Source organism: Oreochromis aureus, linkage group 3, assembly GCF_013358895.1.
Source record: "Oreochromis aureus strain Israel breed Guangdong linkage group 3, ZZ_aureus, whole genome shotgun sequence".
Classification (NCBI taxonomy): Eukaryota; Metazoa; Chordata; class Actinopteri; order Cichliformes; family Cichlidae; genus Oreochromis; species Oreochromis aureus.
This window is the reverse complement of record NC_052944.1, coordinates 12,088,326-12,211,389: the sequence shown is the minus strand read 5'-3', so window position 1 is coordinate 12,211,389 and position 123,064 is coordinate 12,088,326. Positions and strand designations below refer to the sequence as shown.

The 123,064-nt window shown below is 40.2% G+C and overlaps 8 protein-coding genes and 1 long non-coding RNA gene across 12 annotated transcripts; 7 read left to right on the top strand and 2 right to left on the bottom strand.

Moving 5' to 3' along the window:
- Positions 1–1,667: 1,667 nt before the first annotated feature.
- Positions 1,668–7,548, top strand: LOC120433367. The gene is made up of 5 exons (XM_039599524.1): positions 1,668–3,767; positions 3,967–4,038; positions 4,428–4,499; positions 4,823–4,903; positions 6,463–7,548. Exons 1-5 carry the CDS (start codon positions 3,618–3,620, stop codon positions 7,546–7,548), a joined length of 1,461 nt encoding a protein of 486 aa, XP_039455458.1. The 5' UTR covers positions 1,668–3,617.
- Positions 7,549–11,599: 4,051 nt separating this feature from the next.
- LOC120438869 (ATP-dependent DNA helicase PIF1-like) lies at positions 11,600–17,261 on the top strand. Its single transcript, XM_039609364.1, has 5 exons — positions 11,600–13,890; positions 14,005–14,095; positions 15,554–16,026; positions 16,122–16,212; positions 16,592–17,261. The coding sequence occupies exon 1, from the start codon at positions 11,760–11,762 to the stop codon at positions 13,242–13,244; it is 1,485 nt and encodes a 494-aa protein (XP_039465298.1). The 5' UTR covers positions 11,600–11,759; the 3' UTR covers positions 13,245–13,890; positions 14,005–14,095; positions 15,554–16,026; positions 16,122–16,212; positions 16,592–17,261.
- A 12,282-nt stretch (positions 17,262–29,543) lies between these two features.
- LOC120432775 (interferon-induced very large GTPase 1-like) lies at positions 29,544–50,704 on the top strand. The gene is made up of 10 exons (XM_039599523.1): positions 29,544–30,279; positions 32,821–32,835; positions 33,173–35,260; positions 42,496–42,512; positions 44,281–44,373; positions 44,484–44,619; positions 47,903–48,067; positions 48,311–48,550; positions 48,983–50,565; positions 50,660–50,704. The coding sequence occupies exons 1-10, from the start codon at positions 29,544–29,546 to the stop codon at positions 50,702–50,704; spliced, it is 5,118 nt and encodes a 1,705-aa protein (XP_039455457.1).
- LOC116327238 (up-regulator of cell proliferation-like) lies at positions 45,088–79,972 on the top strand. The gene is made up of 5 exons (XM_039609366.1): positions 45,088–45,273; positions 45,902–45,982; positions 46,066–46,135; positions 61,106–61,228; positions 78,908–79,972. The coding sequence occupies exon 5, from the start codon at positions 79,192–79,194 to the stop codon at positions 79,753–79,755; it is 564 nt and encodes a 187-aa protein (XP_039465300.1). The 5' UTR covers positions 45,088–45,273; positions 45,902–45,982; positions 46,066–46,135; positions 61,106–61,228; positions 78,908–79,191; the 3' UTR covers positions 79,756–79,972.
- On the bottom strand, positions 52,003–73,142 carry LOC120433362 (neuroligin-2-like). Its single transcript, XM_039599522.1, has 7 exons — positions 73,057–73,142; positions 66,725–66,833; positions 66,589–66,607; positions 65,448–65,713; positions 60,684–60,837; positions 59,542–59,908; positions 52,003–52,271 (listed from the first exon to the last, which is right to left on the bottom strand). Exons 1-7 carry the CDS (start codon positions 73,140–73,142, stop codon positions 52,154–52,156), a joined length of 1,119 nt encoding a protein of 372 aa, XP_039455456.1. The 3' UTR covers positions 52,003–52,153.
- Positions 73,400–76,642, top strand: LOC120433359 (basic proline-rich protein-like). Its single transcript, XM_039599516.1, has one exon. It carries the CDS (start codon positions 73,400–73,402, stop codon positions 76,640–76,642), a length of 3,243 nt encoding a protein of 1,080 aa, XP_039455450.1.
- LOC120433358 (interferon-induced very large GTPase 1-like) lies at positions 79,872–82,762 on the top strand (the record flags this gene model as incomplete). Its single annotated transcript, XM_039599512.1, has 1 exon — positions 79,872–82,762. A coding segment is annotated over one exon (2,565 nt), but the record flags the coding sequence as incomplete, so codon positions are not given.
- Positions 82,763–92,244: 9,482 nt separating this feature from the next.
- LOC120438980 lies at positions 92,245–95,219 on the bottom strand. 2 transcript variants are annotated; one of them, XR_005612301.1, is made up of 6 exons: positions 94,714–95,219; positions 93,967–94,032; positions 93,834–93,872; positions 93,453–93,608; positions 92,903–92,995; positions 92,245–92,595 (listed from the first exon to the last, which is right to left on the bottom strand). It is a non-coding gene; the product is annotated as an uncharacterized LOC120438980 (long non-coding RNA). The 2 variants fall into 2 exon arrangements; XR_005612302.1 differs by lacking the exons at positions 93,834–93,872; positions 94,714–95,219 and having other exon boundaries at positions 93,967–94,698.
- Positions 95,220–105,458: 10,239 nt separating this feature from the next.
- LOC116309266 (up-regulator of cell proliferation-like) lies at positions 105,459–122,984 on the top strand. 3 transcript variants are annotated; one of them, XM_031725827.2, is made up of 5 exons: positions 105,459–106,600; positions 112,545–112,611; positions 112,762–112,803; positions 113,255–113,309; positions 118,135–122,984. In XM_031725827.2, exons 4-5 carry the CDS (start codon positions 113,303–113,305, stop codon positions 122,820–122,822), a joined length of 4,695 nt encoding a protein of 1,564 aa, XP_031581687.2. In that variant the 5' UTR covers positions 105,459–106,600; positions 112,545–112,611; positions 112,762–112,803; positions 113,255–113,302; the 3' UTR covers positions 122,823–122,984. The 3 variants fall into 3 exon arrangements, with proteins under 3 accessions (XP_031581687.2, XP_039465339.1, XP_039465340.1); XM_039609405.1 differs by having other exon boundaries at positions 112,545–112,626; XM_039609406.1 differs by lacking the exon at positions 112,762–112,803.
- The last annotated feature ends 80 nt before the right edge of the window (positions 122,985–123,064 follow it).

Genomic DNA, 123,064 nt, shown 5'->3' with positions numbered 1-123,064 from the left:
TCAGCTACTTTGACACAAAGGCATCTGCTGTGATGCTCACACCTTTGATAAAGTCTGACAAGTGTCAGATTTCTTTTTATAGATATAAAAATATAGAAATGTACTGATGCATGACCTGAATTATAATATTTGACTGTCTGAGGCAAAATTTCCCCGAATCAAATTGAATCAAATTGAATGGAATCGTGGATCGAATCAGCCCTAATATGCATGTTTTAATAAAAGAGATAATGTTGGTGTTTCAGTCATGTAGTAACTGTTAGCTTTAACTGTACAAGGCTTGTTGGACATAATGAAACACATTGTACAGATTTCTGGATGTTAGACTATAATTGTGTGGATGCCCTCAAAGGGCTTCCACACTATTGAGTTCCTGTTTCTCTTTATTGTGTGGATGCCCTAAAAGGGCTTCCACACTATTGTTTTCCTGTTTCTCTTTATTCTTTATTGTGTGGATGCCCTAAAGGGCTTCCACACTATTGAGTTCCTGTTTCTCTTTATTCTTTATTATTGTGTGGATGCCCTAAAGGGCTTCCACACTATTGTTTTCCTGTTTCTCTTTATTGTGTGGATGCCCTAAAGGGCTTCCACACAATTGTTTTCCTGTTTCTCTTTATTCTTTATTATTCCTGTTGCTTCCGTACGTTTTTCGGCACTTAACTACTCCTCCAGTTTTCAGCCGATTTTCTCCGTTCAAACTCTAAACTGTTCTGCTCTTTCTGCTAATTCCAGCTATGACTTTTGGTGTTTATTACTCTTATACTTTTTAAAATATTACACTTTTTTCCTTTAATTTGTCCCATTGAAATGAATGGGAAACTTCCACAATTCTGCTAAAACTTGCTTGTTTTTGAAACTTAACTACTTTGTCATACTTTCACCTAGAAAGTCCATTCAAACTTTAAAATGTTCTCAGATTATTGGGCTATTGCTGTCTGATTCAGCTTTTTCAGATCTTCTACCGTTTTAATCTTATTATGTGTGCCTATGCCAAGAGGCACACATATTACTATTCCTCGGATTTATTATTCTTATTATTATTTTCCTTTTTCCGCCTAAAATTTTGCTGCGTAACTCGCCCCACAGTTTTGAGACAAGCTTCACATATGGTATATCATTTTGTGCGGCTGAATCAGGAATGGTGTGCTATGACTTTTGGTGTTTATTACTTCTATAGTTTTTTAAATATGAATATTTTAATGCAAGTTTTTGCCCATTGAAATGAATGGGAAGGCTTCATTTGTGGTGTGTTGGCTCCATCTTTTGGTCCCATTGAAACAAATTTCAAACTTCATTTGTGGTGTGTTGGCTCTCTCTTGTGGTGTGTTGGCTCTCTCTAGTGGTATGCCGGGAGTGGTACGGCCTGTCTACCCTTATTTGGATTACCGTAATGACGACAATATCAATGGCACGCACAGCGTCTCTGCTTTCAGGAACCATTGGAAGTTTTAAGGTTGCGCGAACCATTGAATAGTTACGGTAACGGAAAACTCCATATCCCACAATCCATAGCACACCTCTCCAGAGTAAACAATGGCGGCCACCACTTCGTTTTATGTCTTTTATTAGTATTTCTAGGTCACAAAATAAACTTTTAAGATATTTTCAGGCGAGAATGTAGGTGTGTAAACTTCAAATATCTGCTCGTTTTATCAAGACATCCCATATTAGCGACAGTTCTCTTACGTCTTGCAGATAGCCGGCTAGCTAGCCAGCTGCCGCTAGCACCGCTAGCATATGACGACACTAGGCAATGACGACACTATCAACGGCGCGCGTCTCTTCGCCCCTCCTCCGCTTTGAAATTGACCGTAGACGTGCTTTTGTAAGACAACGTGGCTATCGTTTCACGGTAACCCGTCTTTCCCCCCTCCTCCGCTTTGGACTTGAACTTACAGTGATTTTCTGAAGTGTTTACTAAGACACACCGTAAGCTTTTACAAGGTAAGTGTATCTCTCTCCCTCTGGTTTGAAATTTAGCTTTGAAAGTGATTTTTTTTTTATGTGTTTCTTTATCGATTTCTTTGTTTCGGCACGTTCGGCACGATGCTAAAGCCAGTTAGCGGATAGTCAGCTAAGGGAAGCGTTTCTGTCCCTCCTCTGCTTTTGAAATTGACCTCTAAAAGTGCTTTTCTGTGTCTTGACGCTGATATCTACAAAATGACTGTGATTTTATTCCAGTGGTATCGTTTGTAATTAAACCTTTTTAAGATACGACTCTCAAAAAATAGCTTCGTTGCAGTCGCGTTTCACACGTCTCTTTGTCTCGTGGTGTTTTGTTGCTGGCTAGTTAGAGGATATTAAGCGTCTCCCAGTTTGAAATTGATTTTGAAAGTGATTTACTATGACAAGGTAAGCGTGTCTCTGGTTTGAAATTTAGCTTTGAAAGTGATTTTTTTTTTTTATGTGTTTCTTTATCGATTTCTTTGTTTCGGCACGTTCGGCACGATGCTAAAGCCAGTTAGCGGATAGTCAGCTAAGGGAAGCGTTTCTGTCCCTCCTCTGCTTTTGAAATTGACCTCTAAAAGTGCTTTTCTGTGTCTTGACGCTGATATCTACAAAATGACTGTGATTTTATTCCAGTGGTATCGTTTGTAATTAAACCTTTTAAGATGCGACTCTCACCGCGTCCGAAACAATAGCTCCGTTGTAGTCACGTTTCACACCTCTCTTTGTCTGTCTTTATAAGGCATTAACTACAGCAGCCTTTAATACATCAACTCTTGATTCAGCCAAGGTAAGTGCCCCCCCTTATATTTTCTATGTATGTGTTCAGCTGATATTTAGAAAAAAAAATAGGTGTGTTTAGCGCTGGATGTCATTTTATTCCAGAGCTGTTGTTTGTAATTAAAACTTTTAAGATTAGATGGTACAGTGTTTTTACTCCCTTCCAAACAGTAAAGTTCCTCTTTGTCTCTCAGTAGGAAATTTAAACCAGACAGTACAAGGCTACATTTCAGTGTTACAAGCCAATCAGTTTGCTGATTGTTCTGTGAGATTTGTTTGCAAAGTTTAAGGAGTTAAGTAGGACTGTGAACATCTGGGTCTGCTTGCTGCTGGCATTCTGCCAGAGCCTCAGCAACAAGACCGCCTCCCAGCAACGAGACTGCCTGTCAGCCTTGCAAGGTACCCAATTTTCCAATTACTCTATAACAAAACTGTTGTGGGCAACAAGACTGTCTCCTAAGTTTGCAAGCCAATCACTTTGCCAAATGTTCTTGTAAGATTTGTTTGAAAAGTTTGAGGTGTTAAGTAGGACTGTGAACATCTGGGTTTGCTTGCTGCTGGCATTCGAACAGCGTCTCAGCAACAACACTGCCTCCCAGCTTTGTAAGGTAATTACTTTCCCAATTACTGTACACCAAAACGAAGTAACTGTCTTGGTCAACAAGTCTGCCTCCCAACTTTCAAGGTAATCACTTTCTCAATTACAATATACAAACTGTTATGGAACTTTACTTAACAAAGCCTTAAGACCGGGTAGTGACACTATCAATATGTCTATTTAAAGAAAAGAGAGATTTTTTTTTTGTTCTTGTAGTCATCTTGTCTGTCAATGTATCAGAGGGTTAAAATAACAAATTGCTTGAAATGCCAATAATTAATATTCTGTTTTTATGTTGACATTCTACCAGATGCCGAGAAAAAATAAAAGATCCCAGGCACAAAAGAAGCGCTGGAAACCACTTGACCTGGTCGATCCTGCTGTCCCAATGCTCACTGGCCACAACCAAGATGAGGCAGTCAGTAGTTTTCCATCTGACCAGGTAATGAGGATATGGTAGTGATCACAGACAGTTGAACAGTTTTCAAAACACGTTTGAGACAGTTAAGAACACTTACCCATGCAGATTTTTTGTTATAATGTCACACAACTGGCGTAACAGTGCATGGTATACAGAACATTTAACTGAAATGAATGTGTCAGGTCACTTAATGTCTTCTATACCCTTTTTCCTGGGTTAGCAGACGGCACCAGCCGGGTTATCTTTGGAAACACAGGATAGACCCACCTCCTTATGTTCCCCAGGTACCAAGGTAAATATCAAAAAATATTCCTCTATTAAGAAATTACAAGGTATGCCCACCCATAGGGCTGCTCGATTATGGCAAAAATGATAATCACAATTATTTTCACTGAAATCTAGATCTCCATTATTTGACAATATTTATTTAACAATAATAATAATTAACAATTGAATAATGACTTTAAAACATGTATGTTTAGTGAACTTTACAGTGTTGCTCCGTGGTGCAGCTACGACATTGTAGTTAAGTTTACACTTACCCATACAGTTGACCATTTCTATCTTGTAATGTTACCCAACTGGCATAACAGTTCATGCCATGCATTGCATTGTAAAGTGAAATTAAAGTGTCAGGTCACTTAATGTCTTAACATTATATTCTTTTTTTGTTTGGGTTAGCAGACAGCACCAGCCAGCTTGTCCTTGGAAACGGAGAATAGACCCACCTCCTTATGTCCTCCAGGCAGCAAGGTAAATTAAAAACGGTATTCCTCCATTAAGGATTTATAGTGGACAGTTACATTACCATTAAATGTTAAAGACATATGGTTACATGTTAGCCTTATGCAAACAGTAAGAATTTTGTTTTCTCGCTTCTGTTAGTTTTGTTTAAAGTTTTTAAAGTTACACTAACCTTCAAATTTCTTAGTAGTTATGCAAACAGCTTCAATTTTTTTATTGCTTTGTAAGTTTAGTAACCGCTACTGTTTCATGTTTTCTTTAAAGTATCCAGTGTTACACTCTATTTCAAATCTGTTAGTAGGTTTTCTCATTTTGATTAACTGTATTATCAGAGTTCAGAAACTCGTCCACCAGCAAAACGAGTCCGGGCAACCGATGATTTCCACACGGCATCAAATTCTCCACCTAAAAAGGTATGCCCACAAATGTCTATAACCAATTAATATACATGTGATGTTTGCTGTATAATCACCGGGGTTGATATTTAGTCTTTCACCTTAAGTATGCTTGCTAACTCGTACTAAATATACTAAAATGTTAGACTAAACATATACATTTGTCAATGTCTTTCATCACATTCCTAAAATGCAGACATCTCAACAGCTATTTATGTCTGTCTATTTATCTATTTCTATATATATTGTTCAGAATAAATACAAACATGGCTTTGTGACACTCATCTTTTATCAAGATGGATGTCAATGTATTTTGTTTCTATCACATTTAACCTGTAACTGAATTTTGTGTACTTTCTTTACAAAACGTAACACAACTATGTCACATGTACAGAACAATCTGGTTTAATCTGAAATCTGTGAATGAATTACATCTGATTTAAGAGCATCTGAGATCCTCTTACAAATAATACGTAAACATGATTTCCTTTCATATGTTTGTATTTAGGCTGCAATTTAGTAGATGTTTGAAGGCTGGCAGCAACCTAAAATAAAAGCTGTGTCCCAAAACGTTGGTTGCATCCTCCGGAGGCCGCATTTGAATTCATAGCGTGGCCCAGTCAAATTCCAGCTGCCAACAATAGCGGTCGCTACTAAGTTTTAAAATTAGTCTTATTAATCTTTCTGGGTCGCAAGATAAACTTTTAACATATTTTCATGCGAAAAAAGTAGCTGTGTAAATTACAAATATCTGCTTGGTTTATCTATCGTATATTTGCAAAAGTGTGCTGACGTTTTCGGAGACGTCTGTTACCCACCCACTCGATACCAAGCTGGTGGGGGGGGCGCGGCAGCAATGGTCACTCCAGCCGGCGAGAGCAGCAGACTCGTAAATTCATCGTTTTCAGACGCCCGCTCTTTCGCTACCCAGGTTAAACATGATATATAAGTCACTTGGATAACTCCACCGAGACAGTGGTGACGCAAATCTGCAGGCTAGACCGTCCCATTTCACAGCCTCGTACTTCCGGCCTTCTCAGTCTTCGAAGGACCCGCCCCACATAGACCGCGTAGGTCGGGTCCTCCGAAGGATACAGCCGACATTTTAGGAAACAGCTAATATGTTATATGTAAAGTAATTAACTGCTTGGAAAATATAAGGAGCAGAAAGTACAGATATGACTTTTATAAAAGGTCATTAAAAAACAGCACTCAAGCAAATTGCAGATATCTAAAATATTCGTCATTTTTACTTCCCACCTCTGCTCTCTCTCACTTTTCCTGTCACACTCTTTCTACCAGTTTCTGGCTTATCTGATGCTGCGTATCTTTAGATTATGCTGTAATATGTTTGAGGAGTGATATAATTTGGCTTAATTTGCCTGAACATTGCTTCATTGTTTTACCATAGTTAAAAATGTTTTTCTTTAAAGAAAATCTTTATTTATACAACCCTTGCCACTTAAAAAATGTCTTACATCATTGTACCAAGAGTTGCATATGTTTTTGCTCAACCTTGAAATGCTTATCATTAAATACTAAACAATAACATGTCACCTTTACCATTCCTTGATCAGCCTTTCCACAACATAAATGAACAACTACTGACAGAGGAGCTACAGAGCAACGCAGTTCAGCACTTCTGGTGTGTCAGTGCAACTCATTGTCAAAGTGATGAAAGGTACACAGAATTCTCTCGAAATCATCAGTGCACATGTAATGCCCTCACATTCCTGGCCTACCTTAATGAGGAACACCAGTTCAACACAGCCCGACTTGATAAGGTGCTTGAACAGGGAGATGCACTCTACTGTTGGATTAAAACAAATCTTCAGCAGGAGAGGCGTTACACACAAGATCATTTGACCATGGAGGACATGCCCAAAGAAGTTCATGCTGACATAAATGTCTACAGTGTGAAAATGGACAACATAAGGTACGGATACCTGAAAGCAGAGGACAAAACTTATCAAAGAAAAGGATGGTGGTTGCCTCTTGCTAGTCGCCTTGTATGTCTGTCAACAGATGTGAACTATGCTTTGCTCATGGTTTCGCCTCAGTGCATTGCAGTTTTCCGTGACAAATCTGGGAGGTATGGATTATTTGATTCACATTCAAGAAGTGCAGCAGGTTTACCCCAGCCAAATGGAACAGCAGTCATGCTCACTTTCACTCATGTGAATGACCTGATCACCCACCTGCATAACCTTTTCCAAAATCAAGGCAGGTATGCAAGATATGAGTTTGTGCCTGTTTCTTTCAAAAGAGTCAGCACTCACAACGAACAGCCTGCACAGTCAACTCAAGCAACACCAGGAGCAACAGCTACATCACCACAAAATGAACCACAAATCACAAATCCCACTGTGCAAGTGCCTCAACCAGAATCAGCCCAAACCTACATGACAATGTTAGAAAGTGCTTTAAACCCACAACAAGACAAAATGGCTTCAAATCAAATTTGTGAACATCAACTTGAAACATCTGTTGATCCAACAAGCAACATCCAGAAAGAACAACAAGAAATTGGCCTCAATAATGAAAGAGATAAAGTAAAAGATAAAACCCACCAAAAAGCAAGAAATGTGAGCAGATTAAATAAAGGACGACGTGGGAAAGCTATTCGTCAAGCTCAAAAAGTCAGAGGAGTATGTAAAAGCTAAAGACAAATCTTCAACTGAAGAAGTGGCAAAGAAGACAAACAAAAAAAGACACGAAAGAGAACGATATGCCTGCTGTCGTGAATTTCGAATGAAAAGATTACAGACTATGAAAATTCAATATGCTGAAAACTGTCATTACCGTAAACAAAGACTATTATCAGCCAAAAATTATTATGCAAATCCTCATATTCAAGAAAAAGTAAAAGCCCACAAGGTGAAGAGATACCAAAGTGATCATCATTTTCAACAAAAAATGAGAAACTACATTATCAGAAGATATACCACAGATCCTGACTATCAAACCAGACAGAAACAATATGTGGTCCAGAGGTACAACACGGATGCCAGCTTTCAAACCAGACAGAAACAATATATGGTCCAGAGGTACAACACGGATGCCAGCTTTCAAACCAGACAGAAACGATATATGGACCAGAAATACAAAGAGGATCATGTCAGAGAAAGGAAGAAGGCATACATAAGAACAAAATATGCATCGGATCCAAACTACAGGCACAAACAAAAAAAATCAATTCATGCCAGGTACCACAATGACTCACAATTCAGACTGCACCATATACAGCGCTGTGCCCAGTACCAGAGACACAAAATGGCTACCACTGCATCTTTCGCCATTTATAAAAAGTTGTGTGCACAGAGAATAAAGAAGAAATACAGACGACTAGTAACACAATTCCAGCAGGGTCCACAGTCTGAAGCACAGCCCCAGCTTGTAGTGAATAGTGTGATGCAAGCAGCCACATTAGCTTTCCGTGAAAGAATTAAGTTAGGACCCACCCATGTCTGTACGGTGTGCCACAGAACTCTGTTTCCTAATCAAGTTCAACACTGCAAACGATCAAAGTATGTTAAAAATAGTCACGTTGTTGACACTTGCTTGACAGGAAAATTTGTCCATGTTTGTGATAGTGAATGTACAGCTAATTGTACCTTTCCAAAACAAAGAATGCAAGAGTGGATTTGCTACAACTGTGACAGCCACCTACAACGAGGAAAGATCTCTTCCATCGCAGAGGCAAACAATTTAGCACTAGCACCCATTCCAATTGAACTGAGTCAATTAAATGTACTAGAACGACAACTGATTGCTAAAATTCTCCCGTTTGCCAAAATCATTGCATTACCAAAAGGACAGCAAAGAGCCGTACATGGGGCTGTTGTTTGTGTACCGTCGGATGTGGAAACCACAGTAAACTCTCTTCCCAGACCTTGCAATGAAGCCCAGCTCCTGCAGGTACAACTGAAAAGACACATCAGATTCAAAGGATACCAACACTTCTACACTGTGAACATGAAGAATGTGTTAGCAGGCTTATCAAAGCTAAAAGAGATGCATTCAGAATACAAAGATGTATCTATTGATGATGACGCAACTTTTGCTGATCCCACAAATAATCAGATAATCGAGACGGAACATGACACTGCTGATGCAGATATTCAAGATGTACTGCCCAGAAACTTCGACAACCAAATTCTACCAGAAAGAAGAACCACTGAGGATACAACAGCTGGAATACTTGAGCCATGTCATGATGTAAACGAACTATTGGAGCCTGAACAATCAAATGGAGAGCCCTTACAAGATATGGAGAAAGAAAAGGAAGAACTTCGCCCCGGTCTTGTTCTAGACACCTGTATGCAACCACCAGATATAGCACAGGACATTTTATCATATGGTGAAGGAATATTTAGCATTGCACCCGCCCAAAGAAATAGACCTGTTGGCTTCTTCTCTGTTCCTAAACTTGAAGCCATGGCCTTTCCTGTGCAGTTCCCAACTGGACAGAACACATTAGATGAAGCCAGACAAGTCAAACTGTCCCCAAGCATGTATTTTAATACATGGCTGTTCTCTGCAGATACACGGTTTGCAACTGACCAAAGCTACCTATTCTTTGCACAGTTTGTAACAGAAACACACATGGCTACTGAACAGCATGTCCATCCAATTGCGCAAAGGTAAGGCAATCACCAAGGATGGACGTAGAATTTGTAACAGAATGCTTCAAAATAAAGACGAAGTGGAGAGACTGATAAATAACAAAGATGCAACACGCTTCATGAAACCTCTGAGAGGTACTCCAGCCTATTGGGAGAAGGCACTGAAAGATCTCCATGCTATGGTCAGACAGTTAGAAAGCCAACTTTTTCCTGACATTTTCAGCTGCTGAAATGAGATGGCCTGAGGTTGTTGAGGTCATAAAAACTCAACAAGGTGAACAAGTGGATTTTTCACAACTTGACTGGAACACAAAGTGTGAAATTCTCCGAAGCAACCCTGTGACTGTGATGCGATTGTTTGAAAAAAGAGTCGATGCACTAATGACAACACTGATCCTGTCCCCAGCACAGCCCATCGGTGAAGTAGAAGATTACTTTTATCGAGTGGAGTTTCAGGCCAGAGGTAGCCCTCATATCCATTTACTGGTTTGGGTCAAAGATGCACCTAAATTTGGAAGTGACCTTGAAGACCACGTATACAAATTTATTGACAAGTACATCACATGTAAGATGCCTGACCAAAATGCCGATCCTGAACTTCACAAAATTGTGTCTGAGGTTCAAGTCCACACCAGAAATCACTCCAGATCCTGTAAAAAAGGTAATGTGTCATGTAGGTTTGGGTTCCCCAAACTACCCGTAGACCAAACAATGATCACTTTCCCAAGCCCAGATGATGACGATGATCACAATGATAAGCAGCATAGCACAAGTAAGGAGAAAGGCACAAATGAAAAACAAAAGCAAAAAAACAGACAAATGGCTCTCGCAAAAAAACAGAAAGAGGCCAAAGAAAAACTCCAGCCATTGAGAGATTTGCTCTGTGACCCAAATTCCTCGTTTGAAGACTTGTCTGAGCTGCTTCACAAATGCAAATTAACTTATGAACAGTACTTGGATTGTGTCTTCAATTTAAGCAATGGCCATGTCATCCTCTTAAAGCGTGAACCTAATGACTGCTGGGTGAATGCATACAATGCAGATCTGCTGAGGGCCTGGAATGCCAACATGGACATCCAATATGTCATTGATGACTACAGCTGCCTGATGTACATGATGTCTTATGTCTCTAAACCCGAATTTGAGATGACACAATTTCTTAATGGAGTCATCCAGGAGGTAAAAAAGTCCAATATCAATGAAAGAGATGAAATGAAACAGATAATGCAGGCATATGCTAAACACAGAGAAGTCAGTGCCCAAGAATCTGTGGCAAGGACATGCAGCCTGCCACTAAAAAAGTGTTCACGCAGTGTGGTGTTCATACAGACTGATGATGATGCCCTGAAAATGAGTCTCCCGATGAGCAGGTTGCAAAGCATGGCACCAGATGATGAAAATGTGTGGATGTCTGGATTGCCAGAAAAATATGCAAACAGACCCAGAACACCTGAGTTTGAAAGAATGTGTTTGGCTGAATTTGCTTCAGAGTACAGGATTCTCTACAGCCGTCAAACAGAGTCAAAAAATGCCATCCCTCTTTTGAATAACATGGGTCATATTCAAAAGAGAACAAGAGGGAAACCTGCAATAATCAGATATCCTCGGTTCTCAGAAAAGAAACAACCAGAGAAGTTTTATAGCAGACTACTAAAACTTTATTTTCCACATCGATCAAATGATGACCTTAAAAACACAAAATACCCCACATCCGAACAGTTCTACAAAAGTGGAGGAAAACATGGTTTTGCAGTGCGGCCAATTGTTACCTTTAACAAAAGCGTTATGAAAGCCATGGCAAAACAATGGAAAGGGCACTGGAACAGATTGAACAACAAGGCCCACTTATCAATGCATGGAACACCTTTGCACCTGAGGTTGAAGTAGATCGTTTAGAGTGTGTGGCCCAACGACAATCCAGACATGACACTAACGAAAATGAAATGGACATTGTTCCAGACTACCAAGTCAGTGGTAGCAGCAGTGGAGCCATGCCAGCAATCATAGCACCAAAGCTGAGCCCAGACTTTGTCAGAAAAATGTACCAAAGTCTGAATGAAACCCAAGCATCCATATTCTCGCGAGTGCGTGAGTGGTGTTTCAAACTTGTGTGGGGTCACTGTCCTGAGCAGTTCTTTTATTTTGTCTCTGGAGGAGCTGGCTGTGGAAAATCACATGTTATCAAGTGCATATATGAGGAGGCAACAAAGATTTTGCACCAACTCCCCAGATTCCGTGACCAAGCAGACATGTCCTACCCTGCAGTCCTGCTGACTGCATTTACTGGCACTGCAGCTTTTAACATATCTGGGAAAACACTGCACTCTCTGCTAAAGCTGCCAAAATCTTTAAAACCACCGTATCAGGGACTGGGGAATGCACTGGATGAAGTGAGAGCTTCACTTTCAAATGCAGAGATTCTGGTCATTGATGAGATATCTATGGTTTCTAAAGACCTTTTTGCCTACATCCACTGGAGACTTCAGCAGATCAAAGGAAACAAGAAGCCTTTTGGTGGGATGTCTATCCTTGCAGTAGGAGACTTTTACCAGCTGCCACCCCTTGGAAAAGCCAAACCACTCTGTGTGTACGAGGACAATGTCCTTGATCTCTGGAAAGACTATTTCCACATGGTCAACCTGAGAGAAATCATGCGACAGAAAGATGATCATTCTTTTGCTGAAGTTCTGAACAGGATAAGAGTGAAGCAAAAAACAGATTCTCTTGAAGCCAATGATAAAGCCTTGCTCACACAGGCTATCCATGACATAAAAGACTGTCCATCTAATGTATTACACATTTATGCTACAAACAAAGAGGTTGACAAACACAATTCAGCAACTGTAACTGCGCTTCATTCTGATATCATAAATATTCAGGCCGAAGACTACAGAAAAGACCCACGGACGGGTGAGATGGTCCTCCTGGCAGATATGATGAAAGGCAACAAAAGAGATTTACCTGATAACATACAAGCTGCACCTGGAGTGCGTGTTATGATTATTAGAAATTTGGATGTTGAAGATGGGCTTGTTAATGGGACATTTGGAACAATCACAAACATTGTGACAACCACACAGGATGGACCAAAAACTGTGAATCTCATTGGACTTACACTGGACAATCAAAATTCTGGGCAAAAATTTCGCAGAAAAATACAAGGATCTTCAGACAACCTGGTATATATTGAGAAATGTGAAGAATCTACAAGTAAAAAAGGAGTTCTTCGCAGGCAATTTCCAATGAAGTTGGCCTTTGCATGTACAGCTCACAAAGTACAAGGCATGACAATGGAATCAGCAGTAGTATGTTTGAAGCGTGTTTTTGAACCTGGAATGGCCTATGTTGCACTCAGCCGCACAACCTCACTTAAAGGACTGTACATCACAGACTTTGATGAAAGGAAAATCTATGCTGATCCTGCCATCACAGATGCACTCAAAAATATGAGACATGCATCATTTGAGAATGCAAGACCACTGTTGCAATTCTTAAAATCAGTTGTTCCCACAGTCCCCACGTTGACAATTATCCATCACAATGCACAAGGTCTCCCAACTCACATGGAGGACATGAGATGCCATCATGAACTCAGCCTTGCTGATGTTTTATGCATAACAGAAACTCACTTGTCTGGATCATCAGTTTCTCCCGCTTCCAGCTGGAACAGTACAACATGGCCACACGCAACAGACACGTCTCTTACACAAACCATACAGACATGGCAAAGGTAAATGGCGGTGGAGTTGCAATGTACTACAAAACAGTTCTTATAGCAGAGTCTCGAAAATACCTGCAAAATGTGACTGACCTTGAATTTGTTGTTATCAAGGTTGAATCGCCAGTCACAGCTTTGATAGCAACTGTATACAGGCCACCAAATTACAGCCACGTGAGGTTTTTACCACAAATGCAATGTCTTTTGGACTCATTGAAATGATGAATTGCCAACCAATTATTGTTTGTGGAGATTTCAATGAGGACCTTATGAGCAGAGAAAAAACCCATCCAAGAACTGTTTCAGTCAAGAGGATATGCACAACTTATTACTGCTGCAACTACCGAAAAACACACATTGATTGATCACCTTTACATATCACAGCCATACGCCTGCCTCCAATCAGGTGTTCTGAATACATATCACAGTTATCACAACCCCATTTATTGTGTAATTCACTAACACAAAATGACTGCAAGGTTGTGAAGGATATGGACTTGCCAAGTGATCTTAGTGTCTTTGCAACTGAGCACACTACCACCAACAAGGACAGCTCACCAGTGGGAGCTGATACATAAGACTGCTCTCATCCATTGAAGAGCTGACCAGAAACGTGAACAGAGAGACTGCAACTGCACCTGATGGGATCCCTGCCATAACAGGTAATTGTATTTTTGTTTCTTACTTTATATTGTAACATTTGATATTGATATTGTTTGAAACAAACTATAATCTCATCCATTCATTAAGTCATCCATCCATTCATAACTCCTCAGATGTGTTCTGTCCAGTGAAGGCAGTGGAGAAGCCCTACACTGATGTTGAAACTGTGCCACGCTAGTAGAGACCGGCTACAAGGATGGGCAGGTATAGTGAAATTAAAATGCACCTTTTGTTCAACAGGTATATATTATATATATATATATATATATATATATATATATATAAGGGCTGCCACGATTAGTCGACTAGTCACGATTACGTCGACTATCAAAATCGTCGACGACTGATTTAATAGTCGACGCATCGCTTGAAGCTTTGTAAGATCACAAAAGACGCAGGAATAAGTAGTAGGATTTAAGAGTGTAATAACGGACTGAAACAGAAGATGGCAGCACTGCATGTACAAGGATGCCAGCTGCCGTTACACCGAAGAAGAAGAAGCAGCAGTGTCCCAGAATTCATAGCGCGGCCCTGCTCAGTTTTCAACAATGGCGGCAGCTAGTTAGTTTTAATATTACTCTTATTAATCTTTCTGGGTCACAAAATAAACGTTTAACATATTTTCAGGCGAGAATGTAGCTGTGTAAACCTCAAATATTTGCTCAGTTTATCAAGACACTGCATATTTTCAAAAGCGCTCCGACGTTTTCGGAGACGTCTGTCACCCACTAGCTCGATAGCTAGCCGGGGCAAGGCTCACTAGAGCCCGTGAGAACACCGGACTCCCGGCAAATCGTTTTCAAACCCACCACTGTCTTTTCGCTACTCAGGTTAAACATATATAAGTCTGTTAGATAACTTAAAAATGTTATTGTTTGGCCTTTTTTTGAGTATTTTATTTGTTCCTGAGTAAATCGGTTTGGCTGAGATTAAAGTTATAGTTTATACACGACTGAATAAACGTCAAGCAGACAACTGATTATCAGAAGTGTGAGATGTTCGAGAATATACTCCGGTGTCCCGTTATATTTTAGATAGCAAGGAGTTTATTAAACTTTACCGAAACAATCTGTAAATCTCATTAAATTTAATAAACTATCATCTTGTCTTTATTTTTAGTTAGCACATACCCTAAACACTTAAAACTGTAAGCTAATGTTATATAAGAGCAGATGCTGCTGGTGCAATAAGCTGTACGTTTTACGTCCAATGGATGCATGATCCGATTAGTCGACTAATCGCAAAAGTAATCGGTGACTAGTCGACTATCAAAATAATCGTTTGTGGCAGCCCTAATGTATATATATATATATATATATATATATATATAGTCAAGTGATCAAAAGACACCAGTATTAAACCCATTTAAACCAACTACATGCTTGGATTGGAACTGTATACAGGCCACCAAATTACAGCCACGTGTGGTTTTTACCTTACATAGCAACTTACCCCATCCAAAGACACCAGTATTAAGCAAATTTCTTTTTTTTTACTACCTTTTTAATATAGTTTTGGGTCATTTAGTTCTAAAGTTAGATTTGTTTTTCCAATTATTTTTTAGAACTTCATTACTTGCCATTTCACTAACTGAAGAGCTGCGCTTTGTGATGTCTCTTGTTTTATTGTTTTAAATTGTGTTTTCCTTTTATCTGTTTCTAGCTGTTTTCGCAAAGTCAGCCAACCACTTGCTTCCAAATGACCCTTATCCAGAAGTATCCGTGAGTGCCTCATCAACAGAAACTAAAGTGGAGACCTACCTCTCAGAGAAAAACACACACATAAGAAAAGCCGACCCACTTCAGTACTGGGAAGAACATCCTAATCTGTTTCCCTCTATGGCTGCTGTTGCGATCGCAGTGTGCCCCCTGTAGCTCTGTGGACAGTTTTGGATTTGTTTACATCTCACCCAACCGCTCACGGCAGATGGCTGCACCTCTCTAAGCCTGGTTCTGCCGGAGGTTTCTTCCTGTTACAAGGGAGTTTTTCTGAACACACTCTACCACCAACAAGGACAGCTCACCAGTGGGAACTGATAGATAAGACTGCTGATGCGCTCTCATCCATTGAAGAGCTGACCAGAAACGTGAACAGAGAGACTGCAACTGCACCTGATGGGATCCCTGCCATAACAGGTAATTGTATTTTTGTTTCTTACTTTACATTGCAACATTTATTGATATTGTTTGAAACAAACTATAATCTCATCCATTCATTCATAACTCCTCAGATGTGTTCTGTCCAGTGAAGGCAGTGGAGAAGCCCTACACTAATCTTGAAACTGTGCCACGCTAGTAGAGACCGGCTACAAGGATGGGCAGGTATAGTGAAATTAAAATGCACCTTTGGTTCAACAGGTTTATATATACAGTCAAGTGATCAAAAGACACCAGTATTAAACCCATTTAAACCAACTACATGCTTGGATTGGAACTGTATACAGGCCACCAAATTACAGCCACGTGTGGTTTTTACCTCGCATGGCGACTTTCCTCATCAGAAGACACCAGTATTAAGCCAATTTCTTTTTTTACTTCATTTTTAATTTAGTTTTGGGTCATTTAGTTCTAAAGTTAGATTTGTTTTCCCAATTATTTTTTAGAACTTCATTACTTGCCAGTTTGCTAACTGAAGAGCTGCGCTTTGTGATGTCTCTTGTTTTATTGTTTTAAATTGTGTTTTCCTTTTATCTGTTTCTAGCTGTTTTCGCAAAGTCAGCCAACCACTTGCTTCCAAATGACCCTTATCCAGAAGTATCCGTGAGTGCCTCATCAACAGAAACTAAAGTGGAGACCTACCTCTCAGAGAAAAACGCACACATAAGAAAAGCCGACCCACTTCAGTACTGGGAAGAACATTCTAATCTGTTTCCCTCTATGGCTGCTGTTGCGATCCCAGTGTGCCCCCTGTAGCTCTGTGGACAGTTTTGGATTTGTTTACATCTCACCCCAACCGGTCGCGGCAGATGACCGCCCCTCCCTAAGCCTGGTTCTGCCGGAGGTTTCTTCCTGTCAAAAGGGAGTTTTTCCTTCCCACTGTCGCCAAAGTGCTTGCTCATAGGGGGTCATATGATTGTTGGGTTTATCTATATACATTAATGCTTGTATGCTTTTCATTTATACTTTTGCCTTACTCTTCAGTTCATAATATAAAGTTACTTGAATGGTTTCCTTTTCCTTTTTTATTTTATATTGCTTTGCTATTTACCACAATCTAAATATCATGTTTAAATGTCATACATTATTGTAAATGGTATCTGTACAAAATATTGTTTGAATAACATGATACATTTATTAGTCCCACATCGGGAAATTTCATAATTTGGTATTTTCCCCTTTCACATTAAAATACCTTTGAAATACAAATTGAATACCGCTTAATGGACATCTTTTTTCTACCACTTTAAACGACTCAAAACTGTAAAATCTAAATTGTAACTTCTCTTGAACACCTGACACTAAAGCATAATTTATTTTCTTTTATATCTATTAACTTATTTTGTAATCATGTAACTGGAGCATCTTTCTCTCATCTCTGTATGCCGCATATAACAGAGATCACAATACAGCTTACTTTGCTTTAAGTTGAAAATCAGCTGTATTCCATTTCCCTCCTTCTTGTGGTATAAAAAGCAAACTATGCTCATGTTGCATCTTGCTCCCTCTAGTGTTATAAATGGCAACCGGCACTAATTGAACCACATTAAAGGCAAACTACACTCATTGACAGTAGCATAGGCACACTTAAAATTTCTTCTGAAATTTTCCCTTTCTAGTCTCTCTTTAAGTTTTCAGTTGCAAAATTGTGATTTTTCAGAAAATACATGCGTTGCTATGGTTGCTATGCAATTAAGTCAGAGTGAGTGCTGGTCCGTTCTGAATTTTCTCTTCATGTCTAAACAACTTCTTGCTACTCACTCAATTTCCACTCAACCCCCACAAATTATACATCAAAACGTAGGTATTTTTGCTGGCTTTCAGACAATGTCACTATCTTTATTGTGAGGTTTACCGTTTTTTCGCAATTTGCCTCGGAGTGACACAAGGTCTGACAAGTCCCCATTCAAAGTCTATGGGGAGGTTTTGAAATTCAGAGCTGAAATTCTGTAACGGGAGGCATTTTCAAATTGCCATATCTCTTTAACAAAGCAAAGTTAGGACATGAGGCTTGTGCCAATATATCTTCAGACACTGCTGACACTCACAGTGGAAGCCGTTTTTACAATTATCTTACCGTTGAGCAATGAATTACGTTTGTTTGAGGGGTGGAAATCTGTCCTTCTCTCAGTCTTCAAACTCTGGAAATGAAGCCGTTTCTTCTCTCGTCATATCTCCGCGACGGAGGTAGAACGAGCTATGAAAATCGCAGTCAAAATACACCAAAGTCCGCTGATTCACCCAGTACAAGAATTATGCTGCTAGCCCTCCTAGTTTTTGAGTTACACGACGTTTTGTAACTCGAAAAAACGGCGTTTTTCGCCTCTCACCGCGATCTATTTTCTGACTGCCCAAGTATCTGTCTTTCAGACCGCCGCCCCTTTCCAGGTGGCGCAATCAGTAAATGACACGGCTCTGCAGCTCAAAGGTCGTGGGTTCAATCCCACCTTGGTCCACGTTTTTTTCTTTTTCACTACAAATTTATAAACTATCACAGACCTGTAATTTATATTGCTAATTTATTACAATTCTGCAAAGTTTTATGATTTTAGCAGCTTTTCTAATATGGACCTCAGATTCTTGTTAACGCTCCATGGCAGAAACAAGTACACAGCCTGATGAAGCAGACTGAGGCAGTACCTCTGATTGGTGAATTTGAGCAGAACCAGGTTGTTCTTTCATTTCATTTCTTTATTTATTTCACACATGGTTCAACAGTGTTTCTTTTTCTACATACAGAACCTTCTGCCTCTTTTCTGCAGAAATTCTGCTGATTTACCTCTTTTCTGCAAAATTTTCAGCCTTTTCACCTCTTCTCAGCACAATTCTCAGCAGCTTCTGCTCATTTTAGCAGAATTGTCGGTCTCTCCTCCTCTTTTTGAGAGAGTGACTTTAGCTCAGTGAGATGAGCAGCTGCCTTGAGACCAGCAGGGCCAGGTTTGAATCCTGCTCAGGGCGACATGTGTTTTTCACCACCATGCAACTTTTTGCAACTTTTCATCTTTTTCAGCTTTTCAGCAGACAGCTTCAGCGTTAAGGCATCCACACAGCATTTTCGCAGGAAATGCAAATTTTTCTAGTTCTTTATTATTCTGCAAGTTGCTTCCGTACGTTTTTCGGCACTTAACTACTCCCTCAGTTTTCAGCCGATTTTCTCCGTTCAAACTCTAAACTGTTCTGCTCTTTCTGCTAATTCCAGCTATGACTTTTGGTGTTTATTACTCTTATACTTTTTAAAATATTACACTTTTTTCCTTTAATTTGTCCCATTGAAATGAATGGGAAACTTCCACAATTCTGCTAAAACTTGCTTGTCTTTGAAACTTAACTACGTCCTCATGCTTTCACCTAGAAACTCCATTCAAACTTTAAAATGTTCTCAGATTATTGGGCTATTCCTGTCTGATTCAGCTTTTTCAGATCTTCTACCGTTTTAATCTTATCTCTCTTTAAGTTTTCAGTTGCAAAATTGTGACTTTTCAGAAAATACATGCGTTGCTATGGTTGCTATGCAATTAAGTCAGAGTGAGTGCTGGTTCGTTCTGAATTTTCTCTTCATGTCTAAACAACTTCTTGCTACTCACTCAATTTCCACTCAACCCCCACAAATTATACATCAAAACGTAGGTATTTTTGCTGGCTTTCAGACAATGTCACTATCTTTATTGTGAGATTTACCGTTTTTTCGCAATTTGCCTCGGAGTGACACAAGGTCTCAATACTCCCCATTCAAAGTCTATGGGGAGGTTTTGAAATTCAGAGCTGAAATTCTGAAACTTGAGGCATTTTCAAATCGCCATATCTCTTTAACAAAGCAAAGTTAGGACATGAGGCTTGTGCCAATATATCTTCAGACACTGCTGACACTCACAGTGGAAGCAGTTTTTACAATTATCTTACCGTTGAGCAATGAATTACGTTTGTTTGAGGGGTGGAAATCTGTCCTCCTCTCAGTCTTCAAACTCTGGAAATGAAGCCGTTTCTTCTCTCGTCATATCTCCGTGACGGAGGTAGAAAGAGCAATGAAAATCGCAGTCAAAATACACCAAAGTCCGCTGATTCACCCAGTACAAGAATTATGCTAGCCCTCCTAGTATTTGAGTTACACGACGTTTTGTAACTCGAAAAAACGGCGTTTTTCGCCTCTCACCGCGATCTAATTCTGACTCCTCAAGTCTCTGTCTTTCAGACCGCAGCCCCCTTTCCAGGTGGCGCAATCAGTAATGACACGGCTCTGCAGCTCCAAGGTCGTGGGTTCAATCCCACCTTGGTCCACATGTTTTTTTTTCACTACAAATTTATACACTATCACAGACCTGTAATTTATATTGCTAATTTATTACAATTCTGCAAAGTTTTATGATTTTAGCAGCTTTTCTAATATGGACCTCAGATTCTTGTTAACGCTCCATGGCAGAAACAAGTACACAGCCTGATGAAGCAGACTGAGGCAGTACCTCTGATTGGTGAATTTGAGCAGAACCAGGTTGTTCTTTCATTTCATTTCTTTATTTATTTCACACATGGTTCAACAGTGTTTCTTTTTCTACATACAGAACCTTCTGCCTCTTTTCAGCAGAAATTCTGCTCATTCACCTCATCTCTTGTGTTGGAGTGCCCTCTCGTGGCGCCTTTTGGGTAGTGCCTTAGTAAACGTGAACGCTGCAAAGAAGTGGTATCAGACTGGTTTGTAGTGGAGGAATTTGTTGCCAGTTTCTTTCATCTTTAATCCGTATTCATGTTGTAATGTAGTAGTAGCACAATATGGCAGAAACACTATGTTTTGGCACAAATACTTTGATTTGGTATACTTTAGCTTCTTTCACCCTGTAGGCAAAATTTTCATTTTTTCACCCCTTTTCAGCACAAATTCCAGCTTTTTGGCTGTTTTCAGAAAAACAAAACTCTTTTCAGCAGAAACTCTGCTGATTCATCTCTTTTCAGCGCAACTTATTGCTTCTTTACCTCTTTTCTGCAGAAATTCTGCTGATTCACCTCTTTTCTGCAAAATGTTCAGCCTTTTCACCTCTTCTCAGCACAAATCTCAGCTGTTTTCAGAAAAAAAAACTCTTTTGAGCAGAAATTCTGCTGATTCATCTCTTTTCAGCGCAACTTATTGCTTCTTTACCTCTTTTCTGCAGAAATTCTGCTGATTCACCTCTTTTCTGCAAAATGTTCAGCCTTTTCACTTCTTCTCAGCACAGTTCTCAGCAGCTTCTGCTCATTTAGCAAAATTGTCAGTCTCTCCATCTCTTACCTTGTGAGAGTGAATTTGGCACAGTGAGATGAGTAGCCGCCTTGTGCCCAGGAGGGCCAGGTTCGAATCCTGCTCAGAGTGACATTTTTTTTTTCACCACCATACAACTTTTTGCAACTTTTCATCTTTTTCAGCTTTTCAGCAGACAGCTTCAGCTTTAAGGCATCCACACAGCATTTTCGCAGGAAATGCAAATTTTTCTAGTTATAGTATGTGTTACACCGCTGAAATGATGGGCCAACTCATCTCCTGTGCAACATATTTATTTTTCCACAGAAAACTGTAAAAACAGAATTGTTGTTTTTTTGTCACTGTTTCATTCCCTGTTTCCTGTCATGTCCTCTGTGTCTGTTCATAGTCATGTCGTTGTGTCTCGTCTCTCTTTCCTGTTTACATGTCCCCCTTATTTTATCATTCTATGTCTCCCCTGTCTGTATTGTGCTTTCATGTATGTTCTCCCAAGCCCACCATGAATCTCTTCCTCTTCCTCTGTGTCCCTCTCTTTCTGTCTCTCTCTTTCTTTGTGTCTCCTCCTGTTGTCTCCCAAGTCCGTCTAGTTCCCATGTGTATTCCTTCCTCTCAAGTTGGAAAAAAGTTGGTGCATCAGGAGGGGATCCATGCAAGACAAAATCAATGCAGCCAACTACTCGATTAAAATTAAATTAAAATTAAACTACTATGGTTTAGTATTACACCACTATGCTTTTAAAGATCTGCAAAATCAGAAAAAAAGCTCTGAGTAAGGGACTTACAAAAATTCAAGCAGTTTTTCCGGTTACGGTGCACAAAGCCAGAGTGAAAGTTTCCTGCCACGCCTCCTCCTGCTTCATTCATTATGATTCAGGGTTGTTGATTAGTTTCTTCAGCCAGATATGGCAAAAGTAACACAGCATGTTGATCAATTAATAAAGCATTTACTAACAGGGACTTAGAAGAGAACTCTAATCTTTCAGTCACATCTGATATTTGAAATCATAAAATATTTTAGGATTATTCTGCTGTAACAAAACCATGTACAGCTGGGCCAAACATCATATTCAGCTGACGTTGCTTTGATGATGATGATGATGATGGCTCTAACGCAAAAACATCTTGTTTGTTTAAATGCCTGATATTCATGTTTTCCATTTCTCATCTGTTCATCTGTTCAAAGAGAGAGGTAAGGAAATGAGCATGAAGGAATTAAGGATGTACAAACTGAAAAATAAGAAGAGGGAAATTTATTTCTGCATTGTTTAACTTTTGCCTTGTTATCTGCAGTTCCTTGATGTCAAAGTTATTCTGTGTTTGGTCCAAGCCTAAAATGTTCAGTTCATTCATTTTGTTCCTTTTATCCAATTCATGGTCACAAGAGTCGATCATGTGGCCAATGCAGAGAGACAGACGGTGATTTATACCCACATACAGCCCATTTAGAATCACCAGTTAATCTAAATTGCATGTCCTTGGACTGTGGGGAAAAGTTGGCATATCAGGACGGGATCCATGCAAAACCAAATCAACCCGGCCAGCTACTCGATTAAAATTCTGAACCTGTGATATGATAGTGCCACACCACTATGCTGCCAGGAATGATATCCTTTAATAAAAAAAAAAGACAAGCAATGTTAGTAAACAGATGAGTCATTGTTGTGAACTACAGGCAGACAAACTGGTAAAGTGAGTTTTTCTACCTCGAGGAAATGAAGCAAAGGAATCGAGGATGTGCAAACTGAAAAATAAGAAGAGGAGCAAGCATCTTAATCCGCATTTTATAAATTGTTACCTTGCTATCTGCATTTCCTGGATGGCAAAGTTAGTCCATCTTTGGCCCAAACTCAAAAGCCGCAACTACCTGTTGGCTGGGGCTTCCCCGTAGGCCAGCTTTTCTATTTATCCTTAAAAAACAAGTATTTGAAGACTAGAGACACACGTATAAAGACGGTGAGAAATTCGGGCTCGAGTTGACCTCAGCTCACTAGGACATCTCACTGAGGTTCATCCTGCTGCTGACTGCATTTCCCAAACACCTACATTGATGGTCTCGAGTGCTTTACCGTTTACTCTGATCACTCTCTTTACATTACACAATATTACTCTGGTGACTCTGTTCAATTACTTTGTTTAAATTACTTTGGTCATTTTGTTCAATCTACTTTCATTTCTCTGTCAATAAATTGCTGTGCTAATATGGCACAAAGCACTTTAACATTCCATTTGCACAATGTACAATTTTGGTTTTTAATATAAAATTACTTATTGTTCATAACGTTTTGCACAGTCAAGGAGCAGTTCAGGGTGGCTTTCACTATGTGTTGTACTTGTATGACTATGCATGTCACAAATAAAGAATCTTGCACACCCATTTCTCCCACCCATCATATTTTACCCACTTATTAAATTTACAGTCACATGGGGCAGGAGCCTCTTCAATCATAGTGGAAAAGACAGAGTACATCTCTATCTGCATACTTGGCACAAAGTCAAGCCCATTTCAATGAGTGCTAAAATCCACCAGGGTTGCCTCTTGTCTCCGATCTTGTTTTTGATTTTAATGGACAAGATCTTAAGTCATAGCCAGGGTAAGAAGGACTTTTTTTCGGGGACCCTCATAATAGTAGTGTTGGGTTTAACTTTTATTTGGTATTAGTAGAATCTTTAGTTTCTTACTGATTTAATAATTACTTAGAATCCTGCAGATATATCAGTATAAAGAAAAGTGCAGGGGCCGGTGTAGACATGATAACTGGTGCCTGATATTGGTCACAGCCACCTCTTAGCTCAGTGCCTGCAAACCATGCAGCTTCTCAAGTGATTTTTACATGGAGCCATGGACCTCTCCGTTTGGCAGCAGACAAAAGGGAAAGAATTGCAGTCCCTATTTTATTGGTGAAAAAGTTGGACGAAAGCAGTGGTTTAAAATTGGCTTACCTATTGGTCTTCAGTCCAGTGTCTCACTTTCATCTTCTGCACCGGGCTTGTCCAGCAAGAGAATACCAGACAACTCCTCCCTACTTCACCATGGGAACTATCATCTCGTTTCTCTCTTCTCTCGTTTTGTGGGGGTTTGTTTGTGAGTTTGCCAGAAACACTTTGAGGCCAACCAGTGTTAGTTGCTTCCAGAAGCCTACAAGCTAACCAAGCTTACCTGTCCTACTTTGGCTCCTTTCACCATTTGGTTTGGAGATTGTTGCCATTACAGACACAAACCACCTCAGTGTCCCCAGTCTACCTCATAATGCAGTTCAAGATCTGACGGAGGTTTAGTTGAAGATCCCTGACCAGGGCCTCTGCCAGATCAGCACACTTTCACTACCCAGCTTCCTAATCTGCCACCAGATTCCACTCCCCAGGGTAATCAGTTGACAGCTAAGGTTTTCTTTATAGTCTTCTTTCACAATCAGTGATAACTATTTATCTGCAGTGATACAAGCAATGAATAAAACATGATAAGGAAATTTAGACACAAAATAGTGCACATTAATCACTATGTCTCATAAGAAAACATAAGAAAATGTCCGCTATTATTGCTCACCTTTATCAGAGTTTGCATTTAACACCTAAAATAAAATGCAATCTGCTTAAAGCTTATTTTATATTATTTATTTATTTCTTGGTCAGGATGAACAATAAAAAGAAGTGGCACATATAAATAGTTTAGTCTCAACCTGATTATCTGTCTTTACCCATGACACAGGACCACGATTCTCCAGAGCAAATCTTGGTCCTGAGCAGGGTGAAGGAACTGCCTCTGATATTGGTGGATGGCTAGCACATCTGCTCTGTAGCCCACTGTGGCCACTGCCTTGGCACAGAGACTTATTGGAAATAGCCCGGGGCATATTTTTCATCCACAACTGGAATAATTAGCTCGCTTGCCTTGAAATGTGAGAGGCTAAATTATAATAGGATGCCCTTTGAGTGAGACAGAAACATTGAACGGATCTCTCTTCTTTACCTCCATCCGTCCATCCATCCATACCTCCCAGCCAGTTCATGGTTTTGAATTGAGGTGGTAGTGCTAATCACTGCACTTCCAAAAATGGTGTCCTTTAATAAAAAGACAATCAATGTTAGTAAGCACACCAATTGTTATTGTGAACTAGAGGTAGACAAACTGGTAAAGTGAGTTTGTCTCCCTCAAGGAAATGAAGTCAAAGGAATCAAGGATGTATAAACTGAAAAATAAGAAAAGGGAAAACTATTTTTTTCAGTGTTGTTTTAACTGTTTCCTTATTATCCGCATTTCCTGGATGACAAAGTTAGTCTGTGCCACAAACTCACAAGCCCCAGCTAATTGTTGCTGGAATGCAGACCAACTTTTTCAGCTCTTTCACATCTGTGAGTCCTACCCTGCTAAGCATGTTATGGTTTTTTTTTTTTTTTTGTCAGTGTCTGAACTGAACTGAACTGAATTATTTCATGTGAGAGACTAACATATCAGAACCTCTGACTGTGAAGTTGGTGAAAACTAGCTGACTTAAACATTTAGTGATGCTTTGTTCTCCTGAGGTTATTCCTGCGATCAGTTATGTACATATCTTGTTTTAACTTTTAATCACAGCATTTACCATGGTACCACGCTAGAATTCAGTGAGCTCCTGAGAGTGACACTGAGTACTTTTGTCAAATGTGGTCTATTTGGGCAATCATTTTGAAGCACTTTTAAAACTACTACACAGTTTCAATGAAAATGCAATTGCATATACAAAAACATCAGTCAAATATGAGGAAAAGATTTGCTGATCTCATTCAAATATAAGCTTTTTTTTCATACTATTACTTTTTCTTAAAATTCCTCATTATCATTAACTGAAGCTTGACTGGTTGATTGTGACTGTGAAAGTGAAAAAAAAATTGCTGCCTCACCTGAGTGAAAGTGAAAGTATTCGCCTAACAATATAAAAGGAGAGCTCAGAATCATCATCAGTGCACTGCTATAGGGACAGTAGCAGTAGACTGTTGCATGGATAGAAACAGAACAGCAATTTTACTGTGAATATTTTAGAAAACAGGAAAGAAGAAAGAAAAAGAACAAACAAACACTGGATCAGAGAACAGCATTTTTGCCGTGATCAGAAATCTTCTATAAAGGTAGGTTGTTTTATAGTCTTTTTTTTTCATCAGTGATGCTTTCATTATGTATACGATTAGGAAGACAAAAAAACAAACAAACAAAACAAACAAAAAAAACAAACAAACAACTAGCTAGTGAACCATCAAAACTGCTTTTCCAGGCCATTGTGAAGCCACCTTTGGCACAGTGACCACTGGGAGCGAACCTAGGGAATTTATGCTTCTGCATTACCTACACAGAATCTGACATGCACCTCTTGGTGATGTGCCAGCAAATACTGTTGCACAAGTATAAATGCTATAAATGCAAAAAATGCTAAGAAGTTGATTGTTTGTTAATGCTTTCAGCCCATTCCAACTTTATACATGTTGCTCAATGTGCTACAGGTGCCATGTTCCTATAATTACCCATTAGTTAAACTTAAGTCTTATGAGCTTTAGTATTCTCTTTTCCAAAGTCGTAATAATTATTTTTACAGTATGTAAATTAGTGCTGCAGTGCGGTAATTTGTGTAAGTTATTGTAAAGCAAATACTTATTAATTATTAATTAAATTACTTTAATTTACATGCTGTTAATTAATTAAAGTTCAACTCAATCTATCTTGTTTATTATGATCCAGTAATATAAAACATATGATTGAAATGGGCTGGGTTTTCACCAGGGCTGGACTGGGACAAAAAATTGGCTCCGGCATTTTTGGTCCACAAGCCCCATCATATGCATACACATACTATGTATATATTTAATTTTGTTTATTAATAGATATTGAAACAGCTTTTAATCAGGTTAGTACAGTCGTACACTCCACTGCAGCATGTACCAATGTATCAATTAACAGCTACACTTAAGGTATTAACCCTGTAAGACCCAACCCATCAAAAAATAGCCAGAAAATTCAGATTTTTTGGAACTGAGATGTTTATTAACCCTTATAACCTTATATATATCGCATTTGATACATTGGACGTCTTTGGCAACTTTTTGTTAACAACAATGTTAATTTTAGACAAAAAAAAGAGTTATGTCCATAACAATTTGAAATTATGACAAGTATTGATCATGTTAATGAGCTAGAGGTCTCAGAAACTCATGTATCAAATATGGTACAAAGGGCATTTTAATACGGCTCATCATGAAAGCAGCCTTTTGTTTTTCCTGAATCCTTGAATCTCTCCCTTTCTAATTATGTCCTTCCATCTATTCTGGAAAATCCAGTTTTCAAATTTTCTCTTCTTGTCTTGTTTTTGAAATATATATATTTATATATGTTTTACATATATCTAAATTAGACCACTACTCATTTTTTCACCCCTGAAAACTAAAAAACGAACAACAAGAGTCGGGGAGTTGGTTGTCTAGTTTGACAGTTTCATTTTGACAGCTAAGCTTTCATTTAGGAAATAATCTTTGAAGAATAGTCACTTTACTTTCATTATAGTAATCAGAGAGACACTGCTGGAATAACCTAAAGCAACAGTGGGATGTTAGGGACTGCACCCACAATGAAGGTAAGCAGCTACTTTGTACTTGATAAAAAATTAGGAGATTATTATGTATTTGTTTTTTAATATAGAATTAATCATTTATCAAAAGAAAATCAATGCTGAAGACTTGTTTGTTGAGCTTTACTGCGAGGAAGTAGAGACCCCTCCAACTCCCTGCAGTATCTGCAAGGATCCCCGCCAACAGACTGATGCAGGAGGTAAAATACATTTTTATGCAATTTCATGTTTCAGCAAAAAGCTGCATGATGAAATCTCTATAAGTTGTTTAAGTAAAAACATTATCAATCGCTATTACTATTATTTTTCCCACAGCTCCTTGTTGTCATGTGAAAAAAACACTGTTTAATATTGACAGTGAGTTAGTGTCTCAGCATTTGGACACTCCTGCTGGTGAAGCTAAGAACTACATTGTGACCAGCTGCAGCAGACATACACACACAAGTAAGTAAATTTAAGTCATAGCTATTTAAAATACAAAAAACAAACAAAAATATGTTACACAGGGAACGGGTGCATGGACTCAGTTTAAACATGGAAATGTCTTTATAAAGTAATTTCATTATCATTTTTGTTTATTTGAAAAGTTGTGTGATAATACTGCACAGTCAAAATAGGTGAAAAACAAACTTGCAGGTTGGAAATAATATTTTAAAATTTCCCTGTAACGTCGCTGTAAGGTTATCCCAAATATAACAGTTATCAGTGTGAATTTAGCTAAATTTAGTGATGTTTCATATAATTTGTCAAATCTAAATTATTGAAATTTACATTCATGGTACAGATACTGATAAAATTACTATTACCTATCCATCCATCTGTCCATTCTCCTCGGCTAGTTGTATAGTTTAATCTGTACAGTGGATAGCGTTTTCGAAGAATCTTAAAAATAGAGTTACCCAATTTTGAACCAGGATCTCTTTCCAGGCGTAGTGGAATCTAACTTTAGTATTGTAGATCAGCGACATAGTATGTCTAGAAAAGAAAGACACTGTAGATTAGCAATATTTAAACAAGATGATACCCCTTAAATGAATGTATCAAAACATAATTTCTAAAACTAAGAAACTAAGCTTAAAGAAACACTTTTATAGCTTTTATTTGTGTTTTTAAGCTTTTATAATACAAAACAAATCACAGTGATGAATACTTTGCATAAATAACAAAGTAACAAAACATTGTTTAAACTAAGTATAAAAGACTAATTTGATGATTTTAATTTCTAGGAAAACAAATATTTATATTTATACACACAATTTAAAAAAACCCTCCAATGTGTGGTACACACTTAAACAATGATACGGTATACCTTGCAGTATACCTATGTATATATATGAAAGCTATAAGACTACCACAGGAAGTGGTCGTTTTATGCGAACGATGTTATTAGATTTGTATGTGTAAGAAACATAGTCATTAAGATGGTTACAGAAATAACAAGTATTTTTATATCAACAGGGAGGCACCTGGTGAGCGTATTGGAGGACTTGGGGTTGAAGCGGTACTACAGGGAGAAACTATCACGTAGCAAATTACTTGAGATTGATGAGCAGATGATTAATGATGAACCTGCCAAGTATAAATCAGACCTCCCGTGGTATTTTCTAAAGGAACTGATGATGGTTAATGTCACAGCTAGAAATCAGATGAACCTTAATGATCAGTCATTGATCACAGACATGCCAAATCCACTCGACATAATCACTGCTCTCTTTCTGTGTTCTGATGGTTTTGTACAGCAGGAAATCGCACTAAAAATGTCCATGTGTCAGTTCTCTTTTCCTCTGCTGCTTCCAAATTGTGACACCAATCAGTGCACACTCATGCTGTGGGCCATGAGAGACATTGTTAAAAAGTACAGACCTCAGTCTCTGTCAGAGTCCAAGGGCTTCATTGAAGACAGAATCGTTCTCTCTGAACTTCCAATGATCTCTTTTGTCAGACTGGGTGAGTGCTCCTCATCCAAATCAGAGATTCTCAATAAGCTTCTGAGCAATTCTCAGCAGTACCATGACACCTTTGTTCATCGCAACATGGAGTGTGGTGACAGTCCAAGAGCAATATCCAACGGACTGACTGAAATTACTTGGTATCTTCCTGGTGGAAACACAAACATTGATATTTTCAGTCAGCCAGTGGCTGTAGCTAACCTTCGTGGGGACATTGAATCTTTTGAAACACAATACTCCTTTTTGTGTCAGACATCTGCTGCAGTTTTTGTGTTCTTTGACGATTTGGACTCTGAGTCCGAGCGCAGTCTACTCACTAACCAAAACCACAAGACACAGATCTTTTTGGTTGGTAATGGTGAAAGTAATTACGAGGTTTTAAGAACAGTAGCAAACAAATTGGGCTTGAATAATAACAACATCATAACTAAGAAGAAACAAAAGAATGATGCAGATTTTATACACTGTAAAATGTAATATTGTGTTTAATTAAAAATATTAAATAGGCTGAACTCAATTTTTATCAATTTGTTATTAGAACTCAATTTAAATAAGTTACCAGTACTTTTTATGCAAAAACGCTGATAAACTCCATTTATTTGAGTTGTCTTAACTTAGAAAAACTAAGTAAGCTGGAAGTTTTGCTTCTCAGTGCGGAAGGATGAAAGATGTGTTTTGAAAATGCCACGTGACTACCGTCCTCCTCCCTCTCGGATCAGTCCGCATGTTCACGGTGCATTTTTTATGGAATATGTTGAGCAAACCTGGAGAAGCGTCAGCTCAAGATATTATTGTTGTCATTGCTGTGGATCTTTACCTGATACACTGACTTGGTGAGTAAATGTTTACTCTTATTCAAACTGATTTTGTGGCTTCTCTTAGTTTAGCACTAGGTTTAAAATCTTACTAGCTAGTTAGTGTTAGCCTAAGCGTTGCTGCTGCCGCTGGGCTCATGTTACTTAAAAATTAACACCACAGCCTTAAAAAACCTTACATAAAACTATGTGGTGAAATTTTCTGTTGATCGTTTGAAATAAATAAGTGAGGTAAGAGCCCAGACAAAATTCTTCGGGAGGTGCAGCCGTTAGGGGTAGGGTGGGGTGTGGGGGTGGATAACAGAGCTCTCCGAAAACATGGAAGCACTTTTGCAAATATGTGATATTTTGATAAATTAAGTAGATATTTGAGCATTACATAGCTACATTGTTGCCTGAAAATATCTTAAAAGGTTATTTTGTGACCCAGAAAGGGTAGTCTGGGGAAAAGGAGGATCGCATTTGTCGGCTGCGGTTGTCGGAGCCTGTGCGTACTTGTAAGCGCGGCAATGGCGGAGGAGCGCCGCTGAAAAACTTATTACTTTTTCTGGGTCACAAAATAAACTTTTAAGATATTTTCAGGCGAGAATGTAGCTGTGTAAATTTCAAATGTCTGCTCGATTTATCAAGACATCACATATTGGCAAAAATGCTTGACGTTTTCGGAGACTTCTATTATTTGTTTTTTCATGCTTTGTGGCAGCTTTAGAACATCTGTGGCATCTATTAATGTCAAATCTAGCCTTTATTTAACAACATAAGCAAACTCTATGTTACAATGATTGCACAGCCATTAAGGATCAAATCAGTTTCTGAAAAATGTTCTGTTTTTTTCTCCCTCTGCTGGCTTCTTACTGTCTTTGAGGCTCGGGACCAGCACTCCTGTTGTTGGACAGAAAGACATCAGTAAGTATTTTGGTTTTCCAATATATTAGCAACTGTCAGTGACATTTATATTAATCAGGCTGAACTTTAATCATACTTTAGATCAGCCTGTTTTACTTATTGTTTTATTTGTGCTTTGGTTTGGGGAAGTTGTTTCTTTACTGATCTTTTCCTGTTTTCTGTTATTAGACTTGAGATATGACTGCACTATGCTGTTGCTGGTGACCACAGTTAATTCTACAAGACATGCTGTGTAAGTAAACAAACAACAACAGTTTGGTCTGCATTTCTTGAATCACATCCCCCAAACTTAGTTTAGGGGGTCTACACTGTATATAGTGAAGTCTGCAAGTTTTCTAACAGCAAAATCTGTTTTGTGCCCAAAATCATTTTGCACATCATTAGAATGAAAGTTATTGGCCATGTTTGCATAGCCCTTTTTAAAATGATGCTTTCATGACATTATTGTGTGTTGGGTGGTGGTCAGGGCTATGCAGACTGACAATTGGGACATTGAATGTCACCTCTGCGGTGGGGAGGGAGCCTGAGATTGTCTAAATTGGAGTCTGTTCTATACCAAAAGCAGAAAAAATGTTTTAAGAAAGCAATTAAGTTCATGTTCCAAAAAATATGATTGTTTGCTTGCAGGACACCAGGAGAGATGAGTCCTCCGTCACAGATGGTGTGGTCAGTGAAGATGGTCGCCTGCAGGTTCAAGCTCATTGCATCTCCAACCCACATCCACTGCCACTGTACTTAAGGGAAGTTAAAGACTTTCTTCTGCACCTACATTTGGATCACCTCGATCCATGACAGTCATTCAGGCAGTAATGCCTGGACTGGAAACAAGCCATCCTTAAAATATTACAACATACCAAGCTCATGTGTTGGAATGGAAAACAAATGTGTTGTTTAAATTAGAGACTGCACTTGTGACAGAACAATAAATATTTTATTTTGATTATATAAGTAATGTAAGTACAAAACAAACTGTGGTAGACCTAAACTTATTTTCAGAATAATTACATCTGAGACTTTGTTTCATTGTAAGATTATAACAGTGATGGCAATATAATTGTTTCTTGTTCAGTAGAACAGTGTCCAGTATGTTGGCTGTTATACTTTGTTGTGTTTGAAAATAAAAGTTGGGCTCATTTTAACATCATTACAAAAATTGTTGTTAATTATTTTTAATCATATTCAGGTTACCACAAATTTTTTCATTTAGTTGAACTTAACATGTTTGTCAGTAGGTAAACAATTAGTATTGTACAGTCAGAAATATCAAGTTATTGTTAATACTGCAGACTTGCAATGTATAAGTTGTCCTAACAGTCATCTTAAGTAAGCTTTACTTAGTTTTTTTGAGGCAACGAGTTTCCATAATTTTTTTGAGTTCTGGGAACTAACAAGGCTGTACAGTGTACTCAAAATGAGTAAGTTGCCCTAACTTGGTCATCTTATGTAAACTTGATCCAATTTTTTTGAGTTCTGGGAACAAATGAGCTTGTACAGAGTACTCAAAGTAAATAAGTTGTCCTAACTTAGTCATGTTTAGCTAAGCTTTACTCAGTTTTTTTGAGGCAACGAGTTTCCATAATTTTTTTGAGTTCTGGGAACTAATTAGATTTTACAGTGTACAGACTTTGAAAGAAAAAGTCAGAGATGTAGTTGAGAACTCAGCAATGAAGATTCCAGTAGAGCAGATGGCAGACATTGCACATAAACTGGGAATCCTGGTTGATGAAGACTCTCCAGAGTGCCAGACTGCAAAGAGAAATGCAGAAGCCATCACTGCTGAAATTCAAGACATCCTGAAATACAAAGAAGATCAGCTTCCACGACAAGGTGAAATATGGAAAGAACTGACCTGGTTACAGAGGGAAGAATGTCAACTTCAGAAGATTGGCTCTAAAAATATAGAAGATTACAAAAGCGAACTTCAGAAAAAGAAAAAAGAACTGCGGAAAAAGCAGAATTCTTATGACATGTCGACAGCTATGACGTGCTTTATCAATGCAATATCAAGCCCAGGAACAGAGAGGTTTTATTTCTTGAAATGGATGCGAATGAACCTCGATAACATGTCTCGTGTAAAACTGTCTGACCTTCGTGAGAAATATAAAGAAAAACGCAAGAACCCTGAGAACAAAGAGGAGATCAAAGAAATTGACAGACAAATTTCCAACAGCTCACTGGGGACTGAACACTTCTTCCGTGAAATGGGTCAGATCTATGAAGCCTCACTGTCCCTTCCACAAACAGATCCAGCACGTCAACAGCTGCAGCATCTGCCCAAACTGTGTGCAGAGTTGTTGCTTGATGGATTTCCTCTTGAGCTTGTAGATGGAGATGCATCCAACATCCCTCTCAGATGGGTGAGTGATGTTCTCTCTCAGCTCAGTGACTTGGTGTCTCCAAACAGAAAGATCCTGGTAGTCACAGTTCTTGGAGTTCAGAGCACAGGAAAGTCCACTCTCCTTAACACCATGTTTGGAGTGCAGTTTGCAGTCAGCAGTGGTCGATGTACTCGAGGTGCCTTTATGCTGCTCATCAAAATCAATGAAGACATGAAAAAAGTCCTAAACTGTGACTTCATTCTGATCATTGACACTGAGGGCTTAAAGTCACCAGAACTTGCACAACTGTACAACAGCTATGAGCACGACAATGAGCTTGCTACACTTGTTATTGGGCTGAGTGATGTCACCATTGTTAATATTGCAATGGAGAATTCAACTGAAATGAAGGACATCCTACAAATAGTTGTGCATGCTTTTCTCAGGATGAAGGAGGTGGGCAAAAAGCCGAGATGTGTGTTTGTTCACCAGAATGTGTCCGATGTTTCAGCCCATGAGAAGAACTCACGAGACAGGAAACTGCTCCTGGAACAGTTAAATGAGATGACCCAGGCAGCAGCCAGAATGGAAAAGAAAGAGGAGAACAAGAGCTTCACTGATGTGATGGAGTACAGTCCAGACACTGGGAACTGGTACATTCCTGGACTCTGGAATGGAAACCCACCAATGGCACCAGTCAGTGTAGGGTACAGTGAGGCTGTATATGAGCTCAAGAAACACATCATCAAACTGCTGGGAAACTATGAGTGTTCAGCTAAGGATATCTTGGATTTCAAAGAGTGGATGGAAAACTTATGGAATGCAGTAAAGCACGAAAACTTCATCTTCAGCTTCAGAAACAACCTAGTAGCTGATGCATACATGAGACTCTGCACAGAATTCAACAAATGGGAGTGGGAATTCAAAACAGCAATGTACACCTGGGTAACAAATGCAGAAAAAAGAATTTCCAATTTTGGTACAATTGCTGTAAAAGCTGAATCTTCTGACATGAGAGAATTTCTCACATCTTTGAAAAGTGAAGCCTCCACAGTGCTGTCCACATGGGAGACAAGACTTTTAGAAAATCTGAGACAATATTTTAAGAAAACAGAGGGTCATGTTTATCTGGTTGAAGGATACAAAGAGGAATTCTCAAGCAATGTAAAGAGCCTTCGGCGTGAATTGGAAAGGAGTGTTTTTAATCAGCTCACAGCAGCAGCAGAAATAACACAGGAAATGATAGAAATTGATCAAATAAAAGAGAATCACATAAAAGAGATTGAAAATGCAGTTTGGGGACTGGTTCACGAATGCTGGAAAAATAATGATCAGATTATTTTTGGAGAGACAGAACTTGAAAATAAGTTTCACAAGATGTGGAACGACATGCTGAAGGGACTTCCTTGTTCTGAAAAACAAGCTGCACAAATCTTCAGGAATGCATCATCTTATCTGAGAGAAAGCCTGAAACATAAAGGGGATGTTTCACAAGAACTTTTAGAACAAAGCCTGGAAGATTGTGGTTTGGTACCTTTCAGATATACAGCTGAAAGATACTCAAATAGAGGTGAGGACGTCAGTATGTTTTTGAACATTCAAGATTACATAATGGCTGCACAAAAACTGGCTGACAGCATCATAGATGCTTGCACTCAGTTTGTGAGTGAAAAAGTGAGAAGGAAAAAAATGTACTGTGACACATACATGAAGGAGATCCTACACATCACTGATGAGAACCTTGATAACAACCAGGATTTTGCAACAGACATTGAGTTTGAAGTTTCTCTAAAACTGCACATCTGTGGATTTGCAGCCAGAGAGTTTAAGAAAGTGCATGAAGAAAATGATCCTTACAGATGTCTGATGAAAAACAAGGACAGGTTTTGTGATGATTTCAAACATGTGGTTAATAAAGAAGACCAATGCCAAAAGAAAGCAGAAGAATTCACCAACCAGTGCTTGAAGCCTGCTGTTAAAGACTTTATCAGTCAGTCCCTGGGCCCTAAAATCATTCATGAAATGCAGACATGTGAGCAGTTCAGAACAAGAATGTTCTTCCAGTATTCAATTTTACTGGATCTGCTTTTGAAGGATGATTTTAAAAACTATCAGAGATATATTTTCTCATATCAGGATTATGTAAAGACGTGGATACTCAACCAAATAGTGGAGCACTGCTCAACTGTGTCAACAGTATCTGAGTTTGAGGACCGACATCTCCACTCATGTATCAGAAGCATAAAAAATGCCATCAACAAGGCAAAAACACAAAAGAGTGATAATGTGAAGACATTTGTTGAAGATATTTGTAAAGAACTTGGTGATACACTGGTCATTTCCAAAGATGCTCTTGGTGCTTTCATGTTTATGAACAATGCTGACAAGGAACAGTTTGCTGACTGGCTCACAGTGTCTGTGAATGAGATGTACCAAGATCTGAGAAAAGAGTTTCAAACATTGAACTTTGAAGTGAAACTACAGCAGCTCAATGTGCAGCCTGAGAATGAGTTTTTCAACAGACTGGTTGGTTGTGGCAAACAGTGTCCATTCTGCAAAGTTCTCTGTGATGCAGAAGGAGGAGCCCATACTGAGCACTTTGCTGCAGTGCATAGGCCACAGGGTCTGGGTAAATACACTTGGCATGTAACAAACAAACTTGTCACTGATATATGCTCTTCCTCTGTAATCAGTGAGGAGTGTTTTAGCTGCATTGATACAAAGGGTAGATGGCACCCTTACAAGAATTACAAGGAAATTTACCCAGACTGGAAAATCACTCCAGATTCGAGCCTTGAGGCATCGGACTACTGGAAATATGTAATGGCAAAGTACAACACGGACCTTGCCAAAGAATATAATGCTGAACCTGCTGATATTCCTGAAAGTTGGAATGACATCACAAAAGAACAGGCAGAAAAAAGCCTCAAGAAATCATTTAACATCAAGTAACAACTTACATACCTTCTCATTTTTTGTTCTTGTGTACAGAAAAACACATCCCAGATCATTTAATTTAATAAGAAAATAATAATTTGATAAGATTTAATAAGAAAAGCTTATTAAATAATTTAATAAGAAAAACTAGTGTTTCATAAGACAAACCTTAAAATATTTTAACACCCACATACATATTAAACAATATGATTTAAAGCAAGTTTTTTTTTTTTTTTAAAGAAGTTTTTGGTTACTTTTACCTCTGTTTGAAAAATAATCTGCTCACAGGTTTTTTTGCATTTTTAAGTAATTAATTCAAGTAATTATATTAAAACTAAAAAAAATCTCAAGCTAATCACTAGCTCGTGTACATTCACACATGCATATGAACATCCTTTTGCTTTGTTTCAGATAATCACTATGTGTGTTATAGATGACTCAGTCTCCATTCTTTTAATAGGACAGTCAAAATGAAAATGCTAACAGTGCTGTTTCTGGGGGATCTGATGTAAAATATTTACATGTTTGAGGTTTTTGAAGCAAATCTGAGTATATGCTAAGTATGTGACTTTGTTATTCTGTATTTAAAATTATCTTTTCCTTCTCTGACATATGTAATCTTATATGTATCTATATATATTTTTAAAATGTTTTAATGGAACATTCATTGTATATCTGGTATGATCTGCAGAGTTAAACTTCTGCTAATGTTATGTCAGTGTTGAGTTAAAATGACCTCAGTGATGTGGATATAAAATTGTCTTTCTGTCCGTAGAATGTTAATCAACAGATCTCAAAATGATGTTAGTGATGTCTTATTGCCTTCATTTTTAATGTGTTGGGAGAATTAAATTAATTAATTCAGACAAACTGTGTGGCCAAAGATTCATTAGTGTTTCCACATTTGTCTGATCCAGTCCACTGAGACGGGTCTGAATATAGGCTTGGTTGAACAGACAAAGAGGCCAAATGAAACCAGAAGGCCAAGAGGAGTTTTTAAGAGTTAAAAAAAATAATTTTGCAACCACGAAAATGTAAAAACAAGATCAGAGTTCAGAGCACAGGCAGACTAAGACAAAAACTGATTGTACAAAACACGGACTTCAGTATCCTTTAGTACAAACTGTTAGTAGCAGCCAATGACTGTCTACTTCAGTATTTAAGTTAAAACAGCAAAGTGGGCAGAGTTTGAAGAAATGATAGATAATTGGAACAGTACACTAACAGAAGATGTGCCATAAATTGATTAGGATCTGGCCACAGGAATGAAAATTTAACAGATTTATTGCACCCACAAATGGTTAAACAGCCAATTAAGATTGCATAGACAATAGACAAGTCTTCTTGGACATGATGAGCTAAGCTACACTACCACCATTCAGTGCAACAGTCTGTTGACTATTTCTTATTTCGGTTTGGCAAGCAAGATGGATCAATGGCGATTTGCTGCCATCTACCGCTTGTTATTTCCTAAGTCAGGCTTCTGATTAAACTTGCTGTATAGTATCAGTCTCAGATCTCTATATTACATGAAAAGCGAAAGACCATATCTGAATCCAGGAGTGGGCCTAAGGGTACATCTTACGCCATCTTACAATGCTGTGATTATAAGATAGCGAAAGCCACTCCAACTCTCTGTGAATGGTACTCATGGCCATTGATCAGTGGTTGTTGATCAATGGTCATGATAATTTGCATATTAACAATCGAGGAACTGACCTCATAGCCCACTGTTCAATCAGTGGGCTGCTTTCAGTTTTTGTGCAAATGTAGTGTTTATAAGGTTGGTGAAACCTGCAGTCAGCTGAGACTGAAGAAGTTACTTGGATGAGTGACGAAACGTTTGTCCCATTGAAAATGATACCTCCAGATGAACAGAATAAACCTTTTGGGACCATTAGCTACAGTTTCTCTGTTTTAGTCCAGAAATCCAGGATCGGAAGTGTGTACATATTGAAGATAGAAAGAGAAACTATCTTCCGTGATGGAAATACTTCCTGACTGCCTGACTGTTTCAATGCTCTCACAGTCAAATTTGTCATCTGGGCATTTTTCTAATCTAATCTAATCTTCTCACTGTATTAACAAGTATGCCCTTTTGTAATTATTTCCCACAAGCTTTGCCATTTTTCATCTACTGATTTATTTTTGACTTTTTATGCATTCAGGTGTACCATACAGTAAATAAAGTCCTATCCTGTTCCATATTGCATTTTTGGCCAAACAATCCACTCCTTTATTGCCTTCCAATCCATGAGTCAGATTGAATCCAGATAAATCCATTTCCCACTTCCATCCTGCTCTGTCTATTCTGTATAATGTTTCATATGTCTCTGATAGCAGGTCAGGTCTGGATTTGAAATTCTATTCCTTAGTTGCTAACAGTATTTTTTGGATGATTTTGGTATTGGTCTTCAACCCACCAACCCAACTGTGATCAACTCTGCAAGCCTTTAACTTGAGGTGTGTATACACTAAGGATGGGAATCCTTAGTGTATACATACCTCAAGTGCCTTGAGGCGACTTTTGTTGTGATTTGGCGCTATATAAATAAAATTGAATTGAATTGAATTGAATTGAATTGAATTGAATCGAATCGAATCGAATCGAAAACCGGTTCTCAGTAGTCCAATTCTATTGGAAGAAAAGGGAGAAAGCACAATGGTAAAATGCAAACTTCATCCAGGACAGAAAGAGCTGCATTATGCTGCTAACAAAAGTTTGGCTCTTCACAAGAACCTACACAGACAGCATGTTAACACTAAGCTAGCCAAGAAAGAACTCAGCGTGGAAGCTGAATGAATGGCGACTTCATGACTTCAGCACCGCAGCCACACCCTGAATCAGGTAGCAAACTGATAAGCAGTCAGGCTGCAGCCTTCATTTCTACCTGTTCATGTGTCTTCAGTAGAATCACAGTGACAATCGCTTTTTGTCTTTTTGTGCTTATGTTCCTTTTTGGTTTGTGTTTTCAGTTTTGTTTTCATACCCTAATACTGAGAGAACGATACGTTTGAGTCCTCATTAGGATAGGGATTTGTGTTGGTGTGTAGGGCTGTAACTTACAGGTTCATTTTGTTTAACTGTAATTATGAGACAGTGTGTTTCAGCTTTTTTACAGAGTAATATGAAAGTAATGTAATGATCAGTATAATGACTTACTTTCTTCATGGAATAATTAAGCACCGCATTACTATTACAATTTAAATAGTAATGCAGTTTTATTATAATTAAAACTCCATTCCTTTTATGAAATGTGTTCTGTGTAATATGTTTAGTAATTACTTTTTCTGAGTAACAACCCTAACACCAATCACAAGCAGAGCCAGTGAGAATCGACATATATATTATCTATATATATCTATATATCTATATCCATCCAGAAAGTCCTTTGGCAGTAATATAGATATATTACAAAATACATATTAGCAATAATATAGATATATAGATATATTACAAAAGGGTCTATTATGGGTATGACGGTACAAAATATGGGTCTATTATGGGTATGTTACAATGTACACGGTATGAACATACGTTATGAATATGCTATAACTATAAGTATGTACAGGCTGTAGTGAGTGTACAAGCTATGTACAGGCTATCAACAGGATATAAATATCAAAACTATACAGACATATGAACTATACAAGTTATAAACAGTTGTAGAACTATATTTATTATTGTACAGAATTATACAGTAGTGCAGGTTAGATCAGTGAGATATGTGGCTAATTTCTACAGAGGTTATATAAAGTGCTAGTGGTTGGTAGTGGTGGTTCAGTCCATGTTATTATTGTGTGTATGAGAGTACAGTTGGCTATTTGTTTGTTTTTGTCCAGATGTGTGTATGTTCAGTCCATGAGTTTAATGTGGGTGAGGTGTCAGGAGGCAGAGTTCAGGAGTCTGACAGCTGTGGGGAAGAAGCTGTTCCGGTACCTGGTGGTCTTAGTCCGGAGGCTCCTGTGGCGCCTCCCCGAGGGCAGGAGGGTGCAGAGTCCATGTGCTGGGTGACTGGGGTCTCTGATGATTTTCCCAGCCCTTTTCAGACACCGCTTCCTGTAGATGTCCTTTATGGCAGGAAGTGGTGCTCCGGCGATGCGCTGGGCGGTTTTCCCTCTGCAACCCCTTCCAGTCCGAGGCAGAGCAGCTCCCATACCAGACTGTTATACAGTTGGTCAGGATGCTCTCGATGTAGCAGCAATAGAAGTTCACCAGGATGTCTAAGGACAGGTGGTTCTTCCTCAGAGTCCTCAGGAAGAAGAGGCGCTGGTATACATGTATCTTAAGAAGTAGTCTTTTGACTACTTCTTACTCTGTTTGTACTTCCTAAGCCTGTGATTGATTTAGTGTATGGCTATTAAAATACAGTTGCTCCAGTTAATCTAGGCTCTCTCAATAGCTTTCTTATGTGATGGAAATACTTTCAATGCTCCCATAGTTAAATATCCCATCAAGGTGTTTTCCAAACCTGAGCCCATACTGGCCAAGTCTCAGTCTGGTAACAACAGTTGAGTCTCTTCTCTTGCCAATAAATAACTGTTTTTCTGTTCTCACTGTATTCTGTTTGCCTGTCCTTTTTTTTTTTTTTTTTTTTTACAATTTTCCAAAAAGGTTTGCCATTTTTCATTTTTTGACTGCAGGGTGTGTGATTCCTCAGGAAATGAAAGTTAACATGACTACGCCCTAACCTTATCTAGAGAGAACAATGAAATTGCGCAGTAGTGTTGGCTTTTTGATTTCATGCAAGCTTATTAATCATTCACTGTTCCTTGGAAATGAAAGTTAAAATAACTGCCCTCAGAGATGATTGTTCTGAATGCACATGTAACCCGCCTGGAAAATGGTCGTTGCTGCAGGTAGATGCTTCTGCTTGCTGGATGCTCCACCGTTCCAACAGAGCGGTATGAACAAATTAAAGGGCCCCAACGATGCACTTTCCCTGAGCTCAGGTGGTCAGGGGGGGCACACTGAGTGGAAAGAGACTAAAAGAAAAGGGTTATTGTTTAAAATTGTGTTTAACAAATGTTCTTATGTTAAGTGAGTGTGGTGTTCATTGTGTGCTGGAGATCTTACCTAAGATTAACAGTCCTGATTTCCAAGCATTAAAGCTTTGGTGTAAGTACAGATTGTGTTACACACAGAAAGAAAAACATGACATATGTTAGCTTAATTGGTTGAAATTAATTTGCCACTTTAGGGAGTACTTCACGCAAGAACCAACAAAGTCTAAATGAATGGTCAAAGCTCTCATCATGAGATTCAAAGCCAGATTTAGAAGTGGCATGCACCAGCGCAAAAACCCATCTCAGAAAGGAATGCAGCCAATGAAAAAGCGTGAGGTGGGGAGATTTGTCTAAGCAAAAATAATAAAGTGTAAATGTAGGCTTTAAATGTGTTTCTCTCTGAAAACAGTGTGGCAGTTCAGATCAATTAGCGAAAGCTGGAGAAGAATCACTATGGTTATATATAAAGGTCAACGTGTCTGTTAGTTGTGTGTATGATGTGAAAGATCATGAGGAGACTTATCCAGAGTAGAGCTGCATTATCAGAAACTATTACACCATATAAACCTGTGTGTAACATCTGACCTGTATGATGTGTAGACAAACACCAAAACTTATTTACCATCTAGTCCCAAGCCATCCCTGTCTAAATACAAATACTGTTACAGTGCCTTCATTGCTCTGTTTTTTTTCCTACAGGCTATGTGAGGCTGCAGGTACTTCTTAAAGTCTGAAACACTAATATTGTCACATTAGCAGTTGCATTTTGACAGACAGATGTTTAAAAAAAACACACTGTCATAGAGTGACACAGGGATACATAAGAATATAAGCCATAAAGATTATCTCTCTCGGCCAAATCCCCAGTCTATGCAATAAGAAACAATCAAAGAAAAAGAGGAAAAACTAGAAGAGAGATTTGACTTAAGCCACACCCACCTCCTTCCAACAGCTGGGTGTGTGATTACGTAGGAAACAAAAGTAAACATTACTACACCCAGCAGAATAAAAGGCTGTAAAGCTGAATTTGCTAAGGGATAATAGTAAGGCTGCATTCCTGCCCAGTACTACTTGTGATGATTGATAGGGATAAATGCCACGATAACAGAATGGCACTTTTCTGATTTTCTGACATGGAAAATCTGTCTTACAAAGGTAAGTCACTATTCTTAAAATTCTTCATTTATTTTTCAAAACTCTTCATTCATTCATTTATTAGAATGAAAGAAAGTGAAATGCAACTAAATCCATGAAACACAGTTCAGTTCTACTTAATTTCAATAAAATGCTACTATATTGATAATTATTACTCTCCTGCAGCGTCAAAAATAAGTGCGTAACTTAGGCTACGTCCACACTAGCCCGGATAGATTTGAAAATGGCGTTTTCGTCTGAAAACGCTCCGCGTCCACACTAGTGTTTTCAGTCGTTTTCACAGAGTTGTGCGTCCACATTGAAACGGCCGAAAATGTTTACGTTTCAATACTGCGCATGCGTAAAACGCAAGAAGATTCAGCCTGCCTCAGTTCTGTCTGCCGTTTATTTACTTTCCGGCTCTTTGAAACGTCGCGGCAAAATGGTGAGGAAAAGCACCGAGTTTTTTAAATGGGCTAACAATGAGGTGGAGTTGTTGCTGCGAGTAACACAAAAGTACAAAGTTGCAAAAGCGAGTGAGAATTAAATAATTTGAAGAAAAGCTATCTGGAGCATGTACAGACTGAGTCATCTTTAATAGGGCTGTCAAAATTGAGAGCAAACAAATCAACTGCTGCTCTCCGCTATCTTAGTTTAATTGGTTACATGACGTCTTGATGCATTCTCAATCATCCAGGAAAGTAAATCTCCAAAATCTCTAGAATGAAGAAGTCACTTGGAGGAGTGACGAAACGTTTCTCCCACAAAACGCTACGTCCAGATGAACAGATTCAACGTTTGGTGGTCACATGACTGCATCATATGACTAACATGCGTCATCGTTTTAGAAATTCTCAGTTTTCGCTGTCCACACTGCAACGCAAAAGCACCCTTTTTCAAATGTATGCATTTTCGAGAGCGTTTTCAAAACGCTGCGTTTTCCATGGGCAAAAATGCCGTCTCAGTGTGGACGGGAAGCCAAAATGGAGAGAAAACGATCAGTTTTCAAACGAAAACGCATTAGTGTGGCTGTAGCCTTAAGTGCAGTTCTCCAGCTCTGCAAACACCACAATTCACTTTGCGGTAGTTTTTTTCTTCTTTAAACGTTTGTCAGAGTGCTTTAAGTGAAAGAACAGAAGTGTCTCAGACACACACATGTGGTGAGTGAACACAAATGTGTTACCACATTTTGGTAAATTTTATTATATTTAAGAAAAATATACGCCAGTAATTAAGACAATTATTATTTTACATTCATTACGTGTAGTCCATAAAATTGAGGAGAGTAAAAGTGAGAAACGATAAGCGGAACTTTTGACACTGTAGTCGTTCGCCCGTGGTTGCCTACAGCGGACCAACTTCCTGTTCTCTCAGACGCAGTTCGGGAAAAGATACGAGTGCTCCTGTGATTCTTTCTCTGAGACTCTACCTTTATTTTTACAGGTCAGTATCGTCTTAAAAATACAGTGTATGAGGGCTTTGTGCCTCGTTCCACTTCAGTGTTTACTGAGGGTTATGTTGACACCGCCGATGTAAACTTAAGTGTGGTTTAGTTGGAAGTTACTGTAGCGCGGCACCGCAGCGGCGGTAAAGCCGAGCCGCGCAGCCCCAAGTCTCGCGAGATTTACCGCGAGTTATCGCGAGAGTTACCGCGAGAGTTCGCCAGCCCGCGGGATGTATTTAAACTTGGTAAACTCCATTTAACAATCAAATATGTGTGTGTGGTGCTCCAATTTAACTGTAAAGGCCCTGACATCAGATTATTCAAGTTTAAAATATCTCATATACACTTTATGGTTCAAGTAATGTGGAAATGTTAAGAATAAGCTAAGAATGCATGTACATTTATGTTGTTACATTGCAAAGTAATACATTCAGGTGTGTTTTGTCTAATCTAGTAAGATTTATGCACTTATATCAGATTTGAGGATAAGCTATTTTGAGTTTGCCCTATATGTGAGAAAGAGCAATAAGACGTTTAAGGCATTGTATGGTATCTGCACTGCTGATGTGAATGAGTGAAGGAATAGTGTAATTAACAGTGTAAACTGGAGAAATGTAATAACCACAGATACATATATTTGCTAAATGCCTTTTATTTACCTTTTACAGTTATTGAGCATATCTGACAAGTGAATGCACTGAATGTAAATTATCTTTGTTGATCTGAAATAAGAGACGCAGTTCGGGAAAAGATACGAGTGCTCCTGTGATTCTTTCTCTGAGACTCTACCTTTATTTTTACAGATTTGTATTCTTTTTGTTATTGTGGTCTTCACACCCGGGACCCGTAACACACACATAGATGGAACACAGATGGCATTAGCAATAATAAACTGCACAGTAAGTAGAACACAATTTTTTCCAATAGTCATTGTGAACTGATAGAGTGTGGTGACTCAAACTACACAATAGATAATGATGCCAAGGGCAAGGTCACAGCAAGCTAAAAGTCATGGTTAATTAACATGTTCCCTGTCTATAAACTCAGTCAGAATAAAACAGAATAAGAATGATATCTATATTGCCATACGTGGTACATTAGTAAACACCTGTAAACCTTAAATACAGGAAAATATACACTGTAGATCAAAAACATACAACAGCACACTGGACTGATTTGCTCAAAAGCCACACTCCAATTGCCCCGCCTATGCTGTCAGTGAGTGGTATTAATTTGCTCTCCAGCCTAGCAAGTCACGCATCACTACATCAACATATAAGGTCCCAAACACAAGAAAAGTCTTAATAGGTCCAAGCCTTTCAAACAGTACTGACTTTTTGTTTTAATAATTTTGTTTAAATCAAAATAAATCTAAAACTGCTAACCCACAAACTACTTCTATTGTGGTTTATCAGCATAAACCACAGAATAAATATACAATAGTACTTATACTGTTGATTTATTCTTTCCTTTTGGATGCATGTTTTCTAAAGTTAACCTTTTAGTCCTGTTTCCTGCTGCTTTTAGTGAGAATCCCTTTGAACAAACTGGATCACATGTGGGATGACTGAGAGTGGATTCACAATGAACGATTCAGAGGAGGAAGAGGTAAACAAATGTATGATATGTGAATAGAACTGTATTAGAATATAACAGCATAATAACTGAATAACTCATGAACTCATTTAAAGGAGTTCCATGATGCAGTGGATACCTTCTTTGAGCCGGAAGAAGATTCTCTGATATCATCACACTCTGACCGTAAGTGAAAAAACTTCATGAGTGCAGATTCAGATAAACAGAATGCACTAAATACTATAATTTTCAAGTGTTAAGAAGTTTTTTTTAAATCACTTTTTGTTTTAAGAATCTTTTTTTGATTGGCCATTAGTCAACTGTCGCTTGAAGACAGTGCATTGGTTAAAAAGTAGTTCAATAATCTAAGCTGTAAGAAGAATTAAAGAATGGATGATATGTACTGTGGAAGTCCAAAGGAATCCAGGTGGGAGTAGAGCACCACTTTCCTGTCCTGAGTTACCTGACAGTTTGCCAGAATTTCTTGTGTGTTTCAGCACACAAGACAAGGACTATCAAAATAAAACAGGAAACACACCGACCAAAACTCAGACTAAAGACAAACAAGCTTAACACAGTGAATGGGGAGTGTTACACACCGGCCTGGGGGCGGGGGGCTGGAGTGCATCCATCCATCCATCCTCATCCGCTTTATCTGAGGTCGGGTCGCGGGGGCAGCAGCCTAAGCAGAGAAGCCCAGACCTCCCTCTCCCCAGCCACCTCCTCCAGCTCATCCGGGGGAACACCAAGGCGTTCCCAGGCCAGCCGAGAGATATAATCTCTCCAGCGCGTCCTGGGTCTGCCCCGGGGCCTCCTCCTGGTGGGACATGCCCGGAACACCTCACCCAGGAGGCGCCCAGGGGGCATCCTTGTCAGATGCCCGAACCTCAACCACCGCCTCTCCTGGCTGAGGCCAGGTCATCAGCCGCAGCCCTGTGGTGAAAGGATGGAACAGCGACCTGCCAGCTTGGGAAAGGAGGTCCCTCACTCCAGGCTAGCTGGAGTGTCTTAAAGAAGTATCAACATGCGACGACCAAGGGGGGCGGGGGGAGGGGGTGTCATACCTACCCCGTACATATGGAATATGTATCGGAGTGGAGAGATAGTCTCGACATGATAGAGAACTTCTTCTCATGGCCCTAGGTCTTCAACCCAGTGTTTTGAGCTTTGTTCTGGACTTGTGATTTATTCTTTAGTCTGTATTATTTAGTATTCTTAGTGCCTCTGAGTTTTGTTTCTAGCTTTTAGTTCCTTGTCAGACAATGTTAGTTACCTTGCATGATTATTCTAGTTTATTCTAGTCTCATCCCATGTTTGTTGTCTGTATTGTGGTTTGTCTTTTGTGATCCTGTTCTGTCTACCTAATCTTGTCCCTTTGTTGGTCTTGTCTCTTTGTGTCATGTCCCCATCTCTGTATTTGTTTACCTCTCTGTTTCAGTGCCAAGTCCACGTTGCTGTTTTGTTACTTCCTGTTTTATTTTGATAGTCCCTTGTCTATGTTCAGTTTTGCTTCCCCTGTCCCGTTAGTTAAACTCTGGTCTGCTGTGTTTCCCAGATTTGCTGACTCTGCCCTAATCTCCTCCTGTGTATTTAAACCTTCAGTTTGTTTGTGTGTTCCTTGTTGTGTCCTCTCTCATGTTGTATGTGCGTCTCTAGGTCTGTTTACCTCTTGCCTCTAATCAGTATACTTACTCTGCCTTGTTATCATTTTCGTTACTGTGTCAGCTGTGAGCTAATAAAAGCTGTGTTTTTGGGTTCAGTCTGTCTCATGAGTCCAGCACTAGGGTCCTCTTCCTGCATGCCACAGAATGGTCACATGACTTTTCTTTTACTGAGTCAACAATACAAATATAATTATTATACAGTATGGCTTAATTAAGTTTGGGGTCCAAGCCTTTTAGAACATTAAAGTAACCATACAGCATGTTTAATAATCACTGTCTTGATCCACAGAAACACAGTTGGAGAGCTTATTGAAGGATTTTGGCTTGGACCAGCACTACACAGTGAAGCTGTCACTCAGCAAAATACTTGAAATTGATGAGAAGACCATCACTGATCTACCTGCCAAGTGCAAATCAGACCTTCCATGGTACTTTTTAAAGAAACTGATGATGGGTAATGTGACAGCAAGGAATGTGAAATATATATCTGTCTGTGACTCAAACTGCGAGGATCAATCAGTGTGTACAAAGTTAAATCTTAAAGATCTGGTCAGTAGCCCAAAGACAGGTGTTATGTTAAATCCCCTCGACATCATCACTGCTCTCTTTCTGTGTTCTGATGGTTTTCTACAGCAGGAAATGGCACTAAAAATGTCCATGTGTCAATTCTCTGTTCCTCTGCTGCTTTCCAATCAAGACACGAAACAGTGCACACTCATGCTGTGGGCCATGAGAGACATTGTTAAAAAGTACAGACCTCGGTCTCTATCCGAGTCCAAGGGCTTCATTGAAGACAGAATCGTTCTCTCTGAACTTCCAATGATCTCTTTTGTCAGACTGGGTGAGTGCTCTTTATCCAAGTCAGAGATTCTCAATAAGCTTCTGAGCAATTCTCAGCAGTACCATGACACCTTTGTTCATCGCAACATGGAGTGTGGTGACAGTCCAAGAAGAATATCCAACGGACTGACTGAAATTACTTGGTATCTTCCTTGTGGAAACACAAACATTGATATTTTCAGTCAGCCAGTGGCTGTAGCTAACCTTCGTGGGGACATTGAATCCTTTGAAACACAATACTCCTTTTTGTGTCAGACATCTGCAGCAGTTTTTGTGTTCTTTGACCATTTGGACTCTGAGTGCAGTGTACTTACCAACCAACACCACAAGGCACAGATTTTCTTGGTAGGTAACTATGAGAGCCAGAGCTTCAGTTTAGATACTTTAGAAACAGTAGCAACCATTTTGGGTCTGACTAATAACAACATCATTATTAAGACAAAACAAAAAAATGATGCAGATTTTGTCAAAAGTTTGAGGAAAACAATCAGTGATGTTGTTAAGAACTCACAGATAAAGATACAAACAGAGCAGATGGCAGAAATTGCCCATGAACTGGGAATCCTGGTTGATGAAGACTCTCCAGAGTGCCAGAGTGCAAAGAAAAATGCAGAAGCCATCACTGCTGAAATTCAAGACATCCATAAATTCAAAGAAGATCAGCTTCCACGACAAGGTGAAATATGGAAAGAACTCACCTGCTTAGAGAAGGAAGAATTTCGGCTTAAAAAAGTTGGCTCTAAAAATACAGAAGATTACAAAAGTGAACTTCAGCTACAGAAAAAAGAACTGCGGAAAAAGCAGAACTCTTATTATATGTCGACAGCTATGACGTGCTTTATCAATGCAATATCAAGCCCAGGAACAGAGAGGTTTTATTTCCTGAAATGGATGCGAATGAACCTTGATAACCTGTCTTGTGTAAAACTGTCTGAACTTCGGGAGAAATACAAAGAAAAATGCAAGAACTCTGAGAACAAAGAGGAGATCAAGAAAATTGACAGACAAATTTCCAACAGCTCACTGGGGACTGAACACTTCTTCCGTGAAATGGGTCAGATCTATGAAGCCTCACTGTCCCTTCCACAAACAGATCCAGCACGTCAACAGCTGCAGCATCTGCCCAAACTGTGTGCAGAGTTGTTGCTTGATGGATTTCCTCTTGAGCTTGTAGATGGAGATGCATCCAACATCCCTCTCAGATGGGTGAGTGATGTTCTCTCTCAGCTCAGTGACTTGGTGTCTCCAAACAGAAAGATCCTAGTAGTCACAGTTCTTGGAGTTCAGAGCACAGGAAAGTCCACTCCCCTTAACACCATGTTTGGAGTGCAGTTTGCAGTCAGCAGTGGTCGATGTACTCGAGGTGCCTTTATGCTGCTCATCAAAATCAATGAAGACATGAAAAAAGTCCTAAACTGTGACTTCATGGTGATCATTGACACTGAGGGCTTAAAGTCACCAGAACTTGCACAACTGTACAACAGCTATGAGCATGACAATGAGCTTGCTACACTTGTTGTAGGGCTGAGTGATGTCACCATTGTTAATATTGCAATGGACAATTCAACTGAAATGAAGGACATCCTACAAATAGTTGTGCATGCTTTTCTCAGGATGAAGGAGGTGGGCAAAAAGCCGAGATGTCAGTTTGTTCACCAGAATGTGTCCGATGTTTCAGCCCATGAGAAGAACTTACGAGACAGGAAACTGCTCCTGGAACAGTTAAATGAGATGACCCAGGCAGCAGCCAAAATGGAAAAGAAAGAGGAGAACAAGAGCTTCACTGATGTGATGGAGTACAGTCCAGACACTGGGAACTGGTACATTCCTGGACTCTGGAATGGAAACCCACCAATGGCACCAGTCAATGCAGGCTACAGTGAGGCTGTATATGAGCTCAAGAAACACGTCATCCAACTGCTGGGAAACTGTGAGTCATCTGCTAATGATGTCTCTGAGTTTAAAGAGTGGATGACAAGCCTGTGGACTGCAGTAAAGCATGAAAACTTCATCTTCAGCTTCAGAAACAGCCTCATAGCTGATGCATACATGAGACTCTGCACAGAATTCAACAAATGGGAGTGGGAATTCAAAAAAGAAATGTACACCTGGGTAACAAATGCAGAAAGAAGAATTTCCAATTTTGGAACAGTTGCTGTAAAATCTGAATCTGTTGACATGAGAGAATTTCTCACATCTTTGAAAGGTAAAGCGTCCACACTGCTGTCCACATGGGAGACAAAACTTCTAGACAATCTGTCACAGTATTTCAAGCAAACAGAGGGTCGTGTTTATCTGGTTGAAGGATACAAAGAGGAATTCTCAAACAGTGCAAAGAGCCTTCGAAAAGAAATGGAGAGATCTGTTTTTAATCAGCTCACAGCAGCAGCAGAAATCAGAGAGGGGATGATAAAACTTGATAAAATTAAGAAGAACCATACAAAAGAGATTGAAAAGGCAGTTTGTGCACTAATTGATGAATGTCGGAAAAAGAATATCCAAATGGGAAAGACAGAACTGGAAAATGAATTTCACAAGATGTGGAGTGAAACTCTGAAGAAACTTTCTTTTTCTGAACAAAAGACAACAAATGTCTTCACCAGCGTATCTCAATACCTGAGAATCAATCTATCACACAGGGGGAGTCATGCATGTGAATTATTAAGTCAAAAAAGTCTGCAAGATTGTGGAAAAGAGCCTTTCAAATATACAAGTGAAAACATATTTCACAAAGCTAAACATGCAATGGGCAGAGTGGCTACATTTTTAAAAATTCAAGATCCCATTACAGCTGTACAAAAACTGGCTGACAACATCATAGATCACTGCACTCAGTTTGTAAGTGAAACAGTAAAAAGAAAAAACAATTACACTGACACGTACATCCAGGAGATTCTACACATGATTGATGAGAAACTACAAAACAATCAAGATATTAAGACAGACATCAACTTTGAAGTTTCTCTGAAACAGCACATCTGTGGATTTGCAGCCAGAGAGTTTCAGAAAATGCATGATTTCATCCAAGAAAATGATCCCTACAGATGTCTGATGAAAAACAAGGAAAAGTTTCGTGATGATTTCATTGATGTGTTCCATGAAAGAGACCAGTGTCAGAAGAAGGCAGAAGAATTCTCCAATCAATGTTTGAAGCCTGCTGTTGAAGACTTTATCAGTCGATCCCTGGGACTTGATATCATTGTTGAAATGCTGACATTTGAGCAGTTCAGCACACGAATGTCCTTCCAGTATTCAATTTTACTGGATTTACTTTCAAAGGATGATTTTGAAAATTATGTGAGCTATATTGACTCTTATGAGGACTATGTAAAGACATGGATACTCAACAAAATAGTGGAGCATTTCTCAACTGTGACAACAATATCTGAGTTTGAGGACCGACATCTCCAGTCATGCATCAGAAGCATAAATTATGCAATCAACAAGGGCCAAATAGGAATGGGTGAAGATTTGAAGACATTTATTGAAGATATTTGTAAAGAACTTTGTGATAAACTGGTCATTTCCCAGGATGCTCTTGGTGCTTTCATGATCCTGAATAATGCTGACAAGGAACAGTTTGCTGACTGTCTCACAGTGTCTGTGAATGAGATGGCACAAGATCTCAGAACAGAATTCCAAACATTGAACTTTGAAATGAAACTAAAACACCTCAAAATGAATCCCCAGAATGAGCTTTTCAACAAATTGGTTGGTTGCGGCAAACAGTGTCCATTCTGCAAAGCTCCCTGTGATGCAGGAGGAGGAGCCCATGCTGAGCACTTTGCTTCACTGCATCGGCCAGAGGGTCTGGGTAACTACAGGTGGGACAGAACAGAAAAACTTGTCACTGACATATGCTCGTCTCTCGTGATCAGTGACAACAGCTTTAGATGCAGTGCTACAAACCATGAATGGCACCCTTATAAGCACTACAAGGAAATTTTTCCAGACTGGAAAATTCCTCCAGATGTGAGCCTTGAGGCTTGAGACTACTGGAAATTCATAATGGTACAGTACAATAATGATTTTGCTGAAACATTTAATGCAGTGCCTGCTGATATCCCTCCAGCTTGGGAACAAATCACAAGAGATCAGGCAGAAAAAAGTCTCAAAGAGTCGTTTCACAATATGTAAGAGGAGTTACATTCTTCCTCCTATTCTTTAAGTGGAGAGTACACATCCTCAAATATTGTGATATTAGTTTGTTTTTATGATGTAGATTAATGTACATTAGCTACTATGGCTTACAATACGGTAATATAAGAAAATTAATTTTATTATTGCTCAGTTTTACCTGAGTTTGCAACTAACACCTAAAATGAAAAATAATCTGCTCAAAACGTGCCTTGTTTTGGTTTGTTGTTGTTATCTTTTGTTCTGTATATTTATGTTTGTCATGGATACCTGAGTCTGTATGTGCTATTATTCTAGTAAGACTAAAAAAACATTAGAATTTAAAGTTGTTTTTATTTCTGAAATATTCACATATTCAGTTTTCACCAAGTTTTCTTATCTGATTAAGTAATCATATTCAGAATTTAGATTCACTTTCTTTGTCTGATTTTTTTTTTTAATTTAATTTAATTTAATTTTGCCATTCTAGTCATCATTGTCCATTGTTTATAAATGCAAGATGTTACTTTCTTCCATCTCAAGCTTTGAGTTTCTGAATTGAAGAAAATAAAGCAAAAGCAAAACAACAGGTCGGACTGTGTATTGGTCATATGTATTTTATTGTCGAGTGTTAAGTTACATGTAATTGGATATAAAAAACAAAAATCTTAGTGTTTTGTTCAATTAAACACAAAGTGAGCAGCTGAGAGATCGAAGAGTACAAGGACTAAACATTCACTTGCATCTCAATGCATTAAAAGATCATTTCAAACTATAAGAAGAGCTGTTTTGGTAGAGTCCATCTGGTGAAACCAAGACTGAAATTTATTTAAAATGTTGTGACTGGTGAAAACTTCTGAAAGGTGGTTGGACACCAATTTTTCTAAAGTTTTGCTGGTAAAAGGCTTTTTTTTTTTTTTTTTTTTTGCCAAATGGATCATCATGGCATTGCCGTATTGGTCCATTTGATCAAACTTTGTTGTTATTATTTATTTTATTTTCAGTTGTTACAGACGGGACAGACACGACTGGGGAATAGGAAAGGGAGAAAGAAAGAGAGGAAAGAAAAGAAAAAACAGAAGGGAAAAGGGACAGTGAGAAAGGGCACTTACAAAGACAAAGAGAAAGAAAAAAAGAAATCTCCTGGATCACCTGTTGAGAGAAAAAGAAGAGAAGACAAGCAAAAAAAACCAAACAAAAACAAAGCAACATACTAAACACAACACCATCACGTTAATCTAGCTAAGTGTGAACAGTAGTAAATACTAAATATTGAAAGTTGTTGTGCAGCACGCAGCACAGACAGCGCACAATGTGCTTTGAAGTAGCAGCTAAGAGAGGTGTAGTTTATGTCTACGAACAGTGAACACCCGTGTGCACACCTGTGTGGATCAACGCGCTTGTATACAAAAGGTTTCCCCATGTAACGGTCTGCTAGAGGGTGTGGAGGCACATAGCCCCGTCCCCCAGGGCATGAAGCAGGCATGGAGGAGATCCAGGCTCCAGACATCCAGAGGCCCCAGAGTGCGAGAGCCCAAGGAGTACCACCGGAGGGGCATCCGTGCCACCTTCCTGGGAAGGGCTGAGGAGATCCCCAGACGAGGGGGTCAGGGGTAGCCACGGAGCAGAAGCCAGAGGGGGCTGCACCGGCGTGCCCGCCGGCTCTGCCGGCAGCCAGCTGTGCCAGAGTGAACCGAGTTGCAGGCCCCGAGGCCGGAGGCCCGAGGGCCCCCTTTGCCCTGGAAGAGGCCTGACCGAGCGACAGGCACCAGGCCCCGCCAAGTAGCCACCGGGAGTGAGCTGGTGTATACCTGAGCGCCCAGCCCCGGACACCAAGAACCACCAATGCACCAACCCCTGAGGGCATCAGCTACCAGCAGGGAGTGTGGTGAGGGGAGATAGAGCCTCCACACTTGGAGGGCCTGGGAGTACCCAGGAGGTGGAGTCTAAGACCCGACCTGACATATAGACACAGACAAACAGGCACACACAGACATAAACATGCTTTCCCACCCTCATGCACACATATACAAACACTCAGCACTCACCCAACGTAGGGACAGACATACATAGACATGTACACACAATCATACTCCCCAAACATACTCTATGCCCCGGGTCCAGGTACCCTCGCCCCCAGAGGGGAAGCGGCACCCAGACCCAAGAGATGTGACCCTTTCCCCGGGGTGGAGGCAAGCAGACCGCCCCAGGTTCCGCAGCAGCAGGGAGGCCAATCGGACAGCCAACACCTCCTCCCAGCCCCCGCCCCGATGGCTAGTAGAGAACGGGGTGTGTGAAGACCCCATACCTCCTCCTCCCGCTCATGTGTAGTGTTGCTGCGTGTTGTTCTAAAGTGCATTTAAAACAAGGGAGGGCATGGTGCTGCTGCCAGAGAGCAGCAGGTGTTAGCACGGCCCCTCCGGAGAACCCTCAATGTCTACATGGATTTAAAATTGAGAGGTGGGCACCGCGCCAGAGGTAGGGTTGAATACACAGACCGTCCTCTGGGACGCCGTTAACATGGTCACCCTCAAGGCCCTATATATATATATGTGTGTGTGTGTTATGAGAGTGTGAATAATGTGGATGTCTAAGTTGTGAAATAAAATTGAGGCACAGGTGGCCAGAAGGGGACAGAGGGGGGGGGGAATGCCTCCCCTGCACCCTGGTGACACACCCACACCCCAAGGCCCTACCTGTGTGGGTGGGTGTGGTGGAGCGGGAAGAGGGAGGCAGCCGGGATGGGAGGAAAAGAAGGGAGGGCAAGATGCCCTCCTTAGGGCCAGCTCCCCGCTGACCCCAGTAGGCACCCCGTCCCCTAGTACCCACCAAGGCAAGGGAGCCCAGGCCCATCCAGACCGGGGCCTATGGCAGCAGCACCGCTAAGCCCCACAGGACCTGGGGGAAGCCCACCCCACCCCACCGCAGAGGAAACTATACCCACCCCAACATTCAATCATCTCCAGACTACACAAGACAACAGACACCCAGGATAGGTTTGTTCTCCACCTCTCCTGTGTCTCTCCCCACCTGCAGAGTGGACTTCTGCAAGGATGGAACAACCTCCCTGCCAGTTGAAGAGCCCCCAGTTAGGCCGATGCACCAGAGGCCCCTGCGCCAGGGCTCAGCCCCGTGCACCCACCGCCCACAACCTCGGCGACACACCGGCGAGGACCGAAGCCCCCAAGGCCCAGCCAGAGCCCCATCACGGAGACGAAGCACCCCGAACCCCAAGCCCCCGCCTGCCCCGGATCCACTCAGGGGCAGCCAGGCCACCAGGCCAGTAACCTACGTCCGCCAGTACAGACCATCCCCCAGCCCCGCTGCACGCAGCCGCGAGGAGAACACCCTCTAAGAGCGACCAGAGCCACTAACCAGGTTATGACCACAACCCCCCGGGTTGAGCCCTCCAGGGATAACGTCTCTAGGGGTTCTCCTGGCGCCCTAAGCCCATCCCAACCTCCACATCAACCACAATAGCGAAGGCAGGACCAAACTATGACCCCCACCCCACTAGGTGATGAAGCCGATCAAAGGAGCCCAAAGGGATTGATCAAATGTGGTGGCAGAGGCTGTATCAAGACTAATGTGATCTATTAGATGGTTTTTATATTGATTAGAATTAAGATTATTTTTATTTTTCCAGTTAAGGAGGACCGTTTTCTTGGCAATGCATAGGGCTGTAAAAACAATGTGGGCTGTGTTTATTTCTGCAGTGACCTCATCCAAGTTGCTCAGCAAGCACACTAAAGGGGAGGCTGGAATGTTACATTTCAGACACTTTGATAAGTCTTCACATATCTCACGCCAAAACTTCTGCATTGGTGGACAGAACCAAAGGGCGTGGATGTAATTGTCTGGTGTATTGCCTTGACAGTGTGAGCAGTTGTTGGAAGATGTAAAGCCCATCTTGAACATCCGATGACCAGTATAGTGCACTCTATGTAGTATTTTGTATTGTATTAATTGCAGACTGGGATTTTTAATCAATTTAAAGGTTTTTAAGCATACCTGAGACCAGAAGTTTTGGTCTAAGCTTACTGATAAATCTGCTTCCCACTTTGCAATAGGAAGGGATATTGATTCATCTATTTTAGAAAGTGTTCTGTATAGTTTAGATAATAATTTGGGGGATTTAAGAGTAAGAAAGTGTACCGCACTTGGTGGTGTTTGTAATTCAGCTTGACTGAGGTTAAATCTCTTTTTACTATGGATTTAATTTGTTGATATTCTAAAATCTTTTCTTGTTGATCCCATATTGTGTGACTAGTCTGTCAAATGGAATAAATTCTGTTCCCTCTAATATATGTTCTAAGTATTTAATTCCTTTACAACTCCAATCTGGAAAATTAATCATATTATTGTTTTGTAATATGTCAGGGTTATTCCAGATAGGTGTACGTTTGCATGGGATTAATGAGGACGCTGTCTGTCATTTTAGAAACTCCCACCATGCTGTCAGAGAAGAGCTGATGTTGATGCTTTTAAAGCATTCATGTCTTTTGATGTTTGAGCTGATAAATAGTAGGTCTGAAATTTCTAGATTATTACATGGTGCCTGTTCTACATCTAGCCAGGGCTCATCTAAGAAGCTGTGTTTAAACCATCTAGAGATGAACTGAAGCCTGTTGGCTAAAAAATAGTGATTAAAGTTAGGCAGATCTAATCCTCCTTTATCCTTGGTCCTTTGTAATGTTTTTAAGCTGATACGTGGGGTTTGTCTTTCCAAAGGAATTTAGAAATACATGAGTCTAGAGATCTGAACCAATCTTGTGATGGCTTATTTGGGATCATTGAAAACAAAAAGTTTATTTTTGGCAAGACCATCATTTTATAGCGGCAACCCTTCCCATGAGTGATATGGGTAAAGATTTCCATCTAGCCAGATCGCTTTCTACTGTCTTTAAAAGCGGGATGTGGTTTAATTTAGTTAATTCTGAAAGCTTAGGAGAGACATTAATACCTAAATATTTTATATTTCCAGATTGCAGTGGTGTAGGAGAAGAATTATGGAAGGAGCAATTAATCGGAAGAACTGTAGATTTTGACCAGTTGATTGAATAATCTGAGACTCTTGAAAAGAATTTATCAATTCAATCACCCCAGAGATATTGGTTTGTGAGTTTTGGAGAAAAAGTAACACATCATCCGCATAAAGGCTGATTTTATGTTCTACATTCTTGCATTTTATGCCCTTAATTACTGAATTCTGTCTAATTGCTGCTGCTAGTGGCTCAATAAAAATTGCAAACAGTGAAGGGGAGAGTGGGCATCCCTGCCTGGTGCCCCTCAGGAGACAGAAGCTGGAGGATGTTTGGTCATTTGTTCTGACACAAGCTGTTGGGGAATTATATAATATTTTTAACCAGTTTATGAAAGAGATCCAGTTTATGAAAGAGGTGGTAAAAGGCAATTTTGAAATTGCCTTAAAATTCTGAAATGAGGGAGGGGTCAGCATTGGACTTTTTTAATAAGGGGGGTGGCACCAGAGGGAGTGTTCGCCCAGGGCGCCAAACAGGCTAGGACCGCCACTGACAGCAACAGCCGCTCTTTTACACACACACACACACACACACGTCAGTCAGAATACACATGTGCCAGAAATAAGGGGTCAGACAGGAGCAGCATCAGTCTCTGCTCTGTTTTGTTAATAACGTAGAAAAATAATTTTGTACAATCAAGCTACATCGACGGATGCTTTACCTCACGTACCCTAACAAGAAAAAGTAGTGACAGTAAGATGAAGGCTGCACATGACACCATGACTGAGTTCACAGCTGTTGCTTTGATTCTAACGTTTAAGACTTTTGGCATCGACTCCGTTTTAATAAATGAGCGCTGGGAGGCGTCGTTTGACTTCAGGAGCTCCTGCGATGCTCTTACTCTGGGAGAAAACCAAAAACCAAAAGTAGCAAACATGGAGCGATATGACTCGTTTAGATTTTGGGAAACGTGCATCGACAGGTACAGTGTCCTTTTCCCCGCGTCTTTAAAAATAATTCATGCATCGATCCCCCACTGAGAAAACCCTTTTATATACTTTCTCCTTTGTACACATTTTATATAGAACTATATATAATATCATTTCTCTATATCTATATTTTCAGAAAAATTCTTTCCACACAATAAAAAACAACAATTAAACAAATGCTTCAAACAAAACAACAAAGAAAGAGAAGATGAAAGAAAGAAAACCACGACTGAGGGCCAGTTTGGCACTTTGTCATGAGAACATGACAGAACTCTGTTAGTTGACGGTAAATAGCGATACTCTATTTTTCTTTCATTTTTCTTCTCCGTCGATGAGAAAGCAAACACAGCAGTACTTACTTGGCACCTAAAAGTGCTGGTAGAATGAAAGATATCAGTGTTTTCATAGTTATATGTTTAGTGTACGCCTCCCCCTCCAAACTGCTCAGCAGATCGGGAATTTTTAGAGAAGAGCAGGAGGGAGACGTGTCACATGAGAGGAAGAGAGCAGTAATAAAACACGGATGTAGAAAAGAGAAGCATAATGTGCACATAACACACAGGAGATGGAAAAGAGAGATGCTAAAAAAAGAAAACAGCGAGGAGCGAGAGAGCATTCGTCCCTTTGACGAATGTTGGAGGTCTTGAGCCTGGAAACAGCAGACCGTCTTTGAAAACAGTATCTTTGAAAGATCTGAGTGAATGATATTTAATTTTTTTCAACTTCTTCAAAAAACTGTAAAATCTGAGATTATGTTTAATTTAAATCATCACTAATTTGATCTGGTTAAAGTGTTACAGAGACTGAGCCCTGAGCCATTTAAGTCCTGTGACATGTTAACAGACTTAGACAACTTTACCTGAACTGTAAGAAAACGGAAACACTTTGGAAACACATTAAAGTCTACAGCTAAATCAACACCTTTGCTTGATAAGCCTGTAGTTCTGTCAGAGAACAAACCGTAACAGCTACAGTTTACACTACTATGACATGAGGCCTACCCAGTCTTTGCGAAGTTAGTCCAGTAAGTCATGACCACAGCGCTCAGCATCACATCGTTCTTGGAGAAGTTGCACGGGAACAGGTCCGTGGCACCGATCATCGGTACGCCGAACACGTAAGGTATCTCGTCTCCGTGCGCGGCATCGGCCCACTCGGGCCGCGTCTCGGTCTGGCAGAGGTGGTAGAACGTGTAAAAGTAAACTGGGGACTGAAACTCAGCATGGAGTTTGGCAGTGGCCACAGCTGGTGCCACCCACTGGTGGTCCGTAAACAGGGCCAACAGAGTCTTCCGCCGCATGTCGCCGTTGTCCCTGTCCGCCCAGTCTGTGTACATGAACTTAATGGTCTCCCTCAGGATGTCTTTGCCTGGTGAAGAAGCACAGGAGGGGAAGAAAGATAAAAGTGAAAAACTGCTAAGAGTAAAGTAACAGCAGTGCGAGACATTTTTTAAGAGATCGGTCTGATCGAAAGATATGAAACCAAAACACACGTTGGTGAGATGAACCAAGAGCCAGGAAGCGAGTGAAAAATCTAGAGAGGAAAAAAAAGTCTTTCACATAACAGAAGGAGTGACAGGCAGTAGAGAGGAAGCATGGCTGCATTATCCAAACATGTCTGTACTGTGACTGCGGTCCGGCTGTGAGGGGTTCGCAGGCCGATCTGTCAGAAACAACGACGCTGAGATTGGGAGCCCACTACCTGGGGGATGATAGCATTACTGCCCACAGAGCCTCAAAGGTTAAGGCGCAGACACGCCGTGATGTGGATGAGTGGCTCTCTTTAGCACTTGTCTTGTTTGATTCACTTCACATTTTACATTTTACTGATTCCATTCTTTACTCGCAGGTTTTAAACGCTTAAAGCACTTTCACAGGTTTTGATATTCTTTTGAAAATTCATGTGAACTCAAGCTGTCAGAACTGTAATGTATGCTTTGATAATTGCCCACATTTGTCATTTTGACGATTATCTGTTTATTTTAATGAATACAGCAAAAAGAAAAAAACTAACAAACCAACTAATGCGGCTCCTAATAAGACAAAACCTGATGCTGCTGCAAAACGCAGTTAAGTGAGAGGAGGCGGAGGCTGTAAAATGGAATAACTGAAAAAGTGGCAGTGTACAGAGGTGGCGTCCTCACCCTCTGGGTATCCGTAGAGGTTGTCAACAAAGTTGGAGATGGTGTAGTCGAACGCCGCAGCTGAGATGCCGTCGTTGTCCTCACTGTCGTCCACAAACTTCAGCCCCTCTCCCTGGTTCACTGCTATCAGGATGTCATAGTTTAGGAACTCCCCCTGGTGGAGAAAATAAGGAAGAACATGCTGAGTGCTGGAACAGAGCCTGTGTGCATCACAAGTCTACAACAGGAAGTGCAGCTGCAGTGCAGTCCTTAGTGCGGCTCCGCGTGGTTTGGGAAAATAAATTAGTATTTAGCTGAAGTGTATTTGTTATTTATGTTAGTTCTTTTTTTTTAACTTGTAGTTCTAAATTGGAAGATTATTGTGATTTTGCAATATACAAATAAAATTATATTTTGTTATTTTTTCATCGCTGGGGCCGCAGGATGTCGTGGGGTCGCAGGGGCTCCATGTCGTGGTGAGCGTCGTGCTCCGAGTGCTTCATCTGCAGGGACATGATCTCTTCCTGCACGGCGTTTCGCCGGTTTATTGAGACTTTCAACCCCAGGTAGGCCAATTATGGCTCTTTGGGTCTTAAAGGTTGCTGACCCCTGCTTTAGATGAACAGAGATTTTTAATTAAATACATATTCTTTAATAAATGTTCTCTTTTATAAAAAGTAGGATCATTTAAAAAAACAACTTTTATTATAGCTCTATTGCGTAGAAAAAAAACTGTCTTGTTTTCTTTTGTCTGTTATATAATATTAGGGATGTTTGTGACAATTAATTTCTTAATCGACTGGACTAACCAATACTCCACAACTAGGAAACACTGAAATTTTAAGTTAAGTTTGAAAACAGTTAAAAAAAAAAAATACCCCATTCCAAAATGTCTTGTGACAATCTCATTGGCTTAGGGAGTGATGATGTCATAGGGAGATCTTAAGAATCTTAAGTCCTTTGATGTTTTTCCTTAAATAGGGGTGAGACACAGCAAGTTTTAGTTCGTTTCAGCAGCATCTGTGTTTGCAGCCTACGAAACGTTCACCACAGAAACATTTGGAAAGCTTTTCAAAGTCATCGTATAGAAACTCCAACATGTTTCCAAGAAACAAACAACCAGTTCAAAAAGATTACGCCGCCTCTCCTTCCTGGCGTGGCCGGCCAATTTCCCCAAATGGCATCTCATCCTTCCAAAGGGCATTAGAGGAGAGTAGGAAGGAAAACTACCATCTCCAGAAAAAATTGCAACAAATTGAAGAAGATAAACTTCAACTGGAGGACAAGTGTAGACGAATGGAAGCCCAAAATAAAGAGCTGGAAGAAAGACAACAGCGCCAGCCGGACATAAAAATTATTAATGAGGGCTGGGGAATCAAGTTTGCTCAGGCCCGAGAGCAAATTGTGCACCTCATTAAAGAAAATAAGCAAAAGAGCGCAGAACTAAAAAGAAATGACCAACCAGCTCCAAGACAAGAAAACGATGACTGATAAGACACAAAGGGATCTCCAATACATCGACCAAATGGATCAGCTGCTCCAAAGACAGCTCCGTGAAGTTGTGGAAGAAAAGAGAAAAATCCAACAACAGAAGGAAGAGCAGGACAAAAAGCAAAGAGACTTGCAGCACGAACTGAAGAGCATGCAGGAAAAATACCAAATGCTGAAAGAAAGCCTGGATGAAACACTGCGCCAAAATAAAGACCTTCTTCAACAGAAAGAGCAACAGCAGGAAAGACTGGAAGAAGGAAAACGTATTGTCCAGGACTTTGAGTCTAAAAATCTAAAACTGCAAGAGTTTTGTAATCAGCTGGAGGACAAAGTAACTAAAGTGGAAGATGAAAAGGACAAACTGGAGAAACGCTGCTCACAGATGCAGAAAAGGATCGATCAGATAGCGAGAAACAACTCCGAGCTCGTTAAGGGGATTTTGGTGGAATTCAATAACTTGAAGCGTGAAAACACTCAAATGCAGGCACAAAAACAACAACAAGACAAAATACATGAAGACCTGCAGCTCACGCTCCAAGAAATCCAGAAAAGAAACGAGCAGTTAGAAGACAAGCACAAAGAAGTCCAACAGAGAAATGCAGACATGCACAAGGACAAGCTGATACAGGAGGCAACATCCAAACAACTCAAAGACAAGCTTGAAGAACAACAAGCAACATTAGAAGAGGTGGAACAAAGATGTAAGAAACTTGAAAAGCAAAACACAGAAACAATCGATGAGTTGAGAAATCTCATCCTGGAGAAAAAAGCGCTCGTGGAAAAGTGCATGAAAAAGAAGACAAAATGGTTCCGCTTGTTCCGGAGGAGAGACGCTGCTGCTTCCTCACCTGATGTAGTCTCGTTTTGCTCCACCTCTGTTAGCCCCCCTAACCAGTCCCGGCAGTTGACTGTCCCCTCCTGAGCCTGGTTCTGCTTGTTCTGGAGGAGAGACGCTACTGCTTCCTCACCTGATGTAGCCTCGTCTTGCTCCACCTCTGTTCACCCCCCCAACCAGTCCCGGCAGTTGACTGTCCCCTCCTGAGCCTGGTTCTGCCGGAGGTTTCTGCCCGTTTAAAGGCAGTTTTTCCTCCCCACTGTCGCCAAGTGCTTGCTCAGAGGGGATTGTTGGGGTTTTCTCTCCTCTACCTTTTTTTCTTTATTTACTTGTTTAACTTTTTTCATTATTTACTTGTTTAACTTTTTTCATTATTACTTCATTTTACCGTGTTTCTTTATTTACTTGTTTACCTTTTTTCATTATTTACTTGTTTAACTTTTTTCATTATTACTTCATTTTACCTTGTTTATTTACTTGTTTACCTTTTTTCATTATTTACTTGTTTAACTTTTTTCATTATTACTTCATTTTACCGTGTTTCTTTATTTACTTGTTTACCTTTTTTCATTATTTGCTTGTTTAACTTTTTTTTTCAAATTATCTAAATAATAAACCAATTGAATTTATCCTTTGAGTATTTTTCATCTCATCTTTACAGAATTTTTCCAAAACATTTTCAAACATTCAGATCTGTCTTTATTGTCTTCTTGAAACCTCATAGATGGTGAACTAAAAACCCGGAATATGGTTTGAAACATTGTTTCAGCTGAAACCGGCATAACATGATTGTGTGTGTGTGTGTGTGTGTGTGTCAGGGTATCACTAGTTAGGTCATCATGTTTAGGCTCATTCACTCCAAAATTGTTTAGGCCAAATCTTTAAAACAGTGTCATTGCATACACATTTTCAATTCACTTCAATCACACAAATGCAGAAATAATTATTTGCAGTATCTTATTTATTATGAGAATGTCATGACTGATCATTTGCACCTACACCACCAAAAATGGGAGCAAAAGCGAGGAGATCATGTTTAATCGGTTATAACAAGAGGTCAGAAATATAAGTCCCAACATGAGTAATGTGCAAACAAAGCAAAGACACCAAACAGTTAAAAGAGCAGTGACGTCACCACAAATCTTTGGTCAGGTAATATCCATATTTTGATTGATGATTTTCTGGAGTTAAATGTGAACCGAAGCATATTTTCAAAGGTGTTATATGCTATAAAATACTTTTAAATAAAATAATCTCTAATAAATTAGGTGTGGGAAATAAAAAAATCGAATTTTATGTTTGAGTCACAGTAACTTTTAGTTACAACACTTTCAAGCAAATTTAAGCGCCACATCTGAAATTCAAGCACTTTTCAAACTTTGAAAAGACAATATTACAATTCAAGCATTTTCAAGGATTTCAAGAACCCTGTATATGACTCTTAAGTCCATGATCTTCATCATATTGCCTGTTCTGCAGGTCACGGCTTCAGGGCCGATCCTTTAAAAGTCTGCAGTGTCGATTAATGCATAGAGCTGCAAAACTCACACTTCTTCCTCTCACACACAATATGTCCCTGTAGTGATTTTCAGATTCACGTTACTGCTTTCTACACACCTTTTGTTTGATTGTTTTCACCTTATATAAAACACTTCCCCCGTCTCACAAAATGACTTTCACATTAATGACACTGATTGCATCTGCAGCCTCTTCAAAATGTAGCATTTATTTAATCAAATAATAATAAAACTTTTTAAGAATCTCTTTTGTAATTAAAAATCCTGGTCAACCAGCAGTGGTTACTTTACACTAATAATACACACAAATCAGCTTTTTCAGTTTTTCACTCGGAAGATGATCCAAAATAACATCTGGATGGATGAATAAAAAAGAATAATAATTTTTTATTCTTGTCACATGAAAATATTCCAATCGAACTGAGAAGAGAAACCTGCTCTTTGAAAACCTCGACGACTCTGTCGGCTTTGAATTACAGGATCACATCTTGTTTGTTCTGTTCCAGCTTAACATTTTCCAGGTCTGACTACATTTAGCTTATTTGCTAATGTGTCTTGTTGCTTCCTGTTTTATTTTGGTAGTGATTGTTGGAAGAAAACTGCTCTCCCAGTTAGTTTTACTTGTCCCAGTCAGATCGCTCTTTGTCTCTATAGTTGTGTCTCTTCTTTGCGTGTACTTGTGTTTATACTTTTCTTTAATAAAGTCTTATTTGTTTGCTTTTTGGGCTTCTGGAAAACGCTCATGACAACACAAGAGAAACTTCTCAGTGTGTCTAAAGTATACCGCCCGATCATGTACATCACCAGCACTGCAGTTATTTTCTCTGCTTTACGGTTTGGTTAGTTTTGGTTTCACGTCATGGCTGATCCCAGGAGTTCTCACCACTTTGCTCGGATAATAAAACACAACAGAGATGTGCAGCTACTGTTATCAGACCTCACCTGCTGCATGAGAATCTCTGGATCATCAGGAACTACGTCTCCATCCACAACAGGCCCAAAGGCGATGTGATAGCGGGCCGGCTGGATGTCTTGGTCCACCAGCTCTCTGAAGTTCTTGCGCCTCAGGCAGTCAACCAGGTCAGCCGTCTCTGCGTAGGTGCAACCCACCTTCCGGGCCAGGATCTTGGTGTACTTGAGGGGTTGGTAGTTAACGGACCAGCTGGAGATGGCTGTGCCACTCTGCGCTATGGCCCTGTGGAACAGACCTGAAAGGAGACGTGGGAAAGAGGGATGTTTTGGTGAGGTTCAGGGCGGAGGGAGGATGCTTGATGTATAAATCACATAACTTTCTTTCTACTACAGAAGGTGATTAAAAATAGAGTTTTACCATTTTTCCTCATCACATGTTTCTCACTAGAGAAAAGCTTGTAGACACAGGATGGGACTACAGACCCAGAGCATCACTGACGGAGCATGCTGTGGAGCTTTAGCTCCAAAAAGTGGAGGCAGGACTAGGAAAAAGCTCATCTGAGATGTCAAAAGATCTATTTTTCCCCTTTCTTGAGCTAGCTGCTTTCCCCCCCTCCAAGCTTCTCCTTGGATGTATTTCCCCCTGTCTCCCTCTTTCTCTCTCCTTTAGTTCTGGCTGTCCTGTGCTGTTTAAACCACTCAAGTGGCTCATTAAGGGGGCCGCCTGGCTCTCTCTCGTTTCCTCCCGAGCTCCCTTTTTTCTATCTCTCCCTTCTCTCGGCCAAAGATTGGTCAGTGAATTATTAAGCAGAACTGCAGAGCCTTCTTTCCCTGGGAAATCAGTTATAGTAAGAAGTAGCTTGGAAACAGCTATACCTACATATCTGCACCGAGAGAGGCCGAGGAGGGGAGGAGAGACAGATAGAGAGGATATATTTTATTCATCTTCAAAATCAGTTTCTTTGTCGCTCCTTTAGTGCCTCTTGCCTTATTTATTTGTTGTTTTTTGTACTTCCTGTTCATTATCTATCTTCTATATGTTGGAATTCAGCCTGTTCTGATACTATTTCATGTTGGGGAAAAAAGAATCTTTGTAGAGATTGCCATAATTGTTGTACATTATATTTCTGTGCAATTAATTTAAAAAAATTAATTAACAGCAAATTTATACATGAAAGACTCTGTCCCAACTTTTACCATCCACTTGCAAGGTTTCCACAGTCGATGATCCATGCAGGAACGTATTTCCGCCTACTGTGGAGGTCACGTGTTTCCGGCTAGTGTGGAGGTCACGTGTTTCCGGTTACTGTGGAGGTCACAATATAACGCTCCCCAGTGGCTCCAGCCAGACCCTTCTCTCCAGTTCTGGCGTCTGACAGCAGTTCCGTCAGGAGCCTCTCCAATCCTCCTTTTCTCCTTTCCAACAGAAAAATCACATCGGGTCACCAATTTGTTGTGTTCAGATTTTTTCAGGAGGAATTCAGGAGAGAAAGAGTTCCTTCAGCAGTTGAAATGACAAGTTTACAGCGCGAATGGTTGTTTGTGTAACAGAGTTAGAAAATAGCTTAATGAATTTGCTCAAAATTGATGTGCTTTGTGAATAATTGCAGCCACCTGGTGGACAAATACAGCAACTGTTAATGTTCCAAATTGTTGCACAGCGCATGCCTCAGCAAAGGAAAATACTCCCAAGCTGGTGATAGGTGCTTGTGAGCGATGCTGTTGTCAATTTTGTATGTGTATTAATGAAAACATTCTCATAGTGGTAATTGTCAACATGTATTTTGATTGTAAGCAGTACTAGCATGTATCCTGAAAGTTACAGGCATTTTGATGCATGGGTAGTAACTTTATTCACGTGTAGCATTTTTAGTTAGCATGCTAAGCTCGTAATACTCGTTAGCTAGTCGGGTGCTTTTTGACTTGCACTCAGCTCTAATGTTTCTCTATGAGATTGTAATTGTTCTAATTCTTGTTAACAGAACTGAATGTTGCAGTTGCTTTTCACACTGTTGATGACGACTGTGTGCTGTTTTCTTTGTACCAGTTGCCAGAATAAAGAGGGAGCCCAGAGTAAGGGCAATTTCAGGGTCGCAGTGCCGTCCTTTCTACATGGGAATATCACACCACTTGCACCATAGACTCACAGAACAGCAACAGCTACATCTGTCTCCATGTAACAGTGAACCTGTTACATGGAGGTGAACTCCAGCACCAGTTTACATCCAGTCACACCATCAGCTTGAATGTTTCATTTTAATAAAACTAGTCAACAGGAAGTAGAATAAATAGAAACCAATCATTTACTGACAGCATGTGTGATTTAAATAAGTGCAGATTATGTATGAAGTATAACTGCACACATTAACTCTATTACAATAAGGATTTAACAGAGCCCTCTGGTGGAGTGTTTCAGTACTGCGTTAACTAGAATACACCACCTGCTACAGCTCTACTCTTCTATGACTACAGTCATCCACAGCACTGATGTGAGGTCACGTGGTTCATATGTAAGAAGCACAGAGACGTCCTAGCAGCTGACCTCAGGTCAGAGCTCAGATCAGCAGCTGTGTTATTGTCACTGTGTCAGGGCGACACTCTCAGACACAGCGGTCATGTCAGCTTGTTCTCATGCAGGAGGACCAGGAGCTCCATGTTTGTCTTTATTTTTGAATCGTGATGTGTTTGTGCCATCAGAGTCTGTCATGAGTACTCAGGGTTTCACAGCAGCTCTTCTGAATGCTGACGAGGACTCCAACCTCACGTTTCACCTCTCTGAGGTTCTGATGTCTGTGAACACTTGTGTTTCTTCTCCGGGCTCATCTGGACAAAAACACCTTTCTGTGTTTGGGTCCAGCCTCACATTTATTACAGGTAATAACTCTGTTTGATTTTTCTGACTCGTGTATTATTAACTAAATGTATCCTGATATACACAGAGATGGATGAGCAGAGGTCACATGTTCGCCTTGAAAGAAAAAACATGGAGTCTTTTATTTATTTAGATATTTATTGATGAATGCAAACAAACCCTTACACTGAACCATCGTCTAGCTTTCACAGAACAAACCTGATCACTTGACCTGCTGACGCAGACCCAAACAGTGAAAAGCTCCATGGTAACAACAACAAACACCCTCACATATGTTAACAGAGGCTGTTAGAAGCACAGAGTCTTTACAGTCTTTCTCCTGTTTGTACACAGATCTCTGCACATCTTCATCACAGTTACTCACAGACATGCAGAGTGTGTGGATATCAAAGCTAAGTTTCCACCATGTTTGTAGTCTGTACTGGGACTCATGGAGCATCTCTCTATGAGCACTCAGTGCTTTAAGATAAGATAAGATAAGATAAGATAAGATAAGATAAGATAACCTTTATTAGTCCCACACGTGGGAAATTTGTTTTGTCACAGCAGGAAGTGGACAGTGCAAAAGTTATGAAGCAAAAATTAGAATAAAATAAAATAAGAATAAATACAGTACACAACTGTACAGAATAGAATAAAATAAAATACTATATACAGTAGAATAAAATATACAATAAGATAAAAATAGAATACAAGTGCTATATACAACTGAGTAAAAATACAACGATGCCAGAAAAGATTATTGCACATTAGTGTTATTGCACATGTGTGGATGTGTGTGTTTGATCAGTTAAAGTCTTTGTTGTGGAGTCTGACAGCAGTGGGGAGGAAAGACCTGCGAAATCTCGCCGTCCCACACCATGGGTGCCGCAGTCTCCCACTGAAGGAGCTGCTCAGTGCTGTCACAGTCTCATGCATGGGGTGGGAGATGTTGTCCAACAGGGATGACAGCTTAGCCGCCATTCTCCTGTCACTCACCACCTCCACTGGGTCCAGAGGGCATCCTAGAACAGAGCTGGCCCTTCGGATCAGCCTGTTCAGTCTCTTCCTGTCCCCAGCAGAGATGCTGCCGCCCCAGCAGACCACACCATAGAAGATGGCTGAGGCCACCACAGAGTCATAGAAGGTCTTCAGGAGTGGGCCCTCTACTCCAAACGACCTGAGTCTCCGCAGCAGGTACAGCCTGCTCTGCCCTTTCCTGTAGAGGGCTTCTGAGTTATGAGTCCAGTCCAGTTTGCTGTTCAGATGAACACCAAGGTACCTGTAGCTGTCCACAGCCTCAATGTCCATACCTTGGATGTTCAGTGGTTGCAGTGGAGGATGTTTGTGCCTGTGGAAGTCTACCACCAGCTCCTTGGTTTTACTGGCATTGATCTGGAGGTAGTTCAGCTGGCACCAGTCCACAAAGTCCTGAGTCAGTCCTCTGTACTCCTTGTCGTCCCCATCAGTGATGAGGCCGACTATTGCAGAGTCATCAGAGAACTTCTGCAGGAAGCACTGGGTGGAGTTGTGGGAGAAGTCTGCAGTGTAGATGGTGAAGAGGAACGGAGCCAGAACCGTTCCCTGTGGGGCCCCCGTACTGCAGACGACCCTGTCCGACGCACAGCCCTGAGTCCTCACATACTGTGGTCGGTCAGTGAGGTAGTCCAAAATCCAGGTAGTGAGGTGATGGTCCACTCCAGAGTTCTCCAGCTTGTCCTTCAGAACCGAGGGAAGAATAGTGTTGAAGGCACTGGAGAAATCAAAGAACATGATTCTCACAGTGCTCCCAGCGGTCTCCAGGTGAGCGAGGGAACGATGTAGGAGGTGAATGACGGCATCATCCACTCCAATGCCAGGCTGGTGATGAGCTCACAAGGCGCCGAAGCTGAGCCAGGACCAACCGCTCCAGGGTCTTCATCAGGTGGGATGTCAGAGCCACCGGCCTGTAGCTGTTGAGGTCCTTGGGGCGTGAAGTCTTTGGCACTGGTACAACACAGGAGGTTTTCCAGAGCTGTGGGACTCTTCCCAGCCTCAGGCTCAGGTTGAAGAGGTGCTCACTGCTTTAAACAGTGAGTCCCAGTTTAACCAGCAGCCTTCACACCACACATCACACAGACATGGAAACTTCAAACCCTCAGACTGAAGACACCATAATAAATAAATAGATTGTGATGAAGACGAATAACTGGAACAGTTTGCTGTGGTTTCTTCTGTTCCTGTCATAAATAAGAGTCTGGCAGCACTTTGCTCTCCTTCCACATGTTTAACGAGGAAGTTAAGAAGTGAGTCGTCTTCCTCTGTGGACCCAACATTAGGCAGCAGCCACGTATTTTTAAAAACCCAGCACACTGCTTCAGAAACACTGAGTCCAGGTGACCAGAGTAATGTGATCAGTGAGGTCTGAAGCTGCTTCAGGACCACTGTAGCTAAACGATGCTAACACGTGTGACTGTATTGGAGCAAACAGCTACTGAAGTTACAATTTAGTGAACTGACATTGATCCTAGACAGTCGGCTACATCACCGGCAGCCTCTGGCTTTTCCTCACAGGAGGCTCGGCTGCCAATCAAACAACTAACCAACCAACATGTGGATCCTGGAATAATCGGAGCTTCCATCTTTAAAGGACTGAAGAGGAAGAAGTTTACAAGGAATCATTTAGAACAGTTTCAAACATCAACTGATTGAATCCATGAATCTGAAAACGTGTTTGTGAGTGAAAGAGACAGACATGTACAGACTGAACTATCTGTTCAACAGTCAGAGTGTTTCTCTAACAGGAGGAAACTCTACACTCAACTCAGCACAGGGACACTGAGGAACCAGGAGACCAGACCGTAAACCCAGGATAAAGAGTTTGAGTGAATGTGGTGTTGAAGGTGTGGAGGTGGATCAGAGTGTCCGAGGAGACTCTGTAGAAAGACAGAGTGCCAGCAGGACAGTCCACATACACTGCTACTCTGTTAGAGACAGAGGAGGAGGAGGAGATGGATCTTTGCCTGTTATCGTGCCAGACAGACTGAGGAGCACCACTATAACAGTTCAGACTCCAGGACTGATCATTGTGTCCAAACCAACAGTCATCTCTGTCTCCTTTCCTTCTGATGCTTCTGTAACTCACTGATATATAAACCTTTCCTCTCCACTCGACCTCCCAGTAACAGCGACCAGTCAGACCATTTCTACACAGCAGCTGAGGCCAGTAATCAAATCTGTCTGGATGATCAGGATATGACTGAACCTCCTCCACATGTGTCACCTTCCTGTTGTTGTCAGACAGTTGGAGCTTTGTGTGTACTGTGTTTGTGTCGATTGTGAGTTGACAGGAATCTGATGGAGAGAACAAACACAATCCAGCTGCAGTTATTGATCCATCATCTGTTCATTGATTGACACTTTGATGATGACTCCTGACATCAGAATGATGAAGATGGTTGAATGTGCGCTGCTTTGTTTTCATGAATCCCATTAAAAACACACATTTCCTCAGACCTGGTCTCAACCATCGGACTCCAGCAGGCTCCACCCTGAAAGGAGGAGGGGGGTCAGACCAGCACAGTCAGCATGCACACATGGACATTACATGGCTCTCATACACATGAACATTCACAGTGTTCATCAAAGTGAAAGCCCGGGGGAATGAATTGTCTGTGGTGTCTGTCTTTTTGTTAACAACACTCTGTATCGTCTGCCTGAAGGAAGAAATGTGAACAGTTTATCTCCATGATGTGAAAGGTCTGTAGAGATGTGTTTGTCCCTCATTCTGGACATTTACAGGTCCTGGATGGAGGAAAGACAGCACAGATGAGCCTGTCTAAAGACCTTATTGTCTGGCCCCGTCATGCTTCATGACTCAGGCCAACCAGACAGTGACTGATGGAAACAGGACAGACTGGATGATGGCCATTTCTCCAGACTGCACAGGGTTATATCTTTGGATTAGTTCTAACACATTCATCAACACCATATCTCCAGTCATTGGAAAAAATATCAGAGGAGAAAAAAAGTCTGATTTTTACTGGAAAAACCACAAACATGTTTAACCAATCGTTTTGTACGTTTTATAAATGATGCACAAGTTTTACAAACAACAACTCTGCAACTATTTCCCTAAAAATGCAGCCGAGGCCTCAGGCAGTTTTTATATAACCATTTCAAACTATTTACAGAACAATGTGACGTTCACTAGTAGAACTGACACACCAACTACACACTAACTACATACTAACTACAGCCTCCAAACACGCTAAACATCACAAATCTCTCACATATCTCTCTCTCTCTCAACATTACATGGCTCTCATACACAGACTGTTAGACACTGAGGATGGCTCAAAGCATGGCTCCACTGTTTTATTCAAATAAAAAATAAAAAAAATCTACATTTATTTATCAGCACATTTAAAAACAACACAGGCTGAGCCAAAGTGCTGTACATAGTAGAGATAAAATAGTAAACATACATAGTAATTACTATAAAAGACTCGTCATAATTGAAAGCTACAGAGTACAAATGTGTTTCCAACTGGGTTTTAAAAATGTTGAGTGTTGGTGAAGACCTAATTTTTCAATTCAATTCAATTTTATTTATATAGCGCCAAATCACAACAAAAGTCGCCTCAAGGCGCTTTATATTGTACAGTAGATACAGAGAAAAGCCCAACAATCATATGACCCCCTATGAGCAAGCACTTTGGCGACAGGGGGAAGGAAAAACTCCCTTTTAACAGGAAGAAACCTCCGGCAGAACCAGGCTCAGGGAGGGGCGGGGCCATCTGCTGCGACCGGTTGGGGTGAGAGAAGGAAGCCTCTGCCTCGTGAGCCAGAGGCTGTGAGAGGTGGAACACTGAGGCCCACTTCCACTCTACCATCGTCACACCGTGCATCAGCTCCCTCGTTCCCGCCACAATCAAGCTGCACTGAGCAGCACACGGAGACGGTGGAGGCCATAGATTTTGGTGACGATGAGCGGCAGCAGGTGTTACGGGCTTATCGGGAGGAGGAGCTCCGTTGGAAGCCTTGGCTCATTCCCGAGGATTAGCTCCCACCTGTCGCCCTGCTTCGGCCCGGCCGATCACCTTCACCCCCTCGCGAGGACTTTTTATCTCCGGCCGCTTGTCTGGTGGGGATGTGGGGAGAGGAAGAAGACCCGATCCCCACAGTTAACGCCGCCGCACTCGCTGCCACTCCCAGAAGGAAGCGACGTCTGCGGCGTCGCCGCTCCACACGGCACTCAGAGGTTAGTGACAATGTTCTGTTGCCACTGAATCGCCCTGGATGTGATGAGGGCGAGGGGCTTGGAAGGACAATTAAGTTCTCGGAGATGGAGACTCAACGTACCTGTACTGTTAACTCTGTCACCCCCCCATGCACCTCGTCACAGTCTGTTTTTTCCCGCCCAGTTCCAGCCCCGCTCAGCTCAGGCTCAGCTCCCCGTCCGCCCAGTTCTAGCCCCGCTCAGCTCCCCGCCCGCCCAGTTCCAGCCCCGCTCAGCTCAGGCTCAGCTCCCTGCCCGCCCAGTTCCAGCCCCACTCAGCTCCCCGCCCGCCCAGTTCCAGCCCCGCTCAGCTGCCCGCCTGCCCAGTTCCAGCCCCGCTCAGCTCCCCGCCCGCCCAGTTCCAGCCCCTCTCAGCTCAGGCTCAGCTCCCCGCCCGCCCAGTTCCAGCCCCGCTCAGCTCAGGCTCAGCTCCCTGCCCGCCCAGTTCCAGCCCGTTCAGCTCAGGCTCAGCTCCCGCCCGCCCAGTTCCAGCCCCGCTCAGCTCCCCGCCCACCCAGTTCCAGTCCCGCTCAGCTCCCCGTCCGCCCAGTTCTAGCCCCGCTCAGCTCCCCGCCCGCCCAGTTCCAGCCCCGCTCAGCTCAGGCTCAGCTCCCTGCTCGCCCAGTTCCAGCCCCGCTCAGCTCCCCGCCCGCCCAGTTCCAGCCCCCGCTCAGCTCCCTGCCCGCCCAGTTCCAGCCCTGTTCAGCTCAGGCTCAGCTCCCGCCCGCCCAGTTCCAGCCCCGCTCAGCTCCCCCGCCCACCCAGTTCCAGTCCCGCTCAGCTCCCCGTCCGCCCAGTTCTAGCCCCGCTCAGCTCCCGCCCGCCCAGTTCCAGCCCCGCTCAGCTCAGGCTCAGCTCCCTGCTCGCCCAGTTCCAGCCCCACTCAGCTCCCCGCCCGCCCAGTTCCAGCCCCGCTCAGCTCCCCGCCTGCCCAGTTCCAGCCCCGCTCAGCTCAGGCTCAGCTCCCTGCCCGCCCAGTTCCAGCCCCACTCAGCTCCCCCGCCCAGTTCCAGCCCCGCTCAGCTGCCCGCCTGCCCAGTTCCAGCCCCGCTCAGCTCCCCGCCCGCCCAGTTCCAGCCCCTCTCAGCTCAGGCTCAGCTCCCGCCCGCCCAGTTCCAGCCCCGCTCAGCTCAGGCTCAGCTCCCTGCCCGCCCAGTTCCAGCCCCGTTCAGCTCAGGCTCAGCTCCCGCCCGCCCAGTTCCAGCCCCGCTCAGCTCCCCGCCCACCCAGTTCCAGTCCCGCTCAGCTCCCGTCCGCCCAGTTCTAGCCCGCGCCAGCTCCCGCCCGCCCAGTTCCAGCCCCGCTCAGCTCAGGCTCAGCTCCCTGCTCGCCCAGTTCCAGCCCCGCTCAGCTCCCGCCCGCCCAGTTCCAGCCCCGCTCAGCTCCCTGCCCGCCCAGTTCCAGCCCCGTTCAGCTCAGGCTCAGCTCCCGCCCGCCCAGTTCCAGCCCCGCTCAGCTCCCGCCCACCCAGTTCCAGTCCCGCTCAGCTCCCCGGGTCCGCCCAGTTCTAGCCCCGCTCAGCTCCCCGCCCGCCCAGTTCCAGCCCCGCTCAGCTCAGGCTCAGCTCCCTGCTCGCCCAGTTCCAGCCCCACTCAGCTCCCCCCCGCCCGCCCAGTTCCAGCCCCGCTCAGCTCCCCGCCTGCCCAGTTCCAGCCCCGCTCAGCTCCCCGCCCGCCCAGTTCCAGCCCCGCTCAGCTCCCCGCCCGCCCAGTTCCAGCCCCGCTCAGCTGCCCGCCTGCCCAGTTCCAGCCCCGCTCAGCTCCCCGCCCGCCCAGTTCCAGCCCCTCTCAGCTCAGGCTCAGCTCCCCGCCCGCCCAGTTCCAGCCCCGCTCAGCTCAGGCTCAGCTCCCTGCCTGCCCAGTTCCAGCCCCGCTCAGCTCCCCCGCCCGCCCAGTTCCAGCCCCGCTCAGCTCCCTGCCCGCCCAGTTCCAGCCCGTTCAGCTCAGGCTCAGCTCCCGCCCGCCCAGTTCCAGCCCCGCTCAGCTCCCCGCCCACCCAGTTCCAGTCCCGCTCAGCTCCCGTCCGCCCAGTTCTAGCCCCGCTCAGCTCCCCGCCCGCCCAGTTCCAGCCCCGCTCAGCTCAGGCTCAGCTCCCTGCTCGCCCAGTTCCAGCCCCACTCAGCTCCCCGCCCGCCCAGTTCCAGCCCCGCTCAGCTCCCCGCCTGCCCAGTTCCAGCCCCGCTCAGCTCCCCGCCCGCCCAGTTCCAGCCCCGCTCAGCTCCCCGCCCGCCCAGTTCCAGCCCCGCTCAGCTGCCCGCCTGCCCAGTTCCAGCCCCGCTCAGCTCCCCGCCCGCCCAGTTCCAGCCCCTCTCAGCTCAGGCTCAGCTCCCGCCCGCCCAGTTCCAGCCCCGCTCAGCTCAGGCTCAGCTCCCTGCCTGCCCAGTTCCAGCCCCGCTCAGCTCCCCGCCCGCCCAGTTCCAGCCCCGCTCAGCTCCCCGTCCGCCCAGTTCTAGCCCCGCTCAGCTCCCCGCCCGCCCAGTTCCAGCCCCGCTCAGCTCAGGCTCAGCTCCCTGCTCGCCCAGTTCCAGCCCCACTCAGCTCCCCGCCCGCCCAGTTCCAGCCCCGCTCAGCTCCCCGCCTGCCCAGTTCCAGCCCCGCTCAGCTCCCCGCCCGCCCAGTTCCAGCCCCTCTCAGCTCAGGCTCAGCTCCCCGCCCGCCCAGTTCCAGCCCCGCTCAGCTCAGGCTCAGCTCCCTGCCTGCCCAGTTCCAGCCCCGCTCAGCTCCCCGCCCGCCCAGTTCCCGCGGCTCAGCTCAGGCCCAGCTCCCCGCCCAGTTCCCACGGCTCAGCTCAGGCTCAGCTCCCCGCCCAGTTCGCGGCTCAGCTCAGGCTCAGCTCCCCGCCCAGTTAGCGGCCCAGCTCCCCTCCCAGTTCCAGCCCCACGCCACGTCCGCTGGAGGGCCCGAGGAGCCCGTCCAGCCCCCTGCCTCGTCGGGGCGCGCCAAGCCACGTCCACGCCGGGCGCCGTCTGGTCCTGCCAAGCCACGTCCACGCCCGGCCGTCGGGCCGTCAGCTGGACGTCATTGCCGTCGTGGATGGCCTCCTGAACTGCAATGCCGCGCTATACAAATACAGGCCATTTACCATTTTACCATCTATCAATCCACAGAATATTAATCAGACAGACTGAGCTATAATTATTATCATATGCTAATGATATAACTGCATTCATTACAAAATTACAGATGGTTACAGATATCACTTTTGATTAAAATATATTTGGGGTATTTTGTATCTTTGTGTTTCAGTAATTGCAGGTTTCATATAGAAAAATAGAGAAGTCAGGATTTGTTTGTCTCTGTTAAATTTTCCCTCTTTATCATGGGGAGGTCTAATGTCCAAAATTATATCTGTATTATTGGGATGAATAACTGAGGTCTTTTATGTTAACATTTTTTAACAAACCACATTCTTATCTTATCTATGCCCTTATTGGGCATTGATGGAATCTTTTCCTTTATACTCTGACACTGTGGAAAAAAAAAAAAAAAAAGCTACTAATTTCCTTTTTCCGCAGATGATTAAAATTTGCTATTCTAGGGAGAAAAGGTTTAATAGAACCAGAATTTCTGTTATAAAATAGCCTCTCTCTATTTTAAGAAAGGCATATATTTAATGTGATACAAAGCATATTTTTTTCATTTCTGAAAGTGTCATATCAGAAGTTCATAAAGTGTGTATTGCCTGTACTCATCAATGAACAAACACTATAACATAAGATTTACAATGTAAAATTTTAACAGAGAACTTGAAAACACTTGTGCTTTAACTTGTATTCGGATTAAAATCTACCTAAGAATACATGCTGTACACAACGGTAGACTGGTGCTTGGAAAATCTTTTTTTTTTTTAACCCACACCTAATCTCCAACACACAAATTTAAAATCCTATGTCACCTTGTTCTCAAAGTCACAAAAGTCACAAGATTTTCAGAAAACTTACTTATAGGATCCCTGAGATTCGAACTTGTTTTAGATTTTTAGTAGATGTGCCAATGGTAATGGCAGTTTGAAAATCTTAGTTGACCTTTTGAATTAACGCATTTGCAAGTGTTGGGAAGCACTAATGCAGCAAAATGTTTGCAAGTTACCCTGGTCAAACCTCTGTTACATGAAACTTAGATAACACTGCAGCTTTAATATCACCATAATCTGGCCAATACACCACCTTTCATTGTTTATACCGTTACAAAAAACCAAAACAAAACAAAAAAAACATCGGCCCATAAAAACGAAAAACCACCATTGGCCCACCGGGCAAATGCCCGGTTTGCCCGATGGCCAGTCCAGCTATGTTCATCAACCATCGCTCCTTTAGGTGGTGGATCTGGCTTAATTGTTTTTCCACCTTCTCTTTCTTCCATGTCAGCAAGCAGGCTTTTCCTTGTCCCACAGTTTCTTCCACGTCCTACTCCTCTCATTTTGCGTGTTTTCCTCCTTCATTCACAAGCGTAATTAAATCCCACTCCTGACACCACTCTTATGCAGAGAGGTGTGGTGTAGAAGACAGTAGACTTCACTCTGACTTAACTGAAGTAGTTAATATTTAGTTTATTGGCCAATCTCTTGCACATCTATTTCTTGCCAGCTTTATATACTCCGAGACCACACCTTCTCAATTCAAACAGGCCTATAAAAGAACTGCATTTGAGGCGGGCTTCCTGTTTACTAGAATGACAAGATGGCTACAGCAGAGAGGTTTGACCTGGTTAACTTACAAACATTTTGCTGCATTAGTGCTTCCCAACAGCAAGATTTTCAGACAATCTTGACCTTGATCTCGAGGTCAAGATCACTGAAATTCCAACTCATTTAAGATTTTTAGTAGACAAACCTATGGTATGAACTTGAAGCTACTACGTCATCTTGTTCTTGTGTTATCACATTCACAAACATGCTGTCCACCCGTCCGCGCACTTGAGAGGGTGACGACATCAGCATTTTATGGCTGAGATGTAAAAAAGGAAAAGATCTTCTCATGGTCCCAGGTCTTCAACCCAGTGTTTTGAGTTTTGTTCTGGACTTGTAATTTATTCTTTGGTCTGTGTTATTTAGTATTCTTAGTGCCTCTGAGTTTTGTTTCTAGCTCTTAGTTCCTTGTCAGATAATGTTAGTTACCTTCCATGTCCAGTTAACTCTATTCTCATCCCATGTTTGTAGTCTAGATTGTGGTCTGTTGTGGTCTGTCTAATGAGTCCTGCACTAGGGTCCTCTTCCTGCATGACACAAAACAGTCACATGACTCTTCCTTTATTGAGTCAACACTACAAATATAATTATTATACTATTATACAGTATGGCTTAATTAAGTTTGGATTCAAGCCTTTTAGAACATGAAACTAACCATACAGCATTTTTAATAATCACTGTCTTGATCCACAGAAACACACGTGGAGAGCTTATTGAAGGATCTTGGCTTGGACCAGCACTACACAGTGAAGCTGTCACTCAGCAAAATACTTGAAGTTGATGAGAAGACCATCACTGATCTACCTGCCAAGTGCAAATCAGACCTTCCATGGTACTTTTTAAAGAAACTGATGATGGTTAATGTGACAGCTAGGAATGTGAAATATAAATCTGTTTGTGACTCAAACTGTGATGAATAATCAGTGAGTACAAAGTTAAATCTTAAAAATCTGGTCAATAGCCCAAAGACAGGTGTTATGTTAAATCCACTCGATATCATCGCTGCTCTCTTTCTGTGTTCTGATGGTTTTCTACAGCAGGAAATCGCACTAAAAATGTCCATGTGTCAGTTCTCTGTTCCTCTGCTGCTTCCAAATTGTGACACCAATCAGTGCACACTCATGCTGTGGGCCATGAGAGACATTGTTAAAAAGTACAGACCTCAGTCTCTGTCAGAATCCAAGGGCTTCATTGAAGACAGAATCGTTCTCTCTGAACTTCCAATGATCTCTTTTGTCAGACTGGGTGAGTGCTCCTCATCCAAGTCAGAGATTCTCAATAAGCTTCTAACTGATTCTCAGCAGTACCATGACACCTTTGTTCACTACAACATGGAGTGTGGTGACAGTCCAAGAACAATGTCCAACGGACTGACTGAAATTACTTGGTATCTTCCTTGTGGAAACACAAACATTGATATTTTCAGTCAGCCAGTGGCTGTAGCTAACCTTTGTGGAGACATTGAATCCTTTGAAACCCAATACTCCTTTTTGTGTCAGACATTTGCAGCAGTTTTTGTGTTCTTTGACCATTTAGACTGAGTGCAGTCTACTTACCAACCAACACCACAAGGCACAGATTTTCTTGGTAGGTAACTATGAGAGCCAGAGCCTCAGTTTAGATACTTTAGAAACAGTAGCAACCATGTTGAACTTGACTAACAACAACATCATTAGTAAAACAAAACAAAAAAAATGATGCCGATTTTGTCAAAAGTTTGAGGAAAACAATCAAAGATGTTGTTGAGAACTCACAGATAAAGATACAAATAGAGCAGATGGCAGACATTGCCCATGAACTGGGGATCCTGGTTGATGAAGACTCTCCAGAGTGCCAGACTGCAAAGACAAATGCAGAAGCCATCACTGCAGAAATTCAAGACATCCATAGATTCAAAGAAGATCAGCTTCCACGACAAGGTGAAATATGGAAAGAACTGACCTGCTTAGAGAAGGAAGAATTTCGGCTTAAAAAAGTTGGCTCCAAAAATATAGAAGATTACAAAAGCGAACTTCAGAAAAAGAAAAAAGAACTGCGGAAAAACCAAAACTCTTATGACATGTCAACAGCTATGACGTGCTTTATCAATGCAATATCAAGCCCAGGAACAGAGAGGTTTTATTTCCTGAAATGGATGCGAATGAACCTGGATAACGTGTCTCGTTTAAAACTGTCTGAACTTCGGGAGAAATATAAAGAAAAATGCAAGAACTCTGAGAACAAAGAGGAGATCAAGGAGACTGACAGACAGATTTCAAACAGCTCACTGGGGACTGAACACTTCTTCCGTGAAATGGGTCAGATCTATGAAGCCTCACTGTCCCTTCCACAAACAGATCCAACACGTCAACGGCTGCAGCATCTGCCCAAACTGTGTGCAGAGTTGTTGCTTGATGGATTTCCTCTTGAGCTTGTAGATGGAGATGCATCCAACATCCCTCTCAGATGGGTGAGTGATGTTCTCTCTCAGCTCAGTGACTTGGTGTCTCCAAACAGAAAGATCCTGGTAGTCACAGTTCTTGGAGTTCAGAGCACAGGAAAGTCCACTCTCCTTAACACCATGTTTGGAGTGCAGTTTGCAGTCAGCAGTGGTCGATGTACTCGAGGTGCCTTTATGCTGCTCATCAAAATCAATGAAGACATGAAAAAAATCCTAAACTGTGACTTCATGCTGATCATTGACACTGAGGGCTTAAAGTCACCAGAACTTGCACAACTGGACAACAGCTATGAGCACGACAATGAGCTTGCTACACTTGTTGTGGGGCTGAGTGATGTCACCATTGTTAATATTGCAATGGAGAATTCAACTGAAATGAAGGACATCCTTGTGCATGCTTTTCTCAGGATGAAGGAGGTGGGCAAAAAGCCAAAATGTGTGTTTGTTCACCAGAATGTGTCCGATGTTTCAGCCCATGAGAAGAACTTACGAGACAGGAAACTGCTCCTGGAACAGTTAAATGAGATGACCCAGGCAGCAGCCAAAATGGAAAAGAAAGAGGAGAACAAGAGCTTCACTGATGTGATGGAGTACAGTCCAGACACTGGGAACTGGTACATTCCTGGACTCTGGAATGGAAACCCACCAATGGCACCAGTCAGTGTAGGGTACAGTGAGGCTGTATATGAGCTCAAGAAACACATCATCCAACTGCTGGGAAACTGTGAGTCATCTGCTAATGATGTCATGGAGTTTAAAGAGTGGGTGAGAAGTCTGTGGACTGCAGTAAAACATGAAAACTTCATCTTCAGCTTCAGAAACAGCCTCGTAGCTGATGCATACACAAGCCTCTGCGCAGAATTGGACAAATGGGAGTGGGAATTCAAAAAAGAAATGTACACCTGGGTAACAAACGCAGAATCAAGAATTTCCAATTTTGGTACAATTGCTGTAAAATCTGAATCTTCTGACATCAATGAATTTCTCAAATGTTTGAAAAGTGAAGCCTCCACAGTGCTGTCTACATGGGAGAAAAAGTTTCTAGAAAATCTGACACAGTATTTTAAGCAAACAGAGGGTCATGTTTATGTGGTTGAAGGATACAGAGAGGAATTCTTAATCAGTGTAAAAAACCTTCAAAAAGAAATAGAGAAATCTGTTTTTAATCAGCTCACAGCAGCAGCAGAAATAACACAGGAAATGATAGAAATTGATCAAATCAAGGAAAATCACATAAAAGAGATTGAAAATGCAGTTTGGGGACTGGTTCATGAATGCTGGAAAAATAATGTTCAGTTGGAAGAGACAGAACTTGAAAATAAGTTTCACAAGATGTGGAACGACATGCTGAAGCGACTTCCTTGTTCTGAAAAACAAGCTGCACAAATCTTCAGGAATGCATCATCTTATCTGAGAGAGAGCCTGAAACACAAAGGGGATGTTTCACAAGAACTCTTAGAAAAAAGGCTGGAAGATTGTGGTTTGGTGCCTTTCAGATATACAGCTGAAAGATACTCAAATAGAGGTGAGGACGTGAGTATGTTTTTGAACATTCAAGATTACATAATGGCTGCACAAAAACTGGCTGACAGCATCATAGATGCTTGCACTCAGTTTGTGAGTGAAAAAGTGAGGAGGAAAAAAATGTACTGTGACACATACATGAAGGAGATCCTACACATCACTGATGAGAACCTCGATAACAACCAGGATTTTGCAACAGACATTGAGTTTGAAGTTTCTCTAAAACTGCACATCTGTGGATTTGCAGCCAGAGTTTAAGAAAGTGCATGAAGAAAATGATCCTTACAGATGTTTGATTGAAAACAAAGAAAGGTTTCGTGATGATTTCAAAGATGTGTTTTATAAACGAGACCAGTGTCAGAAGAAGGCAGAAGAATTCACCAACCAGTGTTTGAAGCCTGCTGTTAAAGATTTTATCAGTCAGTCCCTGGGACATGATATCACTGATGAAATGCGGACATGTGAGCAGTTCAGGACACAGAACTCCTTCCAGTATTCACTTTTACTCAATTTCCTTTCAAAGGCTTTTCTGTTGCGAGTCCGTCTCTCTTCTTTGTTTTTGGCCCACTTTGCACCAGAAAGAGGAAACCAGCGGCTGAACAACAGCAGCACGTTTAAGCTTGATAAGCTGTTGTTAGAATTTATTTAATATTACTTTCTACACCAGGATCCTTTTCTACGTAGCTGACGGCTGGTAACTGTGCAGGGGCGGATCTAGCAAAGTGTAGCCAGGGGGGCCGATAGGGCATTAACAGGGAAAAGGGGGCACAAAGACATACTTTTCTTTCTTATTCTCATTTAAAATATCTAGCTTTTAATAAATAATTATGTGAATCTTACACCCAAAGTTTTAATCTGATGTAAAATGTATAGAAGTCCATTACTGTATATAGTAACTATTAAGTCTAATATACCCTAGTAAGCTATAGTACTTTTTCCTTTAGGAAGGTACCATCTGTGAATTCTGCAATTCTGTTGAAAAAAGATGTTGAATCTATTTAATTATTGCTGAAAAATAATTAATTTCTGTGCATTTGTTTTACATGTGCATTCAATTAAAGTCGATTACACTGATTAAGCATCATGAGGCAGAGGGTGGGGGGTGGTTCCCTATTTTTTTTGCTGAGAGTTTGCAACCCTATTAGTTAGGTTGCTTAATATTTCTTCTAAGTACTCTTTAAAATACCAGAATAGGGAGGATGGTGCAGGTTTAAGTTTATTAGATTGATCAGTTTTGCTGAACTATGAAATATTTTGGGCGCAGTGTATTTTTTACACACAGGTATAACAGAATAGCTTTAGTGTTGTTGTTTATTTAAACTTCAGTATGAACTTATACAAAATGCAGCAAGATATGAAAAAAAAAACAGTTTTATTGATTAAAAAACACACTATATCGGATTCATATCGGTATCGGCAGAAGAGAGGGATATTATACCCCTTATGTCAAAATATTCATGAGCTTTTTGAGTGTTAGGTTCTAATGAATTATTCATGAGCTCAGGAAGTAATTAAATTATGATAATAATTAAATTATGATATTCATAAAAATATGATATTCATAAAAATTGTGATTTTCATAAAATTATGATATTCATCCAAAATATGCTAGTTCATTGCTTTTCTTCCCCCCAAAAAAGAACTAATTGATTATTTTTAGAAAGTTTTTATATCAAATACCATTCTTTTATTTTTAATCCACTAAAAACTTTTTCCTTTTTTCCCTAAAGAAACGCCATCTGGTGGTGGGTCAGCGCATGACAGCGCATGAGTGCGCAGTGCGCGCACCCCCGCGCCTGTGTGTCTAGGCGCGCTCGTGCGCGCGCCTGACTCGGGACCGGGACTGTGTCTCTGGGGCCGTGTTTATGTATTTAAAATGTGTTAAACCAGTATAAATGTGCTTAGTTAAACTTGTGCTTTTGTAACGTTCAGTATGGCTAGACATACAGGGTGCATGCCCTGGGGGAAAACTTTATTTCAATTTATATGCATTTGTTTAATCCGAACAAAGAAATTTAAAATCAAACTCAGAGTCACAAAAAACACTCGCGATCTCCGCTGGCTCCCACCCAATCCTTAGGCAAATAAGCAGGGAGAAACTCCTCAAAAACCCTCCGCGTTTTTCTCCAAAACCCTAGAATAACTTCTAGGAACCCCCGTATACCCAAAAACCTTATATTCGATAACAGGGCAAATCCTGAAACCAAATCCTTAGTCTTTTTCTTCAAAAACAGCCCTAGCACTAGCTCCGTCTCTAAGTTCTTACTCGCGATCCTTAGGTAAAATAACCGGCCAATCCTCCTGAAAAACAAAACAAAACAAAAAAAACCCTCCGCGGTTTCTCTCCAAAATACGCAAAACAAAAAACCCCTAGAAATAACCTGTAGGCAACCTCCTATCCCCAAGCCTTATATTCGATAACAGGGGAAAATCCTGAAACCAAATCCTTAGGCATTTTTTCTCAAATTCCGCTCAGAGTCTAAGTTCTCCTTTCGCTATCACTCCATCCCGCAACCGCTGCCAGAGAACAGTTTTTCCTTCTTGTTCGCTCCCCGGCTCCTCTTGAATGCTGCTTACCTCGTTCGAAATTTTGCGCCGGAGACCAACTCCGCCTCCCAGGTAAACCTTACTGCCCCGCTGCCAATCACATAACAAAGGGGCGGCTCCATTCGCACCCCGCTCGCCCAATCGCGCTCAGCTTGGATTTTCATGATCCCCCCGCTCAGGTTAAGACTCGCGTCCTCTCTCACGTGCCATCTGACTTCGGACGCGTGGACAGCTGGCTCTCACTCAGGTTAAATAATTTAACATTTAGGCCTAAATGTAACTCTTCTTTTCTACCGGAAAAAAAACCCCAAAATCGGAATCTCTCTTTTCCGATTTTGGGGCTATGCTCTCAGCCTAAGAGAGAGCAAAGTCTTTTCTACCAGCTAAAAGGAGGTGAAAGTTTTGATCCCCTCACACCGCTGGATCGCCTTTACTTTGTCTAATTGGGGTGTTTTGAGCCTCATCGCCACGCCCCCAAGTGCAGAAGAGCCTGCGGGACGAGCTAGCAACAACCGCGAACCAGGGATCAACAACAACTCGCCTCGTCTTGATGCATTCTCAATCATCCAGGAAAATAAATCTCCAAAACTTGATTCTGTTCATCTGGACCTAGCCTTTTCCTGCGAGAAACGTTTCGTCACTCATCCAAGTGACTTCGCTTTCCCTATGTGCATATCAATCGGTAAGTGTTACTCTTGCTTTCTAACTACATTTTTGTACTTTCCTTTTTACCATTCTTTCAGTCCTTTCATTTAAAAGGATTACTATTATGTACAATACACCATCCGTCCATCCAATCGCTTCCGCTTATCCTTTTTTCAGGCTCGCGCGGTGTGCTGGAGCCTTTCCCACGTACAATACACTTTAAAAATATATATAAGCTCTACTTTAACTCCCGTAAAAGTTTATACATTACATCTCTACATCACCTATCATGCTCTCATCAGGTATCTCCTATCATCTTGTTATTGTTATGTTATGCTCCTTTGATTTTTTTTGCTGGTTTGCGTGTTTTAAAACTCTTTTTGTTTTTCTTTATATTTTTTAGACTCTGATTTAAGCCAGATGTGTTAACCTGATCCCTGGGAAACACCAGCTCTGCGTGGATTTTGACCGCGAGTGACCGGATGTTGTTTCTGGCCTGAGGTTGCCTGAAATGCCGTGAGGCTCGTTTGAAAGATTGCGCCCGAGACCAACTCCGCCTCCAAGGCGTGCCTACCTTTAGCTGCCACCAGTGAGATATCAGAGCCGGGCTCCACATATCCAATCAGGAGCACAAGCAAGACAGCTTTTGCAGACTCTCCAGAAATATACAAGTCCTTACCAACTGCTCTGCAACCCAGTGTTTCTGGTCCCCTCACTAACATCGCTTTTGAGATATTTTTTTACGAACCACCAAAAAAGCAATTTTACCCCCCAGTACAGAAGACTGGATCTGAGGGCAGCAGCGGGGACAAATGATTGTAATGAAGCGACAGACATTTCATGGCTGGTCTTAGATAATCGTGAGTCATTGTGTCTTATGGTGAAAAGTACACAGTTTTGCAAGAGGCATACAAGCACTGTGGAAAAAGTAATCATAAAACTGTTTTTGTGAACACTCTGCTCCCTACGTTATGCTTTAAAAATGTGATACATGTAATGTGATCATCAAAGAACATGACTTTTTAAAACTTTTATTCTTATGCTTTTAAAGTTTCTCAGATTATCATAAAATACTTATTTGTATGTTATAATGTTTTTCTTACACCATGTGTAATTTTTATAAACACCTTGTTCATTGTATCAATGTGTAATTATGTATCTTTGATAAATAAATAAAATATTTAATCTTGTGTTTGTGTACTTTCTGGTGATTCAATAAAAAATTAGTCACATATCGCTCTGATAAACACAGATGGCTGAAAGAAATGTTTGATGGGACAAAAGGAAACAAGTGTCTCGCTGCTAAACTTTTAAGTCACCATGGTTTAAATGAGAAAATGCCACTAGGAAACTAGCAGCCCTTAGTCTTTATGTAAAACATGAAAAACTCCATATCAGTGATATCTACAAAGGTGTACTCATTTCTTTGTTATGGTACTTTACTGTTCCAATGAAACAAAAAGAAAATCTCATTTTAAAGTACATTTTTCAGCCATCCTGGCCTATTTTCAGGGGCAAGAATGTTGATGTTAGACTGTGTTTTAAATCAGGTTTCGATCTTAAACTAACTATCACAGCACTGATTTTACTGATTACAGTTGTAATCTCAAGTAGAATCCCAAACTGGCTTTTCTCCAGTCAGTGTTATGATAAAAATTTAACTTGTTCTTTTGTGTATTTGCACATGGCCCATCACAGGACTCCTTAGTAAGCTGTACAGCATAAGTTTTCAATTCACTTTTGTCAGAAAACTTCACAGTATGAGAAGCACAGTTTCTCCAAATGTGTGCTTCTTTTTCATCACTCAGTGTGCTTTTAGAGCATCTACATTAGCTCATCAAATAAAAGTACAATCAGTAAGTGTACTTTAACATTTCAGGTTCCAGTACACTCTTACTTAGATAATCTCAACTATCTCACTAACCTCTTTTTTTTTTTTGTATTATTCATCAAATTTATACAAATCTCTTGTAATTTATCTGAACAAATGTAGGCACAAGCAACTCCTTTTTAGCTTCTGTGATGCATTTACCTCCCACACGTTAAACTAAATGTTCGTGTTCTCACAGTTAACATGTCTCATGTTACCATGTTGTATTTCTAATACCCAGCCTCAGTGTTCGCCCTGTAGACCCTCAAATCCAAACACCAATGATCTAGATATTCACAAAATTCATCACGAGATTCTTAAGGTCTTAAGTTGTTGTTTTTAATGTTTTACACAAAAACTTCACATTTTTATATTTTTAAATGAAAGTGTCATGGAAAGATATTTTTTCTTTAATGATGTTGCTCCCACATTCTCAAATAGTAACTATTCTGGGATTTTATGGTCAAACTATGTGATTTTCCAAGTGTGTGTGTGTGTGTGTGTGTGTGTGTGTGTGTGTGTGTGGAGTAAAATGACCTTCTTATGATGTTGTCACCGTGAATCATTCAGGATTAACAACACAAATTGTTTCGATAGCAGAAACAGTCTGTCTTATAGTTCTCATACGTTACCACTAGTTTTACAAGCACAGTCTTCTTCAGCTCTGTTTATGTAGCTTTTATGAAACTGATTTTCCATAGTACAAGTAGCATTTAATTTTTCTTTGCTCTCCAGTATAAATGCAAGAATTTGCAGGCTTTATTGAAACTGTCACAATGTAACACTCACACTGTCAAAACAGGGTTGATCCATGTTTCTATGAGCACTGATTCATATATCAACAGCTCTGAAAATCCTTTTTTTTTTTAAGTAATGCAGAACAGGATCTCTGTGACTCTCTGTGTCTCTAAAAATCCCAACAAAACTGACAATCACCTTCTAGAGGAATTTCTTTCATTTATGTATTGATCACTTTGTTTATTGGCAATGCTTTTAGGTAACTGTTTTAGCATGTCTGCCTCATACTCCATTCAAACAGTTAGACACACAGTGGGGGTCTGGTAAGGAAGTTGGGGGGAAGCAGACAACTCCACAGGAAGAGTCTTTTTGTCTTTTCTCCACTGTAAGAGATAGCAAGCGAGTGTGAAACTTTCTTTGGGAGGAAAGACCAAAGGTGTGAAAACAGCTGTGTACTGCCTTTTGTTCCTGTAGGAGGTATTTAACTGAGAGCCATGCTCACCCTCTGCCCCAGCGATGGCAGTCCCTCACCAAGCTTGGTTTCTGTTCTTTCTCTTGATTAAAGAATGTTAGCTACCGCTCTTCACTTCTCTGCAGGCTTTATTAAATGGAAAACTTCCACAACAACCTCAAAACAATGGTTTATGGATTTTTATCATCTGCAACACCATGTAACACTTGGATGTTAGATTCTTTTACCAGTCAGTGTTGTTAGCCCCCCAACCCCCAGGCTCCAGGTGTCTGAGCTCTAACCCTGGCTGCCAAATGTGCCTCTGAGCCCTTTGTGCCTCAGGGGGACATTTGCTCCATACATTTGCTCCATACATCATGATTGAGCAGTCACAATACACGACAATACACACTCACGAGACGTAGTTTGATTTTTTTTAACACAAAGTTTGTATGAAGTTCACCTTATCAGCTGAAAATATTAAAGCCAGAACTTACAACATCAAAAACCTTCTACTTCATGTACAGGGTTTCCAAGAAAGTTTTATTTGATGTAATGAGTTTCCAAAAATATTTTATTTCAAGTAAACAAACCAATACATTTGTTTGTAAAACCAATAATTACATTCATTCTTGTAAAGTTTTTTCAAGAAAGTTTTAATTGATGTAATGAGTTTCCAAAATATTTTATTTGATGTAATGAAAACATTACACTTTGATTCTAGTGAAAACAAAATTAATGAGTTTGATTCTTGCAATGCTTTTCCAAGAAAGTTTTATTGGATGCAACGGTTTTCCATAAACAATTTATTTGATGTCATGAAACCAATAGATTTGAACGGGGTAAAACAATTAATGAGTTTGATTCTTGCAATGCTTTTCCAAGAAAGTTTTGTTTGATGCAACGGGTTTCCAAAAATATTTTATTTGATGTAATGAAAAACATTACACTTTGATTCTAGTGAAAACAAAATTAATGAGTTTGATTCTTGCAATGCTTTTCCAAGAAAGTTTTATTGGATGCAACGGTTTTCCATAAACAATTTATTTGATGTCATGAAACCAATAGATTTGAATGGGGTAAAACAAATAACGAGATTGATTCTTGCAGTGTTTTTCCAAGAAAGTTTTGTTTGATGTAACGGGTTTCCAAAAAAGTTTTATTTCAAGTAAACAAACCAATAGATTTGAACGGGGTAAAACAAATAATGAGATTGATTCTTGCAATCCTTTTCCAAGAAAGTTTTATTTGATGCAACGGTTTTCCACAAACAATTTATTTGATGTAATGAAACCAATAGATTTGAACGGGGTAAAACAAATAACGAGATTGATTCTTGCAATGCTTTTCCAAGAAAGTTTTGACTGGCAACAACGCTCACCTGCTAAATCCAACAGAACACCACTGGGACCTTATGTTTCACTCCATCTGACTGTGCAGGAGCTCAGTGTTGGGTACACTGAAAAAAAGGGATTGGCCAACTCTTGGATTTACGTAAGCATCTTGCGTGTATTTAACATAAGTGCATCATGCTTTAAAGTTAAGTGTAACTATATAGTCTAGAAACTACATGATATGCAGAGAGACTAGATTAAATTGTTCATTTCATGTTCGAGTGAAGTAAGTCAATAACTTTCAGTCTCGTGCGCTTTGGATCGTGGTTTCAGGAAGGCATCCATCTCAGTCAAATCGAGCAGCCGCTTCTACTTTTTTTTGGTATACCGAAAAAAGTAAATTGGGTGGTTGTTACATTAAAAAAGTCTAACTTATAATTTAAACACAATAATTTCATGTTTCTATGAACATAATTAAATCATGAAGGATCTGTACGAAATTCAACAACTTAATTTGTCCTTGTTGAGATGACATGATACAATCTAGTAAGAGTGGTTAGTTGCTGAACTCATGAAATTCACAAGATCGCACGAGATGTCAAACTGCAGGAAAACACTGGAGTTATAAGAGGCAGACAACTACATGCACCACGTGTATGCTATTGCTATTTATTGTGGTTTAACCTGTCAAGGACAAAAACGTACAGAAAACTTCTGCATCAAGCCTTGAAATCATAGCTTTCCTACTTCTGTTAAATCTGGATTGGTGGCATGGTGGTTAGTGCTGTTGCTTCACAGTAAGAAGATCCTGGGTTCAAATCCACAATCTGGCTAGTTTGCACTGGTTTCTCTCTGGGTATTCTGGTTTCTTCCCACAGTTAAAAGCCATGCAGTTGTTGGAGTTAGGTTAATTGGCGATTCTAAATTACCTGTCAATGTAAGTGCAAATGGTTGTTTGTGATTGACTGGTGAGCTGTCCAGGGTGTATCCTACCTTGAAACCTATCACTTCAGCGTTATTTCCCAGCCCCCCTGCAACCAGGATAAAGATAGGAGGATGGTACACTCAAAAAAATGAAACGTTGACTTTAATTAAAATTATTTTGTCAACAGGTTCCACGAAATTGCATTGTGTTAGTTTAAAGCAAAAATCTTTATTTCATCTAATTTAAAAAAACTACTTAAGATCAACAAGAGATATTTAAGACTACCTAAATCAAATTATGTTGTATGAACATAAATGATATATTTACAGGTTAGATAGTTTAGATTAGTTACTTCAACACATTTCTTATTTGTGGCAGTAAAATGTTAAATTTAAGTTAGATTAATTCAAATATTATATTTTCAGCCACCTTGTGCTTTACTAATTAGTTTTACATAAATCTATTTTGTCAACAGGTTCCACACAAATGAATTAAGTACATCCAACTTATTTTTTTAAATTTCGTTTATTGCCAACACATTCAGTGAGCATTTGTGTAAACCCAGTCCAAAATAAAACACAACAGGTCATTAGGGTTAGTAACGAACAGTATGTAGACAGATGCAACATCAGGACTTTAAATTAAATGTCTGTATCTGCCAGAAATAGAAGAAAAAAACATTGAAGACCACATAACATGTTGATAAGATGACACTTGAGTTATGCACATGTGATGCTAGTAAGGTCTGTGGAGTGTTTTTTCTTCTAGTGTCTAAAATGGATAGCAAAGTTGCTATTTGCAATGATTGCTTAGGGTCAGTACAATAACACAACACCAATGAAGTGCTTTCCTTTAACAATGCAAAGTGAAGTGTCCACCTCAACAGCCACAATTAAAAAAAATTAATGTTGTAATAATAATAATAATAACAATAAATAGTCCACTGATATTAGCAATCAAAGAAAATTATATCACCATCCCAAATAAAACTTAAATAAAACATGCCAGCATTATGGTCTAACAATAAAACAGCTTGTCAGCGTTCAGTTTTTTTGCAACAGCACAACAGTAACCATTTAACACTTGCCACCCTCAACGTTTATTTTACCAGTGTTTGGGCAAAAAACTTGGGTTGTAAACATTTTAACATGGAAACAATTGTTCGTCTTTAAAAGTCCATAAAATATACATTCATCCTGCATTCCTAACTAACCCTTATTCTTAGTATGTATTGCAATTACCTTTACAATGCACACAATGTAACACAAACAGAATATGAACATATTTCCACCTCATAACAATATACCTTGAACGCTAATATACACACCACCCTTCAACATTTCTGGTGCAGTATCATCTCTCAATTAAATCCTTTAAATCTCAACACTTTTGATTGTCTCTTACTAGCCCCCCCTCCCCCCCAAGAGTAAAATCTCTCAAATTGTAGTAGTTTACAAACTTTTCAAAATTTTCTAAATTTCTCTTACATGTAATTTTCCCTTTATCTGTCATTTTCAACAAATTACCGTTTTATTCCCATTCAGCCTCTGAAAACTTCTGTCCATCTGACAGAACATTCATCATCCAAATTAAGGATTGGCTTATTCATTCAGTTTATTCTTGAGTATCTGTACCTTGGTCAAGAGTCTGCTGACATACAGATGAAGGAAGAGCTTCTGAAGTACTTCAAAGAAAGCTTTCAGTCTCGAGGTTAACTGCGATTCAGTGCATACAGTATATCCCACCCATTAAGAGTGCACATGCAGAGGCCATGTTTTCCAGGTCATGCAGAACACCCTAGATGGTTATACCCACATCGGCTGGAGGAGTGCTGACATCAGCTTTTTCGATGGTGAAGATAGCAAGGGTAATTTGTTCCAGCTCCCTCTGAACAGCTGTAGCTGTAGCTTAGACACAAAAACAAAGAAAAATGGCGTCCAGTTAAATTAAAAAAAAAAAAGAAAAAAAAGAGCCAAAGCTACCCTTTAATGAAGTAAACACAATATTAGGAACATGCACCCCAGTGCGCTACTATTTTAGACTACAGACTCAACAATAAATATAAATAGTTTGGATATACAAGAAGATTCCCCAAAACATTTAAACAGGTTCCATGCAAATTACAACAACAACAACAACACTACAACATGCAACAACATTAGTTATTCAAAATTTGGTTTAATACAGATAAAAAACTAAACTAAAATTACCAACCAATTATTCTTTGAAGAGGATGGTTGGGTCTTCATTCAGGTAAAAAGGTAGTGCCCTGAGGACACACTCCCTCCCCTTTTCAATAGTTTCCTTCTGTAGAGAGTGGCAGAGATACAGGAAGAGAAAACAGATATACTTTAGGATGACACAAACTCACATTATACGCAAAATGATGACATATTCACTGCACAGATAGACATGTACACAAGACCAACTAATCATCACATGGACATGAATAGTTAACCTGTTGGGTAGGGTTTCCACCACATTATATATGTCCATAATGGAGGTATAGACAAACTAATACATCATCTTTTTGCATTCAAAACTGATCTTTAACATAAAAACATTCACTTATGGTTTAACCCGAAATTGAGGGATCAGATTTTACTTATGTTTAGGTAATTTTAATTTTCCAAAGTTTTGAGTACCAAACTTTGTCTTGCTTAATAGAAATGTAAGTACACTGTGCAGCTACCATACACTAGCTGTTTAAATTTGAAAGTGATCTTATTAGCCATAATATTTTGCTACCAACAGAATAACGCACCTTTGTGGCTGGGGCCAAAGTTTGTCTAATTTTCTTCCCTGCAACGCCTCCTTTTTTCTTGAAGACTTTTATGAGCTGGTCAGTGTATTGGTCAAGTTGTGCAAAAAGCCTTGGAACAAGTGGAGCAGTAGTAATCCTCACAAATTCTGCTTCCACCTGAAAACATGTCAACAAACACAACATACTGTACTGTAAATATACATACTATATGTACACATATACATACTTTATAACTGAAACTAATGTAGAAAGACCTCATTAAAGCTATAATTTTAACACAAACATTTACACAAAATGCTAATGGAGCCATTACAGCTTTTAGTGTTATATATCAAGTTCCAAAAAATATTGATCACAGCTGATCTGAAAAGAATTTCATACCTCAGGTCCTTGAACTGCAACCTTTACAATGGTTCAGATCTGGAGAAGAAATAACAGGGGCATGGGATGGGTCACTAAAGAAAAATTAACTTATAAAACAGTTTTGTTTTTAAAAGTATAACAGTTCACATACCACATACAAGCTCAGCAGTACCACATACACCACATCAGTATAGGAGGGAGCAGGTAAAGGCAGGATCTGAAATTTATACAGTAAAACAAGAAATTCATTACTTAATTTCAAGAAGCAAATTATTGATTGTATTACAACTAAATAAAATACTACTCAGAAGAAAAGCAAGAGATTGACACTGCTGTGCTAACTTTCTATAGAAGCAATTCTCACCAGGTCTGTCGACCTCCATTGTCTGCCCACTCATATGTCGTGAATAATTTTATTTAAAAAAGTAAGTGTGTGATTTAACAAACTGTAATTTATAACTATGCTGATCTGTATAACTCCGCTAGGAAACATGCTGTATTTACAGACCAGTTTTACATAATACAGATTACTGATAGAGCATAACAATAGTGTCACAGTGGCTTTCGCCCTCGACTTTTTGGATTTTAAATGTCACTTTATGCTATCCTTGCTATCCTATTCGATATTTATGACTCTCGGATTACAGTAAAGGAATCCCAAGAAAGCAAATGAAAAAATAACCCCACGAACCCCTGTAGCTAATCCCTTAATAAAACCAAAAACAATAAAAATGTTTCTTACACAGTCCACAAAATAAGCATGTCCAGGACCCAGTAAAACTAATGTAGAACAAGCGCACACAAACGATATAACATGTCTTATAAGACAAACGCAAAATATAACCATGCTCGACATGTAGATACTACACAACATAGTCAAAGAAAAAAGTGGTCTTACCTCTCAAAGAAACAGCAGCTTGGCGCCAAAACAACGTTTTTAAGTTAAATTTGAAGTCTTGCGCATGAGCAGGCCCAAGCCGTGAAACCTTGTTGTTCTTCGCGGTTTCATTACAACTGTTTTTGCATTACTGCCACCTTGTGGATATACAAAGTATATCGATCCTAATTGACTTAACTTAAATGTTATGCCATCAAGTAACACATTAGTATTATGTACAGTGAATAATAGACACAATTACGTAGACTTGATTAGAAAAACATATGTTAACTTAACAAAAACATATATTTTAAGTAAAATGAAAATAAATAATTAATATACACTGAACAATCCACCTCATTCATTTTTTTGAGTGTAGTTGTTGTAGATCCATTGAATTTTTATGGTAACCAGGATCTAGACTTTGTTGAATATTATGTAATATGAAGACAACATGTAGTATTTAAGTGACCAAGTAGTATTGGGGTAAAAGTTATTGAATAGTGTTGAAATAAAATGACAAAATTGTGAAGGATTAAAATATTCCAAGAGCTCAACTTACTTCATCTAAACATGTTTCAATTGTGTTTTATGAACACAAAATGCACAGGTTTATTGAATATGAACAAGTTGTGTTGATTGAACTCAATTGTTTAAGTTTCTGCCAAAGCAAAACATTTGTGTGCAACCAATGTCCACTATTGAATCAAGTAAATCCAACATGGCCTTTTTTTCAGTGTATGGTAAATGGTCTGTTTCATTTTCAGTGCTTTTAGACTCTTCCTGGTTGTTGATGTTTGTTTCTAAAGATGTTGTTGTTGAGACTTTGTAGAAAGCAGCTTCACCTCTGATCACACACACACAACTTCACTCGCTCACCTGGAGGATCAACACTCAGGCTAATGATGCTGATGGGGTTATTGCTCTGGGGATTTAGCAGGTGAGCTAAATCATGTGTAACGTGAATTTCCTGAGTGTGGCATTAATAAAGTCTGTGTCTATGTCAAAAGCTGATGTTTAAACTCCTTTTTTAAATTTACCAACATTTCTGATTTGCAGCTAAGACTGTGACATGTTGTCACCATTTGAAAGCCAGAAGAGTGATTGCTCTTGAAGCCTGGTTGCTGCACAATACTAGGACTACTAGTACTAGTTCTAGTACTACTGCTACTGCACAAAGCATATTGTTCAGGAATTTCACAAATTTGCTTAAGTCTAATGTGTTGGCTTACAGGTAAACTTGTTTTGGAGGTGGAGAGGATGAAAACTTCCAGCATCACATAATGTTTTCCGATCAGTAGGTTTGGAGTAAAAAAGAACTGGACATATATTTGTCTTGTTTGGGCTACTTTTATGTCAAGAAAGTTAACTTTTTAGAACTGTGATCAAGGATAACACATAAACCCTTGAAAATGTGATGGTAAAAGGGTCTAACATCTAGGTGTTACATGGTGTTGCAGGTGATAAAGAGCCATAAACTACTTCCATTTGTTTAGAGGTGATTGCCAGTTTGGTTGGGTTTTTTAGAGACACGGAGATCCTGTTCTGCTTTACTTTAAAAGAAAATGATTTTCAGAGCTGTTGATATATTAATCAGTGTTCATAGAAACATGGATCAACCCTGTTTTGACAGTGAGAGTGTTACATTGTGACAGTTTCCATAAAAGCCTGCAAATTCTCTGAACAGGTAGCCATGAAACAACCATATTTTTCTTAAGATTAATTCAACTTAATATTATTTGTATGGCCATATCAAAACAACAGCATAGCCTTAAACCAGGTTTGGAGTAAAGATAACTGGACATATAGTTGCTTTTTTGGGCTACTTTTATGTCAAGAAAGTTAACTTGTTTAGAACTGTGATCAAGGATAACCCGTAAAACGTTGAAATATAAAAGCTGTACAAACTCCAGAAAAGTGGCACCTGAGGTGGCAAAAGTGCAGGCAATTTTTACTTAAGTAGAAGTACAGCTGCTAGTGTCAAAAACACTTGAGTAAAGGTTTGATAAAGTATCGGGTCAGAAATGTGCTCAAAGTGAGGAAGCCAAAGTAGTAACCTAACTGAACCTTGTGCTATAATAAAAAATAAAATAATATTAGTAGATAGGACTACAAACTTAGTCTGGTGGTAAAAGGCACAAAGGCCTAAGGGGGACATTTGGCAGCCAGGGTTAGAGCTCAGACACCTGGAGCCTGGGGGTTGGGGCTAACAACACTGACTGGTAAAAGAATCTAACATCCAAGTGTTAGATGGTGTTGCAGATGATAAAGAGCCATAAACCACTGTTTAGAGGTTGTTGTGGAAGTTTTCCATTTAATAAAGCCTGCAGAGAAGTGAAGAGCGGTAGCTAACATTCTTTAATCAAGACAAAGAACAGAAACCAAGCTTGGTGAGGGACTGCCATCGCTGGGGCAGAGGGTGAGCATGGCTCTCAGTTAAATACCTCCTACAGGAACAAAAGGCAGTACACAGCTGTTTTCACACCTTTGGTCTTTCCCCCAAAGAAAGTTTCACACTCCCTTGCTATCTCTTACAGTGGAGAAAAGACAAAAAGACTCTTCCTGTGGAGTTGTCTGCTTCCCCCCAACTTCCTTACCAGACCCCCACCATCTGTCTAACTGTTTGAATGGAGTATGAGGCAGACATGCTAAAACAGTGACCTAAAAGCATTACCAATAAACAATGTGATCAATACATAGATGAAAGAAATTCCTCTAGAAGGTGATTGCCAGTTTGGTTGGGTTTTTTTAGAGGCACAGAGATCCTGTTCTGCATTACTTTGAAAAAAAAAAAAGAGCTGTTGATATATGAATCAGTGCTCATAGAAACATGGATCAACCCTGTTTTGACAGTGTGAGTGTTACATTGTGACAGTTTCAATAAAGCCTGCAAATTCTTGCATTTATACTGGAGAGCAAAGAAAAATTAAATGCTACTTGTACTATGGAAAATCAGTTTCATAAAAGCTACATAAACAGAACTGAAGAAGACTGTGCTTGTAAAACTAGTGGTAACGTGTGAGAATTATAAGACTAATTAAGTTTTAAGACTGTTTCTGCTATCGATACAATTTGTGTTGTTAATCCTGAATGATTCACGGTGACAGCATCATAAGGTCATTTTACTACACACACACACACACACACACTTGGAAAATCACATAGTTTGACCATAAAATCCCAGAATAATTAGTATTTGAGAATGTGGGAGCAACATCATTAAAGAAAAAATGTCTTTCCATGTCACTTTCATTTAAAAATATAAAAATGTGAAGTTTTTTGTGTAAAACATTAAAACAAACAAAAAAACTTAATACCTTAAGAATCTCCTGATGAAATTTGTGAATATCTAGATCAATGGTGTTTCCATGTGAGAGTCTATAGGGCATAGACTGAGGCTGGGTTTTAGAAATACATGATGGTAACATGAGACATGTTAACTTTGAGAACACTAACATCTAGATTAAGGTGTGAGAAGTAAATGCATCACAGAAGCTAAAAAGGAGTTCCTTGTCTCTAGATTAGTTGAAATAAATTGAAAATAAACTGATTTGAACAGGTTTGATGAATAATACAAAAAAGGTTGATGAAATTGTTCACATGATCTAAGCAAGAGTCACTCGGAATCTCAAATGTTAAAGTACACTTACTGATTGTACTTTTACTACATGAGCTAATGTAGATGCTCTAAAAGCACGCTGACTGAAAAAGAAGCACACATTTGGAGAAACTGTGCTTCTCATACTGTGAAGTTTTCTGACAAAAGTGAATTGAAAACTTTTGCTGTACAGCTTACTAAGGGGTCCTTTGATGGGCCATGTGCAATTACACAAAAGAACAAGTTAAATTTCACAATAACACTGACTGGAGAAAAGCCAGTTTGGGATTCTAATTGAAATTACAACTGTAATCAGTAAAATCAGTGCTGTGATAGTTTAAGATCAAAACCTGATTTAAAACACAGTCTAACATCAACATTCTTGCCCCTGAAAATAGGTCAGGATGGCTGAAAATGTACTTTAAAATGAGATTTTCTTTCGCTTCATTGGAACAGTAAAGTACCATAACAAAGAAATGAGTACACCTTTGTAGATATCACTGATATGGAGTTTTTCATGTTTTACATAAAGACTAAGGGCTGCTAGTTTCCTAGTGGCATTTTCTCATTTAAACCATGGTGACTTAAAAGTTTAGCAGCGAGACACTTGTTTCCTTTTGTCCCATCAAACATTTCTTTCAGCCATCTGTGTTTATCAGAGCGATATGTGACTAATTTTTATTGAATCACCAGAAAGTACACAAACACAAGATTAAATATTTTATTTATTTATCAAAGATACATAATTACACATTGATACAATGAACAAGGTGTTTATAAAATTACACATGGTGTAAGAAAAACATTATAACATACAAATAAGTATTTTATGATAATCTGAGAAACTTTAAAAGCATAAGAATAAAAGTTTTAAAAAAGTCATGTTCTTTGATGATCACATTACATGTATCACATTTTTTAAAGCATAACGTAGGGAGCAGAGTGTTCACAAAAACAGTTTTATGATTACTTTTTCCACAGTGCTTGTATGCCTCTTGCAAAACTGTGTACTTTTCACCATAAGACACAATGACTCACGATTATCTAAGACCAGCCATGAAATGTCTGTCGCTTCATTACAATCATTTGTCCCCGCTGCTGCCCTCAGATCCAGTCTTCTGTACTGGGGGTAAAATTGCTTTTTGGTGGTTCAGTAAAAAAAATATCTCAAAAAGTGATGTTAGTGAGGGGACCAGAAACACTGGGTTGCAGAGCAGTTGGTAAGGACTTGTATATTTCTGGAGAGTCTGCAAAGCTGTCTTGCTCGTGCTCCTGATTGGATATGTGGAGCCCGGCTCTGATATCTCACTGGTGGCAGCTAAAGGTAGGCACGCCTTGGAGGCGGAGTTGGTCTCGGGCGCAATCTTTCAAACGAGCCTCACGGCATTTCAGGCAACCTCAGGCCAGAAACAACATCCGGTCACTCGCGGTCAAAATCCACGCAGAGCTGGTGTTTCCCAGGGATCAGGTTAACACATCTGGCTTAAATCAGAGTCTAAAAAATATAAAGAAAAACAAAAAGAGTTTTAAAACACGCAAACCAGCAAAAAAAATCAAAGGAGCATAACATAACAATAACAAGATGATAGGAGATACCTGATGAGAGCATGATAGGTGATGTAGAGATGTAATGTATAAACTTTTACGGAGTTAAAGTAGAGCTTATATATATTTTTAAAGTGTATTGTACGTGGGAAAGGCTCCAGCACACCGCGCATGAGCCTGAAAAAGGATAAGCGAAGCGATTGGATGGACGGATGGTGTATTGTACATAATAGTAATCCTTTTAAATGAAAGGACTGAAAGAATGGTAAAAAGGAAAGTACAAAAATGTAGTTAGAAAGCAAGAGTAACACTTACCGATTGATATGCACATAGGAAAGCGAAGTCACTTGGATGAGTGACGAAACGTTTCGCAGGAAAAGGCTAGGTCCAGATGAACAGAATCAAGTTTTGGAGATTTATTTTCCTGGATGATTGAGAATGCATCAAGACGAGGCGAGTTGTTGTTGATCCCTGGTTCGCGGTTGTTGCTAGCTCGTCCCCGCAGGCTCTTCTGCACTCGGGCGAGCGATGAGGCTCAAAACACCCCAATTAGACAAAGTAAAGGCGAGCGGTGTGAGGGGATCAAAACTTTCACCTCCTTTTAGCTGGTAGAAAAGACTTTGCTCTCTCTTAGGCTGAAGCATAGCCCCAAAATCGAAAAAAGAGATTCCGATTTTGGGGTTTTTTTTTCCGTAGAAAAGAAGAGTTACATTTAGGCCTAAATGTTAAATTATTTAACCTGAGTGAGAGCCAGCTGTCCACGCGTCCAAGTCAGATGGCACGTGAGAGAGGACGCGAGTCTTAACCTGAGCGGGGGATCATGAAAATCCAAGCTGAGCGCGATTGGGCGGCGGGGGTGCGAATGGAGCCGCCTTTGTTATGTGATTGGCAGCGGGGCAGTAAGGTTTACCTGGGAGGCGGAGTTGGTCTCCGCGCAAAATTTCGAACGAGGTAAGCAGCATTCGAAGAGGAGCCGGGAGCGAACAAGAAGGAAAAACTGTTCTCTGGCAGCGGTTGCGGGATGGAGTGATAGCGAAAGGAGAACTTAGACTCTGAGCGGAATTTGAGAAAAAATGCCTAAGGATTTGGTTTCAGGATTTTCCCTGTTATCGAATATAAGGCTTGGGGATAGGAGGTTGCCTACAGGTTATTTCTAGGGTTTTTGTTTTGCGTATTTTGGAGAGAAACCGCGGAGGGTTTTTTTTTGTTTTGTTTTGTTTTTCAGGAGGATTGGCCGGTTATTTTACCTAAGGATCGCGAGTAAGAACTTAGAGACGGAGCTAGTGCTAGGGCTGTTTTTTGAAGAAAAAAGACTAAGGATTTGGTTTCAGGATTTGCCCTGTTATCGAATATAAGGTTTTGGGTATATCTGGGGGGTTCCTAGAAGTTATTCTAGGGTTTTGGAGAAAAACGCGGAGGGTTTTGAGGAGTTTCTCCTGCTTATTTGCCTAAGGATTGGGTGGGAGCCGCGGAGATCGCGAGTGTTTTTTGTGACTCTGAGTTTGATTTTAAATTTCTTTGTTCGGATTAAACAAATGCATATAAATTGAAATAAAGTTTTCCCCAGGGCATGCACCCTGTATGTCTAGCCATACTGAACGTTACAAAAGCACAAGTTTAACTAAGCACATTTATACTGGTTTAACACATTTTAAATACATAAACACGGCCCCAGAGACACAGTCCCGGTCCCGAGTCAGGCTGGGTGCGCGCAAGACTGCGCACTCATGCGCTGTCATGCGCTGACCCACCACCAGATGGCGTTTCTTTAGGGAAAAAGGAAAAAGTTTTTAGTGGATTAAAAATAAAAGAATGGTATTTGATATAAAACTTTCTAAAAATAATCAATTAGTTCTTTTTTGGGGGGAAGAAAAGCAATGAACTAGCATATTTTGGATGAATATCATAATTTTATGAAAATCACAATTTTTATGAATATCATATTTTTATGAATATCATAATTTAATTATTATCATAATTTAATTACTTCCTGAGCTCATGAATAATTCATTAGAACCTAACACTCAAAAAGCTCATGAATATTTTGACATAAGGGGTATAATATCCCTCTCTGGCAGATGTCCAAATTTATGATATCGGTATCGGACATAAAAAAGTGGTATCGTGCCATCTCTACTCTGGATAACTGTTTTTGTCATGTAATTGGATTGCACTTTGTCAGGCCTCTACCCAAGTTAAATTTCACAATAACACTGACTGGAGAAAAGCCAGTTTGGGATTCTAATTGAAATTACAACTGTAATCAGTAAAATCAGTGCTGTGATAGTTTAAGATCAAAACCTGATTTAAAACACAGTCTAACATCAACATTCTTGCCCCTGAAAATAGGTCAGGATGGCTGAAAAATGTACTTTAAAATGAGATTTTCTTTCGCTTCATTGGAACAGTAAAGTACCATAACAAAGAAATGAGTACACCTTTGTAGATATCACTGATATGGAGTTTTTCATGTTTTACATAAAGACTAAGGGCTGCTAGTTTCCTAGTGGCATTTTCTCATTTAAACCATGGTGACTTAAAAGTTTAGCAGCGAGACACTTGTTTCCTTTTGTCCCATCAAACATTTCTTTCAGCCATCTGTGTTTATCAGAGCGATATGTGACTAATTTTTTATTGAATCACCAGAAAGTACACAAACACAAGATTAAATATTTTATTTATTTATCAAAGATACATAATTACACATTGATACAATGAACAAGGTGTTTATAAAAATTACACATGGTGTAAGAAAAACATTATAACATACAAATAAGTATTTTATGATAATCTGAGAAACTTTAAAAGCATAAGAATAAAAGTTTTAAAAAAGTCATGTTCTTTGATGATCACATTACATGTATCACATTTTTTAAAGCATAACGTAGGGAGCAGAGTGTTCACAAAAACAGTTTTATGATTACTTTTTCCACAGTGCTTGTATGCCTCTTGCAAAACTGTGTACTTTTCACCATAAGACACAATGACTCACGATTATCTAAGACCAGCCATGAAATGTCTGTCGCTTCATTACAATCATTTGTCCCCGCTGCTGCCCTCAGATCCAGTCTTCTGTACTGGGGGGTAAAATTGCTTTTTTGGTGGTTCGTAAAAAAAAATATCTCAAAAAGTGATGTTAGTGAGGGGACCAGAAACACTGGGTTGCAGAGCAGTTGGTAAGGACTTGTATATTTCTGGAGAGTCTGCAAAAGCTGTCTTGCTCGTGCTCCTGATTGGATATGTGGAGCCCGGCTCTGATATCTCACTGGTGGCAGCTAAAGGTAGGCACGCCTTGGAGGCGGAGTTGGTCTCGGGCGCAATCTTTCAAACGAGCCTCACGGCATTTCAGGCAACCTCAGGCCAGAAACAACATCCGGTCACTCGCGGTCAAAATCCACGCAGAGCTGGTGTTTCCCAGGGATCAGGTTAACACATCTGGCTTAAATCAGAGTCTAAAAATATAAAGAAAAACAAAAGAGTTTTAAAACACGCAAACCAGCAAAAAAAAATCAAAGGAGCATAACATAACAATAACAAGATGATAGGAGATACCTGATGAGAGCATGATAGGTGATGTAGAGATGTAATGTATAAACTTTTACGGAGTTAAAGTAGAGCTTATATATATTTTTAAAGTGTATTATGCGTGGAAAGGCTCCAGCACACCGCGCGAGCCTGAAAAAAGGATAAGCGGAAGCGATTGGATGGACGGATGGTGTATTGTACATAATAGTAATCCTTTTAAATGAAAGGACTGAAAGAATGGTAAAAAGGAAAGTACAAAAATGTAGTTAGAAAGCAAGAGTAACACTTACCGATTGATATGCACATAGGGAAAGCGAAGTCACTTGGATGAGTGACGAAACGTTTCTCGCAGGAAAAGGCTAGGTCCAGATGAACAGAATCAAGTTTTGGAGATTTATTTTCCTGGATGATTGAGAATGCATCAAGACGAGGCGAGTTGTTGTTGATCCCTGGTTCGCGGTTGTTGCTAGCTCGTCCCGCAGGCTCTTCTGCACTTCGGGCGTAGCGATGAGGCTCAAAACACCCCAATTAGACAAAGTAAAGGCGATCCGCGGTGTGAGGGGATCAAAACTTTCACCTCCTTTTAGCTGGTAGAAAAAGACTTTGCTCTCTCTTAGGCTGAAGGCATAGCCCCAAAATCGGAAAAGAGAGATTCCGATTTTGGGGTTTTTTTTTCCGGTAGAAAAGAAGAGTTACATTTAGGCCTAAATGTTAAATTATTTAACCTGAGTGAGAGCCAGCTGTCCACGCGTCCGAAGTCAGATGGCACGTGAGAGAGGACGCGAGTCTTAACCTGAGCGGGGGGATCATGAAAATCCAAGCTGAGCGCGATTGGGCGAGCGGGGTGCGAATGGAGCCGCCCCTTTGTTATGTGATTGGCAGCGGGGGCAGTAAGGTTTACCTGGGAGGCGGAGTTGGTCTCCGGCGCAAAATTTCGAACGAGGTAAGCAGCATTCGAAGAGGAGCCGGGGAGCGAACAAGAAGGAAAAAACTGTTCTCTGGCAGCGGTTGCGGGATGGAGTGATAGCGAAAGGAGAACTTAGACTCTGAGCGGAATTTGAGAAAAAATGCCTAAGGATTTGGTTTCAGGATTTTCCCCTGTTATCGAATATAAGGCTTGGGGATAGGAGGTTGCCTACAGGTTATTTCTAGGGGTTTTTTGTTTTGCGTATTTTGGAGAGAAACCGCGGAGGGTTTTTTTTGTTTTGTTTTGTTTTTCAGGAGGATTGGCCGGTTATTTTACCTAAGGATCGCGAGTAAGAACTTAGAGACGGAGCTAGTGCTAGGGCTGTTTTTTGAAGAAAAAAGACTAAGGATTTGGTTTCAGGATTTGCCCTGTTATCGAATATAAGGTTTTTGGGTATACGGGGGGGGGTTCCCTAGAAGTTATTCTAGGGGTTTTGGAGAAAAAACGCGGAGGGTTTTTGAGGAGTTTCTCCCTGCTTATTTGCCTAAGGATTGGGTGGGAGCCGCGGAGATCGCGAGTGTTTTTTTGTGACTCTGAGTTTGATTTTAAATTTCTTTGTTCGGATTAAACAAATGCATATAAATTGAAATAAAGTTTTCCCCCAGGGCATGCACCCTGTATGTCTAGCCATACTGAACGTTACAAAAGCACAAGTTTAACTAAGCACATTTATACTGGTTTAACACATTTTAAATACATAAACACGGCCCCAGAGACACAGTCCCGGTCCCGAGTCAGGCGCGGGGGTGCGCGCACTGCGCACTCATGCGCTGTCATGCGCTGACCCACCACCAGATGGCGTTTCTTTAGGGAAAAAAGGAAAAAGTTTTTAGTGGATTAAAAATAAAAGAATGGTATTTGATATAAAAACTTTCTAAAAATAATCAATTAGTTCTTTTTTGGGGGGAAGAAAAGCAATGAACTAGCATATTTTGGATGAATATCATAATTTTATGAAAATCACAATTTTTATGAATATCATATTTTTATGAATATCATAATTTAATTATTATCATAATTTAATTACTTCCTGAGCTCATGAATAATTCATTAGAACCTAACACTCAAAAAGCTCATGAATATTTTGACATAAGGGGTATAATATCCCTCTCTGGCAGATGTCCAAATTTATGATATCGGTATCGGACATAAAAAAGTGGTATCGTGCCATCTCTACTCTGGATAACTGTTTTTGTCATGTAATTGGATTGCACTTTGTCAGGCCTCTACCCTAAGACCTGACCAGCTTGGGTGTCCCACCTGAAGGCTAAGCTTCTGCTGGTCAAGCTTTTATGGTCACTAAGGCACGCAAACCCCCTGACCACATTGAGGTGTCAATCCCTCAGGGGGAAAACAGAAAAGCAAAAAACAAAAAATAAAATAAAATATTCCTCATCAGAGTCTAACAACTAAAAACACGACATTTACCTTAATTGGATAGCCTATATCGAATATATTTGAAACCAACAATAACACTTCACACTATTACCAATATTAATAAAACTAAGAAGGGTTAGGGGGTAAGTGAATTCACAAACTCTTGAAAAATAAAACTTAAAAATAGAAATAAAGAATAAAATAAAAAATCCATTCAGATCTTTATAACCAACAACATAAAATCTATCTTAATTGGAGGGCCTAATTCAAAAAAATTTGCAAAATTAAGTAAGAACAAAATAACACCTCTCAATATAGCCAATATACTTAAAAAACTAAGAAAGGTTGGCATAGTAATAAAAAAATACCAACATAAATACCTGTTTATCGCGGTTTCATGGAAACTCAAATTAACAGAGAGACATTAAACGCACCTCATTGCCTGCTGTAGCCAAACGGAAAAAAGTACGTTCTTCGCAGCTGCACTTCATCTCAGAGGTAGGTTAATAAATTGGATTTAACTTAACCACAATACTTTGACATGGCTTCTTTATAAACTGCAGTCCAACTTGAAGGCGGTGGCAAGATGCGTCGCATGGCTGTTTAGCTGGTGGGAGGGGGAGTTCTCTGTCGAGTGCTGTGTGAGCCTGCGCACAAACAGTGCACGGAGCGGAAGCAAAGAGCGGATGAGACGTGAAACCTCTCATTTAATTTGTGCCTTTTCTAGCAGATTTTTTTTGCTACTGTAGTAAATCGTGTCCATATTCAGTTTGTGGGTAATCTATTATTTTCTTTCTAAACTTCTAAAAGTTTGACTTCAGGGGGCAGGACGCTTGTTTAAGGGGGCATTGGCCCTGTATAGATAAACTACGAAACCGCACACGAAGAAGTGCTGGGTAAGTAGGTGAAATAATGTCAAATTAATTATTTGGGTTTTTAGTTAGTTTGCTTGTTTGTTCATTCATGTGTTTGTTTGTTTGTTTGAAAGTAATGCATTTCAATAGGAAACATATTTCCTGTAGGAAATATGTTTCCTGTACTCACAAAGATGCTTATACATCTTTGTGAGTACAGAAAATTGGCATGCTACTATACTTGCCCGCCCCCATATCCGCTTCGCATTGAGCGGTGTGCATCCCAATTCAGGGTCTGCAGCTTTAAAGCACGCAGCCTTAACGGTCCACAAGGGCCGTGCATTTAAAGACAGCTAAGGCCGGAAGTGCGAGGCTTGTGAAATGGGGCGGTCTAGCCTCCGTCGCGCTGGCCAGGTTGCCTAGCAACTATGATCCGAACCGCTGGAAACGTTTCATACACTTTTGTTTGACAGAAATGAAGGAGAAAATATTTTGTTCATTTGTTTGTTTGTTCTTACATGAGCTTTGTGTGATTTGATATGTATCTGAGGCTGAGACCACGTGACTGTAAAGCTTGTTGGGCTTCATTTCTGTACTGAACAGTCATTTTAAGATTAGCCAGTAAATAACAATTAGCTAATGTTGTTCATGAGACTAAAGTCATCTTACTTTTGCAATGTAAATATAATATGGCCAATATTAAAGTTATTATTATATTAACCATTTTTAGTTATTATAGCAGTGAACTTGAACTTTGTGTCAAATACTGAGCTTCAGTAAAGATTCAAGTTGCAGTTATTTATATTTCCCATCACCTTAAATCTTCACTCAAAGACAAGTAACTGTTACAGTGTATATATAGATGTATTATAAATAAGAGACAAATATAGTTCTTTTAATATGTTGGCATTAATAAATTTGGCTCACTGCTTACATATATGTGCAAACAGAAAATGTACGAGCTGTGATAGCTGTTTCTGATAGAATGAAGAGTAGACTGATATATTAAATATTCCTTTATTGGGTGAGAAAATCATATCATGTCATAACTGCTTCAAGTCATACAGAATAGATGTCAGAGCCTTAAACAGACTGACTTCTGCTAAATGGGTCAAACTGGGCAGAAACTATACAAACACATAACATCCTTATAGAATATGATGTAACACTATAGATCAACTTACCTCAGAATATATAAAGTATATAAACAATTACAGCAATATGATGCAACAAACACAGCAGTACTACTAATCCTTTTGGATTAGTAGTACTGCTGCTACTCAAAGCTTCATAGAACTGAAACAAACATTTATTTTTAGGTCCATTCTGCTGCTGATACATACTTTAGGTTTCTGAATATTAAACTTGTTTCTGCCTTTCTTAGTGTGTAACTTGAAGGCCCTGAGTACTTTCTCCCACACTGAAAACACTGGGATGATAACATTATTTGAACATTACCTAATAAGACTGATTCAGGACACACAATTAGTTATTTTAAACTTTTCTAGCAGTCCTTCACAAACAGGGAACAGTCTGTCTATTCTCTCCATCTGTCAGCTGCTGCTGGCTCTTCCTCCTCCTCTTCCTCACACACTGCTGAGTTTGTCCTGGTGGATCATCAGGGGTGCAAAGCCTCACACATGATGTGCAGCAGTGGGTCCCTCAGTCTGACTCACTCTGGACACTTGCAGTTGTCACACATGGAAATCAAATGTGTGATAAGCTGCAGGATTCAAACACAAGTGTAACTTATAAATACATGTTCATACTTTTATTCCACAATCAGAGAGAAAGAAACAGAGAGAGAGTGCAGGACAGACAGACAGGTGACAGTCTCAGGTGTATACACTGCTACAAAACAGCACAAGAGAAGGAAGATTTAGTGTTTGTGTTATTACGAGTGCTAAACAAGTTCCCAGATGGTACAGTGGACACATGTGTGACTCCTGTGATTAAAGCATCTTTCTTTCAGCTTAACGAGTGAACCGTCAGCTCGTTCAAACACACGTTAAAGTCCGTTTGGCTCGACACCACCGAACAGAGGCAGCGGTAATATAACATTTTGCCGTGATATTCGGGACTGCAAACCGAGCAGCATTCAGAGACTTTCAGCTTGTTGTGTTTGTGGATACATTACCGACTTTAATTATCCACAAAATCATCACATTCTCTTAGGGCTGCCACGATTAGTCGACTAGTCACGATTACATCGACTATCAAAATCGTCAACGACAAATTTAATAGTCCACGCGTCATTTAAAGCCTTTTAAGATCCTGAAAGACACAGGAATAACTAGTAGGATTTAAGAGTGTAATAACGGACTGAAACAGAAGATGGCAGCACTGCATGTACAAGGTTGCCAGCTGCCGTTAAACCCCGAAGAAGAAGAAGCAACTCCGGTATCGTAGCTGTTAGTGCTGGGCGATATGGAAAAAATATTTATCATGATATGAATTATTTTATATCACGATAACGATATACGGTATATCACGATATACCACCTGACCTGTGGTCATCTGGAAAGTATGCAGTCTGTAAACAGCGAGTGGAGAGGGTGCAGTCTTTGTTTTGAGTTACTGTAAAGCATGTCGCAAATCCAGGTGCACGTAAAGCAGCACCATGTCGCAAAACCAAAAGACAGAGTTTCTTTGGGAAAAATATCCTTTTTTTATATTTTATTTTCTCTTGCATAAAGTTAAGAGTATGTATAGTGAGAAGACAACACTAATATATTTGCCACAGGCTATTTAACCCTTTAAAACCTACCATAGAACCAAGTCCGCCAGAGCTTATCTTTACATTTTACATGCTGTAGTGCCATTTGTGGGAGCATTTCAAGTTGCTATACATCAATACAACTGTTATAGCCCAAATTTTAATAATATGTATGCATTAAGTCCATAGTAACTACATAAATTTCAAAAAAGTGCAATAAACTACAAAAAAATTGAAAATCGTTTTTGTTTTGTTTCTTTTTACATATATTTCTAGTTAGAGAAATTTAAGAGGCTTATCCCTCAAAACTGTAAATACAAAAAAGTTGCACAAAATAGTTTCCAACCATGAGAAATTTATTTTGAGTGTCTTCATAGTTTTATTTTTGAGATACACTAATTTTTATATACTACAGGAAAAATGAAAATAAATATTATAATGCAAATTTGCAAAAAAACAGCATGTGCATCAAAATAAACTATTTCCAACAGTGTAATTTGACTTCTAAGCATCCCAGAAACATTACAGAAAAGCATAAAGTCAAACATGACTTTTAAAAACACCAACATAAGCTTTGAAGGTAAAAAACTACATTTTCCGCGAAAATGACATCACTTCCAGTTTCGGACAGGTAATGGCGGACATGCGATAGTTTGCGCTGACTTATATTCCAACGTAGGAAGTGTTATGAACAGCTGATCAGATTGGCAAAGCGTGTTTCTGGAATATTATGTTTTTGTTACTGCAAGTCTGGAATATTATGTTTTTGTTGCTGGAAGTGCTTAAACCTTGACCTTGGGCAAGCTAATGGAATAAGACGTAAGTACAACTCCTACGGTTTCATATGCAAAAAAAATTATTGCGCTACCTTACGTGGTTCCAGTTCTACAGGGTTTTTAAAATAGTTAGGCAAAACGGAGTGTGCCTGCTCCGACCGGTTGTAAAGGGTTAATGATATATTTTATGTAATAATTTATAAAATTAGGGTTAGAAACGATAGAAGACAAATGGCACGATAGACACTTTTCTATCGTCCACACGATATATATCATCATATCGCCCAGCACTAGTAGCTGTGTCCAAATTCAGGGGCCGCGTCCTTCGGAAGCTGCATTTGAAGGCCGATTACGTTACAGCGATGCGATGAAGGCTTTCCAAATTCGAAGACTTCTGCAAATGCAGCCGACAAATGTGTCCTACTTTTCCCCAGATTTGAAGGATGGGTCAGGCATATCCGTTGTGGCCCAACCTATCCCAGAATTCTTAGCACGGCTCAGCCAATTCCAGTTTCCAACAATGGCGGCAGCTACTTATTTTTGATATTACTCTCATTACTCTTTCGGGGTCACAAAATAAACTAACATATTTTCAGGCGAGAATGTAGCTGTGTAAACTTCAAATATCTGCTCGGTTTATCAAGACATCACTTGTAAAAGTGCTCCGACCTTTTCAGAGACGTCTGTTACCCACCAGCTTGATAGTGAGCCTTGAACCCCGGCAAGGCTCACTAGAGCCGGCGAGAACAGCGGACTCCCGGCAAATAGTTTTCAAACCCCCCGCGGTCTTTCGCTACTCAGGTTAAACATGATATATTAGTCACTTAGATTCCTTAAACATGTTATTGTTTGGCTTTTTTCAGTGTTTTATTTGTTATTTGAGTAAATCGGTTTGGCTGAGATTAAAGTTTCAGTTTTCACAAAGCTGAATAAACGTCAAACAGAAAACAGATTAAACAGAAGTGTGAGACGGTAGAGAATTTACTCCAGTGTCCTGTTATATTTTAGATGGCAAGGAGCAGATGGCTGAGTTTAGAAAACTCCACTGAGACAATCTGCAAAATTCATTAAAAGGTTAATAAACTATCATCTTGTCTTTATTTTTAGTTAGCACATACCTTAAGCACTTCAAGCTGTAAGCTAATGATAGTTATATAACAGCAGATGCATGCTGATGCAAGCTGTAAGTTTTATGTCCAATGGATGCATGATCTGATTAATCTAATCGCAAAAATAATCAGTGACTAGTCGACTAGCAAATAATCGTTTGTGGCAGCCCTACATTCTCTGTAAGGTTAAGGTCAACTATTGAATGGCGTATATTTCAAAGTAAAGACCAAGTAAACGTTGAAAGTACAAACATCACTAATGTCACATAACTTTGCCGACATGTGGCCAACTGTAATGTTTGAATGTTCTTTATTATTAAACATTCGCATATAAATAAGTGACATAATATTCAGGACTTACTTTTAAGAGTTTACCCTTCGGCTGTTCCGCTTCAGCCACCCGCCGTTTTTTTCGGCAAAATTAACCACACCCACCACCACGCTATGAAGTCTTGGATATGTTGGGCCATGAAGGCTACACCAACCCATCCTTCAAATCTGGGGAAATGAAGGATGCATTTGAAGGCTGCATTTCGAGCAGCCTTTGAATTGGGACAGCCTTCGTCACGCTGCTGTGACGTAATCGGCCTTAAAATGCGGCCTTTAAGGCTGCAGACCCTGAATTGGGATACAGCCGATGTACGTTTGAACTGGCCTTGTTCACTGTGGTTATTGCTAATATGAAACTGAACTGTATGGATACATTTGCACATATGCATACCCCTCTTTGCCCTTTAAAACAAATTTGTGCCATCAATAATTTGTACTGACATTTCATTCGAGCAATTGAAATGTATTGAATGGTTAAATGCAATTCAGTTTCATTTATATAAAATATTATGTCAAATTTGTGAGATAAGGTAATATGGTAAGGTAAAGACAATTAACAATTAACACAATTATTACAATTAACAAAAATAAAAAGATTAGAATGCTTTAACTGATCATTAACAGCTGCATGTGCATGTCACAGCATGGGAAATTAGAGTACAACACAGATTTTTGTTATAAGTCAACAGTCTATGTACTCCTGAAATGACAACTGTTAATTCAAAATAACACACATACACATGAACACACATGCTTCATTTAGGCATTTTGTACGTGATGCCAGACTTTATGTACTTTGCTGGTTAAGAACCATGAAATGTCTCTCAGAATAAACAATGTTTCAATCAAATTTCACAGGTGGCCAGTACCACCACATGTTTTTTCATATATTTTTATGATTTTTTTTAAGTTGTTTTTGTGATGTGTATGCATAAATCTTTCATGTGACCCAGGAGAGAGGAAGGAAGTTGTCAGTGTTTTTAAAAGCTTTGAATTTTGTGGCACATGAAATAGTCCTTGTTTAATAAATAGAGAATTACTTGCGCTTATTACAGTCATTGGAGAGAAGCTGCCTTCATAATCTGGAACCTTGGGAGGACGTATTCTGAACTCAGAGTGGAGGTAAACAGCTACTAGGTACAAGACAGAGATAAATAATACAAAATAATGTTTTGTAAGAACATCTAACTATAAATATTATTAATATTTACATACAGTGTAATACATACAGCATAATAATACAGCATTACCGTACTATTATTTTACCCACAGCTCCATGCCGTAAAGTGAAGACAGCATTGTTTAATATCAACGGTGAGTTAGTCTCTCTACATTTAGAGACTAAATGTGTTTTCAAGACTTACTTGAAAACACTTAAATCAGTTTTGCTGATTTTTTGCATGAGAAACAGCCTCGTAGCTGATGTATACATGACGCTGCACAGAACTCGACAAATGGGAGTGAGAATTCAGAAAAGCAATGTACACCTGAGTAACAAATGCAGAAACAAGAATTTCCAATTTTGGAACAGTTACAATAAAACGAGAATCTTCAGACATGAGAGAATTTCTCACATCTTTGAAAAGTGAAGCCTCCACAGTGCTGCCTAAACGGGGTACAACGCTTCTAGAAAGTCTGACACAGTATTTTATTTTATTTCTTAATATTTTAAATAAGACATTTTCTCTCTCTTCTTCTTCTTCTTTTTTTACATGTGTACAGTATAATAATTCTTGTATTAAATTCTTTTTTGGTTTCTGATCAGCAAATAACCCAACACCTAGCTGATGTCAACACAGGCGTTGCTGCTAAGATGACAGGTAAGATGGCAGAATAAAAGTGAATTGAAGTAAAATTTGTTTCAATTTACTTAGAAACACATACAAATGAGCAAAATTGATAGATTTTGCATGAGATCTTCATGAAAACTACAGGTTAGTTAGAACTGAACTATATCGTCATTTATCCAGTATACTCAAAAAGAAAATTGCTCTGGTCTTTGGTATTACACTCCCAGCCTAAAACCTGTGTCCAATCTGGTCTTAACAGATATTAAGATATCAGTGGCTAGCAAATGCAAACCAGAAGAAGAAAACTTACCCCAGAATAATGAAGAAATGAAGGGCAAAAACTTAAGCAAGTCTGGTGTGATCCTTGCACACCAAAGTAAAATGTACCTACTTAAGATGAGATAACAAGTACTTTATTTATGCCAAAGGTTATATTTAACTGTATAAAAACATTTAACTCAGTGAAATTATTTCAGTATCATAGAACAAAATATCTCAGAAAATTAAGAAAGTACACTAACAAAGGAACTCAGTTAAAAAGGCAAGGTAAGGCAAGTTTTTTTATATAGCACAATTCAACAACAAGTTGATTCAAAATGCTTTACAGAGACATTAAAAAACAAAAACAAAGAAAAAGCATGATTTAAAATTGATTAAAAAACAGTAGATAAAATCAGAACAGTAGATAAAATCAGAACAGTAGATAAAATCAGTAGTTAAAATGTAAGTTTTTAAATTTAAGCTTAAAAGTGTGGATTTGGTGTTTTATTCAAATGCAGCTGAGAACAGGTGAGTCTTCAACCTGGATTTAAATAAACTGAGTGTTTCAGCTGATCTGAGGCTTTCTGGGAGTTTGTTCCAGATATATGGAGCATAAAAGCTGAATGCAGCTTCTCTGTGTCTGGTTCTGACTCTGGGAACTGATAAAAGACCGGATCCAGATGACCTGAGGGATCTGGAAGGTTCATACTGGGTCAGGAGGTCACTGATGTATTTTGGTCCTAAACCATTCAGAGCTTTATAGACCAGCATCAGAACTTTAAAGTCTATCCTCTGACGGACAGGCAGCCAGTGTAAAGACCTCAGAGCTGGACTGATGTGGTCCACTTTTTTGGTCTGAGTGAGGACTCGAGCAGCAGAGTTCTGAATGAGCTGTAGTTGTCGGACTGATTTTTTAGGTAGACCTGTAAAGATGCTGTTACAGTAATCAAGCCTACTAAAGATGAATGCATGGACTAGTTTTTCCAGGTCCTGTTGAGCAGTGATGGGAATAACGGCGTTACAAGTAATGGTGTTACTAACGGCGTTACTTTTTTCAGTAACGAGTAATGTAATTACTATTCCTATCGTTACAACGCCGTTACAGTTACTAACAAGAAAATGTGGTCCGTTGCTATTTTTCAACAAACAGACGGTTGAAGCTGTCTTCAGCTTACCGCATCTTATATCAGTTGCACGGAAGTAGCTGTACGTAATCTGGGTGCTACAGCTTTAAGCAGCTGCGCGCGCTCCCGCGGGCGGCAATCACTTTCTGCCCGACGGTCACTTTCTAGCACAACACCTTGAGCTAAGGGGGAAAACAATCGCATGAGTGCTGCTGTTTGACTGAGGAAGAATAAAGTAGTCGTGGTAAGCCAATCACATGACCACCTCAAAATGACAAAGCAACAAGGTGATATATACCAGTTTTTAAATTGTGTTGATAGGCCATGTAAAACCTGAGTCATGATAAACAATATATACGCGGCGTTTTTTCCTCAATAGTTTCGTCACATTTACTGTCTAAAGACAGCGCTAGCAGGCACTCTCTGCTTATGACCAAAAAAAACCACAAAAAAAAAAACAGGGGAAGTTTTAGGAGTGACGGCAAAAGAGAGAGAGAGAGAGAAACCCTAACCCTCTGCTCAGATGTGAAGTTACCTATTGATACAAAGTATTTCCTGTTTTCTAAGTATGTTTTGAACCAGTTTAGGACAGTTCCTGAAAGACCTGCCCAGTTCTCCAGTCGTTTGAGTAATATGTTGTGGTCAACTGTATCAAATGCTACACTGAGATCCAGTAAAACTAAGACTGACATTTTTCCACTGTCTGTATTCAGACATATGTCATTAAGAAAAGGATAAAGAGTCATAGCCTCCTACAACACAAAGTAATAACTGTTCAAATTATTATGAATTTAGTTAGTCAATATTTTATTAATTTGTTTTTTCATTGAGGAAACGTGAAAAAATGACTTTTGTATGATGTCAGTGACACATGATTAAAAGAAAAGAATAACTGAAGACACATTTGCAAGCAACAGTTACTGTAAGCATGTAAAGTCTCAGCTATGTCCCTAAGCCCCAAATCTGTGTTTTGGAGAAAAGATAACACAAGTTCCACAGATGCTGAGACCTATACAGTGGCTTGCAAAAGTATTCGGCCCCCTTGAACTTTTCCACATTTTGTCACATTACAGCCACAAACATGAATCAATTTTATTGGAATTCCAGGTGAAAGACCAATACAAAGTGGTGTACACGTGAGAAGTGGAACGAAAATCATACATGATTCCAAACATTTTTTACAAATAAATAACTGCAAAGTGGGGTGTGTGTAATTATTCAGCCCCCTGAGTCAATACTTTGTAGAACAACCTTTTGCTGCAATTACAGCTGTCAGTCTTTTAGGGTATGTCTCTACCAGCTTTGCACATCTACAGACTGAAATTTTTGCCCATTCTTCTTTGCAAAACAGCTCCACAACTGCCCTGTGACGGCCTCAGAGGTTGTCTAAGAGAATATTGGGAGCAACAACACCATGAAGTCCAAAGAACACACCAGACAGGTCAGGGATAAAGTTATTGAGAAATTTAAAGCAGGCTTAGGCTACAAAAAGATTTCCCAAGCCTTGAACATCCCACGGAGCACTGTTCAAGCCATCATTCAGAAATGGAAGGAGTATGGCACAACTATAAACCTACCAAGACAAGGCCGTCCACCTAAACTCACAGGCCGAACAAGGAGAGCGCTGATCAGAAATGCAGCCAAGAGGCCCATGGTGACTCTGGACGAGCTGCAGAGATCTACAGCTCAGGTGGGGGAATCTGTCCATAGGACAACTATTAGTCGTGCACTGCACAAAGTTGGCCTTTATGGAAGAGTGGCAAGAAGAAAGCCATTGTTAACAGGAAACCATAAGAAGTCCCGTTTGCAGTTTGCCACAAGCCATGTGGGGACACAGCAAACATGTGGAAGAAGGTGCTCTGGTCAGATGAGACCAAAATGGAACTTTTGGCCAAAATGCAAAACGCTATGTGTGGCGGAAAACTAACACTGCACATCACTCTGAACACACCATCCCCACTGTCAAACATGGTGGTGGCAGCATCATGCTCTGGGGGTGCTTCTCTTCATCAGGGACAGGGAAGCTGGTCAGAGTTGATGGGAAGATGGATGGAGCCAAATACAGGGCAATCTTGGAAGAAAACCTCTTGGAGTCTGCAAAAGAGTTGAGACTGGGGCGGAGGTTCACCTTCCAGCAGGACAACGACCCTAAACATAAAGCCAGGGCAACAATGGAATGGTTTAAAACAAAACATATCCATGTGTTAGAATGGCCCAGTCAAAGTCCAGATCTAAATCCAATCGAGAATCTGTGGCAAGATCTGAAAACTGCTGTTCACAAACGCCGTCCATCTAATCTGACTGAGCTGGAGCTGTTTTGCAAAGAAGAATGGGCAAGGATTTCAGTCTGTAGATGTGCAAAGCTGGTAGAGACATACCCTAAAAGACTGACAGCTGGAATTGCAGCAAAAGGTGGTTCTACAAAGTATTGACTCAGGGGGCTGAATAATTACGCACACCCCACTTTGCAGTTATTTATTTGTAAAAAATGTTTGGAATCATGTATGATTTTCGTTCCACTTCTCACGTGTACACCACTTTGTATTGGTCTTTCACGTGGAATTCCAATAAAATTGATTCATGTTTGTGGCTGTAATGTGACAAAATGTGGAAAAGTTCAAGGGGGCCGAATACTTTTGCAAGCCACTGTATATGGCACAAAGTTCATTTTCACACAGACACCAAACTTACTAACCCATCATTAACAGATCAAGGTTAAGCAACCCCTCCCACTTCCAGGCTGTAGTGTCCTGGATTCCAAAAAAACCAAACAAAAAAAATCAGATATGCTGCAATTAGATGATATCCCCAAAATGATTACAGAAAGTAAATATAAGTAACCTTATAAAATCTACATACTTCTTGAAAGAATCCCACTGCTATTGTGATATTGATATTCAGATTTTATATATTACTGAATTGTGAGTGATGAACACTTTGTATCAAATCTATAAAAGCATTCTAAAACTTAAAAAACCCTAAAACTAACTAAATGAAAATTTGTATTTTTAAATTTATTAGACATAAAAAATGGTAAACTGAATTAAACAATTTACCAAAATAATAGCTAAAATTAAGTACAAATATACAGAAAGTGTCTGATTGCGAGTCAACCGTAAGCTGTGTTGGTAACATAATACATGTACTGAATTTAAATGTAGCCCATGAGAAATACCCAACCCAGCAACGACCTTTGTGTCTTGAAACAAAGCAAGGAAAAAAAAACCCAACTTGAATTAATAAAAAGAAGAATAAACAAGGAATAACTTTGGATACGTGAACCAACATGAGTTACAAAAACATGGAAACTGAGTTGGATATAATGTCTTTATTCAGTTCAATTAAACTTTATTTATTTAGCACCAAATCACAACAACAGTTGCCTTAAAGCGCTTTATATTGTAAGTTAGACCCTGCAATAATACAAACAGAGAAAAACCCAACAATCATTTGATCCCCTATATCCACAGAGACACACCTGGAGAGCTTACTGGAGGATGTGGGCTTGGAGCAGTACTACAGAACGAAGCTATCACTCAGCGAAATACTTGTTCTTAATAGGAAGACCATTTCTGACGACTCTTTGGAGTATAAATCTGACCTCCCATGGCATTTTTTAAAGAAGCTGATGATGGTTAATGTAACAGCTAGGAGTGTGACATATATATCAGATTGTGGGTCGAATTGTGCTGATAAATCAGAGAATACAGACTCGGATCTTGATGATCTGTTTGAGAGCCCAAAAACTGGTGGCAAGCTAAACCCACTCGACATAATCACTGCTCTCTTTCTGTGTTCTGATGGTTTTCTACAGCAGGAAATGGCACTAAAAATGTCCATGTGTCAGTTCTCTGTTCCTCTGCTGCTTCCCAATTGTGACACCAATAAGTGCACACTCATGTTGTGGGCCATGAGAGACATTGTTAAGGAGTACAGACCTCCGTCTCTGTTAGAATCCAAGGGCTTCATTGAAGACAGAATCGTTCTCTCTGAACTTCCAATGATCTCTTTTGTCAGACTGGGTGAGTGCTCCTTGTCCAAGTCAGAGATTCTCAATAAGCTTCTAACTGATTCTAAGCAGTACCATGAGACCTTTGTTCACTACAACATGGAGTGTGGTGACAGTCCAAGAAGAATATCCAACGGACTGACTGAAATTACTTGGTATCTTCCTGGCGGAAACACAAACATTGATATTTTCAGTCAGCCAGTGGCTGTAGCTAACCTTCGTGGAGACATTGAATCCTTTGAAACACAATACTCCTTTCTGTGTCAGACATCTGCAGCAGTTTTTGTGTTCTTTGACCAATTGGACTCTGACTGCAGTCTGCTTACTAACCAAAACCAAAAGGCACAAATATACTTAGTGGGTAACTATGAGAGCAAGCGCTTCAATAAAGATGTTTTAAAAAAAGTAGCAACCAAGTTGGGCTTGACTAAGAACAACATCATTATTAAGACAAAACAGAAAAATGATGCTGATTTTGTAAAAGATTTGAGGGAAACAGTCAGAGATGTAGTTGAGACCTCAAATATGAAGATGACAATAGAGCAGATGGCAGACATTGCACATGAACTGGGAATACTGGTTGATGAAGACTCTCCAGAGTGCCAGACTGCAAAGAAAAATGCAGAAGCCATCACTGCACAAATTCAAGACATCCTTAAATACAAGGAAGATCAGCTTCCACGGCAAGGTGAAATATGGAAAGAACTGACCCGCTTAGAGAAGGAAGAATTTCGATTTCAAAAAGTTGGATCAAAAAATATAGAAGATTACAAAAGTGATCTTCATCTGAAGAAAGAAGAACTGCGGAAAAAGCAGAACTCTTATGACATGTCGACAGCTATGACACGTTTCATTAATGCAATATCAAGCCAGGGAACAGAGAGGTTTTATTTCCTGAAATGGATGCGAATGAACCTCGATAACGCGTCTCGTGTAAAACTGTCTGAACTTCGGGAGAAATATAAAGAAAAATGCAAGAACTCTGCGAACAAAGAGGAGATCAAAGAAATTGACAGACAAATTTCCAACAGCTCACTGGGGACTGAACACTTTTTCCGTGAAATGGGTCAGATCTATGAAGCCTCACTGTCACTTCCAGAAACAGATCCATCACGTCAACATCTGCATCATCTGCCCAAACTGTGTGCAGAGTTGTTGCTTGATGGATTTCCTCTTGAGCTTGTAGATGGAGATGCATCCAACATCCCTCTCAGATGGGTGAGTGATGTTCTCTCTCAGCTCAGTGACTTGGTGTCTCCAAACAGAAAGATCCTGGTAGTCACAGTTCTTGGAGTTCAGAGCACAGGAAAGTCCACTCTCCTTAACACCATGTTTGGAGTGCAGTTTGCAGTCAGCAGTGGTCGATGTACTCGAGGTGCCTTTATGTTGATCATCAAAATCAATGAAGACATGAAAAAAGTCCTAAACTGTGACTTCATGCTGATCATTGACACTGAGGGCTTAAAGTCACCAGAACTTGCACAACTGGACAACAGCCATGAGCACGACAATGAGCTTGCTACACTTGTTGTAGGGCTGAGTGACATCACCATTGTTAATATTGCAATGGAGAATTCACCTGAAATGAAGGACATCCTACAAATAGTTGTGCATGCTTTTCTCAGGATGAAGGAGGTGGGCAAAAAGCCTAAATGTGTGTTTGTTCACCAGAATGTTTCCAGTGTTTCAGCCCATGAGAAGAACTCACGAGACAGGAAACTGCTCCTGGAACAGTTAAATGAGATGACCCAGGCAGCAGCCAGAATGGAAAAGAAAGAGGAGAACAAGAGCTTCACTGATGTGATGGAGTACAGTCCAGACACTGGGAACTGGTACATTCCTGGGCTCTGGAATGGAAACCCACCAATGGCACCAGTCAATGCAGGCTACAGTGAGGCTGTATATGAGCTCAAGAAACACATCGTCCAACTGCTGGGAAACTCTGAATCATCTGTTAAGGATATCTTGGAGTTTAAAGAGTGGATAAAGAGCCTGTGGACTGCAGTAAAGCACGAAAATTTTATCTTCAGCTTCAGAAACAGCCTCGTAGCTGATGCATACATGAGCCTCTGCACAGAATTCAACAAATGGGAGTGGGAATTCAAAAAAGAAATGTACAACTGGGGAACAAATGCAGAAACAAGAATTTCCAATTTTGGAACAGTTGCTGTAAAATCTGAATCTTCTGACATGAGAGAATTTCTCACATCTTTGAAAAGTGAAGCCTCCACAGTGCTGTCTACATGGGAGACAAAACTTCTAGAAAATCTGACACAGTATTTCAAGCAAACACAAGGTCATGTTTATCTGGTTGAAGGATACAAAGAGGAATTCTTAAACAATGCAAAGAGCCTTCGAAAAGAAATGGAACGGAGTGTTTTTAATCAGCTCACAGCAGCAGTAGAAATCAAAGAGGGAATGGCAGAAATTGAAAAAATAAAAAAAAGTCATAGAAAAGAGATTGAGAAGGCAGTTTGTGCACTAATTGATGAATGTCGGAAAAAGAATATCCAAATGGGAAAGACAGAACTGGAAAATGAATTTCGCAAGATGTGGAGTGAAACTCTGAAGAAACTTTCTTTTTCCGAACAAAAGACAACAAATGTCTTCACCAGCGTATCTCAATACCTGAGAATCAATCTGTCATACAAGGGGAGTCATGCATGTGAATTATTAAGTCAAAAAAGTCTGCAAGATTGTGGAAAAGAGCCTTTCAAATATACAAGTGAACAAATATTGCACAAAGTTGCACATGCAATGGGCAGAGTGGCTAAATTTTTCAACATTCAAGATCACATAAAGGCTGTACAAAAACTGGCTGACAGCATTATTGATGTCTGCACTCAGTTTGTGAGAGAAAAGGTTAAAAAAAAAAACAATTACACTGACACTTACATCCAGGAGATTCTACACATGATTGATACAAAACTACATAACAATCAAGATGTTAGGACTGACATCAAGTTTGAAGTTTCTCTGAAACAGTACATCTGTGGATTTGCAGCCAGAGAGTTTCAGAAAATGCACGAAGATTTCATCCAAGAAAATGATCCCTATAGATGTCTGATTAAAAACAAGGACAAGTTTCGTGATGATTTCATTGATGTGTTCCATGAAAGAGACCAGTGTCAGAAGAAGGCAGAAGAATTCACCAAGCAGTGTTTGAAGCCTGCTGTCAAAGACTATGTCAGTCGTTTTCTGGGACATGATGTCATTGGTGAAATGTTGACATGTGAACAGTTCAGCAATCGAATGTCCTTCCAGTATTCAATTTTACTGGATTTACTTTCAAAGGATGAATTTATGCACTACCTTGAATTTATTCAGAATTATGAGGAGTATGTAAAAGAAGTGATAGAAAAGAAAATAGTGCAGCGCTTTTCAACTGTGTCCAAAATATCTGAGTTTGAGGACCGACATCTCCAGTCATGTATCAAAAGCATAAATGATGCAATCAACAAGGCCAAAACAGGAAAAAGTGATGACTTGAAGACATTTGTTGAAGATATTCACAAAGAACTGGGTCATAAACTGGTCATTTCTCAGGATGCTCTTGGTGCATTCATGATCCTGAACAATGCTGACAAGGAACAATTTGCTCACTGGCTCACAGAGTGTGTAATGGAGATGGCAGAAAATCTTAGAAAAAAGTTTCAGACACTGAACTTTGAAATTAAACTAAAACGTCTTCATGTGCAACCCCAGAATGAACTTTTCAAAACATTGATTGGTTGTGGCAAACAGTGTCCATTTTGCAACGTTCCCTGTAATGCAGGAGGAGGAGCCCACACTGAGCACTTTGCTGCACTGCATATGCCTCAGGGTCTGGGTGAATACAATGTGGATAAAGCACAGGAACTGGTCACCAAAATATGCACATCTTGTGTGAACAGTGAACTGTTTTTTTGTTGCAATGCTACAAAGAATGAGTTTCATTCTTATAAACTTTACAAGAAGATTTACCCAGACTGGAAAATCGTTCCAGATGGGAGCCTTGAGGCATCAGCCTACTGGAAATATGTGATGAAAAAATACAACAGTGCCTTTGCTGAAGTATTTCATGCAAAACCTGCTAAAATTCCTAACACTTGGAATAACATCACAAAAGATGAGGCAGAAAAAGGTCTCAAAGTGTCATTTCACAACTAGTAAGAGAAAGTTGAACTAGAAATGAGTAACTACAAACTGTTATTCTTCAAGCGCAGAGAACACATCGTCAGATATTGTGATTTCAGTTTGTTTTTATGATATAGATCAATATACATTAGCTACTATGATTTACAATAATGTAATAAAAGACAATATATTTTATTGTTGCTTACTTTTACATGATTTTGAAATTAACACCGAAAAAGAAAATTACTCTGCTTAAAACTTGTGTCTTGTTTTGA

Excerpts from the sequence above, each read along its gene's own strand:
- LOC116327238 (XM_039609366.1), top strand. The coding sequence starts at position 79,192 with ATGTTAAATCCACTCGATATCATCGCTGCTCTCTTTCTGTGTTCTGAT.
- LOC120433367 (XM_039599524.1), top strand. The coding sequence starts at position 3,618 with ATGTTGACATTCTACCAGATGCCGAGAAAAAATAAAAGATCCCAGGCA. Across the intron at positions 3,768-3,966 it reads GTAGTTTTCCATCTGACCAG|CAGACGGCACCAGCCGGGTT; the intron begins GTAATGAGGATA and ends TTCCTGGGTTAG. Across the intron at positions 4,904-6,462 it reads CAAATTCTCCACCTAAAAAG|CCTTTCCACAACATAAATGA; the intron begins GTATGCCCACAA and ends TTCCTTGATCAG.
- LOC120432775 (XM_039599523.1), top strand. The coding sequence starts at position 29,544 with ATGCCAAATCCACTCGACATAATCACTGCTCTCTTTCTGTGTTCTGAT. Across the intron at positions 44,620-47,902 it reads GCGGGATGTATTTAAACTTG|AAACACAGTTGGAGAGCTTA; the intron begins GTAAACTCCATT and ends CTTGATCCACAG. Across the intron at positions 48,551-48,982 it reads TCATCGCAACATGGAGTGTG|AGCAGATGGCAGAAATTGCC; the intron begins GTGACAGTCCAA and ends AGATACAAACAG.
- LOC120433359 (XM_039599516.1), top strand. The coding sequence starts at position 73,400 with ATGTGGGGAGAGGAAGAAGACCCGATCCCCACAGTTAACGCCGCCGCA.
- LOC120433362 (XM_039599522.1), bottom strand. The coding sequence starts at position 73,142 with ATGGTAGAGTGGAAGTGGGCCTCAGTGTTCCACCTCTCACAGCCTCTG. Across the intron at positions 59,909-60,683 it reads CCTCTACGGATACCCAGAGG|GCAAAGACATCCTGAGGGAG; the intron begins GTGAGGACGCCA and ends CTTCTTCACCAG. Across the intron at positions 52,272-59,541 it reads ACTAACTTCGCAAAGACTGG|TTACCCAGACCCTCTGGCCG; the intron begins GTAGGCCTCATG and ends TCCCACCTGTAG.
- LOC120438869 (XM_039609364.1), top strand. The coding sequence starts at position 11,760 with ATGTCCTACCCTGCAGTCCTGCTGACTGCATTTACTGGCACTGCAGCT.